Below are 131,709 nucleotides of genomic sequence, written 5' to 3'. Positions count from 1 at the left end.
GGAGAGACCTGAAAATGGCTGTCCACCAACGTTTACCATCCAACCTGACAGAACTGGAGAGGATCTGCATGGAGGAATGGCAGAGGATACCCAAATCCAGATGTGAAAAACTTGTTGCATCTTTCCCAAAACGACTCATGGCTGTATTAGATCAAAAGGGTGCTTCTACTAAATACTGAGCAAAGGGTCTGAATACTTATGACCATGTGATATTTCAGTTTTTCTTTTTTAATAAATTTGCAAAAATTTCTACATTTCTGTTTTTTTCTGTCAAGATGGGGTGCTGAGTGTACATTACTGAGAAATAAAATGAACTTTTTTGATTTTTGGAAAATGGCTGCAATGAAACAAAGAGTGAAAAATTTAAAGGGGTCTGAATACTTTCCGTACCCACTGTAGTTTTTTGTGTATCCTAAATTTGTCTGTGAAGTTTCCCATAAATTCACACAATGGCCACTTAAGGACATCCCGACCTGTGAAGACTAAAAATATAGATGTGTAATGATTTAAAAAAACGGACCCACCCAGACCAATTCCGCTAGACAAAGAGAAAACATGATCTGACAGTACTGATCTCATGTGGATTGTTAAGAAACGGAATAGATAGTACAGCCAAAATGAATGTTCTAATCCATGAACCTTTTTCAGCTTCACGCCCATTGGATCAACCCTGCATGTAGTTTCTTCATTTTCATCATCCCTTTTACCTCTTTGCTTTCCTCCCTCCACTGGGATCTGTGATTCATAGGTTCAAGCATTTCAGAAGCCCATGGAGCCGTTGTCTAAGGTAAAGTCATCGAAGTAGTTGAGCAATACGCTGCAACGCTGCTGCCTCGTGGGGGAAATATTGTTGTATAAATCGCAAAAGGACTGAAAATTCCCAGTAAGACAGAACAACGTACATTCCATCCTTGTTGCACCTGCTGCACACTTTCATGTGAGTTTAACTGGGGTTGGGATGCTTTCAGAAGGGGTTACGGATCTTAACTGACTGTTCGCTAAACCCTGCCCCCATCATTCACTGGGAGGCCCTTCCCAGGGCCCATGAAAACGCTGGCAGATCTTAACATCATTACAATCAATCAATCAATACATTGTTTTTTACAAATTCATCCACACACTCTTATTTGTTTGTATTTATTAAACAATGAGTCCTTGGTTTTAGACAGAGGTAGACATACGCAGGCTTCTCATTTCTAGCTGGACAGTCAATATCAGCTGTATCTAGCTGGCTAATTAAAGTAACATTACCTCGACATGTCGGGCTGACATGTTCCAAGCTGACTCATTTAAAACAGGAGTCCTGTCAAAAGGGGCCCCAAATATTCACTTTTTGGATTTGATATTGTGTTAAAAGACTATTTTTAGAATGATATGAACCTGCACTCTTTCTAATGGCCAGCAAGGGCGACTCAAAAAAGAGGTCAGATTGCATTGGAGTTAAGATGGCAACGGCTGAAGTGCCAAACTCGAGGCTTCAAAACGATAGTCCACAAACATCACAATGGCTACGTCTACTTTTTTTATACAGTTAAGATTCCACCCTCCAAACTCAAACACTGCAGAATACTGATCTTACTACAGCCACACTTCTTCAACATGTGGAGAAACTCAAAGCTGCAAGTCTGCCGTGCCCAGTTACAGTTTCTAAATTAGGATTAGACACATCTGGTAGAATGATTAACTTCTTCTTCTTTAAGTTCAGTCTCTAAGTTTGTCAACACAGCCACAAAGTGACAGTTGCTGTATATCAACAGGGATTTAACATCTAATTACATAAATATCTAATATAAATATCTAGTGGGTTTTCAAGGGTTTTGTAATAGTTTGGATATTTGGAAACCAACTACATTTCCTGATTGGGGGTAACTGCAAAGTTGGTTCATTCAGATCTCAAAATTTGCTTCATTTAGATTCCAGATTTGTAAATAAAACCAGACAGGCACAAGACCATACAAAAACAGCCATTGGCTGTACAGGTCATTTCCTGTTCTAACTGCTGATTTCTAGGAGGGTAATGGGTTTGCCCTCCAAGGCTTGTTTTTGTTTTTTAACACTAATTATTTCCAAAGTTGAACTTCCCAGCAACAAGATGGACATGCGGTCAAAGGAAAAAGAGAATCTGGTAGGAGAGTGCTGTAATGGTGTACAGATGCATATTACACAGCTGAGTTCAAAAGTCTGCTAAATGTCAGGGTCAACATTCACAGTCAGTTCTAGTTCTTATATTGAGTGTTTCTTTGGTATTTATTTCAACACTGCCCTGACAGCAACCACAGACATATTAAAGCCATCTTCTACTTCCCTGGCCTTCAATAATTTCTGTCTTCTCCATACGACTGGAGATGGACCCAAACTGAGAAACAGGCAATTGAAAGGAGTAACTTGCCAAAGCAGGTTCAGTATACAAGTGATCAGAGACAAGCAAACAAATCCAGCAGAGAGTAGGCAAAAGATAAGGCCAAAAGAACAACAAGAAGAAGACAGACACAAGGAGCATGCTGGACCGCTAGACACAAGATACTGAGACGAAGTGCCACAGAGTAAGGGGAAACAGACAGAATAAATACACTAGAGTGGTGAGGATAACAGGTGCAACTGATCGACAAACAGGGGCAGTAAGTGTAGTGATCTGAAACAAGAGGAGGGGTGAGTGTGAAGTAAAAACAGGAAACACAGACTGAATGAATGAGAAAGTGAAAACCTGACACACAGAGCGGTACCTGTCACATACTCTATCCAGCAGCATTTGATCAGCCACAGTGAATGACCACGCCAACACATTTAACAGGAACACTGGTTTGAACATCATAGAGAACTGCAGACTGACAGCTGGCACACAGGAACTGTTAGTGCTTTTACAAAACACATTAGCATTTAATGTGATTACACTAATGGCCGTCAATATTTCCCGGTTTTAGTTTGAAAGAGCACCTGACCATGTGCTCCAGGACGACCTTGTGGCTTAATGAAGCAATATAACCACACAGTTGGTTGGAATAACCCCTATTTATCTTACCTGTAAAGTTATTAATATACAGATTTAAGAATCATGATACATAATTGTGATGAATCCACATGGCATCTTATCCTATTTCTTGTTAACTTTCCCCCTAAGGTTAAGTGCAAAGAATGTCTCTGCATGTGAAGAAAAGCTTGAGCCCATATGATTTGGGCTGCATTCTTTTTCTATGATGTTTGTTGTTGCAAATATTTTCCTTCCGAAAACCATTTGGCCTTCAGCATGAACACATTTCAGCGAGACCAAATTCATTAAAAGTGCTAATTCAATAGTAGAGATTCTACAGGGCCATTTATTATCAGATTCTGGCAGAAAGTTGGCGCCTGTCAAGTCACTGGCCATATCTGGTTTAAACTACAACATCTGAGTCAGCAGTGCAGATGTGTGCTTTTCCTTTGTTCTTGTCCTTTTACAGCTTGTTTTAGACAAAGTTTTCATTTTTGTGAAGACAACCTTGATATTAGGTATATATTTCCTTTGTAACAAATTTTGCATCGGTTGGCTCATGAACTGCTTTTTAAAGTCTTTTTCCCCATTAGATAGCAACATTGAATTTTCGGCTAGGCATTAGGCAAATATAGTAACATAAACACAAACTTCAACAATAACTTTGCAATCTACCAATTTGATTAAATACGACCATTACTGACCATCTTAAAACCTGTTCCCAAAACAATGGAGAATTGTAATCTCAATTCAATATCCATTTGTCTTACCCAAATCTCAAAACATCAATCTCTCTTCATCTCGTCCTTTTCTCCTAAGGGGTTTTAGGAGCAACAATTCAGATTGGAGTAATCTCAAAAAGATATACTATTGAGATCTTAGTGTTTTCTCAACAGTTAAAGAAAAGACCATTCTGAGCAAAAGTTTTTTCTTCTGGGCAGTCTCCAGTCAAAACAGAGGAAGGTGAGGTCATCTCACACTAAGTTAAATAGCTACATGCTATCTTTTCACTTGAAATGCTGCCAAATGTTATACAGTATGCAGAGGACAAGGTAAAAGCCCTCTGATCACATGCATGTAAAAAAGAAGAAATGTAGGCCAACCTCTGGTGACCCTCATACAGTCATCTGATACCATTTAGCTTCATCAGGGTTTATGAATCCAGAAAGTTGCCCAAGTTCATGTTTTGATTTTTGACCTTTCTGACTTTATTTGAACTGCTATCCATGCTAATATGTATTTGTAACTGACACCTGCTCACAGTATCTGTGAAATGTGAAAAATCTCAAATCTTGCCCAGATCTTGTAGGAAAAACGCAACATTATTTGTTCCAGATGTTTTGAAGTCTGGATTACCATTCTGTGCTTTGAACAACTTGGACCCGGACCTTTGTATGTTAAAAAAAACACTGGTTATCCACTTACATGCTGTTTCTACCCTGATCTATAATGGGAAAATGTTAAAAACACTGGACAAATTCATTTGTTACACTAATACCATCTTATGACTAACACACAGTATTAAGCTTTGCTGAAACAACATCTTACTGACATAAAATGTGTCTTGTACTACCCCTATATGGATATAGCAGTGATTGGCTCAGAGTCTGGATGTGGTTTAGCTCTAGTGTGTGAGGATGCCAGGGTCCACCGAGATCCTGTAAGTTAATGTTAGTGAAATATGTATTCACTGATATTTTACTGAGGCAGAGTTAAGTTTGCTGTTTTGAGTTTGGAATATTAGAAAGACAAAATGACAGGATTCATTTGAATAATGTTTGTTTTGTGGGTAGCATAAAGGGAACTAAAAACTTAATCTTGTTATTCAACCACGTGTTGTAAAATAATAAATCTACCTTGTATAAAGTGCACAAAGTCAAATTACTCTTCTCTAAAGTTTTTATTGCCAGTGGATCCACGTCTGGCCAGTTCACATCTGTTGAGTTTCTGTTGCACAAGTTGCAATAAATTTTTTATTCTGCAACAGAAGTGATTTTAAATGTAATGAAGTACCTTATTTATACTTCCTGATGTCTTGTCGTCACCGAGAGGTTACCAGGCAACCAGCCGAGACTCCACGAGACCTGCTGGTTGGTGGATTTTGTTGGACAGAGCCAGAGTTTGTTCTGGGCTAAGCTAACCAGCTGCTGAGTGTAGCTTCATATTTAAAGTAAAGATGTGTCCAACAATTTCTATAAAAAGTGCAAGTACATAAAAGTTACTAATTTACAAGAGGGACAGTTTCACCGTCACATGTAACACACACTCATGCACAAACACACACACACGCATTTGATTGATTGATTCTTTATTAACTGTTTTTCAATCAAGCTCCAGCCCTTACACTATTAGGTTTTGTAGTAATTTGGCATATGCTGCTTCAGGCCGCTACACAGAACTGGCTGCACTTTGCCAAAGTGATCATCACACACTGCAGCAAATTTACATCATTGTTTCTGTCAGACAAAGAAATGGAACAAATGTACTTTGAGCCACGCTAAAGATCAATTAAACAATGTGTGTGGATGTTTGTGTCTGTGTGAATGAACATACTGGTGTGTGTTTGGTTCCCTGTACGAATGTGTGTGTATTTTAGAGAGCTTGCCAACAACAAAACATGTTTTGGTCATTAAAAATTAGGAGGTCTTAACGGATATTTCATAAAGGACTATAAAACAGGATTATGGGAAACAAATGATTTGTATTTTGGCATTTAGTGTCAACATTTTTAATGATGTCTAGATCTATTTACAGGTTAAATATTAGCACTAATGTTTCATCATTCCTAATTCCATCATTCCCTGCATGACATAATGTTCCCGCTGTAAAACCTTTTATAGAAATGTCTAAGCACATTGTTTATCATCAGCTAAAGTGTCTCGTTTTGGCTCATAAAAACCTCTTTCATTATTAAGAAATGACGGGTTGCATAAGGAGCGTATAAAACTATAACTTATAAGTCGGAAATCTAAAGTAGACAAACAATGGCTTTACATTACATTTTAGCAGCTCCATATTGTATCTACATTACAATTAACATAACAAAACTTAACATACAAATAAAACATGGGGCAATAAATAAATATAGAGCCAACAAAAATAAGATTAGAGTTTAATCACATCGCACCACATGTTATGAAGATGTTATTTAAAGGCATGTCATCTAAGGTAAATGAGAGCAAAGCAGAAAGAACATCAGTGAAAGCGATGACAGCAACAGCAAACAAGTTAAACAGTTAAAATAAATTTCTTAAAATGTTCTGAGGATAGAATCAAGTGGAGCTTCAGACGATGTTGTTTCCAGTCTGTTGTACATAAAATACAGGGATCATGGAGCACTAACGAGTCTAGTAATAGTGGGTGGTGTAGTATGTTACTAGAAACATGATGGGAGGTAAGACAGCAATCTGGAAAACACATGGGTTTTCTGGAAACAGATGTGTCACAGTTCAGCTGTGATCCTCAAATCACACTTCAGACCACATTCATCTTTGAGATGCCATCACGCCACTTTGAGCCCGGACTGTAGAGATGCTGTCGGAAAAAGGCTCAGTGATGGGCCTTTGATCTTTTCATATAGCCTCAACCAGTCCTTGAAATAAGGGCAGCACACTGACTGATTCTGTTCCTGTCGATCTCGTACCCCATCCCAGCTGTTTGTCTTCCATCATCAATGACAGACTGAAACAGAGAGTACAAAACAGGATCCTTACGGCAATAACAGGGGAAACGATATCAGTACTCATTATTATGAACAATGCCCTCAGAATACTACTGACAAGACCTGTGTCCTTGGGCCCCAGAACATTAGGGGGATCCAGTTCTGTGTTTCCATTTTGCAGATTCCTAAACTGACTTGTGTTTAGCCAAATAAACAGCAAACTTGGCACCAGGAATTCCATTAGATTTTATAAGCAGTGTATAAACACTTAATACAGTGCTTATTTTTAAAACAGGTACAAGGACATTTTTAGTTTTATTTATATATTTTCAACAACTATAACTCCTCCTGTGAAGCAACCATAACCCATCTATAAAACTATGTGACTACATCTATTAATGTATTAGTTAATAAATACTTGTTCTTCAATCTCCATAACAATTGAGCAAACATCTGCCAATAAAGGCCATGAGTGGCAGCTGACAGCAAATTACCTTGTTAAAAAGATTTGTCCATCAGTGTGTCAGTAGAGAGGGAATGTCAGATTGGTGGTAAACACAGTATGATTACTATCAGCCGTATTACCAAAATCAATGAGCTGGCATGTTACTTATTCTGTGTCACCACAGTACAGTGTGTACCTTGGGGAGAACTATGCTGAGCAAGTTCAGTGTTGTGAACGCAGCAGAAGTTTTAAGGTCAGGCGTGTGAGTTATTTTGTCCATCTGCCTACACTGTCTCCCGTAGCGTCATGCAGCTGTGTGCGGCCTGCACTGAATCTGTCATACAGTACTGCACACTCATCCCTGCATAGCGGTTCAAGCTGAAGACAAATGCAGGGTAAGTAATGGGAGGCAAGTGTCCAGCTTCTTCTGCAAATCTTTTCCCAATCAGGCAAACCCCACTGGGCCATTTATTATAGAATATGAGGAACATGTTTAAGATTTTGCTGTTAATGTTTGAGTTCAGTACCTTTTCACTACTAAACATTATGATGTATGATGAGAGCTACTACAAAAACACTTGAGTCCAGATGCATCTCATTGATTTCAGCCCTCAAGCCGCAGCATACTGCCACTGACATTTCATCAAGGCGGTGAGACTGATGATGAAATGGAAATGAAATGGAAGGAGGGAGGGAACTGGAGCAAAGAGATGGATGGCTACAAAATCCCAACCAACCCACAGTTATAACTGCTCCTATTATTGTTGGTACTGTAAATCTCTTAAAGGAGAAACATCTACATATAATTGTGGTCTTTGCTCCCTCAGTGTCTAAGGTTAAATGCTACCTAATCAATTCACCATCTGCCTGTCTCCAAACTGGTCACTTTTTTGTATCCGTGAACGGCAACCTGCCATTACAATCAATCTAACCTGTGCTAAAGACACACACAAAAAAAAAAAATGTGTGATGCAAATGACCACAGCGCTGCACCAAATGAAAAAATGGTGGTGGAAAATTATTTATTTATCAGTCTGGTCTGATATTTTCCATGGTTTGGTTTTGACAGATGAAAGATATGATGTGTGAGGGCATGAGTTGCCTTTTAGCCAGATAACAACTGTACACTATTTAGTGCCATTTAGCATGTCATTACAGGGTTTATGGGAGTTAAATGTTTCTCACTTGCTGTAGTGGCACAAGTCAGAAATAGACAGAAATAGAACAAAAATAGAACCTATTGGATTTGTTTCATTTCCTGGTATGGCTCACTTCCATATGGCTCTGTGGATCAATTAATAGTATCATTGTTTCAGGCTAGATTCCGTTTGCATTCATTAGATGGTGTTTTATGTTCTCTGAGCTTCTCTTGCTGATTGTTCTGTGCTGATACAGTACCACTGCACCACTGCTTTAGGTAAATGTGAAGCTTGAGCAAGCAGATGATTAGCTCAGCTTAGTTTAGCATACAACTAGCCTGTCCTCCAAAGGTAAAAAGAAGTCCACCTACCAGCACCTTTAAAGCTCACCAGTTGACATTTCTGTTTAATCATTGCTAAAACTGAAGTGTAAAAATGACAGTTTGCAGATTTATGTGATCAACTATTTTTTGGTTTTGTGCAGTTGCCAGGCAATATGGCAACAATGGTTCACAGCCCCACTTTAATTATCACTTCCCCTCTTTTATTCACACTTACAGGACCTCTCATTAATCACCACACAGAGGCGAGCCCATCAGTTTTATTACAGTTTTATTACGCAGACATCAGCAAAGCTACTACAGTAAGCACACGATCCATGGGATGACGGTGAGCACTGTCATGGATCAAATATGTTGAGTCTCCTTACAAAATGTCTGCATATTTATCTTCTCAACTCGCTAAATTGCATTGAAAATGTATTTGTCTTTATTCTTCTTTGACACAAATACAATTATGTCCCAAAACTCAGAAGTTATGTTTTTCATTGCCATTCATGCATTTAAATTCTAATATCTATGCAACTAACCATCCAATTTAAACCATACCACAAGCCAAGCACATCAGCCAACACAGCCGGAGGCAGCAAGAGGCCCCTTATATATTTATTCAGATATTGACCAAACATTGGTTTAGTTTGGCCCAGGCAGTGTGCAGTGATACAGACCATTAAAAACTGATATGGAAAACGGTTTACTGGTTTTCACCATAAAGACAAATGAGGAAAAAAAGAAACCACTTGTAAAGACAACAGGAAGAACGTTTGAAAAATGTCTCTTCTCAGAACTACATTTGGTTGAGAAACTGTCAGGAAATCCTGTACTGGATGTATTCCCTGGCACCTGCTGACTTTCAAGCTGTTGAATTACCTCATGACATTGGATTGAAGGTTAACTTTAAAAGGAAACACATCAAACGTCTTTTCTGTCTTTAAGAAAAAGGTCACAGTTTCCTTCGTGTGAGCTTAAAGAGAATACACTGTATGATGATTAACCGAAATTAGAATAATTTGTTATTAGTGTGCTGTCATAACCAGTAACTAGTTTCATAAATGTTTAATACAAATAGAGCAGTTGTGGGAATGAGCGGAGGACATTTTAGAAGATGGTTTGTGACAGGAAAAGTGAAAGGGAAAAAGATGCTTGAGAAAATGAATGTCTAAAGCAAGCCAGACACTATGTTCAAAACAGCAGACATGTGTGCCTGGATAGCCACAGAGGTTGGGGTCATAATCACTTTGATGTATTTTCCTTTTTATACATTTATTTTATACATTTCATGACACCACTTCGTTATGCTGTCCTAACTGGAGTTCCCCGTGCCATCCAACTTCCTAAACTTCAATAATTAAATCCTGACAGATCGTACATTTTGACAAAACAATGAAGGATGTTCGTTTTGCTAATATCCAGTAACTGTGACATACTGCTCAATTTCAGAAAGCCTTTCTTACGGTGTCAGCCACTCTGGAGGCAGATAATGCTGATGCCTTGTCTTGGTCTTTGCTGTGCTGTTTTACTTTAGGGTCACAATATTTATGTATGTGGTGAAAGAAACAAAGATTAAGAAGGGACTTCATTATCCTGCATTACAGCCATATTTCAGAAAGACAAACACCAACATGCACATTTACATATTTCACTGTGCAGTGCAGTCACTGTCATTGGTTTGAAAACCTTTAACCACATGCATGTTGATGGACTTATAATAGAGGGAGAAACAGAACGGACGTCAATCAGTAAGACATTTTATTTGATTTCATACACATTTGACAGCTGAGTACTGATGACAGAAGAAAAATTACATTGATTTGTTTATGAATATTGAGCCATGTGAACTTTATAACCATTCTCCATTTACATACAGTATTATATGATGTACCAGTATCAGACCACTGCTATAAACAGAGAGATGCGAATAACCTGAGAATCGTGCATCATCATTTCTATTTTGTGCTATTATGTTACAGGCAGTGATCAATAGAAACAGATGTCTGGCAGCCAAAGTGGTGTCTATCTCTTGTTTACATCTCTGATACAGAATAGATTCAACACAAGTCTACAGCCACATTAGCAGCTTGTGAGTCAGTAACGCAGTGGTACTGTGAGCCAAATGCAATGCTAGCATGCTGGTGTTCAACAGGTAATGGCCACAATGTTAACCATCTTGGTTTAGCGTGTTAGCATGCTACTTTTTGCTAATTAGCATTAAACACAAAGAAGAACTGATGGGCTGATGTCATTCGTTTTGCAGGTATTCGACCATCCAACAGTCACTTCTGGCCCGTTTACAAACTTTTGCGCAAACCTATAAATCAGATGTGAAGTATTTCACTGGATAAATGCAATTTTGACCTGATGATGCAAGATAAAAAAGGCACCAAAATCAGTGGGCTTCTTTCTCTATGGACCATGAATGACAGTGCAACATTTAATGGCAATCCATGCAATAGATGTTGAGATATTTCAGTCTGGACCAAAGTGGTGGACCGACCAAACAAACAACATTGTCATCCATACAAAGTTGCTGTCAGGTCTGCAGTATAAATTATAGGAATGCACTGTATCTTTCTTCTTTTATATTAATTACAAACTCTTAATTTTGCATAAATGATCATTATTGTATTTCTCATTTAAATCCTTTATGAAAAAGACCGCAATTGACTCAGCTCTAGATTTAAGATACATTTTTATGAATATCTTGGTAAATGTAGGCGTTTGGAGAAAGCGCAACACATCAAGGCCAAAGGTGAACAAGGCAACTGTTTTAGCACTGCAAGAGAAAATATTATGTCTGGACAAGCATCTGCAAGGTCTCAAAAAACAACTTGCAGAATAATTGTAATGTACTCCAGGACCTTGAGCTTAAAACACCCATTTGAAACTTGAAAGCCTTTTTTTTTTTTTTCATATTGTGTCACATCGGGGGGTTTCTCTGTGTTGCTGCGGAAATAGAGGCTGCAGTAGAGCAGTCCAATGAAGCTCTGCTGTCTAAACACTGTTTGTTCTGCTCAAACGCTCCAGCAATTATTCAGCTGTGTCAACACAGGACAGCTTATTAATACTGAAGGAACTATATCTGCTCATTTGGACTTCATTAAAGATAAAGTGTCTTCAATCAAGTCCAGTTGCTCTTGATTTAACCCTCCTTGGATAGCTATACCCGGATGACTGAGAATCTTCACAGTCATCTCTGCTCATTAGGTTCTTTTTCCTCTCTAAAAATAAAGTGCAGTTTTATTGTATGAATCAAACTTCTTTTAGTTTGATGTTGAAAACACTGACAAGCTCCTTCCTCCTGAACAACCAATATTGTGCTCAGTCTTGTTTGCTTTGATTGAAAAGGCGTGTCATATCATTTCTAGCAAGTAGCTGTTGTACAATATTAATCAGTACTACGGAGGCGCAGCTATGTGTGAGAATACATATTCAGATGGCTCAGTGACCACTCCCTTCCATCTTTGCAGAGTTTGAGACATACAGTAGGCTAAGTAACTGAATATTAGAAATAACCGCTGGGCTCCAGCCAGACAGTCAGACAGCAGTTTTCAAACAATTTGCACTACAAGGAGTGTGTGTTTCATCAGAGAAAAGGAGCTGAACTTGTTTCTGTCCCTGACAGCATGTTTGTCTCCTCTTCTCTCAGCTGAATATTCTCATGCAAACATTCCACTGTTTCATTTTTGGCCAGTTGCTTCTGAGGCGCCCAGACAAATAGCGTGTGGCTTTCCACTCATAATAGCCAGCATCTCCTTAAAATGTCAACGTGGAATGCACAAGCACACGACCCCTTGGTTAGTATTGCCACACTGAATCCATTTACATGATGTCACAATGTTTGATTGAAACTAGCACACTGATATAGTGAAAATTACTGCCATAGGTCTGAATTTCCTTGCTGTAAAAAAAAACAATAATCATATTACTGGCAAGCCAAACGCCTGTCCGCTTCAAAGCTCCTCAAATGGTAAGAAATACTCAATCTCTCTGACATACAGGCATGTGCTCTGCAGAAAGATTTGGCAAAATCAATGGGAGATGAGAGGAACCGTTGAAGCCAAGATGAAATACTTGTGTGCACATGCAAAAAGAAAACTCACTGTATTTTGTTCAATATTACATTTCAAACTTCGAACAGATAGAGATCTTACTGTAAACTTTTCCAATCAGAAGAGCTCCTCTATTACAGAGTGCTTCAAAGATCACCAGGCATGTAGTTTTGGGTTTTTCACTCTGTGGTCAGTGGAAGGGGGTGTAGAAGGAGCCCCAAACTCATAAACCCCAGACTTAGTATTGGAAGAGCCAGTGGGCCGCAGAGGCCAAATGGCACAATTTGTAAGAGAAAATAGAGGCAACAGGGTCTCCTCTCAGAGCTGGAGGAAAGGCACATGGCGGCCAAAAGCTTGATTGTTGCACTTACAGTCTAAATGGGCGCCAGGAAAAGAACATAATCAGACGGAAATTATTGACATTTTAGTCCAAGACCAGCACACTCCAAAACATGCAGATACTGAAGTGCTAATAAGATATACAAAGCCAATCAAATAGAGATCAATCTAATTCAGCATTGACTTCTCACTTTGACAGGAACTTTCTATCTGAATTCCTTCTGTGGTTTTTGAAATCAACAACAGTCTGGTCAGAACTGAATGTGTATAAATTAATTTGGTCTGTCAGTCCACTTTGCTCCTGACTAAAATATCTCAGCAACTATTGGATAAATTATATTACTCATCTGCTGCTACCTGACCATTTGCACTAAACGGTATACTGTATATATTCTTAATGGTGTGCTGTGTTTTGTGCATTGTATGTACCATTGGTGTATTTTGGAAGAAACTTGAGGGTGGTGATGGAGCAGTGGATAAAATACATGCCTTTTAGTGTGAGAGACCCGGGTTCAATTCCTTAAGTAACACATCAAACAATGTGTCCCTGAGCAAGACACTTAACCTCTAGTTGCTCCAGAGGTGTGCGACCTCTGACATACAGCAACTGTAAGTCGCTTTGGATAGTCAGCTAAATGTAAAATGTTGTCTATTGGCTTGAAATGCAGTACAGAGGTTCATGGTCCCCGCCTAGTGACGTTGATGATCCCCTGATTTTCTTCTAGCGCCACCAGGTTATTTTCTTCTTTCATAAGAGAGTCGTTTCATAAGAAAGTTTGTGTTTTGAGTTGACACTGTTGGACAGATAAAATGTTCGTGGTGCCTGGAGAATGAATGCAACCACTGCAATCCTCTATCCCAACCATGAGTTTGACATTTTTAAGTAAAACGTTTCTACAACTATTGGACAGGTTGCCGTCATATTTAGTACAAAAATTGTAATAACTTTGGTGATCCCTTAACTTTTCATCTTGTGCCATCCTCAGTTGTGCCACATCCCCATCAACCTCAGCTGTACTTTGTGTTTTTTCTTAATTAGCAAATGTTGGCATGCTAACAATGGTGAACATGGTAAACATCATACCTGTTAAATATCAACACATCAACATAGCCACTGTGAGCATGTTGACATTAACATTTTGCTCATTTAGCATTTAGTATAGCCTCACAGAGCTGCTAGCATTGCTGTAGACGCTTGTTTAGTCAAAGTTAAAATCAGAAAAAAGACTTTCCAAAACAAATTCGTTTTTTATTCAGTGTTAGGTGAAACCCTCCTCACTTTCTGCTACAGTCAAATGTGTTTGTGTTTCTCCCTCTTTCAACAGACAGCTCTCTCCTTACAAATTAACAATGTTTCCCTACAAGACATTTTTGATATTTTGTCTGTTTAACATTTACATCTACAATGTATCTTCAAAAGACAGCTATCAGTAAATAGACTTATTACACTGTTTCCAACCAGAGGGCCTTTCTTCCAGGTGCCTCAATTAAACCAATTTATGTGTCAGTGCCCACCTCCGCTCTCTTTCCTGTGAAACAGCAGCCAATTGAGATGTTGCTTTTACCCTGTTTCCAAACCACAACTTGTGCAAGTATGTGTCCGGCTGGGCTGCCAGGTCCCTGAAAAATGAAAACAAACATGACCACCTGTCCCCAGTATGCAGCGAGAGGACCAAAATCAGAGATACAGCATGCCTCCTCATAGTTTTTCCTCTCAGAGTGTCAATCAAACAGAAGAAAAACTGACATGTTTTCCGTAATGTGGCTGCTAAAATCCTCAGGACTATCATCAGACTCCTTGAGGAACATCTGGATCTTTCTTGAGGTTAAGCAGGACTTTCCCATACTTTTCCCGAGTTTTCATAAGATCTAGGTATGTGGATTATTATTTAACTCTAAATAATAGACCTACCTCCTTTTCACTGAGGTAATTTAGTCAGAGAAGTGAAACATAAAACTCATGTAACAGCAGACTGATAAACAGCATATCCACCATGTACTGGATCTTTCTGGATAACTGATAGGCTACCTCTCAGGCTATTTTGGGCAGCATTGAGCATTAAACAGCCCAGAAAAAAACAAGAAAACCATAATGTATGAAAGTGAATATGTTCACATCGATCCAGGCTGCAGAAAAAAAACGTTGGAACCATGTCTAATTTCCATCACAATTGAAATCCAACCATAACCTTGTGCAAATACAAACATGTTGTTAGAGTAATAACTGCAGCAATGTAAAGACAAAAAAGGACAGCTGAGATCATTTCTAAGAAATGTAGGTGACACACACAAAGTGATTAACAGCATGAAAGTGCGCTTACTGGCCGTACCTTTAACGTAAACAGAGACAAGCGACAGACAGAGGTACGAGAGGTGAACTTGAGCCCGGGGGCGCACAGCAGCAGAGACGCCCACAGAGACTGAAGGCAGAAACACGAGCTATAAAACCGTGACTCGGTATTTGGGTGTCAGTGGAGATCCTGCACAATCTTCAAGCCACCGACAAACAACTAGACCGACTCAGCCATGGGAAATACTCCGCAAAGGACATCGATGCTTCGGACTTTATCAAAAGGAAACCTGATTTCTGATCTTCAGAAAAATGAATGTTTCCATCTTCGACTTTGCTGAACTTCTTTAATAGCCCGCGTCTTTTGCGCACCTCTGGATATCTGTTTGAGAAGGAAAACTATATCTTCTAAGTTGTTCAGCTGCACTGAGGGACATCTGAACTATGTAATGGTGAGGATTTCTTCATCTCAAATTTAATAATTCAAAAGTACACTTTTCACCCTAAGGGAACAAGAGACAGCCTAAATGTAAAATATGACGGATTGCATCTTTGTTCAAATATGTGGCAATGATTACATTTATATTGTTTTACTACTGTGATCATAATTTTTCCTGTTCATACTTTCTAACACACTGTAAAGCTGCACAACATTCAGCAGTGAGGCATGGTGATACAGAAAGTCAAAAAATAAAAAAAATAAGGATAACTAAACAACCTGATTATGACATCTACATATATAACTTATCTGTTTAGGCACAGCGAATTAGTTGTTAGGTTTTCTTTAGTTGGTTTACATCTCATAATAACTTTGTCAGCAATTGATATTTTCAACAAAAAACAATAATCTTAAGGCATTCTGGGAGAAACCCCAGTAATTGCCTTGCAAGGTCAGTTTAGACACTAAAAGCATGTATAGGGATGCTTTACGTAAAAATTTAAATCTAAAAATATATATGTTTATGGTGATAACAGATGCTAAACAATGCACCATATTGCTCAGTCCTAGTATCATATTGATTTTTGTTAGTGTATGGCTGGGAGGACTGATCCATGACCTCTGTTTGACCTCCAGCTGAACTAAATCAGCTGAGTCCACTCTCCATCATGTAAACTTGTCAGCTCTGTAGTCATCTAAGAATAATTTGCAGGAGTACCTGTTTAACTCTTTTAGTTAGGCTGTTAGACATTCCAAAATCTTAAAAGGTCGGATGAAATTACACACATGGACTACAAGTTAAATGAAAAGACAACTTAAAGTTTCTTAGTATGGTGTTGGGCCGCCACGAGCTGCAAGAACAGCTTCAATGCTCCTTGTCATAGATTCTCCAGGTGTGTGGAGGGATTGAACGCCATTCTTTCAAAAGATATTCCTTCATTTGGTGTTTTGATGATATTCATTTAGATCCCTTGTGTCCTGTATGGAGACATTTGCATTCATTATGCTTCAGTTATTTAGTGAATTTTGTGTAACTAGTTTTTTAATCATTCTTTTCATCAGATCAACAGTATTTTTCTTGCATTAATCCTCAGCTCATCTGCTTTATACACATTTCTTCTACAAATCTTTCTTTTGCAGCCTTCCTTAACTATGGACCTTATGACCTTCAGGGTTCAGTGATGTTAGCTTTGAGCCACTTCAACTCCTCAGCCTCCCCGCTCTTCCCTCATTTCTCTAATGACAGCGGAGGGAAGGTGGAGGCTATGGTGGCTGTTGAAGGGCTGTTGCAGCAGGGGAATCTCACCTTGGTGGAGCCAACCACCAGCGGCGTCATTGTTGTGATCCTGTCCATGACCCTGGGCATCATCTCCAACATTGTGGCGCTCTTCATCCTAGCCAATGCCTACTCCATCCAGCGCCGGCGCACGAAAGCCACATTCCTTCTGTTTGCCTCTTCACTGGTAGTGACAGATTTTATTGGCCATGTGATCCCTGGTGCTCTGGTTCTCCGACTTTACCTCTCTGGAGGTGTGCATCCCGAAGACTTCGACTCTGGTGATAGGATGTGTCAGTTCCTGGGTGGCAGCATGGTGTTTTTTGGCCTGTGCCCACTCTTCATGGGCTGTGCTATGGCTGCTGAGCGCTGCCTGGGTGTCACTAAGCCACTGCTGCACTCTTCCCTGGTCACCAAAACCCGCACAAAGATCTGCCTGACTGTCATCTGGCTGGCAGCTCTGTGTGTGGCCATGCTGCCGTGCTTTCAGCTGGGCTCTTACACCTATCAGGACCCAGGGACCTGGTGCTTCATCAAAGTGCTCAGTGACACTGAGGAGGTGGATGTGGCGTTTGTGGTGCTGTTCTCCGGACTAGGTCTGACCTCGCTAGCTGTGGCGCTGGTGTGTAACACCATCAGTGGACTGACGCTGGTGCTTGCTCGGCTTAGGAGGCAGCCCGGCTCCCATCACTCAGCCAAGTCCCATGACATAGAGATGGTGGTGCAGCTGGTTGGCATCATGGTCACCTCATGTATCTGCTGGAGCCCTCTGCTGGTGAGTATGAGGAATTACAATGAGAGGGAAGCATGCAGTCAGTCCATTATGGGATATGTGTGTACAGGCTGTGCTTGATTGACAGCTCGCTCACTCCCTCAAACTACACCTTTCTTATTGTGGCATATAGTTTTGGTGACAGCAGGACTAATAATAATAATGTTGACGCTTGTATACTTGTATTATATATATATATATATATATATATATATATATTTGCAAAAGCAAAAGTCAAGCAATAATAGTTTTCTCTCTTGTGTTTATGACTTCAGGACAGGTGAAAAAAAGTTTTTTAAAGAAAAAAAATGTTTAATCTGTAAAACAGGTTGAGAAAAAAATGTTTTAGCAGGTGAAAAATGATTTTTGTCAGGATCATGTGAGGATGAAGTGCACCACTACCCCGCGTTCTTAATAAATCTAAAAGCATTCATGATTGATGAACGTTGGCTAGAAATGTATTTTAATCAGTGCTTCAACTGGAAGAAAAAATGAATGCTTTTAGTCCTATTTCGGGGCAGCAGTGCTTCTTATGGCCAAAATAATTATTATAACAAACAGTGGGCCGAAATGCACTGGTACGCAGTACTGGAACCTAGACATTTTACTCTTTGGTGTACCGGGACATTTTCTTGCATACCGGGACTTCTCCCAAGCTGCCGGTACTCTCCTCTGCCCTCTCCATATCAGGTTCTGTGGGCGCTACGTGGCGCTCACCTGTTCCCGTTCTCACCTGCCTGCTAATCTCTGTTGGCGGAGAGAGATGAGGGAGAAGAGAAGCTCTGGTGCTTTTGAAGCAGCCGTGTGCTGAATGTAGCTCGTCAATGTCACTTGTCGTAACCGATAAATCACAGCCTGGATGGGGCGGGACATTTAAAATATTGACAGATCGGTCATTTACACTGGGGACGCTTCGGACAGGTCAGAATCAGAATGTCTCCATCACTTTTTTGAAGTTTTTGTTAAAAATGTTCTGAAAAACAGCAACAAGACATGTTGAATAACAAATGAAACAATGCACAATAGGGAAACATGCAATGCAAATGAAATATAGAGGAAATAAATGTGCATTGTCCAAAAGCTGATTACTGAATTATATTCCATTATATTTTAATATTTTGAATTGTCACCTGTCACCTAAATTTTGTTTCCCTTCATATAAATAAAGACATTTCCTCCATAAATTGGTGCAGAAAATGTGTTGAGAATGCAGGAAATTAAGTGGTTAGTGCGCAAAGTCATTAATGTTATAATATTTACTAGTTTCCTCTTGTGGTATTGGCACCTATTCTTTTCCACTTCAAACACTGATAAGAAGCAAAAATGTTTCACCTGCCACAACTATTTTTTTTTACACCTGTTTTACAGATAAAAGAATAATGTAAGGGACATAGAAAGATTATCCTGGAAAGCCCTGTTCTTAAGACAAAACAAAGGAGAGAAAACAATTTAGATCAGACTTGGATCTCCAGTGTACAATCACCAGGAGGAGAGGGTCACAGATGGCTGATTCTGCTGCATGCTCCCTCAAATATCATTGGGCAGATCAATAACTACAGTATTAATACCACCACACAGTCCTCTTCTGAGTATCAGTTCTAGCGTCAACGACTGGATCAATTCTAAAAAACCTGATCCATCTCATATTAGATCACCTTCTAGGCACATGAATATGATACTCCATACATCAACACTTCTTGGTGCATTCACTCATTGTCTCTCTGCAGCTATCTCATTAGTTCAGAGAATTCATGTAATACACATTTGTTATTTACCGTTAAAACTGTCTTGTGTTTTAACAAGCAAGGGGACGGATTATTAACAAAACACTAAATTACTTTATCCTAGCTTATGTTTCAGACCTGCATCTGTGCTGTTACTCTTACAAAAATCAGGATCAGTCCTTGCCGATATGGATGCAACAACAATATTGAATCTGATAATATAAAAACATTAATGCTGTATCCATGTCACCAAGAATACCAAAATAAGAGTGCTTATTCAGATATCAATTTGTCGTGTTTTTTATCAAATAAACAGGATCACTTTAAGAAGTAGTTTGGTGTTTTTGCTGCAAAGCTTGCAGTGTTTTTTCTCTTCCATCATGTAATAAATGCAAAGTCATGTTTCATGCCTGCAGATCTTTGGCCTGATGTCGGTGATCCGCTCCTATACCGGCTCTGTTGGAGAGGACTTGTCCCACTATAAAACCCTGATGGTGATGGGTGTGAGGCTGGCCACATGGAACCAGATCCTTGACCCCTGGGTTTACATCCTGCTGCGCCGCACCGTCCTCCGCAAGATCTACCTCATCGCTAAGTGCCAGGCAGGCCTTAGGGGTAATATAACAGGCCGCTGGGAGCCCACGTCTTTTCCCAGCTCAGAGAAGAATGAAGTCAACCAAGTTTAAGCTGGGAGAAAGGCTTATATAGTACTTTGTGGATGTACTTTGTCACCAGGTCATTGAACACATGAAGAACTCGGGGTACAAAGACGTTTAGAAGGAGAGACCCAAAGAGAAGCATGTGGAAGGAACTTTGTGGCTGTGATGGTGGATCCGATCAGATTAGATATGCAGTTTGACATTTGTCGGCTGGTCCACTTTAGGAATGTTTAAAGGATTCAATCAAAATATCTCAGTTTCAAGTTTAGAGTTTACCAGTGACTTCATTGTCTGACCTTACAAATGGAAGCTAGCTAATGCTATTATTTTGCACAAAATATTATAAACTTTCTATTGTTTACTTATGATAAGTGAACATTCCTTGTTATCATTACATTCTCATTTGAAAAATCATGACCACAGCATATGAACGCAGTACTAACCATTCTCTGTTCTGAGATACTTTATAGTCTGCAGTTCCCATCCTCATTTGCACCAGCAATGAAAGTAAAAAAAATTATTTGCGCATTAACTTTCTCTTACATTAGGAAAATGTGAAAGAATTGAGTTGTGTCGGTATAACCGGAGGGAGCTCCAGAGTAAAACCAGAAGTATTCAGAGTGTTTTTGTAATGTTCATAATTCTGCTGAATGTATTTCATAAAGGACTGTTAATATTCAGATACTGTGGATTGTAGGTATGTTTAAGTGTAAATGTTTTCCATGTGTTTATACAGTGCTTTAAGTGAAATAATGTAAGATTTTATACGTTAATACTTGAATTGTAACCTCAATTTACTGAGGATATGTAAAGAACTTTAAATTGAATGTAAATAAAACAATGCAATGTGACCTTACTCTGAATGTTTGCATTTATTATTATTATGTATTTGATTGACTAATTGTGTTTTCCATTACTGTCCTAACACTAACTTGTGAATGGGTTTATTTGTGTGGTTAATAAATATGCTACACTGTCTGCAGTGGTGTAGCAAACTGTTAAATATATATTATATAGTGTATGTAATTATTCCGGGAGCTAAACTGCACTTTAAGTATTTTGGACTCCAATGAACACTGCCAGTATTAAATTCATCAGATAGTTTTGAATACTTCAGTATTCTCACAGAGCAGTCTGCTTTCCTGAGTATTAATGTTAAAAATCTGTGCTGTAGGGTTGTGCATGACTATGTTGTTCAGAATTTACCCTGAGGACAGTGTGATCTTCAGCAGGGATTTCCTGCAGGGTCATTCTAGACTTCAGTTTCCATAGCTGACAAAAATGACAAATCGAAAAGGATTATCTCACAAAGGTCATGCAGATAATAACATATTATATCAAGACTGTTGTCAGGTTTGACTCAGTTGCCATTTCAAGTGTCTAGGACGGTAGTCTGGATCTGATGTGAGTAAACTTTACATGAGGTGCAGCTTCAGTGAAATACCATTCTATTATTATCAGCTTCCTATTTTATCTGTTTCCTCCCCTGCATCATCTCTTTCCAGCCACATTCATGTTATCAACAGCTGTAACATTTTTTCCTTCTCACAGACATACCAATTGCAACTAGTTGGACACAGCTTGAGTCTTTTCTTTTCATGCCACTTTCTACTTCTACTCCACTCTAATTCAGAGGGAAATATTGCACTTTTCACTGCACTAGAATTATTTGACCGCTTTAGTAACTAGTTACTTTACAAATTGACTTTACAAAGATTTTTGCATACAAAACATACAAAGAGATTATAAAATATGATATTTTGTTATAAATTAAACTACCCAACAGTTTATACAAGGACAGCTGAAACGGTAAGTCAAATGACAGAAAATAATTATTCGTTCAAAAACATTTCATGGTTCCAGCTTCACAAATACAAAGATTTGCTGCTTTTCCCTTTAATAATTTTACTAATTTTAATTTCTTTATTATAATTTTTATGTTTGGACTGCTGGATAGACAAAACAGGCATTGTGAAGGTGTCATTTTGGGCTCTGGGTATTTGTGAGGGCATTTTTTCCCCATTATTATTATTATTTTAACAAACAATCAGTTGATTAAGGAAGAAACACGAGCAGATTAATCCATTATGATTATTATTAATTGCAGTCCAATAGTAAATAGTTAAAAAATGTGCTCCACATCAACCAACAATAGTAAAACCTGCTTTTGCATTAATGCATGAGTAATAATAATCTCATGTTATATAATATATAATACTATAACAGTCACAGGGTCCAGTTTTTTTTTTAAAGTGTGGTATTAGTACTTTTCCTGAAGGAAAGGATCTGAATACTTATTCCACCACTGCAGTGCACTGACGGTTAGCCTAATTCACTATGTTTTTACTATAATTTTACAAACAGCAAAAAATCCAGCTTCTGTTGGTTTTTAAAGGTCGTAGTGACGTCATCTCCAGGGGACCATTTGCTGGTTGACAGCAACAAAAAAAGGTAGCTAACGTTACCGCGCAAAGGTCCACACCTGTTTATCTGCTCGGTGATAAAAGGTAAGCCCTAAATGCCGAAACGTAGACACAAGACATTGTGCGAAATCGGCACCTCTAATGGCAAATTGGCAAATAAAAAAAATGTCCCTGGCATGCTGGAGAGCGTTAGCTAACATTAGCTCGCTAATATGAAGTGGGCGGTCAATGCTACAAACATTAGCTAACTTAGCTGTGTCATGGCTTATCGCAGTACCTTCGTTCAACATAGGATGGGACGGTGGACGACGTGATCGTTGGACAGCTGTATTAGATCATGAGTGTTTAGTTTGCACAGATCTTAATTACTAATGTACACTTTGCTTATTTGGAGCTTAGCCTGCTGAGCAAGTTTCCTGCGTAACGAGAGCTAACAACAGCGGTCAGCAGAACATGCATGGGGACAACCTAATCGTATTCATTACATTTGATTTGATTGGTCTTATACTGCCAGTTATCTGCCAACTGTGCGCTGAGTAACACTGTTTATTTTCCTTCTGAAACAGGCAGTAGCTTCGGTCTGGAAGTCGTGACAGCATGGCGGCCGCTGCAGCGCCAATGTGGGATGAGCACCAGGCCTATGAGGAGCTGCTGTACTGGGACAGCCTGATACAACAGGGCCACCGGCTCCTCCCACATGATTTTGACAGGTACACACACAGCATGTAGTGTATAGTCAACTAAACCATTGGTTCTCAAAGTGGGGTCCTTAAGGGGTCTTCAGGGGTGACCATTTAGGTCGTGGTTTTATACACTTTCTGTAATAAGATATCTAAAAGCAACAATCCTATCAGTTGGGGGGTCCGTGGTCTAATTTGGGACAGTTTAGGAGTCCCTGACATGAAAAAGTTTGAGAACCACTGAACTAAGCAGTCAGAGAAATCACACATAAAGGCAAAGCAACTGATTTTGTATAGCACATTTCGAAATGAGCATTCAAATACATGCACATGTACAGGAGCATAACTGTTAAATTATTTTTTTTAAAGTTCAATGATACAAAATAAAACGCACAGAAAAATCAAAAATCAATATGAATGACTAAGCCTGACAAAATAGACATTTTGAATGTATCTCACAGTTGTGATAGATCAGCTAATACTCAAGTTTACCAGTGAGCTGATCAGTAAATTCTGAAATCACTTTTATTGACCAGTCCCAGTCCATTGAATTAAATGTATGTGATGATACACTCACTGGGCAGATCAAGCCATATAGGGTCTTGCTAACTGTTCAAAGTGTCATTAAAAAACGTTGCTTGTCGTGTCACTCGGCGCTCTGTTTCACACTTATGTCTTTGTTGTAGCACCTGCTTTTGGCTTGAACTCTGCTTGTCTTCAGAGCAGTCCTCATTTTGTCATTTCCTCCTTCCAGATATGAGGATCTGCGTTACTGGTACGACTGCCTGTGCTATGAGGAAGAGCTGAGACAATACCACGACTACATCGCTGCGATCGAGGAGATTGAGGACGAACAGCATCATGAGGTTCTTGTTTCACCTGCTAAATCGTCCCCCAAACACTTTGTGATCCATATATATTTTGTTTAATTTTGAATCCTTTAACGCGCTTCTACAATTGTCCACATGAACGCTGAACATCTAATGTTTTCCATCACCATTTTGTTTCTCTTGTACTTCAAAAAGATTGTTCTTCCTCTTGCACGAAAGCTGTATGTGGTGCATGTGGATGTCTCTTTTTCCAAGTGCTTTTTTGGCACTTCCAAACTATTACAATTAATATTGTACTTCCCGGTTGTATTTTTACTTTACTTATTGAATGAGATCACTGGAATGCATCAATGTAGTACTGGAGAAGGAATACAAGAGCTGTTTTATATAGTCTTTAATAACTTTTTATTATATGAACATATGATTACTGTATAAACTAAAGATACATTTAGTCTCATCGACACTATGTTGTTCTGTTCTCCAACATAAACCTTAGCTTCTGTGATTTCCCAATTAAGGAAGCTGCAGCCCCCCGCGTGCATACAGGGCCGTATGATCGCCACGTGATGGCCAAACACTCTGAAGTGTATCCCACACCAGAGGAGCTGGAGGCGGTGCAGACTATCGTCTCCCACGTGGAGTGTGCCCTTAAGACTGTGTCTGACCAGATAGATGCTCCAAAAGATGACAAAGAAAATACAGAGGCTCGGAAGTAAGCAAGGCGTCCTAATGATTAAGAAGTATATCAAGTGGCTTTTGAGTCATTAACTCTGTTTTTCCTCTTTGCAATGCAAGTGTGGATTCACAAGAGCGTGTCCTGCGTGGGGTTATGAGGGTCGGCCTGGTGTCCAAGGGACTCCTGCTGAAGGGAGACAAGGACCTGGAGCTGGTGCTGCTTTGCTCCAACAAGCCTACTGTTACTCTGCTTAAACAAGTGGCTGAAAAGTTATCTGCACAGTTAGAGGTAGAACTGAGTCCCTTCAGATGCTTTGTGTAATTCCCCGTAAAAACATTTCACAGATTGAGAATGAGGTTATCTTTGTTGCTTACATATGAAAAGTCCCTTTTTACCTTCCTAATGTTTTGTTCCTCTTTTTAAATAGGCGAGTTCAGTGGGGACATACACAGTAAACCAGTGTCCAGAGAATGCAGCAGTTGTTGTGACAAGCAGCAAGGAGTCGATCCTGACTCTCACTATCCACCTGACATCACCGCTTATCAGAACAGAGCAAGAGAGTAAAACAGAAGAAGAAGAAGAAGAAGGTACGTATGCTGGCTCTGCCTCCAACTAGACATCAGCTACCACAGGCCTGATCTGTGTGTTTTCAGTATGCAGACACTGTACTGCTCCGCTGATCTGCAACTCTGACAATTTGAAACGCCACACGTTGTCCATCTTCATCTCAGTAAACGTCAGTGGAGCTTGTACAGTGACTGTCTCAGACCGATGCCAGTGAACAACCAATGACTGTTGGCTCTTCACTCGCTCAGGAGTCCTATCGTCGTCTTGTGACAAACTGGCGTTTGCTGGCACTACATTTCCTCTGTGTTCGCTGATACATTATGCACATGTGGTTGATAACAATGCCAGTCATAGAAACAACTTTTTATTCTTGTTGAATGGTTTTCATGTTTTAAGTGAAGGCTTTCTAAGAATAACAAGTTAAAGCGCGCATTGCATGTACTTGATGCTGAACATGTACATTTGGCACCAGCTGCAGCAAAACTGATCAGCAATGGGCATATTTCTGTGGCTTCTCTTGGGAGAATTTGAATTAAAACAGACAGGAAACAACAAAATTATCGTTAGTTTGTTTATTGATGAATGTGTTGTCAAGTGTTTGTCAAGCTTCTGTGTTTATCAGCATGAGCTGTATTTACACGGGAGTCTAAAGTTTCAGTGAGTTCATTTAAAGGTCACGGGGAGTTTGCTGATGCCCCACATATAGAACCATACCGGCCTCTGTGCAGTTTTAGTCCATTTACGACACTGCACACTGGAGCTGCTAAGTTAAAATGATGTAGCTGTCTTTATTAGCTAGGCTACTTGCTAATAACGTTTTTGAAGGTGGGTCTCCAACATTGACAGCATTGTGTTGAACAGATTTGTGCAGCAGTGTTCATGATACTAACCATTCAATTCATACATGGGACGTTGTCAATGTGTCTGCGAGAGAGAGGGAGAGAGCGAGAGGAGGTGCTGAGCTAATATATGCGCTGTGCGCAGCTCTGTAATCAAATACGATTTTACCTATTTTAAATAGTAAAAAAAATAAATCCATAATCATTATTTGGCGATCAGCATTGATAATGTGGTGGGCCGCCACAAATAAATCAATGTGTGGGAAACAGTGTGTGGTTTACAGACAGTTACAAGACAAGAGTGGATGGTACAAAGACGTCTTTTGAATAAACTGAACTCGTTGTCCCGTTAGCTCAGAGAGCTTTATATTCCCTCCTTTATAACTTTGTGTGCAATGGGGAGTAGCCCTGTGAGTATTCCCTGTCAACAAGCTTCTGCCCCAATGTGTGAGATACATATTGAATTAACATTTTAAATAAATATGTATCGGACTCTGTATCGGTATCAGAGATACCCAGTAATAAAGGACTCTGATCGAGATAAAGGCCAATAAAAACCTGCAATGGGACATCCATGATTTAGGAAACTGTATCTGCATCTTATTGATAGGGCTGCTACTAATGAGTAGTTTCATTATCGACTAATCTGACAACTATTTTCATGATTAATCGACTAATCTTTAAGACTATAAAATGTCAAGAAATTGTGAAAAATGCTCTGAAACCAGTAAATATTTCACATTTGTGCTTAAACGATTAATCGATTGTCAAAATAGTTGTCAATTTTCTTTCTTTCAAATAATCGACTAATCGTTGCAGCTCTTCTTAATAATAAATGTTATTATATATAGTATTACTTTTTCAAATTTAGTATTAATTAATATAATTATATTTACTGATATATGTTTAAGCTTTAAGAAATCGCAGGTTTCATGTGAAGACTTACTTTTATTTAAAGCTTTGAACATTTTTAATAAGGACGCATATTGCCGATAGTTATAATTTCAGTTAAATATTATTTTATTATTATTATTGTGGTTTTGGCTATTATTGTGCAGCCCTTTATCTGTTTTTCAGTTTTCAATCTGTCCTATTAGTCATGTAACCATTCATTGTGGCACAGAATGGAAAACAACACGCCGAAGCCTTAAACCTGCTGGGGATAGTGTGGAAAATGAGCTAAAACCTGCACAACGCTGGTATGGCCCTTTTTGTGTTTTCGATCTTTCATAAGGCCTGTTCAAGCCACGTTTGGATCAGGGAGTCCATCAGTTTTGCTGCAGTGTGGGGCAGACGTGAAAATTCTCTAAATGCTTGTGATTTACAACTGATTGCCTTTTAGTTTGTCAAGTTTTTAGGATCGCTGGACCTTTGACCAACTGGACACACTGTCTCAGGAGGGGGGGAAAGCAGCAAACCCAAGCCGAGGGGCTGAGGGAAGGGGGCATTTATGGTAGTTTTCACACTGCATACATTAACAACATTCTATGCAGTAAATTCTACTTTGTTTCTATGAAAGTCTTTACTTTCACACACTGTGGAAAGTTAGCTGGGATCTGTTACAGGTGACCATTATGCTTGTTGAGACCAAAGATTTACACATTAGGTACTTGGGACCCCCTTTCCCTGCTGCTGGTGGTTTGGGGAAAGCTGCTACTCCCTGAGCTGCAAGACAGAGCCGACCCCCTTGGTCAAACTGTACCTTCTCTTCTTACCCCACCTCGTCAATAGAAACGCGAACAGTCAACGATCCGCCGGACGTTCTGGACAGGCAGAAATGCCTATCTGCATTGGCGTCTCTCCGCCACGCCAAGTGGTTCCAGGTTTGCATCCACGTCCTTATTTGTACATAAGGTTGAACTGTTACTTTGAATGGTCTCTCTTTATTATTTTCTCTCCATTTAGACACAGTAACACTTTTTAACTGTGCTCTCAGTTGTTGATGTTGTCCATTAACCTATGAAAGGGGCAAGTGTGTCGGAAGTTTTAGAAGTTTTACTTACTAACTAATGAAAAGTGATGTGCTGGTCCATACCAATTACAGATTTGGATAAATCATCGGTATTGACACCAGCATATAATTTGATTTATCAAATGATGTCCTCTGTCTGACTGTCAGTGTGAACTCCACTACTGTTTTCTATTGACCACAACAAACAGCACGTTGACAAAAGTGTGTGATAATGTGTATTAGTCTTGAAAGTTGTTGATCTGGAGATGACTCGGTTGTTCCGTGCTTTGTTTTTGGGGTCATATTGTGGAACCTATAAGAGACCACAGGGTTGAGGTGACGTCGGAGGCGGCATCTCTTCTGACTGACGTGGCTTTTGTTTGTGTCTCCAGGCCAAAGTCAACGACCTGAGTTCAGCCGTCGTCGTGATCCGGATCATGAGAGACTTGTGTAACCGTGTTCCTACCTGGACGCCACTCTCAGGATGGGTGAGGAAACAGTTTGAACATGTTTGTTGTGTAGAAAACTAATTTTTGACAGCTTTTATTTAGCTCTGTGTTCAAAACCATGATTTTTTTTTTTTAATGGAGCAGCATCTATAGCAGCAATGTCCAAACTCTGTGCTCCCATCTCCATGTAGCCTCTTGAGCTGCTGGTAGAGAAGGCTATTGGTACATCGGAGAGACCGATGGGAGCGGGCGAGTCATTCCGCAGGGTGCTGGAGTGTGTTGCATCTGGAATTCTCTTAGAAGGTGAATTCTTTTTTTATTGAGTTGTGAAACCAGCATGGATGTTTACACACTGGCTTTAACATTAATACAATAACTCTCTAACAAAGATGGCCCTGGAATGAAGGATCCATGTGAGAAGGAAACTGTCGACGCCACTGCAAATCTGACTCCGCAGCAGCGGGAAGACATCACGCAGAGTGCTCAGGTAAGATGAGGCTGCTAATACATGCTAACACACTGGTATTTTTTTAACCCTGAAAATACCTAACATTTTTTTTTCTTAGTTTGCCTTGAGGCTTTGTGCATTTGGACAGATGCACAAAGTGTTGGGGATGGACTTCAAACCTATAAGGCCACGGAAATCACTGGGAACCAGTAGCAAAGATGGCAAAGGTACCTAATGATCTGTGTCCTTTCCCCCCGTCTCTACATTTCATAAAAAGGATTTATTCTCAGACATGTTTCTGTTGGTTTATACAGCCCAGATACCACCTGCTCAACACTTCAGCCTGCCAGCCAAGAGACCTTACACAGAGGTGGAGAAAGGAGAGGAGGCACCCCATCTCAACAGCAAACAGAGGAAGTCTCTAAAGTTCCAGAAGCGCTTTCAGAGGAAATCATGTTAGTATGACTATCAGAGGCTTTGGGATAGGCTGAGCATTTTTACCACTACATGAACCACTAATTCCAGTAATGCCTCAGAGCAATGAGGAGGTGATACTGGGACACAGAAGTAGAGTGTTTGGCTGTGTTGTGGATATCCTGAGTGTTTTAAACATACAGAACATGTGGATCAGTGGTAACATGCGGTGACACTTTTTTCCACCTTTCCTGTTTACAGGCGTTCATGATACTACTTTAAACATATCATTCAAATATTTGATAGTAGTACATTGTCTGAGGTGTGTCAACAGGATGTAGAGCGTGCTGCCCACTAATCAGAATGTCGGTGGTTCGATCCCCGACTCCTCCAGTCTGCATGGGGAAGTGTCCTTGGGCAAGATAATTTCCATGAACCTGAATCAGAAATATTATGACTTATGGTAATAGAAAGTTGGTGTGTTAATTCAAAACTATCTTCTGTAATTGCTTAAGAAATCTAGTTATTGGAGGTAACTGGTTTTGTGGAGAACAAGTAATGAAATGAGACAATGCTGCTGAATACCCAATTATTTTTGTTGGGTCAATCTCCAAATGTATTGAATTCATTAATTTGATTCCTCATATTTCTATTTCTGCCTGCTCCTTTTTCTCCGTAGTCACAGATGATTTCAGCATGAATGCTGTGATGCGTCTGAACCAGTACAGACCTGGCCTGGAATACCGACTTACATCTCAAACTGGCCCGGTCCACGAGCCAGTCTTCACAATGGCCGTGGACTTAAATGGGAAGACCTACGAGGCAACGGGGCCCTCCAAACGAGCTGCCAAGCTTAATGTAGCCACCAAGGAAAGATTTGTGTATTTCTATCTGTATAAGTTGCCTTTAATTTCCTTTATTATAAAAGCTAGTCTCCTAAGTAGCCTGCTTGGCAGCTCACTTATCTGCTACCCTGACAAAATCATTTTTGACTTCTTTGTTGGTCTGAGTTACTGTTGTAGTTTACTTATTGGCTCCCTGGCACAGTTTGTTTTTGATAAACCAACAGTAAACTCGTCAGTAACGTCTACCTACCTATGCTCTGCTGTGTGTGTATAACAAGTGCATTGTTATTTAAACCTTGTTTTATGACAAAACACCTTGCTTATTCCTGAAACGTTTGCTTGTTGTGATTGTTGACAGTATGTTCAACCATTATGACCCACTCTGGGAATGTGACTGAAGCAAGAGTTGTTCCTTTTTCGATTTCCTGTTAGTTAATGTTTTTTTTTGTCATTCACAGGTCCTGCAGGATCTCGGTCTTCCAACAGGCTCAGAATCAAAATCAGAGTCCAGTGTTGAGGTTGAAGGAACCCAGGAATCAGTAAAAGCTGCTACCACGTCCTCTACTACATCAGAAGACGTACGTGCCTCAGTACCTCCCTCTGGAGTGATGTATTTAGAAGCCCTCCCACACAGGAAAGCAGTCTCAACATTTACTCAGAGTGAGGGAAAAAAAGTGATATATGACTGTAAAGTGTTTATAGTCATGTGTAATTAACAACCTTTGTTGTCCACTTGCTATGAACAGAGTGGACAGGGTCCTATCTTGACCAAAAATGGCAAGAACCCTGTGATGGAGCTGAACGAGAAGCGCCGCAGCCTTAAGTACGAGCTGTCTGCAGAGACAGGGGGCTCCCATGAAAAGTGCTTTGTCATGGAGGTGAGTCAGCAGCTGCATCACATGCAAGAAAAGACTTATCAAATATAATCAAAAGGTGTCTGTTGTTTTGTTTTTTCACCCTTTGCTTACCAAATCTGTACACTAAAATCACTTAAACCTTTAAAGATGCAATGTTTAAGATGTGGCCAGAACGTTTTTCAAAATCACAAAATGAACAAACTATCAAAAAAATAAAGAAGTAGTAACCTTTCTGATACTATGTCAAAGATGTCTGTCTTGTTTTGCAGAGATATCTACTGTAGTTAGCATGCTAACCTGCTAGCCTCTTACCACTTGCTAGAGGTGTAAACAAACGCCAACACTGGGATGTCTATCCCATAGAAACAGACCAGTGTAGAGTCCACTAAAGATTTTCACCTCATTGTGTAAAGTGTTAAACCTTCTTACTTTGCTGACTCTTAGATAGAATAAACACTGTCAGTTATAAAAGGGCAAAAACCTTGATGCGTTGTCTTTGCCCTGTCTATCAGGTGGAGGTTGATGGGCAGAAGTTCAAAGGGAGAGGCTCCAATAAGAAGGAGGCAAAGGCCTACGCTGCCCTCGCTGCTCTGGAGAAGCTGTTCCCAGAAGACAATGGGGTGTCAAACGCCAATAGAAATTTTTCAAAGAAGAAGGTCACCTACACCGACATGGTAATACTGCTGGAATTTGACACATGTTGGTACAAAGTTTATTAATGTTTAATAAAAGATTCAGTTCATCATTGTCACACCCCTCAAAAAGACATGCTCACTTGGAGATGCAGTTATACATTAAGACAAAAAGGAACAACTCTCACATGACACATTAGCCACTGCACGCACATCTCCACAAACGAATACTCTCCGCCTAAAAGCATTTGCTCTTTACATGTTATTTCCTGTTCAACAGCACATCCCAGGGTTCGGCACTATCCGTGGCATTCCTTCAGACTCCGGGTCTCGTGGCTGGGGTCCCAACAGAGGTCGAGGCAGGGGCCGAGGCAAACCATTTCCTCCAGGACCTAGCTATAACAAGAGTAAGGAATTTTACACTCACTGTGTTGGCCTTATCTTATAAAGACAATACAGGATCCTTTAAATCCATTTCATACACCGGTGAGGAAATCATCTAAATAGTAATTTCTTTCTTTTATTTTAAAAGCCAACTACAGTTATGAGAGCAGCACTGGCACAGGCTATCGTAAGTATGCACTCTGCAGTGCAGACTGACTTTAGATTGTTGTGGTGTTTTTGTTTTGCCACCGGATAACACAAATTAGGAATTACAGTTTTGTTAAGCTTTACTTATTTTACAGGAGTTAAAAATTCCAAATACACCTACCTGTATGCCAACTAGATTCCTCTTTAGTCACCCTAATATAAGTAGAAAAGTCAACATATTTATGCTGAGCACATCATGCATGTCTGAAGTTACGCTGCTGCCACGTCTCCAATGACTCTCTTGATTGATGTGTTCATTTTAGTTTGAACCAAGCACATCTTTTTTTTCATCATTGAAGGAAATTAGACTGTGTAAGCAACAAAATATTTTATATAGCAGTGATATTGATCTTGTCTTTTAGATAAAATGTATGGTAATAGTGCAGCCAGCATCACACCCAAAGGCAATGGTCCTGCCGGATCAGGCAGCAACATAGGCTACGGCACCTTCTACCCGGAGAGCAGCACCTACTCCTCCCCACCGGTCTCCAGCTCCGACACCAGCACCACTAAAGGAGAAAGCTACCAGTCAATGCCTCCTCCCGCAGACCAGGAGAGTCCCTACAGCTATGGGTATGGAGATGAGAAGAAGAAGATGCTGACACAAGGTCAGAATGAGGGACAGGGAGGAGAGTACTCTATGTACAGCACAGCTTACCCTAGCTCGGTGACAGGTGGCCAAGTGTATAATAATTACGGTGAGTAAAGTCTTGGCATGCCCTGTTTCAACATCCTGTTTTAAGAGAAACTGCATCATATAAAGGAAATAATGTCTTCTGGTTTGATCTCATTCCTCAGGTTGGGGAAACCAGTCGTCCTGGGGGAATCAGCAGGGGTATGGCATGTACCAGGGTTTTGGTGAACAAAACCAGGGTTCATACTCTGGATACAGTGACATGAATTACTAATCATCACATCTTGTACAGCCTTTCTCACCTCACTGCTCTATCTTTTGGCTCTTTCCACCCTCAATTTTGATCCTGGGATACCACTTCTGAAAAGGAAAAAAAGTGCTTGTGTTTTCTCTGAAACTGGAATTTTGCTGTTTTTTGTTTTCTTTTCACCACACTTGTTAGTTCTTGGACACTTGTCAGTGAGAGATGCAGGCTTATCTTTTAATTAATGTCTACCTGTTTTCTTTTTAACTACAACAAGCTTCATCATGTCCATGTTGACATGTGTAAAAACCTACATGGTTCATCATTATGTCATCTGTCTGTTTCTAGGGTGGCTGTGTTTTTTTGTTTGTTTTTTTTAATCGAGAGTACTGGTTCTGTATCAGTATGTTGTTTTTATTCAGAGCTGCTTGTAGTTTTGAACTGAAGATGTATTTGTTTCTGTCACATAAAATGCTCTAACCCTTCTTGTAAAATAAATTACTTTTATTTTGGAACAATGTTTCACACCATCAGTTTTCTAACTCAGACATGTACAAAGTTGTCAAGTTTGAGATTTTATAGATTTACATTTTCAGTTACTGTGATGGATAAAGCTCTGATATTGAATGGTCTCTGACCTGAAGCCAATGTAGCATGCTCGTAGTATGCACGGTCTGTATGCACAGCTACGTCGCTACTGAAGATGATTGATCATGAAGATCATTGAACCCTGAGAGAAAATGAGGTCTGAATGCACCTAAACCTTAGCCCTAAAGTTCACAAACCTGAATGAATATTCCAAATTGTGAAACAGATTACAAAAAGAATGGTCAAAATCGAAGCAATACAGGCAGAGTGTTGCTGACTTAGTCCTTAGTAAAGATCCAAAAACACTGGATCCAACATTACCCATGATGCCACTTGATGGTGTCGTTCATTAAACAATCCTGTCTTATAAACAAGCACATCTTTCAAACTCCATGGCCCCAGTTTGTAACGCAATACAATCTAAGATGAGCCTTTATTCTTTTATTTATTTTTTTTTCTTCAGCATCCAGGCTGAGAAGCACTCCTCCTGTAAGTTAACAGAACTTGGTCCACACTGCCTCCCCTGGGCTTGTGTGTGACAGATACCTCTTTGAATTGCTGCGGCTTGCACTCATCTGGTGTAAATAGACAGCATTGCTACTGCCAGCCCCATCTTTCTACAATGAGTTTGTCTTTGATAAAGACAATACAATAAAAGCCTTGTTAACAAATGAAGGGATTCTGTCTGCAGAAACGCTAAAGGGCTTTTAATCTGAAATGGATACAGGAGGTGTTAAGTCAACAAATCATTTTCACAATTTTTGCTGAGATCTGCCTGTGGAAAGAATAGACCAGAGACCCAATCTCTAGATGACAAGCTGCTGCAGCCCACCTGAGCCGCACTGCTAGAGTTGCCCCAGCAGTCATGTCATGGCTCTGGAACACACATTTCATAGAACAAAAAAAATAAAACGAAGTACAAGACTGCATTCTGTAAGACACTATAATTTGGTCATGCCCTCAACATTTAATTATGCTTTTATTATATAGCATTAAGCCACTGATATAAACTCAGTAGGCTACAAATTCCCAAATTATCCAAAAAGATGGAAGGAAAACAGTGATTCACAGTCTGGACACCAGCTATAATAACCACTGTGGATCACATGTGGCCCAGATGACCCTCCAGTCCCAAGACTGAGTCAGGGTGTGAGCAATGATCATGGCCCTGCACTGTGTCCCTGCATGGGCTGGTCCTCCTGCAGCCTCTCCTCCGGGAATGCTGATAAAAGGTGGGCAGGAAGAACGCTGCAAGGACGGAGAGTCTCCCACCAGGTCGTCCTGAACATACTTCACCAGTTATCAGCTGTAAGTGTTTTTTTGGTCTTTGGCCTCTTTTATCCCTGCATGCTGACTCATACTCCTGACAAATAGATTTTCTTGTCAGACAGCATTGTTTTCTTTTTGACGGAAAAGGAATGAGGAATTAGATACGGCTTCTGTGGTTCCGCTGCTGAGGCCAATGTAAGCAATTTGATCTGTGTGTTTCATAAATCACAGTTTCTTATTTAACTGAAGCAGACTGATATGCTTTGTCAGACATGAAATTGTGACCTCTCACCCTCTCTGCCTCATAGAGATGGCTGCTTTTATTACCTTCTATTGGCTCCACCTGGGGTATGTCAGCTTCAGGCTGCAGCCAATCACAAATCACCTTTATGCATAAAGAGAGCAAGAGAGCATGTTGTTTAGTGAGGTAGGAGGGAGAGAGGAAGTGTAGGCTTACATGAGACACATACAGCAGTGGTTGTGGTTTGTAATGATTGTGTTATCTTCCACTTCTGGTTTCTTTGCATAGGCGTGTTTACTTTCAGTTCTGGCTATGGCTAAATGTCGTGTTCTCCATTTGCGCGTGTTTAGTTCTGCTGTTTACTGAACGTCTGATTCACTTTCTTTAAAGATGGCACTTACACTGGTATCCATCTTAATTGCTGTTGTCCCTGTGGCCTATTGCTATCCTACTTCCTTCCAAGACCTGGAGGAAACTAGCAGTGAGTATTAACTTTTGTAAAGTACTTTGTCTATGAGGTCTTGCTCCTCAGACTCTACTCCTGAAATGTTGTTTCATGTTTATATTACAGAAAACAGAACCTCCATTAAGTTCCTGGCTGTAGGAGACTGGGGTGGAGTGCCTTATCCCCCCTACATCACTGCTGTGCAGAAGGCTACTGCTCGAGAAATGAGCAAAATAGCAGAACAGATGGGAGCTGACTTTATTCTGGCCCTTGGTGACAACTTCTACTACAAAGGTGTGGACAGTGTGGATTCTCCTCGATTTAAGGTCAGTTTAGCAAACTTGATGTGTCTTTAAAATGACAACTGGGGGAAACAAAACCTGATAAAGTAACATTGTAGAGGTAAAACCCTGTTTTCTCTTAATCTTGTATAAGGACACATTTGAGTCTGTGTACACTGCGAAGTCTCTCAGAATCCCCTGGTATGTGATTGCTGGAAATCACGACCATGCAGGGAACGTCAAAGCCCAGATCGACTACAGCCACAAATCTGACATATGGTAAAGTGTTTAAAAAGATGTGTCTAAAGTTCAGACATCCTTAAATCTTAAAGGGATGAACTTGTTGGCATTGTTGCGCTCTGTTCTTAGGAAGTTTCCCTCTTACTATTATGAGCTGGACTTCCACATCCCCAATACGGGGAAGACCTTGACCATCATCATGCTAGACACCATAATACTGTGCGGCAACTCCGACGACTTCGCGGATGAGAAGCCCAGAGGCCCCCTGCATGCAGTGGATGCCAACCGTCAGCTGACATGGCTGCAGGAGAGACTGGCTCTGTCAAAGGCAGACTTCCTGTTGGTGGCCGGCCACTACCCTGTGTGGTCTGTGTCCGAACACGGGCCCACAGAGTGCCTTCTTCAGAGGCTTAATCCTCTGCTCATCAAATACAAGGCCACTGCTTACCTCTGCGGCCATGACCACAATCTGCAGGTTTGTGTAAATATGAACACTCTTTGTATAAATCTGCATGGCCACCCTGCCTTTAATCCCATCTTGTCTTTGCCCCCTACAGTACATAGAAGATTCTGGTTTGGGCTATGTTGTGAGCGGTGCTGGAAACTTCCTGGATCCTGATGTCACTCACTGGAACAGTGTTCCCAAAGGTTCTGTGAAGTTCTTCAGCGGCCAAGCTTCAACGCTGGGAGGCTTCGTCCATGCAGAAGTCACAAAGAACCAGATGATCGTGACCTTCTACCAGGCTAAAGGCACTTCTCTCTATCGCACGGTCCTCTCTGAAAGGAACTTTGAGTAGACTAGCTAACAAAGGAATTTAATTCAAATTTAATTACATACAGCATTAGTAAGCAGTGTAGTGTGAGATTGGAGTAATGGCTGTTAATCCTGTGGGTTTTTAAGTTTGGCATTAATATTTCAAAGCAATATCTGCGGCTTTTAAATTTGTTTTTACATGTAAATTTACTGTATGATAAAGGGATGTGGTTTTTATTTTTTTAAGAGTGTGGGGTTTTTTTTTTTTTTTTTTTTTTTTTCATCTGCAATGGAAAACTAATCTGTTTCTGTACAGAAATCTGAAATAAATTCAGGTGCTGTAGTAAACTGTTTTGATCAATGTGATTGTTTGTCAGGTCTGGAATGTGACTCAATTGTGGCCTTAATTTAAACCCATCCGCACCTGGTGGCTGCTGCTCTTGTATTAAACGCTTAAGTTTGACTGGAAATGCCTTCACATTTCAAAAGATTATGGGCTCTGTTCCTCATCTGCACTTCATTCCCCCTGCGCTATACTTGAAATGCTACATGTACACAACATTTCTCTGCAAAAACATTACAGGAGCCACAAAGCACATGAAATGATATAGTAGATTTGCTCACATGATTCTAGGTGGAATGCAGAGTCTGCAGTCCATTCAAGTTTACTAGGATGTCTATTGGACAAACGGTGTCTTGCTTTGTCAGATGACTGCTTATTAAGCATATACCATGAACTTGCAGTTATGCACATCAAAGCCATAAAATGGATTACTGCAATTCCTTATCAGGCTGCTCAAAAGTCCATTAAGGCTCTTCAGCTGATCAAGAATGCTGCAGCACGTGTTCTGACAAGAACCAGGAAAAGTGTTCACATTTCTCCTTTTGGCTTCCTGTAAAATCCAGAATAGAATTTAAAATCATTCTTCTTACCTACAAAGCTCTTGATGGTCAGGCACCATCTTATCTTAAAGAGCTCATAGTACCTTACTACCCCACCAGAGCACTGCACTCTCAGAATGCAGGGTTACTTGTGGTTCCTAGAGTCTTCCCCCTAGTTGCTGGAGAGGTGCCAGTTCACCTCCTGGGCACTGCCGAAGGAGGCCTTGAGCGAGCCCCTGAAACCCCAACTGCTCGGGGCGCTGCACTGAGTGGCAGCCCCCTCACTCTGACAACTCTCTGTGTGTTGCTATGGGTCCCGTTTGTGCATGTGTGTGTATTTCGGACCTGTGTGTAAAAATACTTACAGTACTTATAATAGAGTGAAAACATTGAGTTTCCCCTCGCGGGATTAAATAAAGTATATCTTCTATCTTCTTCAAAAGTAGAATGGGTGCCAGAGCGTTCAGCTATCAAGCTCCTCTCCTGTGGAACCAGGTTCCGGCTTGGGTTCAGGAGGCAGACACCATCTCCACATTTAAGAGTTGGCTGAAGTCTTTCCTCTTTGATAAAGCTTATAGTTAGGGCTTCTGCCTCTTAAAAGGAAGTTTTTCCTTGCCTCTGTCGCCTAGTGCTTGCTCTTGGTGGGAACTGTTGGGTTTCTGTAAATAACATCACAGAATATGGTCTAGACCTGCTCTTTTATGAAAAGCGCTCTGAGATAACTGTTGAATTGAACTGAATTGAGCAAAATCCATGATGCAGGGATGAGAAATACATGAGAGCTGTATTTTAAAGAGGTGGTATTATGCTCTTTTTCAGATTCAAAATCTCATTTAGGGGTTGTACCAGAACATGGTTAAATTTTCAAAAAAACACCATATTTTTTGTCACACTGCACATTGCTGCAGCTCCTCTTTTCACCCTGTGTGTTGAACGCTTCGTTTCAGCTATAGAGTGATACATCTTGTCTCTAAATTATCTTTGTAGGGAGTTGCGCAGTTCCTAATGAAGGACTACTAGCCAATCAGAAGCAGAGAAGTGCGGGTCAGTGAGAAGCCGGTAAACACGGCTTCATTTCAGCTGTATATGTTGCCGACCAGCTTGGCAACATGGACTGGAGCAAGAGTTTCAGAGTGGTGAGTTGTTAATCTGTAACAAATGTATTTTTCATCCATAAAGTTTTAACTGTGCCTCTACATTACAGTAACAACTTTATGTCCCTTGACTGCCTGGAGGGTAGCTAGTGTTTGGAAGAGAGAGGAGAGGTGTGTGTTTTTTTGAGTGCGTGTCGGAGTAGCCGCTTGGTGAGTGTTATATGAGGCGCATTTAGCTTTCATCCCTGTGACGTCACAGGGATGAAAGAGAGTTAAAAAGCCAAAAAGCATAATACCACCTTTAAAACCCATTTCAAAGTACACAATTTCATTGCTATTTGCAAATGTCTCAAACACAAGAACTATTGTAACAAATTTGGATGCTATTGCCCATAAATGTGCAGTTACATGCAGTAGTTTTATGCTTGCCATATTAGAAGCCTGTGTCCTGAGTTGACAGGGTTGGCTGCTGCTGACAGACAGGAGAGGTCAAGATTTGCACAGTCACTGCTTTTTTGTCCATCACAGAGAACCACCTGGCCTGCCAACAGAGGATTAGGCTGAATGACGGCAGATTGGCAGTGGCTGCAACCAGGATAAACTCAGTCAACCAATGACAATTAACCTGAGAAAGCAGGGAGCAGAGGTCTAGAACAGCTATTTTTCTCCTCCCTCCTGCTGACATGTTGAATTATTTAGCTTTTCTGCCTTTATTGTCTGTAGGATCTAAGCAGTTTTCACCTCCAAGCAGATCTCATCTTTTCATTCTGCATCAAGAAAATAAATGTACAGTATGTACACTTCACGCAAATAACAACTGTGTTGGTTAATAGGCTCACAAATACCCAAAAAGGCCAGGACACGCTGTAATGTCTTTTTGTATTATGTATTGAAATGCCATAGAGATTTTTTTCCCCTTGCGTTTTTCATGTCTTAACCACTGTCTGGCTACTGTAGCGTTACTGACTGGTGTGTTGTCCTGATCCTATTAGGATGAGCTCCAGTCCGCTGGTGTCATGCTTCGTAAGACAGAGAGCTGGACTGACAGAACTGAGTCAATGCCAACAAGAAATCGGCAGATAAGCTGTCACCTGAGGATAAAGGACAGGTAAGGATCACTTAACCCTGACTGACTCCAGAGTCAGGTTAGGTCAGACAGACCAATGATTAAACACTATCTGAATTTACAGAAATCACATGTGCATGACCTACCTACTCAGCACCAAATGGCAGACAAAGTCAGTGAGTGAACATAGTGGAGTGTTTAGCAGCTACAGAGACAAATATTACCCTCAGCAGTTTGGCGAGACCAAAACCAGAGCTAAAAGAGAGTGAACATTGGACTTACATTCTCCAGGTTGCCAGAAACAACTCCAGATGAATGATAATGTTGCTCCGTGACTGCTGGGTGTGTAAATAAGCAGCTGGTGTTGCTAACAATTTTATCAACTTAGAAAGTAATTTGTCAGTGTTATAGTTACAATTTGTTACCGCTGCCCTCAAAGTGGCAAAAAAATCAGTTGTTGCAGGTTTAAATGTAAGCTGTGATCAGAAAATAGCTGCTACTGGTCATCGTTTTTATAGATGAGATTTCAAAGCAAAACGGGAAACCTTCCCACCTTCAGTAATCCTGCGCTCACATGTTCCACTTCAAATCCAGACAACAGCTAATCCTAAAATGTCTCTTGACAGTGGTGAGCAGAAATGAATGGCTGATTTCACAAGCATCCATCCATCGTCAACCGCTTATTCTGCGTACAGGGTCGCGGGGGATTTCACAAGCAGTTATACTTCATTTTCTCATTTGCTTGTTGATTATGCTGTCATACAATGTGGAGTTATTATTCCAAGAATGTAGTGTAGGATATGCACGGGTACGTTCTGAGCTTTGGTTTGACCTAACTGACACTGAAACCTTAATATAACCTAAATATAACGTCTTTCTAAACTCCGCACCCAACACTAGACAAGCATTGCATCACATAATTTTTATAACCTGCAAGATTGCTTTTAATAGCACAGAAAAAATTAAACAAACTTTTAAACCTGGGGTCAACTAGTACACTGAGAAATCCTGCAACCCAAATACTAAAGGTCAGAAGCTACCTTAGAAAATAAATAAACATTGTGTGAAATGTGACATTATTACTCAGGGTTAAAGTGAGGGTCTGGAACATTCTGGTGTATCGCCTCCTCACAGTCTTCTTTGAGCTTATCTGGCTCCACCTTAAGCCATAACCCCTTTGCACCAATTAGAGAGCTCCAGTGCTACCAATGCATCTCCCACAGCATCAGTGGGCGTTTAGAGTGCTATGATCTCCTGCCTCAGGAAATAAGATTAGTTAACTTATTATCTTCCCTCAAGTCAGAACTGAAAAATACATTTTTTTTAAACTACATTTAAATAGAAACTTGATTTCTTAAAATAAAGAGTGCAGGTGTTGATTTATTTGAAACCCACACATTGTTCCAAAGAACCAACTAAGTAAGAACTAATGGGAAGTAGAAGAAGAAATCTAATAAAGAGAGAGAGGAACTTTACTTTTGGAAATCACGCAGAAAACACAAAAAAAGATATTTCTCATGTGAAATAACCAAAACTGTTATAACTTGGCAGGAAAGTCCGTGTTGGATGTCAACATAGAGCCCTCTGCCCAGATCTCCAATGCTGTCATGCAAGACCCACATCCCACACACAATACAATCATGCTGCTTTGGACTTAAATCAAACCCACTCTGCTGCACTGAGCTCTCCCTTCCCCACTTATCACTGACTCCACGCTTCCTTTCTAATCTTCACTCAACACTCTTCCCTCTTGAAACTCCTGGATACAGCCTGGATGCAATTAATCCTAAAACCAGAATAACCATGCACGTTTCTGAAGTTCGTCCACTGAGATTGGGCTGCTGCAACTCATTATCTAATTCCACAGCTCAAAAGTAATGAAAGGATGTTGTATTAAAGGCTAAGCTGCTCATGTAATCTTCTCTCCCTAATCTCTGTCCCTCACTGAATACAGGCGCTCGGGGTTTCACAGATGGAATAAACAGTGTTAACTCAATGCGACTGCCCCAAAATGATCTAATATAAAAAAGACAATGTTAATACTTTGATGTTTATCCAGAGATGGACAGTGAAGGTGGAACAATCTACTTTTTATCTATGGGCACAACAAATAAAAAATAAATGAAGATGCATGTACTGTGTGTGTGTGTGTGTGTGTGTGTGTGTGTGTGTGTGTGTGTGTGTGTGTGTGTGTGACGTCACCGCCTTCATGTGCTTTTAATATCCCAGGATTTCTGCATCTTAGCCAATATCCTGCTTAAAATGGACCGTGGAATCTGTCTTTTTGAGTTGCGTAACAGTTTTTTTTAATGCCAACAAGCAAGAATAGAGTGCTACATGCCTTCTGCAGTTACACCCTAAACACACACTGTCATATTTTAACAGTTTAACAGAGATGACTCCAGTGAATCATATACCAATAATAGGCCATAATGCAGTACCTATGTCACACACAATGCTTTTTTTTCACCGATTTAATACAATTCACTTTCAAATACTCAGATTCTTAAAAAATAGGATTTTATTGCTGGATTTTAGTGGTTTACTTAGCCAAAAAAGATAAGCAGAGATGATCACTCTATTTCTGAGGCTTCAATCACACAGTCATGTGAAAGGGGTCATCTCCAGTAATTGAATTAACTTCACCCTATTAGTTACTAAGTTAGGTCAATCCTCCAAGGGACTGGAAATACATTTAGCTTTGGAATAAGACACACAAGTGCTAGCAAGCATTATCTTAGTAGACACCAGTATTGAGCTTTATTTGACACAAGAACTCAACACAAAGACATGGTTCTCCTGTAATGTGCACACTGCTGCCTTCATTATTCCTCTTCAAGTCTGAATAATACATTGGGGAATCACTTAGTAAATCAGTGAAGCTTTAAGACATGATTTTGACTGTCTCTGTCATTGACTGGAGTTAAAGACACATGAAACCAAACATTTTAATTCTGCATTGTTTTATGTTTTACGTATCTGAAGTTCGTCGAATCATGGTAAAGAAGGTAAATAGTAATGACGCTAACTTGGCACAAATCCACAGGAAAAGTGAAGACCGTCTGTCCCAGTGTGTGTGCGCCAGGCCCTTGGTCAAGTAGACCCACCAGTTACTCCGAAAGAAGTAAATCCATTCAGGTTGGCCTTGATCGCTGCTTGTGTATGATTCCAGTCAGATTTGGATTTAATTCTCTGCAGGTCATATGATGTTGCTGGATTTGTGACACTCGCTGATTTTCATCAGATCTTCTCAGAAATTGCTAAATTTGTTCAAATTTTTTCCTTTAAAAAGTAGATTGGGCTAAAATGGGGTTCAGAGGTGAAAACAAGGAGCTAAAGATGCTCAACTAAAGATGAAAAGCAAAGCAAGAGGGGGGAAAAGAGCAGTTAAAAGGAGATGCACCATATAAAAACAGTTTGGGATCCTTTACTTTGCCTCATGCGTCACTCTCCCTGGGAATTGGATGACCGTAGGATGGGCTATTGTTGGTGAGGGAGGTGGGAAAAAATGAAGGTATGTACGGGATGACGGTCATCAGAGGGCTGGTCAGCGGGCTCTCATTTTGGTGACTCATGGGGATGATGACGTCGTCCTGGTCCCACACATGGAAGGCATTTGGGTGGGAGAGGCTGAGGGCAGGTGGCATATGCAGAGGGCTGACTCCTCCCCCCTCTCCATCTTTTTTCAGGTCCTCATCCACTGGGCCCAACAAACAGTCTGTGGACGGATAAAAGTCGAGGGATGATAATGTAACAATTTATCCCAACCGCCCCAATCCCAGTTAATCTTTTTTTAAAAAGCCCATCTGTTTTTTGTTTAATCATGTCAAACACATTTGGTTAATTATTGCTGCACATTTGCTTCACCTCCTAGGGGTATGATTCCCATTTAAATTTAACAAAATTCAACACATATCCACAATGTGATGACAAGCACGGTACATTTACCCTTTCTTAGAGGATATGCACCCACAGCACAGTTTGACAGGCTTTTGACAATCTGAAATACATTTTTGAGTACATAATCAAACAATAACATGTGTATGGAAGCTTCAGTGCATCATGTCATTGCAGATGTGACATTAATTTTGTCAAAATTCAGTCAGTGCAGATGTCTTGATGGTAGATGATGGATCAAATCCCATTACTATACCTCAACAGGTTAATTTTTTGCCTTCTCAACAAATATGTACTATATTGTCTATATTGTCGAACTTATATTATACTTTTTTACTTGATGAGTAAGACTAGACAGCACAAAATGACTAGATTGTTAAGCTTATGAAGAGGTCAAACAGAGTTCTGATATATCTGATATATAGCTATATATATATATAAGACAGCTACATCTCATAGGTTTGAGTACCTGTTATATCCAGCATGAGCTCTTTGATGAGGTGACCCACGATAGCGTAAGCAACAGCAACCACGACCAGAGCAGCCATCAAGAGGTAGAGAACAGATTTAGGTAGCTGGATGAGGTCCCTGGGAGGAGGCTTGTACTCCTTGTACAGAGGCTCCCCATTATGAACCAAGTACATGAATGAAAGTCCGCCACTGTCTGTGTTGTTAAAGCTGTCCATATTCCCAGAGTTGGAAACTCCACTTCGCCCAGTGAGTAGTAGTTATTCCATTTTATTCAAAGTGATGTTCCAAAGAAATTTGATTGATCCACTCGCCCTATAATCCAGAGAGCCAAAGTCAAAGTCTACTGCTTACAGTAACAAATTATATATTTATATCTGACCGTTTAATTAACTTTAATATTAGGCAGATGGAGTGTGATGCAATTATATTCAACTAGCCTTCTGAATTTACCCTTTTATTAACATACAATGGATACTTTTCTGACACTTTAGCAACATGAAAATAGGCCAGTACATTCACCCACCTGTACGCAAGCATTTGCAGCTTCCAGATTAAACACAGTTGGATCTTTGCAGTGCCGGTTCACCAACATGTTTCTACACAGCGGTTAATTGCTTTCATTAGTATCATACTGGATATCATCAGTTCATCCTCCACCAGACATCAGAACATTTCAGACAGCCTCTGCGCTTCTCTGCGGTGTGCTGTGTCCTCTATGCTGAAATAATCCAGACTAGTGGGTGGTGACACAGAGAGGCAGAGAGATGGGAAGGGAGAGATTACATGTCCAATCACAGCAGATCATCAACCCCTCATCCCATCCCACACAGAATACTTAATCCACCACAATCACTGAGTGAGTATGTTCTCCCCTATAATGCTCATACCTATTAAACCACTCACACACATATATAAAAAGAAAAAGAAATCTCAACTGACTGGAAAGGCTTAAACTGCCCCACTTTTGGCTTTGTCTCTTTTCTACTAGGCCTAATATAATATCTCATATCCTCTCATTGGTCTGTGTAAAAAGATGATACAGGAGGTTTTCTGTCCATATTCTAAATATAATGGGTGCTACATTAGTTGAATTTGTTGAAAACATTGTTAGAAAGCAGCCAGTGCATTGAGGTACTCAAAATTTAGTATTTCCATTTTCTGCTAAACTTACTATTCACCTAATTGATCTAATAACAATAGAAATTAAGTGAAAATTAGTTTAACGTTTTAAAAATTTTTTTTTATTAATTTCAATAACACAAAAATAAAACTGGTAAAGGGACTAGTACAGGGCTATATATTGAGTGTTTTCATAATTTAACGTTAACAGTGTAACGTTATGCTTGTAACGTTAGTATTTGTACACGGAGTTGCAACTTGAACTTCTTCCACTAATTTACTGCTAACCAGGTGAGAAAACATCTAACTTCGTTTTAACCATACTGTATATAAATATATTATATGTAGTCCATGAGTTTTATAAAATAACGTTAAAACACAAAACATATAAAACAGGTTGCTTGGGTTCGGCTACTACAGTCACTGCCTAGCTACAGTAGTTATGTTAGCTGCACTTAACTAACGTTAGCTAGTGACTGCAGACGTTTGCTAAGTTACGCTTATTAAACAGCAATCACTAACGCAGTGTTTGTGTTGGTGGCATTACAAGCATGTGTTTGCTGTGTTGCTGTTGCCTATATATATTATGTGGTCTGTCAATGTGATGCTAAATGTAATGTTACATTTTACAGCCAAGTGGGATTAGCTAAAGCGAAAGGTGTGTGTAGCTAGACGTTAAGTGAGAACTGAGCCTTTTGCTAACGATACATTTTACTCAGAATGAGTTAATTATGTTCCTAGAAAATAATATTTTTTCACTAAGGTTACATGTGTTAACAGCTGTTTCTTTTTTTTATTCAATTCACATTTAACTGCTGGCCCCTGCAGAGTCAAACTGATCAAAATGGATTTTTTCTTTGAGGACCTACCAACCACCTCACAGTCCACTCCCAACAGCGATCATGGAGAGTCACAATCGGTAACATTTATTAATAATACGGATGTCATAATGAATAAATGGGAAAATAGACCTTACAATAAATACTTGTTCACACAGCACATCTTGTGTGTTGCCACAGATTTTAATTGATTTCCCAGAAGTAACATTTTGTACTCACAAGATCAACATACATTTTTATGGGGGCTGTTTTTTGGGATCTGTGAAATCATACTTGCACAGTAACGTTAAATGTTTACTGTAGGCCATTGCACACCTGTTGATGATGGAAAACTTTAGCTGTTTTTCCCCACTGTCTTTCGCAATACAGACAGAAGACATAGACTATGACTCATCAAGAGGGAAGTCATCAAGCTTGAGCTTGAGCATGACTAAGATTCAAGAGCAGCAAACCAGGTACACAGTTACCTATACTGTCCCTGAAGTGATCATTTATGTAGTGGCTGCTTTTTCCTGAGCAGTAACCTACTATCCACTTGCCCCAGGACGAACAGCACACTGTTCCTCAATAATTAAGCCATTTAAGTTATAGCCACATTTAGCATGTCAATATCTATTGTAGCTCAAGCATCGATGAAATCAGCAGGAGAGTGCAGGATCTGGTTGAAAAGGTCAATGACAGCCGCACTAGTGACCAGAAAGTGATGGACGGCTTTCAGGATAAGCTTGTGGAGAAGGTAAAATACTTTGTGCTTCTGATCCTATTCTGCAATGTACATACTTACCAAACACTCCTTTAATGATGTGATGTTTGGCCTGAATGCACTTCATGCTTTTATAGTGAATTGATACTATTGTTCTTGTACTGTCCCTGTCCACAAATGTTGTAGTCTGGTAAATGGTTAGATTTACCCCCCCACACACACACACACATTTTTATTCCCTAGGTGTCAGAGATGTGCCAGCAGATGAAGGAGCACATGTACACAGTCTACGAAAAGAACAGTAATGACATGCAGGTGAAGCTGCAGGAGGTGTCAGAGGTGCTGGAGAGCTGCACTAAGCTCAACCAGGAGCTCCTGGAGGCCAGCCAGGCACTGACAGGTCTGAGAGAGGCCCTGGCCATAAGCCAGTCCTCAGAACCCTGATAAACCAGATATTGTCTCATGTCCGTATTATTTTGAACTAGTTAATGTGTCATTTTGTTTAATATTATATTGAGTATTCGGAATAGTTGACCTTGTCTAGATTACTCATTTTCCCTTCCTCTTTCTCCAAGAATACATGGTTGACTATATCTTTGTTTTCTGGACAGTAGTTCATGTTACAACCCATGACTGCAGTCGAAACCAAAAGCTGAATCCATGTTCCCTTTGTGTATCTGCTTATTCAATAAATAAAACTACAACATTTTATATTTGTTATGCTGACCTTACATATTGACCAAAGACATCAAATGGGGGCAGTAATAGATGACTCCCACCCATAATCTGAAAACATATGAGGTATTTGGGATTTATCCCACATGGCAAAGCTAATGCAAGGGCGATTGAGTGTACTGTGTGTTTTGACACTTATAAGTTTGCCCTGTGAGGCCATGATTCTCAGAGGCCAGTTGAACAGGTAGTACAGTACAAATCCACATAAATGTCCATTTCAAGTAGATGATCGAGAACATTTACTGTCCAACAGTGAAAGCCTGCAGTCCCGTGATAGCTCTGCCCAGGATCAAGGCATGAATGTCATGAGTTCCTAAAATGAACAATAAAAAAACATAAACAAGTTGTTTTCACATAACTTTCACAAGATACTTGTTAGTAAAAATCATGATATTCCTCAGAAGTTATTTTTTCCAAATTTTCCTTTCTGTAACCATGCGATTTTCATGAATTTAATCAAAATGTAGACAGAGTTCTTGAATGTGTAAACCATAGACGTCAACCTCTACTAATCTGTACACTGCTGACCTCTAGTGGTGGATAAATACAACTAAAGTTTGAAATCCTTTTCACTGCAATATAGCCTTCTGTTTGTACTTGGTACTTAAAATGGTGAAAAAAGACTAGGTGTATCCACTGATGCTTGCCTACCCTCGTATGTGTTCACGGCCTCCAGGTTCATGACGTGTCGGATGATGTGGTACTCATCTGCGATCCCATTTCCTCCCAGCATGTCTCTGGCTTGTCTGGCAATATCCAAAGCTTTGCCACAGCTATTCCTCTTTAGCAAGGAGATCATCTCTGGTGCTGCTCTATTAGGAGAATACATACATTAAAGGAAAAGCGATTTAACAGAAGAGAGGACCTGTGGTTAACAGAGGCCAACACAAACACGTGAAGGACATTTAAAGACAGAAAGGGAAGACTCACTTCTTTTCATCAATAAGTCTTCCCAGGGCCAGACATGACTGCAGCCCGAGGGTAATCTCTGTCAGCATGTCAGCCATTTTCTTCTGCATCAGCTGATTCCTGGCCAGTGGCACCCCAAACTGGATTCTGATTGGAGGGTAGAGAGACTTGGAAATCAATCCTTCTCTTAAAAAAAGCTGAGGCTGGCATAACATGAGGAGACTATCTGGATATATGCGGTATGATAATGCTAATGTTCACACTTTTTCCACTGGATGTCTATAAGGTCCTGGGACCTTGACTTTATACTGTAGACAGAATATCAGGTACCTGTCCAGAGTGTACTGTCGGGCAGTGTGGAAGCAGAATTCAGCAGCTCCCAGAGCTCCCCATGCAATGCCATACCGGGCATTGTTCAGACAGCCAAAAGGACCCTGGTCACAAAGGTCAACACAACAAAAGGAGTGTAAGCACATAGTAACATTAACAGACAACATTTATTTGGTTTCAGTTAAACTTCATTTAACAGAGCAGCCACTTACAGCTAGACCAGAGACGTTGGGTAGTAGGTTCTCCTGGGGAACTTCCACTTCATCCATCAGGATCATGCCAGTGGCGGACGCCCTCAGTGAGAACTTGCCTTCGATCTTGGGGGTGGCAAAACCCTTCATTCCACGTTCCAAGATGAAACCCCGCACTCTGCCATCTTCACACTTAGCCCACACCACTGCGATGTCTGCCACGGGGGAATTTGTAATCCTAGCAGAGGAAGGAGAGTGAGTAACAAGACAAAAGACCTTTGGTAATGAAGAATCTCAAACATTAACTGCATGATTACACATTTTAGTAGTTGAATTTAGTTTAGTTTTAGGTTAAGTTTTCAGTTTTAACTGACCTCATATCTATTACTAACCTACCCCAAAAGACAGGAGCAGTAGGGTAACAGCAGCACTAAAGTAACACTTAACATTTTAAACTACCTTATAGTCCACAATTAAAGGCTACCCTGGGACAGAATGGTTTTTCCTTGTTCTCCATTGCAGCACTGAGTAAAATAGGACTTTAAGTAGTAAAGTTAATTGTTCTTTATTTTGTTGACATATAATTAATTATTCCTATTATATATGTTTTCCATAGTATATCAGAGTTCAAGTACAAGTTAAGTCAAGCTCAGCACTGAAACCAAACAACCATCTTCTATGGTGGCATCTAACGCACAAATCAATGTCCAGGACCCAGTATCTTCATGTTTGTCCCATTCTAATAGAGATCTTTGAGAAAACACTATCAGGAAAGCCAGTGCTTCTTGTGTGCATCTGTGTACCTACCAGGTCTTGGCTCCACTGATGGTGAAGGTGCCACTGGATGGGTTGTATTTGGCCTTGGTCTCCATACTGCTGGGATCACTGCCGTGGTTGGGCTCTGTCAAGCCAAAGCAGCCCAGGATTTCTCCACGAGCTGCAAGACAAATGGAAACACAGGAGGGCAATCTTGACACCATGTTTTGCCATTTTTAAAATGTCATGTCCAAATGCAAAGAAAATATCCCTCTCACCAAGCCGTGGCAGGTACTTCTCCTTCTGGACCTCTGTGCCGTATGCATTGATAGGGTGCATGACCAGCGAAGACTGAACACTCATGACTGACCGATACCCACTGTCCACTCTCTCAACCTCTCTGGCAATCAAGCCGTATGCCACATAACTAGTGCCTGCACAGCCGTACCCTGCAGGGTAAATAAAACAGTGTAAAGCAAACTAATTCCAAACATGACGAAAAAGGTTGTAGTGTACTGAAGACGTTGGCAGAACTAAGACATAAAAACATACAGATGGCACATAAAGATCTTCATAATACTGCAGAACAAAGACATCCAATTATTAAGCAAATGTTTTGTATTATGTTGGACAAATGAATGATAACATACTTTTGTTTCTGTTTACCTTTAATAGTTGGGCCTAAGACGCCCAACTCTCCCATCTCTGAGACAATCTCACGGTGGAAATCTGTAGCATGGTGCATGTTGGGATAAAAGAAACTGAAAATCAAATATTTATCCAAAAATGTAATTACTCTGTGCTATGCGGATATTTTTCTCCATATTCTACATTATAAGAGATTTAATGCACAGACACAAGACTATAAACAACAAAAACTTCAGTTCAGGTTCTTTGAGCTTAACGGAAGTTAGTCTGTATAGTCCAACACAGACAGAACTCCTCTGTGTGCTCTGATCATGGATGTGTGCTTTGCTTACGTTCATGTCTGTTGGCCATGAGGATACGGGGCATGAGTTTCTCCTGGCAGTAGTCGCGGAAGGAGTCCCGGATCATGATCTCCTCCTCAGTCAGCTGACCCTCCAGATTGAGGGCGTCCCGCCAGTTGAATGGCACCTTGGCTGAGGGCCAAAACATGTATCCACACACACACACACACACACAGGTTATGTCATTGTGATGTGGTAACAGAATGTGTGAAGGGATCTGGACAGACCAGGCTCTCTCCATTAAAATTTCACTTACGTGCCTTTGCCGGCTTTTTGATTTTCTCCACATCTAAAGGAAGAAAAATACAAGTGTTGAGTTTCGTGGGTCATCTTACACATACTTAAACAACTTATTTTCACCTCCTGTATGTTTCCTACATTGAGAGATTTCCTTAAAGACTGTCAGTCCAAACTTGGTCTTACCATTCTTTCTATACATTAAAAGAATGAATAAAGAATTTAAAATGTACCTTGGGGAGCTGCAGCAGCTGTGCCCTGGGCTCTGGACACTGTGACAGCAGCACATTTTTGGCTGTTTGAAAGCAAACAGGTGACAGCACCTCTGAGAGCCATATGTTTACTAAACATGAAGGAAATGAAAAAAATATATAGTTGTAATATTTTTTGCAGGCACATTTCCCAGTTTATGACAGTGTTATGTGACAATGTTATATGTTGAGTTGCCAGACCAAGCTTGTCAAAATATAACACATTACAATTTTCTTTTAATTTTTTATTTTCTTTGTTACATAATGTAAGGTGCTTTGTAGTTGGCTACACCATTTTTTATTATTATTGCATAATTATAATTCCATGCAGGACACAAAATAAAAGTTTGGATATTGATTATGCACTGTGTTAGAATACTATTTTACATGTTTTCTCTTCTGGATACAGAGAAACAACTGTAGCCTCTTAATCATGTTTGACATGAACAAAAAACAAAGTAGCAGCTCTTGTGAGCAATGTTTAAATATCCTAAATCAACTAGTCCAAGCAACAATGTAAACTTTTGGTAGCTTTTTTTTAGGAAACCCTTAAGTCTAAACCTCCATTTGTACAGTACCTTTTTCTTCTGGGCTGGTTTGTCTGATGATCCGATGACTTTTCCGCTGTGATGTGGGCGATCAAAGTTGCTTAAATAATATTTCGCCTGGTGCAACGTCATAGGGATACGTAACCTTAAACATGGGAGCTCTTTTCCTCCATGCTGGTGAGGCAAAAGACACTGGACCCGTGCGCGACAGATAGTTGTGCAACGCATGAAAGTTATGCAACAAACCTCGAATTGCAAAATTAAATATATTAAATACACTTGGGGAGTTTAATTGTCTGTTGGGTGTGTTTTATGCTGTTCCAAGTACAGTGCACGGCATATTGTTTTAAGTTCTAGGAGGTGTGTGAACTAAACTTGCAACACATTTCCACACTCAAAATGGCGTTTATGGACGGCTGTGGGACCGGGGTGTGTCGGCCCACGCCCCTACAGCTCATTGGCTGGTATATTGAGGAACCCAACTTTTGTAAGTGACACTGCCCCTGACTGCCGCAGCAACAGCTATCAACAGTTTTTAGATCTACCAGTCTTAAAGTTGAGGTTATGGTTATTTAGTCTACCTTTGATGTGCTGACATTGTGAGGGAAATGTTTTGTAGGTAATATATTTAAGGACAGAAAGAAAGCAAAGACAAAAATTGGCATTTTGTCTATAAAATGTGAAAACATTGGCCTCATAGCCCCTTGGATTTTAAAGAGAAAAGACAGATGACCTTTAGAATATAACTTTGGTATTGTTCTGGATGAGCTATGAACCAATTAAACCACTGACATTAAATCAGTTGACATTGTCAAGAATAATGTTACCAAGAAGCTCGGCAACATGTAGGCCTATTTGTTTGTTTGTTTGACTGATTGTCTGTTGTTTTAGATACCTAAAATGATTCTATTATTTTCTTAAGAAACCTGATAACATTTCATACCTTTAAATTATTCATTGCTTTACCGACACATCTACACATGACACTTTTGTGGTCAAAGGTGTGGCAGAGCTGTTACCTGCCACAGTTTCCCTTCCAGCCAGTTGATTACATAAAAATATGTGATAGTCTCTCCTAAATGTTTGTCTTTCAGAGACATTATTCATTTTGGTAGGAATCGAGTTTGTATATTTGTTTTGTTTTTGTACAGCACAGGTTGCTGTAGTGTCTGTAAGAGCTGAGTGGAAGACAGAAAATAGCAAGACAGTCTTTTCTGTGCTTTGGCCTGTTCCATCTCATGAAACTGTGTTTCCGGATGGTAGTCGGCTTAACTGTATGATTATCTATTGATTTCTGTAAGTAAATTACAGGGTATCCTGCTCCTGTGATCCACTGCTTATGAACTGAAAATGTGTTTCTTTTATAGTAAAATAAACACTTTTCCCTCAAAGCAGTGGAGATTTTGCTCCAGTGGTACATAAATGTGACAATAGCATGCAATAAAAACCTATAGGAACATTGAAAATTGTATTTAAGTCAATATACAGAAGTATAATATATATATCGTATTTAATAATGTCTATGTTAAATGTTGAGCCAATTTTGACTACGTTATATAGGCTTATATTACCACTGAGCAGTGATCAGTGAACACACTGATCATATGCTTTGTGTGAAAAAACCTTAATCATCAAAGTAGCTGTAGGCCTACATGCGATTTATAGCCTATACAGTGGTGTAGAGGACATTTCCCTCTCAATTATAGAGAAGTATAATATGGCAGAAAATACTTACCCTGAGTAACAAGAATCTCTAATTTGTTCTCAAGTAGCCTATAATTATAGATGAGCCGATTTGATTAGCCTTTATTGTCCCCGAGGGACAATTTCTTTTGCAACAGTCGTTAAAACACATAAAACATACAATAGGTGTTGTCAGCATACAGTAAAGCCATGAAGACCATGAAATTTAGAGCACTATATATCCTTAACTCCAGTATTACAATATATGTGCAGCAACCAGGCATACAGTTTGTTTAAAAACCCAACAGCTGATGCAACCTACTTTGTTATTTTTCACCACTCCTTTGTCTCACAAAAAACAAACAAAACATGTAAACTATCTGAATGAGTGTTAATCATAAAAACCGGTCATTTTAAACGTCTTTCTAGACGCATTAAATGTTCATTAGACTATAGAAACACGCCTTCACAAACACGCTACACATTCCATTGAAGTAGCGGCGAGAGAAATGTGTTTGTCCCGCTAAGGAGCACTGTGATTGGCTGTGGCAGCTGTCTGTTTCCCTTCTCTGCGCTGTCATTGGCTGGGTTTCCTCTCCGTTAACCTGGAGTCTAAATGCGCCGTGCTTCACTTGGGTTTTCAGCACAGTAGCCACTGTTATTGATGTTTTTTCCCTCGACATGTCCATGGTAACTGCTCTGTCTAAGATCTGACCAGCAGCGAGGAGCCGAGCAGCGTGTGAGAATGGAGCTGGAGGAAAAAAATCCGGACCCTAAATACGGTAAGAATAGGTTTATGTTACTGTTTTCTCCTCGATCTTTGTTTTTTTTTTCTCCAAACGGGCGAAGAAATGGAAACAATGACTGCAAGGGATGGATGGGTGTGGACCTCATGGGTCTTATGCAGATCTGGAGTCATCTCTTCTGTCGGGTTATTTTCGAAGGAGTTCTCATCTTTTATGTCAGAAAATGTAGGCTACATTTCATTTGTCTTAATTTTTTACATTTGACAATAAACAGTGAATGAAGGCAGCATAATGTAAATGAATGGTTAGCAGCATACAAACCAAATATAGCTTCAAATGGAACCAAAACTACACAGCTCTTGTTGCTATATGGCTAAATTTTACTGATAACATAGGCTGACAAAGAAAAGTAGGTTGCCTTCTATTAAAACAAGGCCTATCTTGATGGGAATTAAATTGCCTTCATATTCTGGTTATTCTGTATCGCAGGAACCCACATTAAACATACCACATAGCAGGAGTAGATATTGTATTTGGTTGTTTTCCCCTGGGCTTTGTAGATTGGCATATGGTCATTTCATCCACAGATGCACACAGATGATTACACATGCACACTCATGCAGTTGACAGATGTAAATTGTTTTTGTTCACTCCGATTTTTTTTTGCATTCACATATTATGGAAAATCCATTCCCTAAACCAGCCTAAGACATGACTCATCACTGATTATTATGTGTGACACACGTGCATTTTCTCCACCAGCACCAACTTAGCAGCCTGGCGTGGTCTTCTTGTGTCTGGGCTGGGTTGTTGTTCATATGGACTGTTGAGTCATGAAGTTTTCATAACCGGTGTTATTCTTTCATTAAGACCCCATGTCAGTGTTGTCACATGGGAGGACAGCCATAGACAGCTCAAAAGCAAACCGCAGTCTTCACACTGGTATTTAACTGGGAAGACAACACTAACGCTGTTTGACAGATGAGTTGTTGCTTCTTTCACAATGAACGATGCTCCCAACAGCCCACACCCACAATGCACATCCTCATCAATCAATCCATGGAGCTCCCACTGTGGAGCATTTCCTTGTTGCTTTCCTGTTACCATGTAAAAAGCTATTTTTCCATAGCTCCCCTCCCCATGAAAGGTAAAAAACCACAGCCCATTTAAACTGGAGATAAAGGTTTATACGATTCAAGCACACAATACAGATTCCAGCTCACCAGTATTCTGAAACAGCAGTTTGTATTAGCAGTTTGACCTGTGAGCTGTCCCTGGTTGCCTACTAGTACTACTACAATTTACGTCTGTCTAGGCCTGTGTGTGTACAGGCAGGCAGGCTGCAGCCTGCACCGCCTGGACTGTGTTCAGCCTTGCCTGCTCTACATACTCAGTAGACACAGTCAAGAGGCTTCCAGTCAATATCAATCTGGCAAACTATCAGATTCATTACCACACACACTACGTGCACTGCACACACACATGCACGCAGAGACAATGCGAAATGTTAAACAATAAGAGCTTGTCATTTGGACTTTGGTAACTGATGGTTTGGAAAAATCAGACAAACGTTTGCTGTTTGATCCAAGCAGTTTCTGTGAGGAGTAGAGAGAGACAGAGAGAGAGAGTGATCTGAGCCAGTGGTAGTCAGAGTTTAAGAATTTAACCCTGCAAAAATAGACTTTAATGTGTTCTCTCCTGTCCTTTTTAAGAGTATGTGGGCCAATGACTTCATTAATAGCTGTAAAAGGGGAGTTTTTGTGAAGCATGAACAGCTGTTGATGCATCCGCATACAGTAGTTTCTGTGACTAAATATAAAGATAAAAATATCATGAAAAATAGCAAGGGAGACCAAAAGGAATATAAATGTCTCCGTGCATGTACAGTCCTCATCTGCGCACACACACAAATACACACACACACCAAACAACCACAGTTGCTGCTAACCCATTAAGGTAGCCAGGGAAGGGCTCATCTGATAACCCCTCTGGGCCCATTAGTCAATCACATCACTCATGACATCATCACTTCCTTTAAAAAACACACACACACACACACACACACACACACACACACACACACACACACACACACACATATATATATATATATTACAGACACACAACCATGACATATATTTTCAGCAGAAGAAGCCATATTACTCCACTTTTAGTATTCACATTTGTTTCCATTCACTTTTTAAAAATCACGCAGACTAGTCTGTTAGGCCCTGTGGGTTTTCAGCACCAGCGCCCATCAAGTATGTATTGACGTACCTGAGGATCCCAGGCTAAAAAACCTAATGTCTATTTACTAAAACATTTTCTTAAAGTTTCTACATTTACATTTGCATTTACATTTACTCATTTGGCACTTTTATCCAAAGTGAACAACATACAAGCATCAACAGAGCATCAAATACAGATCTACAACTGACAATACTTACTAGTAAGAGCAGCAATAAGTACTAGTAAGAGCTCATAGTACATATCACATCAATGGGGTAAATACCTAGGGAAGGAAGTAAGAGTTAACAAAAAAGTGCAATCAATACAAGATAATTGTAAGGGGATAGAAAGAGAAGAGCACAGGACGTGCATGTTAGAGGTTAGGAGTTAGAGGTGTTATAAGAGGAAGTGTTCTCGGAGATGAGTTTTCAAGAGCTTCTTGAAGTTAGAGAGGGACGTCCCTGCTCTGATGGCGTGTGGTAGTTCGTTCCACCATCGTGGTGTCACAGATGAGAATAGCCGGGATTGGGATTGCTTTGTGTGAAGTGATGGCAGAGCCAGGCAGCGTTTGTTGGAGGAGCGTAGCGGCCGAGAAGGAACGTAAGTTTGTGTTATGGTGTTTAGGTAGATGGGTGCAGACCCAGTAGTCACTCTGTATGCAAGCATTAGTGACTTGAATTTGATTCTGGAGGCCACAGGGAGCCAGTGGAGGTCACTGAGTAATGGAGTGACATGAGTCTTTTTGGGCTGATCAAAAACCAGACATGCTGCTGCGTTCTGAACCATTTGTAAGGGTTTCACTGCACAAACTGGAAGACTTGCTAGGAGGGCATTGCAATAGTCGAGGCGAGAGATAACCATGGCCTGTACCAGAAGCTGGGTGGCGTACTGAGTGAGGTAGGGCCTGATTTTCCTTATGTTGTATAGAGCAAAGCGGCATGACCGAGAGACAGCAGCAACATGGTCTGAAAAGGACAGCTGGTCATCGATCATGACACCCAAGTTTCTCAGCACCTTGGTTGGAGTGATGGTTGAGGAGTCAATTTGTAGTTTGATGTTATGGTGGATAGATTGCTTGGCTGGAATGACCAAGAGTTCAGTCTTGGAGAAGTTTAGTTGAAGGTGGCAAGCCTTCATCCATGCATATATGTCCGAGAGACAGTCCGTGATCCACGCCCAGACGGTGGGATCGCCTGGCAGGAAGGATAGGTAGAGTTGCGTATCGTCTGTGTAGCAGTGGTAAGAGAAGCCGTACGACTGAATGATCGGCCCTAGTGAGGTGGTGTAGATTGAGAAGAGAAGGGGCCCTAGCACTGAGCCTTGGGGTACCCCTGTGGAGAGGCATTGGGAGGAGGATAATTGTCCTTGCCACAAAACATTGTAGGAACGCCCCGAGAGGTAGGATTCGAACCACAGGAGTGCTTTACTCAAGATGCCCATTGCTGAGAGAGCGGATAGCAGGATCCTGTGGTTGACTGTGTCAAAGGCAGCTGATAGGTCAAGCAGGATAAGAACCGTGGATTGGGCTGCAGCTTTAGCTGACCTTAGGGCTTCTGTTACAGACAGAAGAGCCGTTTCAGTAGAGTGGGCACTCTTAAAACCAGACTGGTATGGATCTAGGAGGTCATTCCGTGAGAGGAATTCTGAGACCTGTTTGAATACTGCCCGTTCAGTAGTTTTGGATAAAAATGGTAGAAGAGACACTGGTTGACATTTACTGAGACCAACATTTGTAAACCAGTCACATTAATTTTGGACATTACATAAAAAAACTATTAAAGACAATTAACAAGACATTTGAAGGCCTTTACACAACAAATCTACTCAGAGATTGTTTTGTGGCACAACGCAGGCAAAAAGCCGCCTGTTTCTCCAGCTGGAATGGAGCTGTGGCTCTCACGTTCACAGATGGTCCTACATACAAATGAAAGGCTGATAAAAAAATCACCTTCAATGTTTACCCTCTTCAGTAAGGAGAAAAGGAAATGTATACATACCGTGTCACCCAGGGGGAGCTGGCAGGGAGTAAGACCAAACAGAAACAACAAATCCTTTTAACTTTGTATATAAATACTATGCAAACAATCACTAATATCCCTGAGTCTAACTGCAGCCAGGATAGTAGACAATACAGCACCCTGTTATTTTATGCAACTCTTATGTGAGAGAATTATTATGGTTAACAAAAACATGTCAGTCCTTGAAGTCTAAAACTGAATTGAAATACACAATATTTCTTGAATTAAAAAACACATATCACAAACATAGACTGTGTATAAGAAGTTTACGTAGTCATTGTGTAGTCACCCGTTGGTTCGTGGACTGCCGTTTTGAAGCCTTGAGTTTGGCTGATAGGGCGTTGCCATGTTGATATTTTTTTTTGCAACCAGCTGCAACGGACGTGACCATATTTGGACGAGATGGTGGAGTTAACGGCCGTGTGTGGCCGTGAGCTAGGTACATCTGTAATTCACGTTAACTGTCATTTTAACAGAGATTATTGTGATTGTGATTGAAATTATATGTACTCACCAGAGAAAGTGAACAGTCAACTCCTAATACACTTTTTCAGCAGCGCTGGTTAAATTTACACTGTGCCTAGGGTACGAGTCACTCTAGCCTGATTGACAAGTCACCATGGTAACGACTTGTCACTCATAGATAATCCCACCCTGAAGCATACTCTGCTTTATAGTCTATTTTCCTCTAAATGGGACCATAATTTACCAGAAGAGTCGTCCTCTTATGGCCATTAAATAAAATGCAGGTTTAAGGGACTTATGCGTTGGCGTCGCGTCTCAGACCGGAAGCTTCTCGCCTGATCACAAAACATGTCTTTTTCAAACATTTTTAATAAAACAAATTGGCAGTTGTACAGCTCTTTCAAAAACAACTATACAGGCAACAATCTTGACTTGTTTTAAAATAACAGCATACTGTTTAGAGGCTAATCAGTACATAGATACGGATGTCATCTGTTATGTCTGCATGAATATGGCCTCATATATCATTATAATTTTTTTTTTAAAGGCATAGTTTGGCATTTTGGGAAATATGCTTATTCATGTTCTTACCGAAGAAGTAAGCAAATAAGTGCCATTCCCAAAACTATTCCTTGTTGATTTCAGCGTCAAACATCCAGTATCTGTTGGGCTGCAAGTTTGAAAGTTTGTATGGTGAAGGACATGGCACTGTGTATGAAACAACAGGAACGTGTATTTCATGTCTCAGTCTATCACATGACAGCAGTGGGCAGACCAGTCTGCAGTCATGTGCCACCAGAGAGCACGTAGGATGGTCTTATCTTTGATGAACAGTTCAGCTCACTGCCTCCTATGTGTATCAGACACGCACAATTCTTCATAACCAAATCATTGTCTTAGCAATGCATAAAACCATTGTTTATGAAAAACACATGGGGGGGGGCTGGGTGCTAAATGCTGGAAGATGCAGCTTAAAGTAGAAACAGGAAGCTAAGAAAACATTGAAAGCTATAATTCTTACTAGACAAGGGTTAAAGAGAGAGATAAACCAATTATAGCAGAGAGTGTTATTTATTTTGGTCATGTGACTACTTTGAGGTAGAGTTTAGCTGTAACAAGGAAACAGTTCTGTTGATTCAGCCTAAAATAATTGTTGTGATGGCAGAGTGAAAGACAGCTTTAATTTCAAAACATATCCCTGTAGTCAGATGTCTTTAGTCAGTTTTGGAAGCAGCAGGTTGACAAGCGCCACAAGTCTTTGTTGCTTTTGCTGCTTCTCTCTCATTTCCCCCCATCAACGCGGTTTTTTTTGCTGCAACCCCCCTGAGAAGTCTTTAGCCAAGAGAGTGACCAAAGAGGGAGTAGCAGGTGAAGGCAGACAGCTGAATAGACTGAAAGAAGGAAGTGAAGAGGTTGAGGTCACACAGGAAGGAGATGTAAAGAAACAACTGCCATTCACAACGCACGGAGAAAATCTATAAACACGTCCATGAGAGAAAACTGGGAGAGAAAGAACGACAGAATGACAAAATACGAAAGACACGGTACTGTAACAGTCTGCCTGGGCTAGATTTGATGAACCTAAAAATGAAGTTGTAGCTGAATGTCGTATTAACATTATTCAAGCTTGTCAGACTGCTGCTGCATTGACTAATGTCTCATGTATATCTACTAAATGTCATGTTAGTGGACTGTTTTAAGTCCCATATTACCCACAGCAGTCCAATTATGTCTTTGTGGTGGTGCAAGTTGCGTCTCTGCAAATTGTTAACGCAGACTCTTAACAGTAATGTGACAGGATGTGTAATAACTCAGAGTATGGTTATGGTACAAAAGGATGTTGGTGAGAGAGATTGTTTACACACAGCTGAATTCTTTCCTAAGCTGATTTCCTGTGTAAAATATATTTCAATGTGCAATTCAGAAGTCTGAAAATGGCAGATGAGAATATTCATTATTCTTTGGAAATGTTGACTGGCAGTGTTAGCTCATGATGAGCTCACTGTAAGCAGAGTGGCTCTGGTTGATGTTTCTCCTCTGCTGTGTCTGAGGTGTTTCCATGGCCGTTAGAGATGTCCATGGGGAGCTCACAACCGCCAGGGAGCCATTTTGTGGGTTGCTAGGCATGACTGTCTGTTCTTTTGTTCTAGAAAATGTCCTGTCTTGTCAATACATGGGATTAAACTTATTGTACTGTATATATTGTACTCGTGTATCTCCCGTATGCAGAGTGTTCTGTGTGCGCACATACATTTAACTTATTCATACACCTTACTGTAGTTACTAATAACTTAATAATTTCAAATAAAGTGTAAATTATTGAGGAGAAAAAAACATTTCCCAGTTCCCTGGGGCTTTATTGTCATGGGAAACAAGCCTTTACATTGCCAAAAAAAATAAGTACATAAGCAGATGAATAGTGATTTTTCTATGTGAAGTCAATAAATTCTTTTAAGTGTGATATCTGTGTCACTAAGCAATGTACTGAAATGGATTTATAGCTGTGTTTCAGTTTTGATTGAACTATTAGGGATACATATATTGCCATAGCCACCCTCACACAATAAGCACTTCAGAAGTACTGTTGGAAAAGCTATTGAACAATGTATTTTGCCTTTTTATATATCATAATGACGGTAAAGATACCAACAGGAAATGGAGATGGAAAAATATGTTAATTATAAGACCATATGAACGATACAGTTGCATGTTCACATTATTTGCCATTGTACTGTGCTCCTGCAGTGACATTTACAATATACAGTTTTGCTTTCATGACATAGACCGATGGTCACAGAGTGGCAAAGGACAAAATTTAAGAACAGCAAAGAACTTTTAATATTGTGATGTTTCAATGCAGTTATCTGGCCAGCAAAAACTACTTTTTTTCCTCTTCTTATTTTGCATGGTTAATAGGGTTGCGGTTTAACAGCTCTCTTCATTACTATTATAAGTGGCTAGCAAAGAGAGTCCCTGAAGTGACACCACTAGTTTTTGATGATCTAGTCTTAATGCATGTGTTTGACTTATCAGAAGTCTGAAATTAATTTTATAGTAGAAAACACTTACAAGCCTGTTGTCTTTTTTATATCCCCAGGGGAGTCCAGGAAGTTTGACCCAAACTTCAAAGGGCCGATTCACAACAGGTGAGATCACTGATCACAATTGTTTTCTTTCTGTAGTACAGGACACCAATATCAATATTCTCCTCTTCTCAGGGGCTGCACAGATGTCATCTGCTGTATTCTCTTCATCTTAGCCCTGTTGGGGTACTTTGCTGTGGGAATCCTTGGTAAGATTGAGCTGTCATTACTACAATATGCACTGTTTCATTGCTTAGACGCATGATTTTAGAGAAATCCTGCTTTTATTATTGTGCATTATCTACTTTTATATTTGAGACTGTCTAAACATGTACAGCATGGTTTACTTGCCACACATTTTGGGCTGTCTTGACTTCATCAGGATGTATAAGGCTGTTCCCAGATTATTTAGAAGCAGCCTAACATAGATATTAAGTACAACATTAGTACAAAACATGCAGTACATTTGTAAAACCACACCACCCTGATGCAGGCAAGAAAAGAAAGACATTAGGTTAAGAAAGACAAAGAGGTACCCATGTTGGTTTTTTTTATGTAAGCCATAAAGGATTTGCAAAACTTAAGGCAACTACATTAACAGAGTTGGAGTCTGTGACTGCAATTTGAGAGTAACTGAACATGTGCTAATTAACAATAATGCTAACAGGTTAGGTGGATAACAAGGGATAAGACCCAATTGCAGAAGAGGTACAGTTAAAAGATTTAATAAAAGGCACAAAACAAACATGAACAAAAGGCTTACAATGTGGAAAGGCAGGCAAGGGTCATAGCCAGGTAAACAGCCCAACACAGGCAAACAAATCTAACAAGGGTTGGAACGTAAGGTCTATCGACAAAGATAAACCGGGACAGACTGAGGGTAACAAACCAACTAAATACACTACAGTGGTGAGCATAATGAAGGGTATAACTAATCAGACAATCACACAGGTGGAAAAACATAAAAAGATAGGAAGTGAAGTTAACAAAGACACATCAGGACGGATTCAATACACAATATAACAGGAAATACACAACTATAACCCAAACCATGACAGTTATGATGTGGGTTAGTTTGTGAAACTAAATTGTTTGGCTGTGGCCACGGCCGTCAGTCACACTGGTCTGCACCTCACTGTGTGTGTGTGTGTGTACGGCAAACCTTTTTCCATGTCTTTGCTGCAGTATGAGTTTACTTTTCGTCACATATCGTCAACAAAGAGGTAATTCATACATCCGAAATTACAAATATGTCAGAAAACATACAGTTTGTTTAATTTAGCATTTATAGGAAGATCTGGTGATAGCCAAGAGCAGCATGTGCAACACTCCAGCTTTAATATTTATTTTTGTTTGATTGAATGTCCACCTTTGTTCTGAATGATGTAAATTATTTTCCATGTAGCCTGGTCTCAGGGTGACCCAAGGAAAGTGATCTATCCAACAGACAGCAGGGGGCAGTTCTGCGGACAAGCTGGAACACCTCTGGAGTGAGTCACCTGACAATATGAACATGATCTTTCACATAAAGACTGTGTTGTGTATTTCAGATAATGATAGGTATTACTGTCTCATTAGCCCTCATTTGGAACTTTATTATTTGGTCTGTATCATAAATAAACATCAGTTTTGTTTTACTGTTCTTACACAACAGGAAGAAACCTTTTCTGTTTTACTTCAACATCCTGAAATGTGCAAGTCCCCTGGTGCTGCTGGAGTTCCAGTGTCCCACCACACAGGTTAGAAATTATATTTGCTTGTGTTTTATTGCAACATTTATCCTTTCTAACAGTCACATTAATTGTCATGATTGTATGTTGTTATTTGTGCCTAGTTATGTGTGGAAAGCTGTCCTGACAGGCCTCTGACATTGGTGAAAGCCAGGGGTCCAACAGGCAGCAAAGAAGACCGTGAATATTATCAACAATTCTGTAAGGAAGGAGTGGACTTCGCCAGATTGGTACATATTCAAATACTTTGATTATTCACATTGTATAGATGCTTACTGTGAAATGTACATTACAGTGTGACAAAAGATGTTTTTGAAAGTACATTGAATGTTTTACATGATTCAGAGTGCTCCCGAGATCCTGAAGGATAAATTGTGTCCTGCTATGCTGATGCCCAGTAAAGCCTGTAAGTGAGAAGCTTGTTCTTCTTCACCTAAAGTTACTTAATTTTCTCCCACACTACAAGCTGTTTATTTGTCTTTAGCTCTGTTATTTTTGTGTGAAATTGAAACAAACCATATTAATGGATCATCTCTTCCCTCCACAGTCACGCGTCGCTGCCTCCCCGCCTTGGGAACTTTGAAAGATGGGGTGGTGGTGGTGGGAAATGCGACCACTGTTGATAATGGAAGGGGCGTCAGTGTCAATGCCACAGATGTGCTGGAGGCATCAAAGTGAGTCCTTCACCATGTGTGTTGCCATCACTGTATGGCAACACACATATACACAAAATATGATTATATTATATTAAGAACATTTTTCAACACGTCTCTTAGTGTTTCACAACTTGATTAAAACACCGGTACAATTCTGTTATACTTCTAACTTGCTTGATAAATCAGCACGGGTCTCCCAGATGCAATGGGCCAGTAACTGTGTGATAGAATTAGTGCTGAAACAATTATTCATGTAATGGATTAGTTGATTAATACACCAATCAGCCATAACATAATGACCAAGGACAAGTTACCATGGCATCTGTCAGTGGGTGTGATATATTAGGCAGCAAGTGAACATTTTGTCCTCATAGTTGATGTTTTAGAAGCAGGAAAAATGGATTTGAGTGACTTTGACAAGGGCCAAATTGTAATGGCTAGACAACTGGGTCAGAGCATCTCCAAAACGGTCTGCAGGGGTCAGTACCTATCAAAATTGGTCCAAGGAAGGCAAACAGGATCATGGGCGGCCAAGGATCACTGATGCACATTGGGAGAGAAGACTGGCCTGTGTAGTCTGATCCAACAGTTGAGCTGCTGTAGGTCAAATTGTTGAAAAAGTTGATGCTGGTTCTGATTGAAAGGTGTCAGAATACACGATGCTTATACAGTTAGTTAGTTAGTGTAGTTTTATAATGTTAGCTACCAAAGTTTTCAGCTAAACGAGACACACAGTCTTCTTAATTGTTCCACCGTTTCTCAAACCTTTTACTAAGTTTCTGGACAGTGGTAGTTTGTTTTTAACTTATTTACTTTTGTTAAAGGAAATCAAATGTGGTTGTTGAAGCTCGTCAGGTGGCCATGAGAATCTTTGAGGACTACACTCAGTCTTGGCACTGGATATTGCTGTAAGTCTGTCCACTTTCTACTTACAGTAACAGAATAGTGTTGTTTAGAACTTCAGTACAACACAAGACAAAACGACTTTTTATAGCCACTAAACAGATGACCTACTGTAATTATCAAAACACATACAGTTATCATAGCTGTGAAATATGATTATGACTGCGACTGTTAAGATCACAGGCATAAATGCTTAAAGACTGTTCTTGTTAACTCTCAGTATGTTAAAATGTTTGATGTGTCTACCTCCTCCAGTGGTCTGGTGATTGCCATGGTCGTCAGCTTGATTTTCATCGTCTTGCTGCGATTCCTGGCTGGCGTCATGGTCTGGGTCATGATTGTTTTGGTTATTCTAGTCATTGGATATGGTAAGTCTTCAGCCTGTATAAATTATAAAGTTGCTGCTTTTATTAAAATGAAAAACTTCTAAATATTTGAACGATTCTTTTAGGGATTTTTCACTGTTACATGGAGTATGCAAGTCTGAAGGGAGAGGCAGGCGCTGACGTCACCATACGTGACCTGGGACTGCAGACAGACTTCTCTGTCTACCTGCAGATCAGACAGACCTGGCTGGCCTTCAGTACGCACAAACACACTTTCAGTCTTAATTAGATGTCAGTATGGAGTATAATCCTGTTAATTCAATGCCTTCACTGTTTTGCAGTGATCATCCTGGCTATTGTGGAGGTCATCATCATCCTGCTACTCATCTTCCTCAGGAAAAGAATCATGATTGCCATCGCCCTCATCAAAGAGGCCAGCAGGTCAGTCTGGCAACGTGCATTGTAAACATGTAAATGTAACATGTTTAGCATAACAATATTAAATGGTAATAATATGTCAATGTTGTATTTACAGCTTTCGATTAATGTTTTCTTTTTCAGAGCTGTTGGTCACGTGATGTCTTCGCTGTTCTACCCACTGCTGACCTTTGCCCTCCTGGCTGTGGTGATTGCTTACTGGGCCATCACTGCTGTGTATCCTTTTATTTTTCCAGATGATGGTCGAAACACTAATATGTGTCACTTTTCTTTTTTGATTGGACAAATTAAATTCCCAATCTTACACTGCATAGTTCTTTTATTGATACTTTATATATTAGAAAATAAATCAAGTAAATATGCTAAGATATAAAAAAAGATAAAAATAAGACAAACCAAAAGCACAATTTTTTTTTAAATTACCTAAATTAATTAAATGCTTAACCTGTTAATTTGATTAATGATCTATGTTAATTAGCCAATTCAGTAAAACTTTCAGTCCATTATATTTTCTACTTCTGAAGACTGTACCCTTTGCATCCATATATTTATAAACAGATGCAGATGTCTCTTGATAGTGACCTTTTCAGAGATATCCTCCCTTTGTTGACATAATCTCCTTGACCGTTCTGACCAGTTTCTTATCCACCTCTAATGAGCAGGTGTATAAAGTGTTCAACAACTCTGAGTGTGAGTACGCACTAGAGACCTGTGATCCCAAGGTACGCTTATAAATGTCACTGCCACATTATATGAACTGAATGAAGGTGTGTGTGCGTGAAGTTCAGCCAAAAAGCCAAACAAATATTCAGCTCATTCAGCTTGACACCTTTTAAGAAGAAACTGTTTGAGAATGTCCTGACAGCATCACAGTTTACTGTATGATCAATAACTCCTGAGGTGTTACACTTCTCTCATTCCCCAGACGTTTAACATCTCCAACGCTTCAGCACAGTGTCCGGATGCAGAGTGCCTGTTTGCCTTTTATGGTGGAGAGACGCTCTACCACAAATACCTCATCCTGTTCCAGTTCTACAATGTCTTCCTCTTCTTCTGGTGTGCCAACTTCGTGACGGCCCTGGGCCAGGTCACTCTGTCAGGGGCCTTTGCCTCGTATTACTGGGCCTTCAAGAAGCCTGAGGATATTCCTGCATTCCCCATCTTCTCCTCGCTGGGACGGGCCCTCCGGTTAGAGGCTGAATTTGTATTTGTGTGTGCAGTCTGTCCACTTACGTGTATCTGTGTAATTTTAAAACGTGTGTGTGAGGCTTACCCTGCCTGAGTAAGTAGTGGTTCATGCTCACAGATGGCTTCTGTTACCTCCTCCTGTCCAGATACCACACAGGCTCTCTGGCTTTTGGCTCTCTGATCCTGTCTATAGTCCAGGTTATCAGGGTCTTTCTGGAGTACCTGGATCAAAAATTGAAAGGTCAGAAGATATAACTTTAGAACAAGATGACTGAATTCTTAAATTACTTGGGTGCTGACTGTGCATCTTCATCATTGTCATATATTTATCAGTGACTGTGTGTGTTTGCACTTTGGATATTGTTAAGCTGGTTTGTCTTGAATCCTGGTTTTGCATAGATCCAAGTGTAATGCCGAAGGTCAGAATAATGCAGGTTATCTAATACAACAATCATAAAAGACCTGGTTAAGATGCCTGTACACACTGATATTCAAACCTTGTACAATATTACTGCTATTGGTGCAAACATTTCTTTATTTATTTTTCCCACCTACTTTATGTAGTTTGCACCTTTCATGCAAGTAACTGTTTCATACTTATATCCTCCACCTTACAGGTGCACAAAATATCATATCTGATTTTATTTATAGCAACAGGGACACTTACAGGGTATCAAACTTGGTTTAACCCAAGTAAGACCTGAACACAGGAAATAATCAGATTATTGTGCTTATGTAAACATTTCCGGTCATAGTTTGTTCCTGTAATTGAAACATTCTCGCTCTCATCCTTCAGGTGCTCAGAACAGGTTTGCTAAATTCCTGCTAAGCTGCATGAAGTGCTGCTTCTGGTGTCTGGAGAAATGTATCAAATTCCTTAACAGAAATGCCTACATCATGGTGAGTTCTTGTAACTGGACACCGCTGCATGAGAGATCTTGGGTCTGGTCAGGTTTTAAAGTGGTAAATTGTTATTGGTGTTCTTTTCTCCAGATTGCCATCTATGGAAAAAGTTTCTGTCCCTCAGCTCGAGATGCCTTCTTCCTTCTCATGAGGAACATTATCAGGTGGGATTTCATTATATTAATATCCACAATGTTTAAATCTATAAGCCTTACACTACAACATGTATATTATAATATTTAAGCTATTCTTAGCCTAGTTTAATTTGCTGATTTACTTTCATATTCTCTAATGTGCCCATTTCATCACAGGGTGGCTGTTTTAGATAAAGTGACCGACTTCCTGCTGTTTCTTGGGAAACTCCTAATCGTTGGAATTGTTGGTAGGAGAGATTTTATTTTTAGACCCAAACTGGAGAGAGATCAGTCTTGTTTAAATTCACCAATTCACGTCTTTGTTTTTTTTCTGCACAGGTATCTTCTCTTTCTTCTTTTTCTCTGGAAGAATCAAAGCGGTAGAAGACGCTGCTCCATCTCTGAACTACTACTGGGTGCCCATACTGGTGAGAGACAGTTTGTATAACTTAGTTTTGAGCTCACCTCTGGGCTTTGACACCCCAGCAGAGACCTTGATGTATGTGATTTTCTTCACCTAGACAGTGATAGTGGGATCCTACCTCATCGCCCATGGATTCTTCAGCGTGTACGCCATGTGTGTGGACACACTGTTCCTCTGCTTCTGTAAGTAACTTCATTCAGTAACGTTCTGCCAGATCTCCTGCAGATCTCTCTTCTTTCAAGCACTCATACAACTGTCTCAAGCTGAGATGCTGGTTTCTTCTTCCAGCCATGTTTCTAACTCCTCTTCTCTTTGTCTCATTCCTCCCATTAATTTCACTTTACTTTATTTTCACACATTCCCTTTATTTCATGTTTTCATTTTCCCCTAATTTTCCAATAACCCAACCAAAAACGCAAAATATGCATTCCCCACACACGCAAAAGGTGAGGACTTGGAAAGAAATGATGGCTCGTCTGAAAAGCCTTACTTCATGTCCCCCGAGCTGCACGAGATCCTCTCCAAAACAAAGAGGCTGGAGGAAGATGGCGTTGAGCAGGTTGATTCTGTGAAGCTCGCAGACGAGGTGAAACTAGAAGAGGAAACCCCTCTTCAGCAGCAACATGATGGAGAGATCCAACTGAAACAGCAGACGGTGCTCAAGCAGGACAACGAGGAGGAGCAGCCTCTGCAGTCCAAGACAGATGCTGAAGAGCCAAAGGAGGAGAAAAATGAAGAACAAAAAGTTGGTGAGGCAGAGGAGGCTGAAAAGAAAGAAGAAGCTGAGGTGGGCGAAAAGCAGGAGTTGAAGCAGGAGGGAAAGACCGAGGAGGCTCCGCTTCCAGCTGTGGAGGCTGAGAAAGAGGAGACTGGTGAAAAGAAAGAGGAATTGCAGGAAGAAAATTCTCCGTCTGCACCACATGAGTAGATAGAAAGAATGAAAGAACTACAACTTTTTGACATGTTAAATGTACAGCACACAACACGCTAAAATTTCAGATCGCCTTGCTGTGTGGGTGATGTGATGTCCAGCTGGGGAAAATTGTGGTCGCCATGTGAAGGTTGAAGCAGGTCAAAAAGCCCAGTGCATCTCTGTAGCTTGAAAACAAATCTCTTGTGTTGGTTTTAGAACAGTGTTGGTTTTTATATTGTGAAGATCTGTAGAATATTGTGAGTGCTGAACCTGTGCCTGATTACTGTCACTAATATTTGTTGTCTTAATCCTGTTAACGAATGCACTACAGAACCACTAAGTACCCTGTTTACAGCCAGAACAAACACGTCATTCGATGGTGAATCTCTTTCACTATTTACAACAATACCAGCTGACGCCAAAATGTTTCAGACATATTTGATATACTGTATGAATATTGGATCTTTTTTTCCTATGGAACTTATATATACAATAGTGTCTATTATTTTTTGGCTTTGGCCTTGTAGAGATCCTCGACAAGATGGGATCCCATGTATTGTAATGCCACCTACTTGCCTTGGTATTTCGGACTGGCGTAAGTGCAGTGATTGTGTCGCCATGACCCAGCCATCGTGACCTCTCTACGGGCCCCTCCAGTTGTTCACTGATCCCACCTGCCTTGCTCTGTCCTCTCTCTCGCTCTCTCTCGCTCTCTCTCGCTCTCTCTTTCTCTCTCTCTCTAAGTGCTGCATGGTGTAGACATGGCCTTCTGAATGCTCGCAACTAACATCTTAAATATCTGGATGCTTTTGTACCTTTTTTGTCTTGTCACCTTGTGAAAGATGTTGAGAGTTGATTTTCACTGAAAATAACTGATGACATTCCATATTTATTGGATGTAAATCTTGATTAAAGGTGATTGTATTTAATCAGCGTAGTTCTGTTATGGGTATACACACGGATTTCAAGGTGGTTTGGCATTTGGAAGCAGGTGAGTATTCATGTCCAACAAAGTCAGCCAGAACGATCCAAACATTTTACATATTAAAGTCACTTGTCATGGAGAGTACTACTCAGCCAACAGTTGTGAAATGCTTTCTGTGGAAATTACTCTGTTGACATACCTTGATTTATCACAGGCTGGGATTTGAGACTCCAAATTTTAGACATAAAGTCTGTGTTACAAAGCTGTGGGCATTTGCTAACAAACAGATTCAGATACTGTTACATTATGGGAAGTGTAGTATCCTGGGTTTTTGTAACTTGATGCATGTAAGGGACTAAAATCAGAACAACTCTCCCTCTGCTGCATTGATATAGAACAGAGGGTCCCAGAGTTTTTGGCCTGTGACCCCTTAAAATTAAACAATGTCTACTTGTGGCCCCAATCACAGTTTATGGACTGTGTGATTTGTAAACTGTGCAGCCAAAGAGCGATTTTTGCTTCTCAGAAGGAAGGCCCCCAGGTGGGGAACCACTGATTTGGAGCATTATTTTATTTTCTTTAGTTTAGACCTCCTGAAAATATTGTTTTTCCTGACCTCTAGTGGTTTATCTTCTCACCTTGCTGGAGTGATGTACCGGTGTACTCAAGGACCCGGTAACATCACTGTTGGGTGTGGTTACAGGTACAACAGAGCACACTTCTAACCAAACCCAGCGGACTTGAAACTTTCGAACAAAGGGGGCAGCAACACACTGCTTGTCAGCCTGGTGTTAAGTTACTCTGTAACTGTCTCTTGCAAGACTCCTTATTATATAAAAGTGCTGTAATAGCCCTTTAATTCTTAATGAGCTGAAAGGCAAAACAGACAATAGATAGACAATGCATCTATTCAGTGTAAGTGTGCTGACACTGAAAATGTTGTTCCTCAACTGTTTCTGTCCATGTCACAGTGGAGGATCTGGAGCGCAATGATGGATCAGCAGAGAGGCCATATTTCATGTCGCAGAACCTGCTCTCCCTCCTGAACAAGTCCAATGAAGGGCCCAAATCTGTAGATTAAGTCACTGATGTGTGTGTGTGTGTTTGTGTATATATGGTGTTAGTGACCATGAGAACAAAGGGAGGATTACAGTGCCATTTTCTGTGCTACATTATGTATGAACAGTATGTTTGTTTGTGCCTTGCTGTGAGATTCATTTATCTTGTCTGTATGATATTATTGGTCATTTTGTGTGTTGTTACAAAGCCTTAAAACCATTCTCTCCCTGTGCTTGCCCACCAAGTGTGATTTTATTACAGAAAGAACATGCGAGCTTGAGTTACAGATGATAACTGTAGTTCATTTAAGTAAACAGTTTAACTTAAAAACTAATGTTTTTCTTTTTGACTGTACATTTTGTTCTTTTTTGTTGTGTTCTGTCACACAGTTTCAAGCTTTGAAGGGTCCAATATATTTCAATGATACCGCCACTTTATGGCTGTTGATACATGAGTAAAGCTGTGCTTTATCAGTTTAACTATAGGCTATTGCACTGTTTTAAATCAGCTCACCAAAGTAAAGTTGCTAAACTGTAGGCAAAAGGGTTAGTATGATACTGAAAGCCTTAAGAGATTACAAATGACCCAAGTGGTTTAACTTTGCACTTGCAGTTTTTATTTTTTTAATGACTTGTGTTTTTTGTTGTTCATATTCTTCACTGAATTTAAAAATATCCATGATTAATGTCCCCATTTTGAGTTTGTAGACGTTTTACATTACCTTCTGAGTTTGTTGTAAACCAATTAAAGTTTGTGTTGCCATATCTGTGTTCAAAAAACCAAAAGCCCACTGCTTCTTAGGTTTATTTGGATTGTTATTTTATTTTATCAGTTTATCAGGGTAAATTGTTTGGTAATGCTGACAAAAAAAAAATTAGAAGAATGGACAAAGTCATTTAAAATCTAAGAGCATCAGATATGTTAGATCTACTCATTGAACAATCTTTAAGAATCCATCTACAATTTATAAACATTCAAACATGAACATTTGTTGTGTTGCTACAATCATACAAATAGTTTCAGCTATGAAATCTGTTAACTCATCATAATCAGGCAATATAGGCCTAATAGCTATACAAAGTTTACTACATTCAGGCTGTATGCTTCCTGTGTCTGTAAGAAAGCTTTATATTAGTTTTTTACTTGGTAGTTTGTAACATTTGGTGACATTTCTGCGTTCAGTGGTGCAATAAAATATTTAGTGAATATTGCAAATAGTCCTATTTATCACATAAATACAGTTTTTGAATGAAAACTAATTGAGCACACGCTTCTAACAGTCACTCTAAGTGAGACCAGAGTGTATTTTTCACCAGTAGCTCGACAGGGTTCAATTGAAACTGAGCCCCACGCTGGTCTAAGTGTACAGGTTGCTTGGCAACGCTGGAGGCTACAGGCGAAGCTAACACTGACTGTGGGGATTTTTCTCAATGCTAATTGTGTACAGCAGTAACGTTAACACAGCACAAAAAAAATGCCGTTCAGTGCCGATACAATGAAACCTCCGCTTCATGACCAAATTATGCAGATGCAGCGTAAAATCCAACTACTCGGTAAGTTTGTTTCAAAGTAGTCTGAGCGTTGATTTCAGTTACTGCTGAAGGACGTGAACTTTGCTACAGTTAGCTAGCCGTCATGTTTAGGTTACCATGTGCCTAGCCACTGTAAACCCATATGGAAATCCATCAGAAACAGCAGTTAGCTAATGTAACTTGGATTTTTAGTCAATAATTATCTGACGGTAACGGTGTACATGTGTTATGCCGAGTTTTGCCTGCTTGCAGAGAATTGCATGCACCTCCAAATAACGCTTTTAAACGCTGTAAATATTCTTCGTGGGCTTCATCAATGGTGATAAATGATTCGAAGTATATATTTTATGAACGTTTAGAGTCTTTAATATTTTAATACACTTAGTAGAAGTACCATTCCTTGACATTCAGTAAATAAATGTGGTGATTATGCTGTTTGATCAGTGAGCACAGCAAAGTGTCTGAGAAGGACCCAAAGAGGTGGATGCATAATTCGGCAGATCAAATTTTGCGGGCTAGCTGCTGAGATTTCCACCTCTTTTCTCAGCATAAATGGCCGTTATCACCCATTAGGTGGATGCAATTCTCGGCAGGCAGGCAGACAGACACGGCCCATCTCGGTGTAACTATTAAATGTGTCCACCAGAGGGCGAGAGGGCTGCATACTATGAGAGCTCTCAGTCCGCCATCAAGAGGAACAGAGAGTCCATCCGCCAGCTGAGGCAGGAGAACAAGAAGCTGTACAGAAAACTGGCAGAAGCTAATGCTGTAAGCCCCCATAAAATAGAGGCGACTTTACCAGCTATGTGTTGCTTCTTTTTTTGTCCTCACTTATTCCTTATGTCCTCATTCGCACTTAATTTGGTGTCTGGCCTCCCAGGGTGATGAGAATATCATCAAAGTGGCCTTTCATAACAGAGGCCTGGAGAAGGATGCCTACCGCAACATGACGGGGAAGGTGAGAGGAAGGAGCATAAATACTTATTTAGGTTCATAGCATCATTGTGTCGTTGTTGTTCATTCTTACTATTAATTTAAGATAATTCATAGAAGATTCATATAGTGGACTACAAAATAATATTGTTGGACTATTTTCACCTTAGGTTTTACTTTTCCCACTGTTGACACCTCACCTGTTGTTGATTGCTGTAACAGCAACGTTTAAATTGGAAAAAGTCTTGTGTCTAACTATTTAAGTGACATAAATTATAGTTTGAGACTGCTTGCAAGTATATAACTCTGTCTGTCCCCACTCAATGTCTGCATTTGTGTCTTTGTTTTGCTCAAACACACTCTCCCTGTCATTACCCTTTTCTCAGGCAGCCCTGACAGTGCTAGACCAGAAGGTGCTGGCCAAGATGAAGCGTCTCAATGCCCTAAAACACACCAGCCAGACTCACCAGCGCCGCCTGGAAGACCTGAAGATGGAATACCAGAGAATGAAACCAGAGGGCAGCAGTGGATCACAGTCTGCTGATGCTCGCACTCGGCAAAAAGAGGAAGATGCCATGGTAGTTACCTCTGAGGCTCATGTAGAGATGTGGAAAACATGGAAAACACTGTTTTTCTTTTCACTCTCAATGAAATACACAAGAATAGTACATAAGTACATGCTCTATAAACAGTGTTGTGTGTTGTGTCTTCAGAACCTGCGGGCGTTGGAGAACAGCCTGGAGAAGACCCAGTTTAAGTGCAAGGAGGCTGAGAACATCATGGCTAATTACCTGAAACTCAAAAGTCATCTGCAGGTTACTCAAGCATAAACATTTTTAGCCTCAAAGTAATGTTTTGTACTCATCTTCACTTGGTGGACATGTTGCCAGAGTATGGTTGACACGCGCATTCAGCTATTATAATTTATGTAGTTGTTTTTTCACTCTAGGCTTAATGGATTAATAGAAGTACAAATATGGAAACTGTTTGCCATGAGCTGATGGGTTAAACATCATCAGCGTTTTGTACACAGTCTGCCATTCATTTTCATTTAGGTATCATGCACAGGAAAAATTTATGATAATGGTTCTTTGCAGTGCTGTGGCACTTTGTTTGTCATATGTAAACGTTGATTGAAACTTACACTATGGTACAGCACTTCCTGTTCCAGGCTCACTTTACCTTTCTTTGCACTTAACTTGACCTCCCTTCTTTATTTTCAGGTAACGTGATAGTCTCTTTAAATTACAGTTCTAGACAATGCACATACATTCATTGATATTTTAGACATTTTGTTAAAGTTATTATCTGGATGCAACCTAAGTGCATTAATAGATCAAGCTTCAATTTCTGGACCACAACCTAATGCTTAGCAAGTAATATTTTATACAAAGGTCTAGGTCATAGTGTCACAATAGTATTCTTATGATCTTCTCATTTCAATATCCTAAAACTCAACGTAACTCTCACTCTTTACATCCATATTTTTTGTCCTCTGTTCTCTTTCTTTCTGTCACTTTTCCACTGTCACCACGTCAGGAGGAGAGTCTGACTTTCCAGGGTCAATTGGACAGTCTGGAAGCCGAAATCCTGAAGCACAGAGATGAGCTACACAACATGCAGATCATGAACAACAACGCCCAGCTCTCTAAAGAAGCTGCTAAGGTGACCTGCAGCCTCCTTTGCTATGAGTTTACAACATGCATGTTGCTAGTGAAAGCGCCAGAGGGATGATTCATTCACTCTGTCATTACTAATGATATAAGATAAATGAGTCACAAGTAAAGCAGCTACAAAGTCTTTTTCAGTGTTTATTCATCTGTGTCCTTTTCATTTTGATGCACGTGAATAACTCGCAAGTACACATACAATAGCTCAGGTTCTCAAAGTGGGGGCCAGGGTTCTTGAGGGTACCTTGAGGGGGTCCCCAGCGAAAAGAAAAATAATTTATTTTCAGTCCATCCATAAGTAACACAATGACAAAATAATTATATTGGCCATGAATTTTATACACTTCCTGTAATAAAACATCTAAAAGCAAAAATCTTATCAAATGGAGGTCCGTGGTCTAATCTGTGTCAATTTAGGTGTCCTTGGCATGAAAAAGTTTGAGAACCACTGCGTTAGCCTACCTCATCACTATACATTGTGCATACAGATTAATTTCCACCAAATCAGTGTTGCTCTCTCTTCTCTGTCTTTTTTTGAATTAATTATTAAGTTCTTTCTTGTATCTGATTTATAGTCCTCAAATTTCCCTGCTTTCTTTATAACATTTTGTTTGTCTCCCTCTGTTGTCTCACCTGCTTCCCTCCCTCCCATTCCATCTTCCTTTCCCTTCCCTTCCCTTTCCTTTCCTTCCCTTTCTTCTTCCTGCCAGGCTGAGTTACAGCAGCAAGAGGAATTGCTCTACAAGGAGCGCAAGGAGAGAGAGCGTATAATAGCAAGCTACAGGAAAAAGGTTGAGGAGCGCAGGGCCCACGCTGAAAAAGTCGATAGAAGGGTGAGACACATATGGTGGTGTATATAAATGTACACTTCAAGATTGTAGTGGATGGTTGTATTTTGATGTTGTTCCCTCCTTTGATCACCTGCTTTCTCACTGCCTACGCGCACTAATCATGTTTCGCAAGATTAAACATGCAATTGCTATTTATTCATTATTGTCAAATTTTCTAGGCTCAGAGAACAGCTATGCAGCCAGATGAGCTGAGCAGTGAGGCCCAGCGCAGCACCCCCAGGATTGCAGGTGAAGAGGAGAAGGCCATCTCCACTTTTGAGGAGGCCTTCCGACGCATCAAAGAGGCCACTGGAGTCACAAATATACAGGTATAGACGTGGAAAGAGAAGGATTTGCTACACCTGCTGTGTGTGTGTGAGTGTGTGTGTGTGAGTGTGTGTGTGGCTCGTCTATGCATGTACATTAATGTGGTTTCTATTAGTGCTTACACATTTTTATTTCATGTGTGTAGGAGATAGTGGATCGCTTCATCTCACAAAAAGAGACACATGAACATCTGGAAAGTCTGAAGGCAGAGAATGAGAAGGTTCTGCAGCAGCTGAAGGAGCAGAGGGAGCTCCTGAACCAGGAGTTCCAGGATATGAAATATTCTGGAGAGGCTAAATTCTCCAGGTGAGACAGTAGCAGAGGAACAAAGGCCTTAGCGTAAGCAGCTGTGTAATGCTCATTTTCAAGGCTCTGCTATTTCTCTGTGGTTTTTATTAGTGACCAACAGATGCTGGAGGAATGTGAGAAGCAACTGCAGGCTCAGCAACAGAGGTGTGACGCAGGTAAAGAGCACTTGGATTGGCTTGTTAAAGCCCTCAATACTGTCCGAGCCGGAGTGGAGCATCTCGCAGACAAACTTCAGCACATCACACTGGTAAATTCGACCTCAAGTTGTCCAACTATAGGTTTAACTGATAACTCCCATGGTCTGGCTTAGTCGTAATGCGTGTAAATTTTCTTTTTCCCCCACCAACACATCCATCATTGATTTTAATTCCTTTTCTTTAAAAATGTCTGATGCCAGTCAGGCTTATGTCTGTTGACCTTCTGTTTCTCTCCAGAGTGAGGACACTGTGGCTGAGGTGTCTCCAGACTCAGATGAGTTTGTGATGGAGCTGATGACCCAGTGTGAGCTGAAGTTGCAGTTGCTGCACGAGGAGTTTCAGGGGAAAGATGTAGCTGCTGTTATGAAAGAGATGGAAGAGGAGGAGGTGAGTCAACAGCTCCACAATATATTCAAACTGTGTCATTTGCAGTGCTCATAAACTTGAACAGAAGGTTTGTGCACAGATAGATGAATGACGTACATACTGTCCTCATTAACGGAGAATGTTGGCATTACACGCGTAAATAGGTGTCGCCGATGAGATGCCTGATGAAGGTCATTTGTTCAGCATAATCTACCAATAATATATCTCTCTAACTGGTTTGGGAACATCATTAAAGAGTAGTATGTGTTCCTCCTGTAAGGGTTGTGCGTCAGCTTGAACTTTTAGTGATAAATGCAGTTTTGGTAAAGGGCATGTTGTGCCTCTCGTTTAAGCCTACATAGCACAGTGCGACAAATGAACACAGCATGGCTGAGCATGTGAGCATGCATGCTGCAGCGCTTGCATAGCTTATCTGAATGGAAAGTAGAGCCACCTGAAGTGTTTGTTTGTGATTAATAACGCTCAGCAGCACCTTCTCTGTTTGAGAACATAGGATATCAGAGTGTACCATAGGAAACGCGTAACAGTCTGTAGGCCTTTTACTAATGACATTGACTATTTTACTCTCAGATCCCTTTTAGACGGCATAATCTTTGCAATTGACGTAACTCTGAGCTGATAATTTCAAAATGAGTCCAGCCTTGTTTGCATGGCTGCTACTGCAAACTGCTTGGCTGTCCTGGTCAAACTATTTGTACCTCTAGCATAAAGAAGTACATCAAGTCTGACATGCATTTATACTAATATAATACAATAAGAATTGATAAAACACTGGTTAGTGGTTTGTATGATATATTCTATTGATACATACATTTTCAACACTAATATAGTTCCCTCACGAATAGTTAATTTAAGATAAATGTAAAATTTACATTGTGTAAGGCCTAAAAATAAAATCAGTTGCGTACAGATGAAAAGTAAGCTTAATACTGGCATTAAACTAAAAATTACAATAATAATATTAATAATTGTATTTATATAGCACTTTTCAAATAATAAAAGTAAATAAAATCTAAAACATAAAATACCTAACAAATACCATCAGTTATTACTCAAGTTATTACTAGTACTCAAGGATAAGCTGTAAGATAAAAGTTAACATTAAGAAGAGATTTAAAAGAGGATACCGAGTTTGTCTGCCTGAGATCTCCAGGCAGGGAGTTCCACAGACAGCAAAGGCCCGGTCACCTTTAGTGACAAATCGGGATTCTGGAGCCATTAGTAGGGCCCTACCAGAGGATCTCAAGCAGCGATCAGCTCATCGGGAGATAGCAGATCACAGATATAGGCCGGAGCCAGACCATTAAAGGCTTTAAAATCAAGAAGTAAAATGTTAAATTCTAAAACTCACGGGTGAGAGGCAACAAGGACGGGTGTGATGTGGTCGCTTCTCTTAGTACACGCTAAAAGTCTGCCAGCTGAGCTTTGCAGAAGTTGTAGTCTTTGGATGTTTCACCTGCTGATACCAGAATAAAGTGTGTTGCAAATGTAAAGTCAGGAGGAGATGAAAGCATGGATGGCCTTTTCAAGATCAGGAATGACTTGATCTTTGTTAATGTTAATATTTTCCATCAATATTGTCATTGACAAGGAATATTATTGATCAGTGTTGTAAGATTTCAGAATCACATTTCATTCTGTTTTGGGCATTAAAAAAGACCAGATTACATGGAAATATGGTCTGTTAAGGATTAACGTTAAATATAGAAAATCACCATTGGCAAAAATAAATGTTTTACTGCTGAGTCAGAATATTCAATGTCTCTTTATTTTGCCCTGAGCAGTTCTATGTTAGGATTGAGAAGAAACTGCCAGCTTACAACACCCGTGTCAAGCTGCCTGAAGACCCAAGACAAGACCTCTTCAATGACGGTGAGTTTGGAGACACACACACACACACACACCAGTACAAGCACACAATCTAAATTGCTCTTCGTTTCAAAATGTCGCCGTTTGTGTCTCAGAGGAGGAGAGTGAAGAGGACGAGGCTGACATCATCTCACGGGAGGCGCTGAAGCGTCAGTCTCAGCTGATCATTGACTCCAAGTCCAAGAAGAAGTCTTGGAAAAAGAAGAAGGGCAAGTTCTGATCCAGCACCACAGTCTCAAGACTCAAGGAAATTAAATGCTCTGACCCCAAAACTGATTTGAGAGGAAAATTAGCTTACTGTGAGTTGAAGACGAAGAAGCTATATGGACCATCCAAGGTTTCTCTTTGCTATTTTAACCATTTATTGTTTGGCCTCTACAAATATTATTATGTGTCCTCGCAGTCGCTAAAAAGATTCTTATATTTTAGGTAAATTGTTGACTGAAAATACAAATGAAAATGTATTTTTTAGATGACAAAAGATGAGCACAATTTAACACTTTCAAGATGATAATTTATTTTATATGAATGGATATCTTTGTGCCTTGGAAGCGGGTTACTTGTTGCGTAGCTGTGTTTGTTTTGACGTGTTCTCTGTCTGGTGTCACTGTTGCACCAACACTCGTTTCTCTGTTTCTTTTTCACAGTTCAGAATTCCACCCTCTGCTTCATGGAAAGCCAATAAAAAAATGAAAACATTTATTATGCTTTTTATCATATTTTATCTTTTACCATAAATGGGTGTATACAGATGAAACTGGTAACTTGTGCACAAAGGTTCTCTCTGTCTTCACCGTGAATATAATAGATTTTATCTCACGTATATGATGCACTGCAACCTAAAGCCCACTGAAAGCCAACACTGGTGACGATTCCAGCCTTTATTTAATGGATGAATCAAATCAACAATATCGATGCACCTGTTTTGTCCCAGTAGAAGGTGTGATACAGAGCCGCGTGTGAAACCTTCCCTGCTTGCAGACGTGTAGCACCAACACCTGAACTATCTCTGCTATGTGTAGCATCTCAAAAATGGTTCTTGCCTCTATGCTCAAATTCTTTGATGATGACGGAGCCAGCTCTTGGACGTTAAAGAGGTGGATTGTCTTGTTGTATGAGCGTTATTAGCAGAACAATAATTCTTCATACCAAAATGTCTAGGGTGTCACCTTAATGATGTTTAGTTGTCTATCTGACAAACTCACAGGTGGTTACCATGGCAGGTGATTTTGAATGACTAACTTGTTTTAAACAGACCTACAACTTATGGCTGCAGACAAAAGCTCTTTGATGGATCCAGTGAATCAAAAGAGTTAGGTGTTCATTTGTGCGTGTGTGTGGTAAGTTCCAGGGAAGGATATAATAAGAGTCGGTGTAACCTCATCTGCAGCAGGATTCATGTCGCATTCATTTTCTAAATGTCATTTACAACATTGACTGGTGGTTCTCTCCTGTCAGATACTGGTGTGTCCATTGCTGTCTAAACTCTACAGAAACGTTTTTTTTTTTATTGTAGCAGTTTTGTAGGCCTCTGTAAATTACATAAGTTAATAGTAGCCATGGGGACTTTAACAGTATGATGTTTTAAAGGTCATTACAGAGGCAGATGTGTGATCTTGGACAATATAAATAAAGTTGATTTAACTTAGACTACACTTGTCAATTAGCCCGCATTCAAGATATTTAAATTTGACAGCTTTTTTGATCCCAAACAAATTACAACTGTTGTTCAGACTTTAGGTTTTGCAATTGCGCATAAATAAATAAAAGCCACTGAGTACTTGTGACTGCTTCTAGTGAAGTCACAAGTCTATGTGTGACCTCATGTCACAGGTATTTGCCTTACCACGGATGTGAGTTATGAGCATTTCAGTGATGTTTTTGTTCTCAGATTGATTCATTTGAAGAGTTTTTACAGTCCTGAAGACTTTAATGTTTTAAGTATTTCACATAAAGAAAAGCAAAGATCAGAGAAATAATTCTGTTCTTTTTGGACCCCATGTGTGGACCCAGCCCCTAGGTTTGGAATTACTGATTCAAACCATTATCAGGCACTAAAACTCCACCAAGGTGTTTTTGCAGATACTGTAACAGCTATTGAAAAACTGATGAAATTTTAGGCTCTGACATCAATAAAAAGGTAATCATTCTGTGGTGTACACAAAGGGGCCAATCAAAATTACATTAATTTTATTAAGGATGGGGGCTAGTTCTTAGACATGCTGCTCACTTTAGGTCTCAGAATGAAGAATTAATTTACAGCAAGCCTCCATAAAATGATCCCCTAAATCAGCACATAAGATAAAAACAACTTAAAGATGAAACAATGACATTTGATAGGATTTGATTTCATAATCATACACACGTGACCTTCTTTTATACAGTCTCTACACGTGACACATCAAATATTCACAAGGGGGGATAAAACAGATTCAATCCAATGCAGGACAAAAATATAAAATTTAAAAAAACAAACTATAAACAACATGTATCACAAAAGTGTGATTGAATGTTCCACAGTCTGGAAGGAACATCCATCATGTTGCACATTGATTGGCTAATATACAGGCCAACATAAATCAATATATCCGTGTTTATATCTAGTAAGTGACAAGCTTTCGTTTTATTGGTGTTTTTTTCCACAGCTGATCGACCAATCAGTGAGAGGAGGCGGACCTGCGGCTTGGTGCTAGATTTTGAATCGCTGCCAGCAGCGTGAGCGTGTTTCCTCAACATCTCCTGCCACCAGACTTCCATACCAACATGTATCAGCGGTCTGAATAGGGTTCAAATCGTGTCACGTTGTCACGTTTTTGTAGGTAAGAAACATTTCAGCCCTTGGCCGCTTGTCAGCAAGCTCATCAACAAGTTCAGTTCAAATGAGCTAAATGGATACACTGAAAAGGAATGTGGATGAGTCTGCATTTCTGTGATCTTCCTTTAAGCATAATCAATCATCCATACATATGTTTGAGTGTGTATCACTCTGAGGTCAAGGTGAAATGAGGGCAGGGAGGTTGTGCTTTATTCTAATGAGGCGGCTAGTGAACTGGAATGATGATATGAAATGCAATCAAAATGGGACATGATTATATATTTCAGTGTAGAGGCAAAAAGGGGGGAGGCCATTCCAGCACACACACACACACACACACACACACACACACACACACACAGAAACATGCACGCAGAGCATCATCCACCCACAAACACAAAGAACAATCAGTCCTCAGTTATAAATGCCAGAGTCTCTTCCATCCAAGTTTCACACTGTCTCCACATGAATATTCTGGCTGGACAAAATGCAGCTCTGAACATGGTTTTCGTCAGGATTCAGGAGACGCAGATTCAAGAAGATCACGATTACGGTAATAATCTTTTTTAGATTAATGGGTTTTAGATTGTAGTATTCAAAGTGTCTTTTGAATGCTAAAATATCCAGGTTTTCTTGGGGGTGTTGTAGAAGAAATATTACTCTCAATAGCTTAGGCTTAGGTTGTTTGCGAATTGTGTATGTATGTAATTGAATATGTGAACATTTTATAGAGAAATATGTTATGGTTATATTATTGAGCATTGACCAGAACTGTGTGTGTGTGTGTGTGTGTGTGTGTGTGTGTGTGTGTGTACAGTCTTCAGATTTTCATTCGCTGTTTTTATGATGTGGCCATTATGACTGTATTAACGATCAAACCAATGAACTTTACACAACGGACTCTATATATTAATACACTTTGCCAGTATTGTCATTTCAGTAGTAACAATACTGGCAAAGTAACAGTCATCTATATGCTTGAGTTTTTGGTAACATAGATTGTTGCCAGCTACAAAGTTGCATCAATTCTATAGCAGATTCCTCAATTAGTTTAGACAAAATGACTTGTTATATGTCAGTTTAGGGGTTTATGTGCCCTTTTTATTATGAAGGGAATTCATTGACATTATTGTGCTGTGCTGCTCCATTAAGTAAGGCTGAAACGTTAACCCTATTTCTGTCCAAGCATGGTAAATCTACTTGTGCTTTTTATTCAAATTCAATTTGTTTAATGAAATTCAAAAGAGGTGGAGGTTTAAAAGTGTAACCTGCTATGACTTACAGCAGACCTGGAGTAACCACCTTCTGATGAAACATAAAATTACAAGAAAACAATACAGCAAGGGACTATGCCTAATGTTTTCATGCTCTCCTCCCTGGCACAGATGAGGCAGCAGGTGTTTGAGAGATCTGACGAGGTGTGTGGGCCCATAGCGTGACTCCGAGCGAGTCATGAGGGCCATTCTTCCTGTGTGTGGAGGTGGCGATGGAGGGGAGTACCGCGGCCTCCGCAGCAGAGTGGGCAGGATGAAGAAGCTGCTGTGGCTCAGGCCCAGACACTGCGTGGATGTCCACATGGACACGGATCCCAGCGTGTGGCTCACGAGCTTCCAGTTGTTGGACACTGATGGGCAGTATGAGGTAAGTTGGAACAAAACTACACAAGGTTTCTATGATCAACAGAAAGGGCTTCGCCTGTTATGTTCATTTGCTGCATTTTACTGTAATAGCTGTTCTTTTTTGTCCTAAAACCTCACTTCAATTTCATGTCAAAATTGTCACTTAGTTCAGAGGTTGTGGGATATTTCCTCAAATCAGGGTCAGTTGTCAAAATGTCATGCACGGAAATAATGCTAAGTCAAAAAGTCAAAGCATCAATACAATTCTCTCTACTGTAAACACTCAGTTTATTGTCCAACAGAGTGTGATAACAAACACACACAGAATAAATCTACAAGGGTTCATCAATGAAATATGGAAATAATCAGAATCAGCTTTATTGCCAGGTATGTGTACACACACAAGGAATTTGACTCAGGATTGTACATTGCTCACAATGTGCTTACTCATACAAAAATACAAAATCACAATAATAAAAATTAAATGGACACAGACTTCAGTGTAGACAACACAAATATACACACTATGAACAAAAAAAATATAGACATATTGACAAATAGTGCAGTGAGCAGAGTACAAAGAATGCAGGAGTATGTACATGTCGGAGGTGGATGTGATATACGGGTACATATACACGCATACATGTACACAGTGCAATGAAGCATAGTGCAAAGGATGCTGGAATAAATAAGTATTTTGTGCAGGAGTTATGACTTGAGGTAGGTGGATTGGTATACAGTATCTACAATATGACAATATTGCCCCGGCCTTTTTGTGTGGAGTTTGCATGTTCTCCCCGTGTCTGTGTGGGTTCTCTCCGGGTGCTCCGGCTTCCTCCCACCATCCAAAGCATGCGGGCCAGGTTAATTGGTGACCCTAAATTGTCCTTAGGTGTGTCCTTGTCTATGTGTGGCCCTGTGATGGACTGGCGACCTGTCCAGGGTGTACCCCGCCTTTCGCCCGATGTCAGCTGGGATTGGGTCCAGCCCCCAGCGACCCTGTACACAGGATAAGCAGATGATGATGGATGGATGAACTGCACTGAAATAGAGAATGGTGAATAAATAATAAGTGTTAGCCAGTAAAAAGGTGGCTGATTAGAGATTCTGAGGTATCCCACCTAGAGCTAGGAGATGTTAGTATAATTTTCACATTGTGATATCACATTAGATGTTGCCTGGGAATTGGGTTATAATAATTTATGGCTTAAATGTTGTCCTTGTTTGCTGCTTGAGAGATCTGGCTGTTATAGAGTAGAGAAAAGACCAATTTTGGCTGTCATATCAGCATTCATAACGATGAAGGCCAGGAGTATGTACATGTCGGAGGTGGTCACCCACATCGAGGGGTGCAAGTGATGATTGTTTCCATTTTGATTAATCTGTCACTTATTTTACAGGTTAATTGTTTGCTCCATAAAACTGTTTAGTAACAAAATGACAATAAAAAATAAACGCCACAACTCAAAGGACATTCATACCATTAGGCACTCTAAAACACTACAACACAAACATTACTTTTCATACCCTTTATTACTGTGTATCCATCTCCTCAAGAGGATTTCCTTCTCATGCCAGGCCATGGTTGTAAATGAGCATTTTGTTCTGAACTAACTTGCCAGGTTAAATAAAGGTTAAATAAAATAAAAAAGACTCCAATCTGATTGGATTTTGGCTTTTAGTTGTTTTATTACAGAAAGTGTTTGAAACACATGACCATAATGGTCATACGTTCTCTCTTGTGTTACTTACGGATGGAATTAAAGTAAAAATAAGTAATTCTCCATTTTGCTTGAGCATCCTCAAGGACCCCTAGGGGTCCCCGGACCCCACTTTGAGAACCACTGCTCTAAAAGACATAGAAACCAGATTATGTTCATATTTGTGAAGCATGAATCACTAATTTCTGGTTAAAAATTATTCTTTTTAAATGAATGAAATAAGAATTAGGATGAATCAATAATCAAAATAGTGATTAATCTTTTTCCTGGTCAGCTGAGTATTTGTTGACAAATCGCTCTAGCCCTAACATGAGCAATGTGTGTGTAATGAAGCCAGGTGTGTGTGTTGGCATCCTTGAAGCAGGCTACCGTTCAGTCAGCCGGGAGCCTTTTAATGGTGTTATTTTAAACTGACATCTCAGATTTAAGTGTTGTAGAGTAACCCTTTCCTACATTGTATTTATTATCCTCTGATATATAAATCATTACGTTGTGAAATATTGTTATAATATTGCTGTAATTGTGCTACTGGTGTAATCATAACCCATCTGTGACAGAACAGCTGTCATATAATCAGTCATTGAATTTTTTTGACACTGAGGAGGAACTACAGCAGGCTCTCCAGGAAGTATATCCTATTCCTGTGGGTGTTTCTTGCATATTTACAGCTAGAACAAGCCTTTTAATCATGTGAGGTTTTAACTTCAACCGGCATGTTTCGGCTTCATCCCACATGCATGCTTCCGCTTGTTGCTCGCCTGCCATCCCATCACCCATTCATGTGTCTAATGAGTACTAATTGGGGTTTCTCCTGGCACCGTTTCTCTGCTCTTTGTTGAATAAGGGTGGGTGGCATGGCCAAACATGGAAGAGTGATGGTAGATTTTCATTTCAGAGGGAGATAGAAGCTCATTAGAGAAACAAAAGGCTCATTATTTTCTGAGCTGAAAGCGCAGCAGGCAGCCTGATTTAAAGATTTCACTACTGCTCAGCTTCTCAGTGTCAACATAATATGTTGCTGCCAGTCAATTTGACTGTAATAAAGTGTAGTATTTTCACTAATACTGATAGCTCTTAATTCGTACCTTTTTTCTTATTATTTACTTCCTTGAATAAGATATGTTTTAGGAACAGAACAGACCTGTTTTTATGTGGTATGTCCCCACCACGCCCCTGACACCATGGGCGGTAACATAAGCTAGAGGCTGTCGAGCAAAACTGTCACGTCAGGTTTCTTTACAGGCAAAGGCACTGAAATGCCAACATGTTGATATTGGCCATTTCCTTTTGCATCTTGCATTTAAGCTCGTCCTGTTAAATGTCACTGGTGTTTTTAAAAAACTGAAAATAAACATTTTCTGATGAGAATGTGGAGCAGATTTAAAGCTGGCAAACCTGTTCTTTATCCAGGGAGAGACCCTGAGGACATTTGAAATAACTGAAAATTCATCTTTTTAATGTTTACAGTTTACACACCACAGACGTCACAGTATTGTCTCTGCCATTAATTTCTGTAAGCACATATGCTCACAATGCAATATGTCTACAATGATCAAATCTATGACCGTCATTAGGTGGACTGAAAGCTGGAATACAACCACACTTGATGTTTTAGATTCACTATCACACATTGATATGAATGCACCATAAAAATGCTGTAAAGCCTCATCCTGTAATGCATTATGTGTTGTATGCGCTTTTTAGTGTCTGCGTCAACAAAAGTGAGGCTGTATTTATATCCAGCAAACATACTGTTGGGCTCCGAGAGAGGCAGGATATGGACCGTCACACCATTTGCTGATCCTGACACCAGAGCCCACAGCATTTATCTCTTGACTAAGTGGGAATACTGGCTCTGCACCACAGAGGTGGATGCTTTTTATTAAACAAAATATCACAAGCCCTAGTATCAATAAATTACTGGCTTTTATAACCTTTCATGCAACATTTTGTTAATAAAAAAGGGGCCCCTTGACCTTCTGCAGTGTTATATTTCTAATACCTTTTTTTTACTGCCAAGAAGATTTTAAATTTTGTGCATTTTGATTTACAACAACATTTGAAACTTTTACTGTAGCAGTGACGTAGTTAGACCTAGCGCCATGTGGACTGGCTACAAAATCAGTTAGATTCATAAATCAGTTGCTAAACACGACCCTGAATAGGTTTTATTCTTTAGGATTTCACTAAAATGTTTTTACTTTTATTTAAATACAGCATTTAAAATGAATGACCTCTATTGATGGAGAATGTTTACAGTGTGAAATAGTTACTGCACATTTTTAAGAGTTTGAATATTGTTAAACCACTGGGCACATAGGTTGACCCCCACATGTATACTACTAACACTACTTATAATGTAAGTAGTAGTGTGGTTATGCCAGGCAGCTGGTTCTACTCCTCCCACTGTTTTAATAGTACTTATGAAAAAAAGAAAATTGTCTGAAAATATATTATATAATTCTCCAGGCAATGTCAACTATAACTATAAAATATATATCATAGGTAAAAAATTCACATATTGAATATATTTCAAAAAACAACCTTTACAGCATCTCCAAGAAAAATCTATGTTACTCAGCATTCAAAAGACACTGAATTCAATCCAATACCCATGAAGCAAAGAATATATAGTTACTTACTGTAATTGAAGTAAAAGGGACAAGCGTTCAGGTAACCTTCTCTTATTTTTATTTTATTTTAATTTTTAGGTAGCCAACTACATTACTACTTACAGCAGCAAAATCAGTGTCAATAGCAATTTTTCATGTTTGTCATTGGTCAATAGCATTAGCCCCGCCCACACCTGTCTCAGTAGCCCCGCCCAGTGAGAGACTGCACGCCCCCTGTCCTCGCCTAGACTCAAACAAGTCCATCCACTGACACACGGTCGCGTCCAACTCCGACGTCAGGACCTTTTTATATACAGTCTGTGGTCAGGACGCAATTCAAACTTTTGGCCTATGTTTGTCGCATGAATGAGATATAATGTCCGATATAATTCAAACCGAAGTGAACTGTGGGAAGACTGAGCTGAATCCTTAGTTTCTGCCTGCGCTGCGGACCAATCAGCTGTAGCAAGAGGAGTTTACACACAGACGATTTGGGGATTTATTCACTCCAAGAGCAAAACAAGCATGGGAAAATGGCAGTTATCGATGGTAGGTTAAATTAAGTTATCTGCTTTTTTTGTGAAGGCCACAAACTCGTTTGAATATACGGTAACACACGATGTTGTCTGCACAGTATAATTTTGTGAAAACAGTTGATTTGCTTGGCAAGTCTAAGTTGCATGTGAACCTTATTCTCTCGTTGTCTCTGGTCACCAGAACAAACCTATTGATATAATGGTTTAATTCAGTGCAGTGTCTCATTGTGTCTGGCAGCTAGCACACTGGTTTTTGTCTGAGTTTCTGTCATGTGGTGTTTTTAAACATACTCTGCTTCTATTCTATTGTTTATATGGCAGATAACATTGTGATTATAAATAGGCTGTATGTTTTCTACCAGTTCTGCCATGGAGCCTGATTCCAGAGCAATGACTAATTGTTGAGGAGGTGGTTATATGTTCATCATGCTTGAACAACCCATATATTTCTCTGTCTGGGTTGCTGTACACTCATACATTATTATAGAGTCCAGCCAGTTATTTTTGTATACCCGGTCATTGAAGAGACTGAGCATGAGACACCTTAAATCTGGCTTATCAACAGTGAATGCTCAATGTAATACAGTTTTTTTTACTTTTATGACTTTATTATTTATTTTAGGATTTTTTAAAATATAATTTTTAATCTGTGCCCATAGCATTTCAAGATGTGTGTGTAATGTATCTAACTGGGGTGCGACAAATAATCAGTGATCTGCGATTGAAAGTCGATACCGTTCTAGTATCACAAGAATAACTCTGCAATTTAATGCAGTCATAATGCAATGTATTCTTAGTGATGCAATCCAACTTTATTTATATATTGCCTGTTCATAATAAAAGTTATCTCATTACAGTTTTCATTTAGAGCAGGTCTAGACTGCGATGACTTGATGTATCCTACAGGATTTTCTGGCTGTGACATGTCACCTTCTTTTTCCACTATGTTGCCATGTGGTGAGACAGTAAAAATCTTATAATAATAATAATATTAATTATTAATATTATTGTTTATCTTCACTCCAAATATGATGAAATTCTTAAATGGATTTGTTTTCTCAGTTCTCATATATATAATAATAAGTTTAAATGTATGTGTCACATCTATTCAGTACGTGAGAATCTTCAGGTTATTTCTTGAAAATGGAACGATTTTGTAAAATACAGCATAAAACAATATCACTTAAGGAGATGTACTTAATATAGCACGTGTTCACTTCAGAACCTGCTCTCATCTCCTGATTGTTTTCCTAATGTCTGCAATTTTGTAACATGTACTGTAGTGTGAGGGAAAACTTATTGCTGCTGCTGTGTACAAAGAGTTCTGTACATTGTCCCTGTGTTTGTGGACAAACACAACTATGCCAGTGAAGGCCTCTTTGCCTGCTCATCGGTCCAGTCACCAGGTGGCTGTCTGCGTCAGAGTTCAAGGCTGGGTCACAAGCAGAATCCCGAGAATGAGATTAAATGGCACTGAGATTGAACCTTTTTAATTAAATGAGTCTAAAGGCTTATTGTGATTCAGATTTGTAAGATTGTCCCAGTAATTCAGTTAAGCAGCCAGGGTCGAAAGAGCTCCATTACTGTTGGGGATTAAGAAGAAGTTTCAGGTTTCTTGTTGTGCAGTGTTTTTATACATTTCTCTCAAAGAAAATCAGTAAATTATTCTATTTGTTTCCCTTTTCAAATACATTAATGTATGTATTATCCATTATATGATGAAGAAAGGAGCAGACTAGAAGGCTGCATCGTGTGCTTGGGTTATTTGCCAGATCTCGATGACCTTGCATTCTCCCACGCAGGACCCGGTGCAGGAGTGGGGGGAGGAGGTGGAGGACGGGGCCGTGTTTGGCATCACACTACGTAGGGAGCCCATCCTGCCGAGCTCAGACACGGGAGAGTTCCCTACAGCCCTCAGCTTCGTCCAGTACCACACAGTGAAGGTGCGCAGGCTGAAGGCCGCCACCCTGGATCGTGTGGTCACCCACCTGCTGGACCTTGAGCACCAGGAGCCCAACTTCATCCATGTCTTCCTCTCCACCTACAGGGCCTTCACCTCCGCCAGCACCCTCATCAAGCTGCTGTTTCAGAGGTGAGAAACCACACCAAGGCACTGCAGACCCTCTGTTGTACTGAGACACGTTAACAAAAACCATGAGGGATAAAATCAACAAGGCTGTCTGTGTCGCATGCCAACTGTAAAATTATTTTTATTTAAACTTACTTAACCTACATATTCTCTTTTTAAAATGTTAAGTAAGTCAGAAGTTCTTGGTCTCAGTGACACCTCTCTTTATTGGATACAGATTTGAAGGCTTTAATATTTTCTTCCTACCTTATTGACACTGATTTGTTATTCCAGTGTGTCCTATTTTTAGGACCATATGCGTCACCACTTTTTTCAACATGCCAAACAACAAATCAATTTCCAAAGAAGACAGCTATATGACACCCTTTTTACGCAGCCTCAGCTATTCAAAGAAAATCTCTATTGACACTCGGCAAGCTTTTACAACAGGTATCATCGTCACAAACTAGACAATGCAGCCAGGAGCTTTCGTTCCATTCCACAGTGCTCATGGCTACTCCCTCCACACCCAGCAGAGGTGCTTCTTCACCTAACTGAGGCTCAGTGAGCTCACAGAGATTTAATTTGGCTGATTGAGGAATGCTCTTCTGCAACTAATCCATTTCGGGAGTTAGACACAGGAAGTCTCTTTGGCTTTTAATCCTCCCTGGAGCATGGAGGCCATTTGTACGAATAAGTAGACGTTTCAGATCCAGTCCATAGAACTCTGCTGGCTGGCCTTTTATCTCTCTCAGGTTCTTCAGGCTCACCTTGCTGAATGTACAGCAAATGGCTGCCTGTGTGAAACTCAGGCCATTAGTGCTGTTCACTTGATATATTATATGTCAAACAGTCGCCCTCATGTCTGTGGTGCTGGTGGCAACCTTTAATGAGGTCAGTCTCAGGACAACCTGGGAAGTGTTTTCCCTTTATTGCCTTTCAGGATTTTGTACAGGATGTATTGTTTTCTTGCTCTCATTAACGTGTAAACCACCTGTGCTGTAAACTTGATAGCTGCTGATAACTACTAAATACTTATCTATTTGGTTTTTTTTTTATCAAAGACAACTTTCAGCTTTGCTTTGCTCCCAAAATGGGACATATTACTATGATCATAATTCATAAGTTCATAAGTCATAAAACTTGTTCCTCCCTACAAATTTGACAACATGGCAATATGCTTTATTTATACTGTATATATATTTTTATGATGCCGTTATTAATCCTCGAGGGACACATTTGTCTCTTTACACATGTCACTCTGTAACAAGCAAGGCCAAACTGTCTCGGCAGGCATTCAGTTGTGTTGTAAGACATTTCCACAGGATGAACATAGCCGTAGGGGATCAATGCTGGGGCCTTTTGTTGTTTACAGGATGTGTTCTGTCACCACTAGGCCACCATTTTGCCCCTCCATGTGGCGATTAACATTGAACATTTAGTTCTCAGCTGATAGGTAATTGTGTTTACCTTTTTTCACAGAGATGACTCAGTCGCCAACCTGGATAACAGTGTTTGCCCACGCAGGTGAGTTTGATCACTCCTCCATTTACAAAGATTAGTATGGATCAGCCAAAATGGGGTTTTATAATTGGGTTTGATGGACTGGAATTAGAGCTTAACTTCATGAGACTTTGTTCCACAAATTAATATTTTTTTTGATTAATAATTATTATTTGTCTGTCACAATTTATGACAATTTGTCCAGGCCTTCCTTAATCTCAATAAAGGATTAACCTGAACAACTAAAGAACTAACACTATAATTAACTTTAGTTATTTGTGTGTGAAGATTCTCAGTTATCAAGTTTGTAGTTATCCAAGCAGGTTTATATCAAATGCAGTTGGACTTGGTTGAAGGTACTTATTAATTTCCCTGATCCTCCCCTCAGTACATTACCCCCCGTGATCCGACTGTGGCTGGAGGAGTACAGTGAAGACTTCCATGAGCCCCCTCAGTACAAGGCCCTCCGGCTGTTGTGTGTCCACTTGCGGCGTCGCCTCTGCTTCAGACGCTTGGCTAACACTGCAGAGACTCTCCTCAAGAGGCTCCAGGAACAAGGTACAACTGCATCTATGATCAGTTATCCATCTTTTTATTCATAGCGGCTCCAGATTATCAGGTCTACAGTTTTCAATTTTCAGTCAGTACAAAACAATTAACCATATTTCAGTAAAAATGCTGAGTAAAAACCCCGATGTTTATTGCTATTATTATGAACCGCGAGAAGATAGTGGCATAGTGTGCATAGGAACATTATTTAGCATTAAAAGATTGACAAATATTTTTTAAAAACTATTCACTACGATAGACTGCTGTAGTGTCATGTTGACCTCGACTGAACTGTGAGACGATTTTTGGCCGAGAACAAGGACTGTAGAATTGTCCCCATTGAACTGTAGGTAATCTAAAATCCTTTTAGCAACCCCATTCATTGTCATTTCTTATTTGCTATTGTTTGACAGATTGTAGCCAGGCTGCGTCAGAGCACAACAATGAGCCGTTGCAGCAGGAGGACACAGATCAGGAGGACGGAGGAAAGATGTCCACTAAGGAGGAAGACAAATGCAACTTTATGGACTTCCCTGTGTCAGAAGTGGCAGAGCAGCTGACCCGATTGGACGCTGTAGGTTTCACTGACAAAAATCTCAAAGTGTTTTTACTGTCACTGTGGGTCACTCACTTATGAATTGTCTCCCTATCATCCTGTCTCCCTCAGGAACTGTTTGTCAGGGTGGTGCCCTTCCACTGTCTGGGCTGTGTCTGGTCCCAGCGTGACAAGAAGGAAAACCAAAACCTGGCGCCAACCGTCCGCGCCACCATCTCCCAGTTCAACGCTGTCACTAACCGTGTCATCACCTCCCTCCTCTGCCCGCTCTCTACCAGCCCTTCCACTTCCTCTCCCATATCATCACCTGGCTCCTCCTCTAACTTCCTGTACCCCTCCACTGCCCCGAGCTCACCTCGCTGCACGCACACCAGCCCTGCCCACAGAGCCCGCATCATTGAGAGGTGGATCGCTATTGCTCAGGTCAGCGTTAAAAATTATCTTAAATGGCATTCAAGTTTAGAATCAAGTGACATACAGTATATAAACAGGCCTTTTGTCAAACCAGCATATTGAAACAAGTAGTTTTGTTTCTCTCTGCAGGAATGCAGACAGCTGAGGAATTTCTCCTCTTTGAGGGCCATCCTTTCAGCCCTGCAGTCCAACGCTGTGTATCGCCTCAAGAAGACGTGGGCTGCTGTCAGCAGGTCAGCAAACAATATTAAGACACTAGACTTACTTTACTCATAATTTATAAAACAGAGTTGTGTATACCATTGAGTTACTGTTTAGAGCACAAAATGAAAAATGGCAGGTGTAAAAAGTGAATTAAGATTGATAAGAATTCCACAGTGGGTTTCCCTGAATTAATCTTTTTGTAGCTTTGTTCAAGATGAATATTGACTCAACAAAAATAACTGTCTTAACATATTGAATTTGTTTGGTTTCAGGGAAAGCATGGCAACCTTTGACCACTTGTGTGAGACTTTCCCTGATGAGAACTGTGGGCTAATCAGCAGAGAGATCCTGGCGGAGGTAACTTCTTCCAGAGGTGGAGTTTTCATGGTTGAATTGGGTTAAAATGCACTGGCCCGTTCACTCCAATACAAAATAAATCACTGAAGAAACTGCTGGGTGCACTGCAGTAAAAAGAATAGGTTACTTCTTGGTATGCAGCGCAGCAGCGTTGTTTGACTTCTTGATGCTTGTTTAGCTTCCATATGGTTTCGTTCTTGGTGTTCTGCATGGTTAAAACAGTACACACTGTAATTCCCCTTACCAGAAACAATAAGTTAATTTGGCAACTATTTTGATAATAAATAATAATTTTGGTTGTATAACCAATAAAAAAACTCTAAACTGTCCATGGTTATAGCTTATCCAGTGTGAGAGTTAATGAAAGAAAATATAATTATCAATAACACATAATTAGCAATAATGAAAAGAATCACTCGTGTACTTAGTGTATTATGAAAAGTGCTATACTCACAAATGTTAACATGTCAGTATCAGCATCTCAGAAAACATCTATACTTAAACATTCAATAAAATAAATATACTTACTGAATGTATTGTGCACAAATTACCTCTAATACTTGGTTAATTAGTTGTCCTATAAAACTGAATACATGCTCAGTCTCGAGCTCACCTGCCTGTGTCCTTTGTTCCCTTGAGAAAACAGTTGATATGAATGTGTATTTAGCGATATTGCTGTTATGAGCAGCCCAGTTTTTTATACAATAATGAAAAGGCCATTGTTAGCCAACACAAATAAAAGTATGTACTCAAAGTTATTGAGTACATACTGTCTAATATGCTTCTTATAAACACACACACTGCAAACCTGAGGGCATCAACAGCACAGTAGGCTGTAACTGTGTCGCTAAAGCACACAGTTGTCATGTAGCCTGCACTGTAGGTGCTCAACCCTGAAAAGAACATTTATATAACGTTTCTGCTTTGTTGTTATCTCACACCCGGCACTCTCACATTATCACCCTGAATTTGAGCTTTTTTGTTTTTTTCAAAGTTGACAGGACTGTTGTCTATTTTCTGCAGCATGGGAGTCACCCAGATGGCAGTGACAGCCCGGGCTCCAAATCACCCCAGCTCTGCTCAGCGTCCGGACGGATGGTAAGAAAGTAGTCATCATTTTGTTTGGAAATAACCTGACCACTTCCTCATTTGCAGGTTTGACCACCAAAATGAAGTGAATATGTCAGCTATGCTAGCCATTAAAAAAGGAAAGCCAGGGTCTTTTTTTTTCAGCCTGGATCATCAATTCTACTTCCCTAAAAGTCACATGTTGTCAAGCTGGTTATAACTTTCAAAAATAGACACCAGAGTTCCAGTTCCCACTTCTTTTTCGATCTGTTCATTTGATAGAAAAAGTTTACACGCACACGACTGTTTGTTTTGCCCCTTATGTTGGGAGGGATATAAAAGCGAACGTGTGCAGTGTTTCCCACATTTTGGCAGTTTACCTGTCTCTCGGTGGGGTGTGTGTAAACTGTTTTATATCCCCATATTCACTAGTGATGATCTTGTGTTTTCAGTTGTCTGTGTATATTTCTACTTCACTTACAATATATTTTATTTTCATTGGCATTACATTTAAATTCACTCATTTGATTCTTACTCCTTTCTTACTGCAAGCTAATGAGGCTAAATTGACATTAGAATATTCTCTATTAGAGCAACATGAAGGAGTTCACCACTGCAACAGCTTCTTCCAAATATATTAAATTAGATATTTGTAAGAAATGAATCCGATGTTTATTCTCTATTTCTGTCAATTGGGCAGCTAAAATGTAAAAATGTTGCTTGATTTGTTTCCTCAGAACTTCAGCAGTGGTGCGGTGCCGTACCTGGGCACTTACCTGACCGTCCTCACCATGCTGGATACAGCACTGACCGACACTGTAGAGGTGAGTACACATCCCACCCACAGACCCACCTGTTGTTTTAGTTTGGTGCTTTTTCTATGGTGCTTTAGCAGATTTATGATGCCACATATGTAACAACAGTTGTTTTCCTTTTTTCGCAGGGTGGACTCATCAATTTTGAGAAGCGCAGACGGGTAGGTGTCGCTTCCTAGTGGTGTCTTACATGAATGACTATAATAGTTTTAGTAGCCAGTGCTGGCTTCTATAATATTCTTATGTTCTTCTGTATTCTTTTCCATTGTGTTTCTCTTGTAGGAGTTTGAGATTATCTCTCAGATTCGGCAGCTTCAGGCTTCCTGTTCCCACTACAGCCTTCTGGTCAACTCTCATATCACCACCTGGCTGCAGGCACATATAGTGCTGACGGACCAGGAGAGGTGAGAAGCACACTGACACCACTGCATCACAATACAAAGACAGACAGCTGGATTGGAGGACTTTTGCAAAGCCATTTGCGTCATTTCTTAATTTAGCTTTTTATTTGTCTCTTGAAGCTATGAGCTGTCACGTGACCTGGAGCCTCCAGTTGACCCCTGTCCCAGCTCTCCCAACTCATGGAGCAGTCGTCTGCTCATCTCGTAAGTACCACCTCTAGCCTGTAACAAATAACCACAGCTGTCCTGATATGACAGTGACTCAGCACTACTTGTATGTAAGCTGTGTCAGACCCAGAAGTCAGAACCCAGATTTTATTTTTAATTTACGCAAATAATGTTCATGAGGAAATAACAAACCTTTAAAGACTCCTGGATCTGTACCAAAAAGATACTTGTCCGAATATTAAAATTAGATTTCAGTTGCTTTTTTGTGAAAAGGTCTGCATTTGTGTGCGTGCAGGTTGCGACCAGCCAGTGACATCTCCCTCAGGAAGACCCAAGCTGACCAGATCAGTGTGTCGTCCTCTGGATCCAGCAGTTCGGACATGGAGGAACTCGCTGCCCCTCAGCCCTCCCCCCTCAGACTCAAACTGAAGGTATGATCAGCACTGACAGTTTCCTGCGTTTATAGTCTGAGTGTATGAAGGTCAGCAGTGACATAGTTTAAATAACATAAAACAACCAAAGACAATTTCACAGGGATTTGCTACTTAATTGGTTTAAAAATCTGGGGAAATTGATTGCTAATTGAAACCGAATTTTCATATTTTCTCCTCCGCCTTTCCCTCTCTCAGTCTCTCTCAGGGTCTCTCCACAATGTTGCAGAGGACTTCTCCTCCAGCTCCATGTCCTCCTCCTCTCCTACTCTTTCCAATTCTTCCTGCAGCTCCTCACATCCAGACCTCAGCTCGTCTTCTCTGGTTCTGAACCCAGAGTCGTCATCGTCCTGCTGCTCTCCTCTGGCCAAGCTGCCCCTCTACAACAAACAGGTCGCTGACTCATGTATCATCAGGGTCAGTGTGGAGTGCATCAGCAATGGGAACATCTACAAGAGCATACTGGTAAGGACAGTGGATTTGTAGTCTTGTATTTCTGAGGACAGCGAGCCTGTTTTTGTGTTGATTTCACAGTCGAGGATTCATGAAGCTGAAACCAGCAAATATCTGCAACTTCTACTTGAAATAATTACCAGATTGTTGTGTTTTCACTCATAATGTCATAATGTAATAGTTTACGGCGGATCTCCTTATTGTCACTGGTATCTCTGAAAATAAAAACTGTATTCTAAGTATAATTACAGGCTTTCAAATGAAGGTAATTGCCACGTTTATAGGTATTCTGAAGAGTTACAGTGTCGACTTTGGTTGTATTTTGACATCTGGCTGTCTGCTTCATCTCCAGCTGACAAGTCAGGACCACACACCTCAGGTGATTCAGAGGGCTCTTGAAAAACACCACATGGAGGATGTCAGCTGTCATGATTTCAGCCTCTGCCAGATGCTCAACAATGGAAAAGGTGAATTTCCTCCCCTCAGGCCTCCTCTAGCAGTCTGGTCCGGTTTAACTTGCTCAGAACAGGATTGAATTAAACACCAAATTTCTATAACTTTGAGCCCAATAGGCTGAAGTCATTCCTCTGTGTTCTTTCTTTCTGTTCAACATTTTTGTGTAAACTGTGTAAACTGGTTCCTTCACTGCCGCTGCCTTTCATAAACTATGCAATGCAAATGAACCGTTAGACGTTGTGATTTGAAGGGATACAACTCAAGTTTTTTCAGCTGGAAAACAGCTCTTGCTCTTAATACGTTTTCCTCTCTTTCAATTATGCTAACATTCTTTCAAAGTAGATTTGAAATGCCGAAAATTACTTTCCAGATCATTCTGAGAATTATCTGTAATCATTGACTGTAATATAAGCACATAAAGTAGGCTAACATAAAATAAATTGCAGCACTTCATCACTCTATACCTCTTTCTGCCTCAGAGCTCCAGATCCCAGACAAAGCCAATGTGTTTTATGCCATGAGCACTTCTGCCAACTATGACTTTGTGCTGCATCAGCGCTGGAGGAGCCACGGGAGAAATCTGGGCTCCTTCTCCAGTCCTGGAGCTCAACCCAAGAGCCGCCAAGCCAAGTGAAAAGCATCAGTCCTGGCTGAATGTTGGGAGTATATGTAGAAGTCAGAGGAGCTGCTCATCTGCAACGACAGCCCAACCACAAATCTGTGGCCATTTGTAACTGCTCATCACCACGAGGTTGTTGCTGTGCAGCAGGTCCGAGCCGCTCTGCCATAGAGGCCCCCGAGAAACCACAGGGCTATGACTGAAAAATAAGGTTGAGGAGCTCTGATCAAGGCATAGTCTTCCACGAGAATTCATCAAGAATTACTCTGGACTGTTTAAAGAGTAACGCAAGAAGAGAGAAATGTCCAGGTACACAGAATAGAAACACCAAGAAGAAATCAGGATTTTGTGTTCTCATATTTTTCTCTATCATCTGAAACATCAACATATTTGGATAAATGAACCACATTTTACCAAATTTTCCTAAGATATACACTTGTGTTATTGTGGACAAATGCATGTTATATTGTGGTTTATTGCGCATCCATATACTTCATAGCACTTCAGGTTTCACTACTGCTAAATAGAAACTTCAGGAGCAGCTATTCTGGGGAAACAGTCATGTGTCATGACGGAGGAAATGTGGCTGCAGAATAAGCAGGCAGACCTGGCTGCAGTTTCTTGTCTGTGGTACAGCAGACGTGGGATTTTTCTTCAGCCTGTGTGGCTGAGTGACTTACTGACTTTTTTAACCACACAAAGCTAAGTGACTAAGTAGGAATGCTCATTGTTAGATGATGAGTAAGCATTCCCAAACATATCTGGGTCAAATGTGAAATCGGTCAGATTTCAGTCGAGCGCATTGAAGAAAAAAAGACTCTGTTTGGACCCAGGCCTGACACTCCTGACACAGATTTTATTTGTCGGGAGAGTCATTAATAAGTATTCAGTTGTCTTCTAGATGAGAATTTAAATGTTTTAATGTAACTTCATGTAATTTTATCAACTTAAATTATTTAATGCATTTCAGTATTCATCTTTCTGGGCAAAAGTGGCATGATGAAAATGTTAGTTTCTGTTTGTTTTTTGGTTCATTTTGGATCCTATCTTCAGTCTTTGCTACACTGTTTTCAGACATAAATGTACTGAACAAAGCTGACTTTTTACTGTCCGCTGATATTAAATGAAGGATGTATGTGAGCATAATGTACACATGTTACAAATGCTTATACTCTGGTCTCTCCTGTACTGTAATTCATTCATTCAAAGGGTTTAAAGAGGAGTAGAATAGCTGACATAGAAGTAGAATGTTTGTTGAATGATTCAGGAGAGGTTGCAGTTAAAGAACAGGTCTTCTACATTGAGTGGTATATAGCTCACTACGCGTTTGTCACACTGTGAATGAATGGTTCATGTATGTGAAAATGAAGTGTCCCAGTATGTGAATTTAATTGGGCAAATAAGATCATCTCAATGATGTGAAATCCCTAACAAAACTCTAAGGCAGATTTCTGCAAGTATTAAAAGTGAAAGCTGGTTTGAAGTTAAAGTTTGAAATAATTAGATGATGAGCACACAGGTAATGAACAAAATGAACAAAAAAACAAAACACTGGTGAAGTTTCTCCTCAGTTTTGTGCAGGATTTTGCATCTCTGGGTGCATCTTTAATACAGCTGTGGTTTGTTAAAATTCAGGTGTGAGGTTGGTAACAAAGGTCTGGCAGCTGCAGTATACAATTTGAAGGAGCGTGACTACTGCTGTCTGTCTGTCTGTCTGTCGACTGTATTATTAGTAGGCTTTCATGTTCATTCTCTCCAAATGTGTCAACATAACTGCATGCAAGCCTACAGGTCTGTGTTCTAATATTTTCTTTCAACATATTCTTTATTTTTAAAGTTTAAACTAAGCACTTGCTGTTTATATTTAGTATTAAATGTCCACTAATAAAGCTAATTTACTATTAATATTGTTTTTATTTATTGTATTGCTTATGACTGAGGAATTTTTTGGGTCCAGAAAAACGGAGAAAGGCTGATATTTGGTTTGTTGACATCAGCTGAAGGTCCACTGTTGTACTGAATTTAGGTTTGAGTTTGTAATTATCTGAATTCTGTCTTAGTAGGTTGTCTAGGGACCTACGCTAAAAATAATACATATTGGTGGTAGCTGACCACTAGGTGGCGCCAAACACAAATACTTTGAATGTTTTGTCCTACTTTGCTCATCTTGGTGTTTCCATTCAAAGACAAACAAGTGGTTTATCCTTCAGTCAAACATCAAGTCTTTTCACGAGTGACCTACGTTTTGTTCAATTTCAGAGACAAAAAAATATACCGTCTCTTTTATTTCCTCTCCTCTGCTTATCTTTTTTAACCTTGTTTTGGATTTCTGACCTCTACTCTCTCCCTATGATCTGTTGTAACAGTACTACTGCTCATCTAGCCTGTTATTACCTATATGTGGTGTTGAGCAATGATGTGTGTTGATAGTTTATCTACATCAAATGTTAAACAGACCCATCTTTCATTTGTGTGTTATTTCCTGAATTAGTTTCAACCGACACAACATCACTACTTGCGCAGGATGTCACAGTGACACTTTAGTCGCATGCTCCCCTCAACTGACTGCTAAGGTTTCATTGAGGCCTTCGTGTGTGTGTGTGAGCTGCTGTCCTCCTCTGCCCTGGGGCCTGTGGCCAATTGAGTCTTAATGACTTTCAGTGTGTACGGGACCAAATCAGGCCACTTTTCTGACATGAACTTACAAACTATTCAATCAACCGACAGGCTTGACTAATTTTCAGTCAACGGGTATCATGTGAGAGCCGATTAAAAATTATTCTTGTATCACAGAAGAGTCACTATGAGCTGCTGGATTTAGTTTTACACGTTTAGTGTTTCATGGCGCATTTGTTGTTTTTGGTGGCAGAAATTACGCCCGCAGCAAAAATAAATTCGCTTAGTTCGCAGTAGTTCGCTTTAGCAGCAGCTCAGATGTTTGGGTTAGAACTTTTTGAATTGTTTCATCTAAACATAGAAATGTTTAATGAGTCAGACGCCCTAGGCACCGACCATGAACTGCAACATTACTGGGTTTGCTTTCACATGAAGACATTAAATGCCAAAAAATTGTAATTAAGTTTAATGAATACCTAAGAGCAACAGTTATCCATCTGGTTAAGCAGCAACACAGTAAGAAACAGAAAGTACTCAACAAGCATGTATTTCTATCAGGGCTGTTTGATCTCCTAAATTTCTTAGTTTAACAACAGAGGTTTTTCATGTACTTCTGGGTGCAGCTGAAGTTAGGCTAGAGATTATAGAATTTAGCAGATTGCTGTAAATGGTAGCAGGATCAACATTTATATGTATTTATAAGTGTACTTGTAATAAATCATCACATTACACAATTTGCTGAGTTATGATGGTGGTTAATATCAAATAGGCCTCACATATAAAATTCGTAAATCAATTATAATTAAATATCCTACCCTAAAAATAAAACTTTATTTTTTTAATTAAACAATTTGTTTAATTTTTACTTTTTGTAGTGTTTTGCATATATTACTAGCAGATATCAGACACCAAATTTGGTGAAGGTTGGATGAAATTTGTAACATGAGTCATTTTTTAAAAAAGGTGCTGAACTAAAAAATATGCAAAATCTGTGTATGCTCAAAAGAGTGTGTCCTATTTGCAGCCACAGGCAAAATCCAGGAAAAGATTATTTTGCATCTACTCATCACGTTAGGCATGAACTTTATGACTTGCAGCATGGTGGTGCTATCCACACCAAAAACTAATTAGTTGTATCTTGGCTGTAATCATGGCCCAACTAAGCTTTCATGTAATCCAATGCTTATTTCATGAATTTCATTTAATCTCTAACTATTTTGCTGCCAATCAGGAGATCACATTACAAGCAACATTTAAATAAGGTAGGTATAAAGCAGGAAAAAAATCAAAAAGTTATTACAATATGTAAGACAGCCAATCATATAAATCTACACACACATATCAGCCAATGGAGCCATACAAAGGGGGGTTAGGTATACAGTCATGTGGCTTCTTTTCCTGTTCCATGCACCATGGAAGTAGGTGAAGTTGTGCCAGAAACCCTACCCTGCACTTTGAGTTGTAACTTTAACAGTAAGGCCAAGAGATATGGCCAGGGGTGGAATCTGGACAGTTTGCCCCCCTACCAGAGTCAGATGTTGATGACGGTAGTTGTTGTTTTTTAGTGTCATGGATGGACTACTAAACGGACTTACCAGGTACAGGCCCAGTGCCCCTGGATCAGAGCCTTCGTATGAAGTGACTGTTAACATTTCTAGTTGTAAAGTCAATCAAACGATTCCATAAGGATGCAAAATGAACACAAAGAAATACAAAACAACTAATAAGAACACAAACTGATTACACAGGGTGCCTACAGTGTATCATGGATGTGTCCTTACCTCAGTGACCTGGGTTCAAGTCCAGTACACTTGCACAAAATTATTTAAGGACCTCGGCAGGTAGGTTTTCCCAAACATCTTAGAGAACTACCCACCGTCCTTCTGTGGATTTAGGCACCCTCAGTTGCATCTATTGTTTACAATTTATTTCATTTTAACTACTTCTATTGCTCCCTTAATTTTTATTCATGTTAATTCTTTCCATCATATTATTTTAACATGTAACCTTTATTTTTTATATAAAGCAGATTGAATTGCACGTGTATGAAATGCACTCTATGAATAAATTTGCCTTGCCTTGCCTTATCTCTCTTCATGTAATCCCAGACAGACTGGGTGATGTTGAGATCAGGGCTCTTTGGGGTCTGTACCATCACTTCTTGTTCTTCTTTACACTGAAGATGGTTCTTAATGACTTTCACTGTATGTTTGGGGTTGTTGTCATGCTGCAGAAAAAATTGTGTGGCCAATCAGATGCCTCCTTGATAGTATTGAATGATGAATAAGTATCTGCCTGTACTTCTCAGCCTTAAGGAGACCATTAATTCTGACCAAATCCCCAACTCTGTGTGCAGAAATGCAGCTCCAAACCTGTAACGTGCCTCCTCCATGCTTCACTGTCGCTTGCAGACACTTATTCTACCACTTCCAGCCCTTCAGCGAACAAACTGCCTTCTGCTACGGCCAAATATTAAAATATTTGACTCATCAGTCCAAAGCACCTTCTGGCATTTTTCTGCACCCCGGTTCCTGTGTTTCTCTGCATAGTTGAGTCGCCTGGACTTGTTCTTATGTCAGAGGTATGGCTTTTTGATCGCAAGTCTCCATTAAGGCCACTTCTGATCAGACTTCTCCGCATAGTAGATGGTGTACCTGGGTCCCAGTGTTTTCTGCAGCTCTGAGCTGATGACCAGTGTGGTCAGCCACAACCGACTACAAGGAGACATGCAAAACAACTTCAAAGAGATGCAAAGCCGCCACCAAGAGACACAAAACAACTACAAAGACATGCAAATACATCTATTAAAGTTGCAAGCAGCGTTAAATGGGCCCTCACACCGTGACGCGTATCGGTGCAGTTTCCAGAGGTCATCGATGCTGCTCTAAATTATCATGTGCTTTGGACGCCTCATAAAGGAGTTAAGCGTCACTTCCTGTGTCCCACATGTGGCACTAGAGAACACTTGCTAATTACATGTTATGTCCCAGTCATTGTAAAAATTAGCCTACATATAAATTAAATGATTACAACACAAGGCTTACTTCCTGTTGCCAGTAGGTTGCGGTATGACATTGAGTGATTTTTAGCATACAGATGTATTCAGGGCAAGAATGTCAATAAACCTTTAAAATATGGTGGTGATTTGAGCATGTACACAGAAGTTATAACAACTTTTTGTTTCATGGTGGAATCATCGATTCCACGCCATTTGACGAAAACTCACAGACAGCACTAGTTTTAATCGTAGATTGCAGTGAAAACATTTTTAAGTCGATCAGAGTAATTCTCTAGGAGGAGTTTGTTAAAAAAAAAAAAAAAAAAATTATTGAGGTGAAAATTTACAACAGTATCTGGCATAGTCAGAGATCATCAAATATCAGTGCTAACAGGAAACGGAGCACATACGCTTTAGGAAGAAGAAAATAAATTAAAAGAGAAGAAAATATGTACATAATAGTACAAATAAAATACAAAAACATAATAAAAACACAAATAAAAACAGGATAAAGAAACAGTAGCAAAACAGTTATGGGGCTTCAGATAATTTTAAGGCATCAATAAAATCAAGAAGTTTCTTTGCTGTTTTCTTCTTCATGAACAACAGGGACTTGTAGTATAATGCAAATTCTTTCTTGAAGACAGTAAAAAGAGGCTATGTTTTCAAACATTTACATTTGTGGATGAAAAATTTACCCGAGATAAAAGTGTTTAAAAGCAGTTCATAGTTTTTGTCCTTCATTATAATTCCAAATGTGATGTTATCTCTAGTGAAATTGGAGAGAGACTGGAGATAAGGTTCCAGCCAATCATACATGTCATACCAAAATGTGTTACTGTAAGGACAGAAGAAAAACAAATGATCCGTGGTCTCTATGTCCTCATCACAGAATATACAGTTAGTTGGATCAATGTTAAATCTATGTGAGGGGAGATCTCTTGAAGGATATATGTCATTAAATACTTTGAAGTGAAGCTCTTTAGCTTTTGGTGATAAAGGTAACTTTAAGAAATCTGTGCGTAGTTTCTTCAGAGAAGAATGATTGAAAATAAGAGAAGCAGCATTTGACGTGGAAGGAAGAAGAGGGAGTTGAACATATGAGGTAGTTCATTTTTTTACCATCAAAAGGAAGGCAGATGGGATGCTTTGGATAACCATATCATAATGTTTACGATTGCACTGAAAATTAAGTTTTGTACTGAAATCTTCAGAGGATAAAACATTTCCATAGTTGTCCAGTAAATGTGTGATAGACCAAATATTGTTTTCCATCCATTCGTTGAGATACAGGGACTTATTTCTAAAGAGAATGAATCTGCAGTTCCAGATGGGTATGTTATGGGGAGTAAAATTGTGTTTGTACAGGAGTTTCCAATATAACAGAACTTGTGAATGAAACGCAGACAGTTTTATAGAAAGTTTTGGAACATCAAAATCACAGCGTAAAAGTAAATCAATACCTCCAATTTTTTAAACAATTCCCTGGACACACAATACCAGAAGCTTCCAATGTTTGCTAGAAGGCATATTAACCATTTAATCTTTAAGGTTCCATTTATACAATCAAAGTCTAGGAGTTTGTTAAAGTACAGAACCTGTAAATCGCCAAAATCACCATTAAATTCAAAATGGCCGACTTCCGTTTGGGTTTAGGGAACCGCTCCCAGAGGCTTTTTTGTAGGTCTGGACGCATTGAGATGAGAATGTGTTGGAGCGCCACAAAAATTAGTTGGCTGTTTAGGGGGCGCTAGCGAGCCATTTTGTCCCACCCACGCACAAATGCATATATATACATATATATATATATCTCAATCTATGACATTTATTGATAAAGTTTCATATTAGAATATCTAAAGTTGTTGATTTGGTATTAATTTATTAGACTGAATTAACTATGCAACTGTTAATGATGTAGTATATTATAGCCAAGAACCAGGGCTTTATTAATTAATTTGAGTCTTAAGACATTCATACACATTTAAAATTGTTTCCTTCTTTAAAAATGTGCCCAAGTCTCCCACCTTCAAACGTTTCTAAACCTGCCCCCGACAACAGTGTCACACACACACACACACACACACACACACACACACACACAGTGACACACTTTACATACTTTACATTTAACATTTAGTCTAAATCCCTCCACACAGACAGCTGCGTCCCAAGTCATGCGTCACTAAGTCCACCTCGTTGTGTCAGTACTGTACATGAGTTGCATGTCTCCTGTTCACTCAACTGAGAATGATTACTAATAAAATGACTAAAACGACTAATGACAAATTAGTTGCATGTGAGGCAGAGGTCACTCTAAGTGTCTCTAACAGTAAGCATGTGAGCAAGAGGATGTGCTCAGTGTGTGTGTGTCTGCGTTGTGTGCCTCTCCAGTTACATGCAGATATACAGTACAGTAGGCCAGTGGTAGAAGATTTGCTCACATACAATGTGTAAGCATATTTCTAATGCCTCTTGTGTATTTTCATGTGTGTGTATTCTGTGGTTGTTGAACAGTTGCAGGTCTGTGGTGTAACCAGAGACAGATGGGAGAAATGGCTGAGACTAATCTAAAGAGGTTAATCCACTTAATAACCACCACTAAGGGCTGCAGGTTACCTCACTCACCCCAACTCCAACATGTTGTTTGTCTGTCAGGTTGCTGGAGCTCCAGTAATGTTGGCTTACATGGAAAATGTTGACTGTGCATTATTCCTGATGAAAGAGAATCAACTGTGTGTATTGTATGTATAACTTAAGATTGATTTGTATGTTGAAGGATAGGATTTAAACAATCTACTTACACAGTCATATGTACATCTTTGTAATAATTTGCCCATACTGGCCCTGAAGAGTTCCCATACTGAAGAGAAATGTAGTGATGAGGGACAAAATTCAGTCCTGGTTATGTGTAAAAATGCTTTCTAAAAAGTAGGTGAAGCTAATACAAGGCTTCATCACTCTGTGTCAGCCAAATTAAGTAAGTATCTTCCAAATTTACAGGCCTTTTAGTACAAAACCCCTTCTTTGGGAGTTTCCTTACTGAGCAGAGCAGCAGAGTGGAGGACTACTAACATAAAAAGGGGATTTATTTCTTTAAAAAAAAGAGCATAAGTTGGAAGATTTGGAGGACCTGCTTGATTTGGAAAACCCAGACTGCTGAAGCGTCATATTAACTTAGCTAGCTCGGATTTACACTGGAGTTGGCTAGCAAGGGATCTCTACATGTACGCATTGCGAATAGGAGGAATGATTAGCGAGCAATAACTCTTTCAATGTACATATGGCATGCGAGGATAGACTTGAAAAAATTGGAACCTGTCCTTGAAGACACATGCTAAACGTATGTTTTGTTCAGCTGCTCAGCCGAAAATAAATATTCAGTTGTATTTTTTTGTAATTATATGACACTAGTCAAGTCAGAGGTCATTGTCACATTAGGGTTTTGGGAGAATATCCCCATGAAGAACATGCATCCTTTTAACTGTCGATGTGTTTCACTCTACCTCAAAACGATAAGTTATATCAACATCGTGTTAGGAGACGGGACAGAAAGGACCCAAACGCAACGCTCAGAGGGAAGGAGGTTTTATTGAGGGTTCACGGAGGGGGCTAGGGAAGAGGTGAGGGAGGAGAGGTGGACGCCGGGGGACGCGGGCACGGAGAACCGAGAAGCAGGTGAGGCGCAGGTGGTGAGGCGAGGAGCGGGAAGGAGCCGGGAGGGCGACGTGGAGGAAGCCCGAGAGGAGAGGACCGGAGGATGAGCCCAGCCGACTGAACGGATGACGAGGATGAGTGAACCTGGGAGGGAAAACAGACAGAAAGACAGGGTTAGTGACTGGAGCGACAAAATACAGGGAAAAAGAGAAAAAAAACAAGAAACATGAGAGCCTGAACGTAGAGGCGGCACCGGGTATGGAGCAACGACGATCAAGCGAGGATGGTGTGGAGAACCGGGGTTAAAATACAGACAGGGATGAGGTTGATTACTGGCAGGTGTGGCAGGCTGACGAGGTGGCTGATGAGGTGCAGGTGCAGGTAGTTGGCTGGGCTCAGGAGCCGAGGGAGAGAGGAGGAGAACACAGGGAGGCAGGCAGAGCAAAACAGTGGGTGAAATAAAGTGAGAAAAAAAAAAGGGAAATCAGGACACTCACCGTCAGCTGGGCTGTCCCCACAACACATCGAGCGTCCATGAGTGTTTCTCCTGATGAGCCAAGAGCTAATAGGACAAATCAGGCCAAGTTAACATAGGAAACTACAACAAAAAGCCATCCTTCACTTATACCCTGCAGCTGCAAGGTTTAACTAAATGGTTTCCTGAATGTGTACACTGAGTTTTTTATAAAGGCGGGTTGCCTAGCCTACTTCCTTTCTGTGTTTATTTAACTTTATTGATCTCCAGTAATTTTCCAGTTAAAATAGGGTAAGTAAAAGATCTGTAGTGTACACATGCATCGCAAATATGAATCTTATATTATAAGTAAGTATAACACTTACTCATAACACATGAGTTCTCTCAGCTATGTGGGAAACTTGTGAATATGGACTGAATCAGTATTCATGATAATATCAAATAGCATGCAGTTGTTCTTTGGTTGTGTTTAGATTTCTATTAGACCAGTTGGATAGCTTTTAAGGAGGCACTGAAGTAGTTACTCACAATATCACCTTCCGTGAGGATATGATTGTTCCCACAAAAATTGTAAAAGACATTCTCTAACAATAAACCCTGGATTAGAAAAACCCAGAAAACTCTGAATGAAAAGAAAATATCAATTCAACTCAGGAAACAGAATTAAGTCCAAATCCATTCAAAACAGGCTGAATAAGGAAACAGAAGCAGCAAAGAGAGGGTACAGGGAGAGAGTCGAGACACTCTTTCGGGAAGGCAAAGCTAGGGATGCCTGGCGAGGTGTTAAAACACTGGCTGTCCTACCCATTAACAACTCAGCATCATCAAATGCTGGGACAAAAGACAACATGGGAGAGGACTTCAGTCAATTCTACTCCAGATTTGACCAGTCTGATTATTCACAGGAGAGGAAGGAACTAATAGCTGAGCTCACTCCTATGGTACCTGCCCAAGCAAATCTGGAGCTGCGGCAGGAGGAGGTGGAACTCATGCTGAAGAGGATGAAATCAAACAAACCAGGACCTGACCAGATCTGTGACCACTTGCTGAAATCCTGTTGCGGCCAGCTGTCTGACTGTCATCTGTTCAGCTGCTCCTTGTCAGAACATTCAAACATCAATCTGGAAATCCTCAGTCATCTGTCCAGTAGCCAAAAAGAGCAATCCTACCTGCGACAATGACTACCGGCCTGTGGCATTAACATCTCTGGTCATGAAAGGCTTTGAACATTAAACATAATCATAATAATGAGCAGTAAAATAATTTCACAGGTGTAGGAACAGCTTATCAGTATTTTCATCCGAAGGACTAAACTAAAAGGAACACAAAAAGCCTCAGACACCACTCACACACTGAACAGTCATTACAGTCTTCTGCCCTTAGGCCAGAAATACAGATTCAGGACTAAGAGAGCCATGACATGTTTTGTGCCCACGTCCATCAGAAACATGAATGGTTGATTTACTCATTTATTTACAGTATCTCACAATAGTGAGTACCGCTCTCACATTTTTGTAAATATTTCTTCAGTGTTACATGAAAAGATATAAATCTCTTCATGTAACACTGAAGAAATGACACTATGCTACAATGTAAAGTAGTGAGTGTACAGCTTGTGTAACAGTGTAAATTTGCTGTCCCCTCAAAATAACACATCACACAGCCTTTAATGTCTAAACCGCTAGCCACAAAAGTGAGTACACCCCTAAGTGAAAATGTCCAAACCATTATTTTCCAGCACTGCCTTAACCCTCTTGGGCATGGAGTTAACCAGAGCTTCACAGGTTGCCACAAGAGTCCTCTTCCACTCCTCCATGATGACATCACGGAGCTGGTGAATGTTAGAGACCTTGTGCTCCTCCAGCTTCCGTTTAGGGATGCCCCAAAGATGCTCAATAGGGTTTAGGTCTGGAGACATGCTTGGTCAGTCCATCACCTTTAACCTCTTCAGCAATGCTGGCAGCACTCATACGTCTATTTCCCAAAGACCACCTCTGGATATGACGCTGAGCACGTGCACTCAACTTCTTTGGTCGACCATGGCGAGGCCTGTTCTGAGTGGAACCTGTACTGTTGAACCGCTGTATGGTCTTGGCCACCGTACTGCAGCTCAGTTTCAGCGTCATGACAATCTTCTTACAGCCTAGGCCATCTTTATGTGGAGCAACCATTCGTAAAGGTAAAATGGCTAATTTTCATTTAGGGGTGTACTCACTTTTGTTGCCAGCGTGTTAGACATTAATGGCTGTGTGATGTGTTATTTGGAGGGGACAGCAAATTTACACTGTTATACAAGCTGTACACTCAATACTTTACATTTTAGCTAAGTGTAATTTCTTCAGTGTTGTCACATGAAAAGATATATTCAAATATTTACTAAAATGTGAGGGGTTAACTCAACAGTTCCAAGAAGATTTTTCATAAATCTCCAATGCAGAAACAGAAAACAAGTGATGGTACACCAGGCGGACAATTTCAATAGGCAGAATGTGGATTGTTAAAGTCAGATGAAAGGGCATTGCTCTCTCCACACACACACATGCACCAAAAGGATACTTCCTGTAGCACAAGGGCACATGATATGGTAATGGAACCCAAGGGTGGTTTAGCATTGCATAACATGGAGCTGATTCATCTCTCTCACGCGCACTTGTGTGCGCACACACACATACTTCTTCCAAGTGGCCTAGTTTCATTTGAAAAGTGCACTTGGTTGTGGCCTATTCTTACATTGTGATGTAAATGCTCTGTGTGTGTCACAATGTGTCACTGAAGTTGGCAGTTCTTAAATCATTGTTGTTCACACATCTGTAGCAGTTCACACAAGCTCACACACAGGCATGCACTGACCTATTTTACATTACTGTGTAGGACAGAGGCAGCCGGGATTGAATGGGTCATGGTAGGCAACATAGCTCTCTCCTGAACCACAGCCAACCAAGCATGTTAAATAGTGGAGTTGTTTTTCTCCCTTCTCTCTCAGGCTTCCTGCAGGCTTGCACCGAATCTGAGCCTCATTTGTGGTGGTGGAAATAAAACATATTGCTTTTATTATTTGTACTGATACAATATCAGCCTGGGCAGTGGTACTGTATATAATGTTTGGCTTGATTTTGTTTATTTGAGATTATGAAATTGTCCGAAAGTTACCAAACATCTAGAAATATAGAAATATACACTTAAAATAAACATGCTTTGCAAAAATATTAAGGTGTGAAAAACATCAAATACGTAAGAACTTGCAGCCTTGAAATAAACAATTAAGTCAGGAAGGACACAGACGGTAAGCCACAACACCAACATTATTACAATAATGATCACAGGAAATGAAGGATGAAATTCAAAGGATGCACCCAAGGTTTAATAATAGCTCTAATAAACATCACTGAGGGAACTTGAGAGTCTGGAGTAGCACCATGTCCAGTCATGTTGCAAAGTGTTTAATAATTGATTACCTGCAATCCAGTTATTTATTCTTTAACTGGAGAAGTTCTCCATGTCCATTATTCATGTGCCTCAAACCTGTCTATAACATTTGCAATATCAGATTATTTTCATCATGATTAGCATCATCCTGACTGATCCTGATCAAATCCAGACTTTTATTTGCCTTTTAGTGCATGCTGGCTCTAACAAGCTTGGTTTTTATTTGGATCAGTTGAGGAAAATACTCCCAAATCTTTTCTTTACACATCAGAAGGGGCAAAACCTTGCGATTTAAACTTTATGCGGGTTGGATTGTGAAAAGCAAACATCTACTACATATACACCAAGTTAATGTTTAAAGCTGGGTCAGTTTAACTTTATTGCACAATGAGTATCTACAGCATCGAGCTACTGATTTTTTCCCCCTCAGCCTTTGAATTTAAGTCTGCTTCAGCATAGACATCTGCAGTGAGTGATGGTATTTGCCATCTGCTTGGCATGATATAAGCTGTACATTGTCGGTGTGAGGACATCTAGCTAAAATGACTCAAACCTGAACACACACTTATACAACACACAGTCGAACACACTCCTCAGCTTCATCCTCCTTACCCCAGCCCTGCCTCTCCCTGTGCTGCTGACCTACTTATTGCAGCATCCCAGTTACATAACCAGCCAGGGCTGTTGATCACCGCAGGCAGAGCAGGGCCAACAACCCCCACTCTATCACACACACACACACACACTCCTCGCTATGACTTACAAGCTTTCGTTAACGTCCTTAAACTGTCGGAAGTTAAAATCCACGATCATACCCCCTCTGCTATATGCACACCTGAGAGACAGGTCGATTGAAATGGTGTGTGTGTGTGTTTTTTGGGCAAACATTGAGAAAATTAGGTCAAACTAAAATGTCCAGAGTTTTGTATCAAAAGGAAAACTGGCAGCTGGTAATGTCATGAGTCACCGCCCCACTGTGCATGCACACACACACACACAAATTCCATTAAATTAATGAACATATATCATCAGTTTCCATCTTTGATAAGAAGTCACTAAAAGTTGAACCCATATCATAATAATTATGATAAAAATAATTATCTTCAATCAAATGAAAATGTCATGGAGCTTTTCTAATAGACAATCAGTCCGTTTGTGTAATTTCTTTTTATAAATGTCAACTTGATGCAAACTGATACTTCTGTGTAACCCAAGTGTGTGTGTGCTACTGGCTTGCTCCCTCAGGCAGCAACAAGAGAGAGCTTCTTTCTGAGTAGTTTGCTCAAGTTTACACTGTAGAGGCATGTGACGTAACCCTGCATCCCTCCCTCCCTCCTCTCACTTGTTCTCTCAGCCCTTCACTCTGAATAACTCCCCCCCCCTCTCTCTCTCTCTCCTCACCCCTCCTCCCTCCTTTCCTATTCCCTCCTCACTGACCTACTTTTACTCTCCTGGCCCGTTTTCACAAGCCTCCGCACAATACAAAGCTGCTTTTACAGCTCAAAGATGGGTCTGGAAAAAATGGGGATGAGTGAGAGAGAGAACAAGATATACTGTAAGGAGGGAGCAGGAAGGGAAGGGGAAAAAGGTGTATGGGAGAGGGAATGAGGAATGGATAGTGCGGTACAAAACACTGCAGTCTCCTCAGGAATGCCACCTTGTGACAGCTGGCTGGTTGACGGCAGAAGTGAAAACATATTAGAGTTTCATATGTCTGACAAAAATCAGTGGGTCTCTCTGCGGTCAGCTGTTTCCACACATATTCATCCTTCCTCTGAAAGGAAGATGCAGAAACAAGCTACCGTTAGTGTATACGAGAAGTGCTGTGGATGCATTTCATTTGAATAAAAAAAAATCTAAATGGAAAGCACTCTGGGAATAAACTGAGAATGAAAACACATCCATGAGCGTTTCTTTGGTCCTCCTGTCCCCTGACCAGATCCACAATCATGAGAATCTCAAGAAACATGGGTGTTTCCTTGAAATTGCGACACCTCTCTATCAGATGGGCTTTCATTCCTGTAATGGCTGTTACGTAACCCTCGTCAGTGGCACACTCTGCCCATGCAGACTTGCTGTTCCTATCAGCTATTGCTCCATTAACAGCAGGGTCAGGTGGAGGCTGCTACACTCTGTGTTCACAGTCTGACGCAGTTTTCTCACAAGACTCTTGTGTAACTTGTTTTTGCTTGTTGCACTCGGATACATTCAGCCATTTTTCTCTCTTTGTTTGTCCAACTGCAGCACTGTAGTGGTTCATGGCATTGAGCAATTCTGGACTACATCAGAAACAGAATGCAAAACGTGCTTATGTGTAACTACTACTTGATGTAACATTACTTAAAGGTGTGAGCATTTATTTCAGGTATAAAAGCTTAGCTTAGGATTTTATTTCAACTAACTTTTATTATGAACTTCCAGATGATCTTATACCCCATGTTGGCACCTAACCCTCCTGTTCTTGAATCTTTTATTAATTAAAGCAGTATTAATTGTTTTTTGTTTTGGCCACTTCAGGGCAGCGCAACAAGCTGGAAATGCAAAATTGTAGCAAAGGTGTTGCTTTTTTACACATTCAGCAGATTCTGGCTACTTAAGTCCATTCAGTTCATTCACTTTCATTTTAGCTCCGTTTTGGTCCCATCCAACTCCTGAGGGAAATCTATATAACAATAAATAAAGTTGATGAAAGCAGTGAGAATGAACCAAAACAGTTGTGGGCCATAAAACAAAAACAATGAGCTTAAAGATGCTAAAAATGCTCAGAAGAGCTGCGGGGAACTGCAGAGTTGATGATAACTCTTAGTGGGTTCATCTCTACAACTGACTTCTTTGATATTGCACATCACAGTAAAGCATAGTTTGTATAAAAGTATTGATTTATGAATCTTTAATGTTCTCTACAAGACTATTTCCTACAGTATGTTAAAAATGTATTTTTACTGTCTTTGCATTATGTAAAGCTCTTTGAATTGACCTGTGACGTGCGTTGCCCTGCTCGCAATTTTATGTAATATTTTATTTAGTCCCTTTCTATTTGAGCTAACTACTCAACCTTTGAGTTTTAACAACGCTTATTTTATGTTTATGTCTTTTTATATATATTACATGAATTTTCAGACTGAGGTTGAGTTTAGCCAACAGATTCCCTCCTGTACTGCTGCACCACACAGTCTGTGTGTTGTTCTGATTTGTTTCTTTTCAGTGAATCTCTGCCAGTAGGCGGTATTAAGTGATGACGTGGTGAACCAGTTAAGTTATTCTGGCTGTATTGGCTCTCACTGAGCTGTATTGGCAGACAGGGATGTTGCTGTCTGTGAGCTGTGAATCAGCAAGTTGGTCTTCTGCTAGAAAAAGACTGGTGTGTGTGTGTGTGTGTGTGTGTGCGCTTGTGTCACTTTCACCATGCATTTTTATAAGAAAGACTAAAAAAGTTCAGACATAAATTCAACAACCTTTTATTTTTTCCCCATTTAAAATCTTTCACAATCAAAAATGAGTGTTTTTGAAACCATTTTGCATATCCACATGAAGTTTAGCAATACATAATCACTTCTGGACAAGCCTTATTCAATTTTTTTTTCCATTTTTCGGAAAGCCTTTCGGCAAACAACAAAGGTTATACGGTAACACAGAGTACGAATGGTAACTGGGGCAAGGGGTAGCATGGGTAAATACACAGCACAACCAGGAAGAGCATAGAGCAAAATGACACAACAGGATAACAGAAAAATACACATAATAGCCAAAATAATAACCAAATATAATAGAAAATAACAATATTAATAAAATAATAATAAAATAATGACAGCAGTATACAAGAGATAGAGAGACAACTTTACATTTATACATAGTGGCCAGAGGCAGGCACCAGGAAGTGAAACAGTTAAACTTGTACAGACTGTATGATCTACTTTAGCTAAAACAACTCAGTGCAGAGGTGAGTGGGATCATTAAGACATTGGCCAAAGTGGGGACAAGGGACAACACAATAAAGAGGCACCTTATGAAGAGAGAGCAGCTTTGCTGGTTTTGCGACTGAAGAGCCATTTCATTTATTAGACAGAATTTGTCTGGAAATGAAGATGTATTGATTTTTTTTTTGTATGGCTGGCAAACGAGGCTTGCCTTGTGCTTGTCAGGTTTTGCCAACAGCAATGTGTGACTTAGCCTTGACTGATATGTGGATAACTGGCCTTGACTGTTTTGACAGGTTTGACTGTTGAAGAGCTCAGAACACCTGAATGAGCCCCCTGATCTGATCCATAAATCTGAAAAAATTACTGTACTTTTCCTTTGTCAAGTTGTGGCTCATACTTTTAGTTGAAAGAAAATCTTTGAGGCATTTTCTAGACAAAGAGGGACTGTACAAGGTGTCTTAACAAGAACAAACTGATCACTTTTAAGTCTACGAACATCCGCATCCCAGTGCTTTATTTTTTGTTGTTTTTGCCACATTTTTCTTCTTAAAATATATATTCAATTTATGCAAATTTATATATCACAGTAATATACAATCTAAGTGCTTCAGAAGTGGAGGGGACTTGTGTGCTGAGGGTGGAGGATCAAATGTTACAGACGTGTTCAGAGGGAGGAGAATGTAACTCTTTGCCCAAAAGGGAGATGCTAAAGGAAGAAAGTGTATTCTTTGGTCAAAGGAATGTTCCCATAATGCCACAATAAATGCTGGCCAGCCACCAAGGCAGTTTACAATGATGAATAATTGAATAATGTTTGAATTTTACACAATGTAAATTTCCCAGACTCCAGCTCTGGAGAGTTTCATTCCGTCCCCTCCCTCGTTAAGTGACCTGTTATTTTAATTGGAGGGATAGGTGGGAGGTAGGAGAGAGTAAAGGGAAGGGGGAACAGGTGACACAGTGAAACTTGATGGTGAAATCACATCCTAACTACACCTCACACAGATCACTGGCTTCTTCACGGTCTTGTAAGGTGCTGATGTGAGTCATAGTTGTAGTTGTCGTAGACAACAAAGAGGTGACAGAAAAGGCTTAACAGTCTCTTTTGAATACTCAAGCTGCTCTTATTTGTCCTTAATCTCGCCTCTTATTGCGTCCACCCCTGCTGCTGCTGCTGCTGGATCCCCTCTTCCCTCCCTCCTTTTTAGCCTCCACCCTCTCATTCACCTGAGGCTTCTCCTCTTCTGCATACTCAGTCTCGTTCTCCACCTCTCTGCTCTCCCCGTTGGCCTGGCCATTGTGAGGGTTGCTGGGTAGAGCTAAGTAAGGGTGCTGAGGCAAATTGGGAGAGGGGGACATGGAGGTGTTGACCGGTCCCTCCAGTAGCGTTCCTGCTGCCCCACTGGACAACGCTCTGTACTTGAGGCGGAGCTTGTGCGGCAGGGCAGTGGCTTTGACCTCGGTTTGGCACTCGCCATGCGAACCAGCAGCTCCCGCTGCCTTCTGGTGATAGCTGCTGATGTCTGAGGAGGATGAGGAGGGGGACTCGTCATCAGTGGAGCCCTCTTTGTCAGAGCTACGAAGGTCCCCATCACTGGATGAGGTGTCTTTAGTGGAGGAGTTCTCCTGGTAGAAACCGTCGGCCCGGGGGCCTCCCTCGTATGTGAGCACCGGGGGCTCTTCGTCCAGTGTGTTGAGGTAGCCGTTGTGCTGTGGGCAGGGGGACTTCCCCTCCTCGGTGTTATGGATCAGATCAGGAGCAAAGGGGTTCTGGTGGTTTTCTTCATGCTGAAGACTGCTCTCCTGACCGTGGTAGCTGTAGTGCCCATGCTGCTGTTGGGCATTGGCTTTGTACCTTTGTTGCAGCTCCTCTGCTGACTCAGCATGACCATTAGTGTATTCATACTGAGGCGAGTCCAAGGTCTTTGTCCTCTCCAGCTTCTCAGCGACCTCTGTGATGGTCACTGAGCAGTCAGAGAACTTGGAGGTGGAGGTGTGCTGGCCATGCTGCAGCAGTCTGCTCTGCTGGGACTGATGGTCCTCCGGCCTCTGGTTCTCCATGGGGTAGCAGCCACTGCTCGAGCGGTACAAGATGACACTCCTCTGTGCAGAGGTGGCCTGAGGAGCTGGGCTGGAGGCCTCCATGTGGCATTGCTGGTAGTCCATGGCACTTTCGGCCAATGGGGTGTTCTGCTGGTGAGGAGAAACCAGAGCAGTGTGGTTACCATGGTATGCCCCACTTGGGATACCATTGGGCATCCTGTTGCTTTCAAGTCTGGCCATCTCCATACTTGAGGGCTCCTCCTTTATGTTGTAGCCCATGGGCTCTGGGCTGTCTCTGGAGGAGCCGTCAGACATGTCAGAGATGGAGCCTCGGGGAGAGTAACTGTGGAGCGTGGTGTGGCGCTCGCCACGGCTTGACTGTTCTGTTTCAGATGAGTCAGAATTCAGCATCACCTGGGATGCACTGGAGTAGCCGCTGCTGGAGAGGTAGGCGTTACTATTTGGGGTGCCATTGGTGCTGCTCCCATTGCTACTATTGTTGCCACCGGCATCACTATTAGAGATCTGCTGACTTTTCTCCATGTAGGAGGCTGTGCTGATGAGGCCAAAGCGCAACTTGAGCTGAAGGAGTTCTGTTTTCAGACGAACATTCTCCTCATTCAGCGCCATGACCCGGTTCTCAAGCACCATGTCATTGAGGCGACGCTTTTCCCTTGAGCGCTTGGCTGCTTCATTGTTCTTCCTCCGTTTTTCCCAATAGGAAGCATCTTTCTTCTCGTCAGAAATAAACTCTCGCTTGCGACGGCCGGACATATTAGGCTTGTTTCCCTTAGCCTGGCGGCTGATCCGCGCTCCGCCTTCAGGATTAGGTGATGGGATGCTCCCACTGTAGGAAGAAAAAGTGTCTACCTCCATGGCATTTTTGTTGCTGGTGGATGGGAGGTGTAGACTCAGACTTTCCATTTTTCCTTAGCTGGGAGCTAGAGTGTAACTCTAGCAAAGGGCAAAGGGGGAAAGGGAAAAGATGTAAAACTATATGAGCCTTCTGCTTTGTCACTAGGGAGTTTGAATTATGTCGCAGGATCTGCAAAAACTTCTTGATGAGGTATTTGTGCTCCTTGAAGGGATGGCCTCATTGATTTCTGTTACTTATTTTTCAAGATTAAAATGTTCAAGTGTCCATATTAGCCAAGAAGATTAAAAAGAGGTGGAACTCCACAAAAACCTCAGACATTGAACTAGTGTTCTGAACGAGTAAACCAAAAAAATAAGCTATTTTGAGCAAAGAGTCTTCCAGCTGTCTTGGCAAATACTTCGAAGCAGTCTCTGGAGTCTCACTGGAGGTGATTTTGAGTTTATTGGCGTCTTCCACAATCTTCAGCAGAGCTGTGATGCCTGTCAGGCCGCTGCACTGCTTCTCTCAGTGTCTTACAGAGGATGTAGGTCAGTCCGTCTACTTCGGGGCTCCCTGAGGATCCAGCTTCAGTGCTGCTGTTTGCTGACCACTAACTGGGTTACGGAGAGGGAGAAAGAGGGAGGGGGGGAGACAGAGAGAGAGAGAGAGCATTAGAATCGCTGTAAAACCACTGTAGTTCATTGTGCCATATATTTACATTTCATTCAGGTCAAATCACATTTATGAACTATTGTACAAAGCTTTAACGTGGGTCCCTTGAGTGTATCCTCTGAGGCTTGAGATCAATACAGTCTGTTTACCACAATTTAACGTGCGCCAAAAATCTATCACATAACTCCCAAATGTTACACAATGTTTGTCTTTCTTTTCTTTTCATACAGTAGGTGCTGCTGCTGCTGCTGCTGCTGCTGGTGCAGAGCTCTTTTGTAAGACAGGGCGCTGTCATAGTCACATAACAAGGACTGAGGCAGGCTGACCTGGTGCCAGCTCTGCAGAAACTGACAGATAAAGGGCTGAGGGAGGGAGGGACTGGACGGAGATGCATTTGATATATCATCACATTCTACGACATATTACTGTAATTATAGTATAGGGTATGATGAAATAAGTTATGTGTAACTATAATTTCTGCTTTTGTATTTGATTTTCTAAAATGCATCAAACTGAAAGTAGTGCATCAAACATCATTTCAAGGGTCTGGAATGAGCTCATGAGAGTGAACACACAATCTGTGTGTGTATATGTATATCTGTCACAGCGGGCAATGTGTTCATTTCTCTGGTAGCCGTCACACTGTCTGAAGTTACACAACACTGCTGAACTTCCTTATGTGGTGTCAACATCGTAGCTCAACAGGAAGCCTTGCCCACTCGACTTGTCTTGCGGCAAAAAGTTAACAACAATGCTGAATGCGGGACGGATGGACTTGTTGACGGCAGTCCGGCATAACATAATACTATAACACATAATGAACTAGATCTGTTCTTGTTTTAGGCCTGATTCCTCTGGTTCTCTCGCTGCACAGCATTACAAAGCCAATATGCAGTAATTAATAACACATCGTTACACTGAGCCCGAGAGTCCATTACAAACACGAAAACATCTTTTCACACACACACAGGGAATGTAATAATCTAGGTCAATGTGCCTTTGGGTAACAATGACTCCTTCGGTGTCAATTTTCATCCGCTGGAACACTGGAATTCAGTGTAGCACAAATTTGAACTTTTATCATGACCCGTTTGCTTTCATTAACCTTGTCTTTCTCCCCATTTTCCATAATTTTTCAGGGTACTCAATTTCAAATATTGAAAACTGTAATCAGTGAAGCACAATTACAGTTTGGTGGACACTAAGTTTATCTAAAGGAATTTAACTTGAATCATACCAGTCTCACCACAGTCCAGTTACTTTTAATTGTCAAGCAACTTTTATACAGACTTTCAAGTCTTTAATATTTAAGTCAAACAGGAAGCACAAGTATGCAAATAACAGATTGGTATCTTAAGAAAATGAGTTTTGTTACTGAATCAGCAAGGACTGGATACCTGCAGGATATTTCCAGTACCGTTTTCACTCTGTACCTCAAAACCCATCAGTTAAAGTGTCTTAAAGCATATTGTGTTGCAGCTACTATTGCTGTCAGTCATATTTGTTAACATCATGTAAGACAACAAAAGTAACCTATTATCAGTAAAAAAAAATATCATTTTGAGAGCTGTAAGTTAAAACTTTAAACTTGCATTCAAAAGTCACACAAGAAAAGATGCAAAGGAATTTCACTGAAGAAACAGCACCCAGCTCCTAATTTAGCTCCTATTTATGCACACGTGTCTTCTGATCTCTCTGTATAGTGGTGCCTGAGTATGAGAACAGCCCAAGCAGAGAAAGCAGACCTGAACAAAGAAGCTCCACCAATCCACTGTTCCAATTATTGAATCTGAGATGGCGAAAGGGTAAAAAACACGCTCACATCGCAAAGAGAGTAGAACAAAAGTGCTCCAATTGAACAAAATTCACTCACATCGACATTCTTTCACTATGCGGCAGTATATTGTTCTCATATCAAAAACTACTTACTTTGCACCACCAAGTCAATCTCACATTAACTATTTAATCTAATGTGCGCCTTCTCCAGACTGGTTACCGCACTTTTCTGCTTCCTCCACAGTCAATCACCCTGTTACATAATCCTGCATTAAAAAACCCAAATTGTGACCTTGAAAAAGCTTGACTACTACACTGAATTATTAACCATTTATTTACCCATGTCTGTTATGTTGTATCTCAGGGGCTAAGTCGTATCCCTCCAGTGCCAGAACAAGGACTTTATTGTCTCTTGTTTGTCTCCTTTTCTCATAAAACTGGAGTAAAGCTATGCTGAACAGGAAGGGATTTGGACACAACCACCAACAGATGTGGAAAATGTAGGGTCACCCCCCCTCCCCAACCCCAAATCATTTTCATAAAGACTTGGGGGGAGGGGGGGGGGGGGGGGGGGGGGGGGGGCACGAAACAAAGGCGGGCAGGAAGGAAGCATGCATACGTCTGCGCTGTCCCACTGACCTAGAAACGACGCTAAGCAGTAAACACTCCTCCTGTCTTTGACGGTGCGCCATAAAATAGGTCAGTGGGACTGCAAAGGAGGGAGGGCAGGAGAGGGAAAGACAGTATTAGAGTGCACTCTAAAAATAGAGCGACAGAAAGAGGTGAGGGAGGGAGGAAGCCGAAAAGGAATAGGGTGACAAGAGGGACTGAGTTGGTGGAAATAAGAGGAATTTTACAGAATCTGCAGCAAGAGGAATAAAAGCGTCAAAAAACATCATCCACCTGAAAATCTGATCGTGAAAGCCCCAGTGATTTTTGTGCAACATGAATTCCTGTCCCCACTAGAAAATTCCGCCTTATGCAGCGCATAACAATATGCATCAGTAGCAGATGAAAAAAATGATAGCGAGAGATAGATGGCACTGACGTCAGAGCACACGCCCATCTCTGCAGCCACATTCAAGAGGCTCTCTCTCAGGACCGCATGGGGAGGGGCTGCTGTTGTTGCTCGTAACGTACGTGCTCTGAATTTCTCTTGTTGCGGAGCAAAGCTTGTGTAACACTGGCATATTACATAGCAGCAGAAGCTACAGGTTACTGGGTGTGAATGCCCTGCAATGTCCCCTTTCACTATCCTCTCTGCGCATATTGTGCTCTGGATAAAAAGCCTAAGACTAAGACAAGAAAATAAAGAGATACTGGACACGATAAATTGCGCAATTGGCTCTTTGTGCAAGGGCTAATTTCCCAAAAGAATGATTCACTGCAGCTGATGTAAGCAGTTTGTTTTTGGCTGTGGAAAACACAACTCTGTCTGAAGTTGTTCCCAGGCACTTGCCGCTCAGGGAGGAATGCTTCACCCCTGACCTCCTCTGAGGCAAGTGTGAGTACAACGCATGGCATCCTCTTCCCCTCCTCCATCTTTTAAGTGATCCAACACCACACACGTGGAAGGGGCCCCAGCAAGCAGCCACCATTTTAACCCACGGCTTTGTGTCAAGAAACAAATCTAGGAGACAGGAATTCAGACATTCCAGGTCAGTTAGTTTGGCCTGTAGCTGAGTGCAAGTGCAAGTGTATATAAATATGTATATGATTTTTACATTTTCATAATATTCTGTTTAGTGTTTTGAACCTTACTTAGCTAATTGGCGGCATCTGTTTAAGTTCAATCTGATTTCCAGCAAATGCAATGTTCCCATCTTTACTTACAAGTCAAAGGTTTTAGCTACTTTCAGCAGGTTCACTAGGCAAAATCGTCAAAAGAAAAAACTAAATTACCAAACATATTAATAAATAGACACTAAACGTAGGTTAACTGGGACAAGTTGTTGTAGTTATTAAAGTCTGCTTGAATTTGTGGTCTCAAATTCCTTAGAGCAACAGACAGAGTTGGTCAACAGCTTGCCCTGTATACCTCATGTGTCTCCTCACCCAGATACAGGTCTGACCTATATTCAGTGAGCTGGCTGGGACGGAGCAATGCAGACGGCTCTGAAACTAGACCAGCTGGCAGCAGGTGGACTAAGAGCTCACTAGAACTCTGCCTTATTTTGCAAGACAGGGGTTTCCACGCATTGCATCACATCCTATTCTAATTTCACAACAAAGTCCCACCAAGACCTCACCGGGATCCTGGGAGTCAAGTTTTGTACCAAACAAATTGTTGTATCTGGTCCTACCTTGCTTCTGCTTTTATTTGTCTGTTCCATGTCCTCTTTTGGAGGAGAAAGACTGAGCAAGATAAAAATAGCTCACAGACATCCAGCAGCTGTGTTACGTCATTGATGAAAGCATTTCTAAAATACAATTTCAACCCATGCAGACTTGCTAAACATCTATGCAGCTTCAAAAATAAGGGTTTGGTGTTAATCTGGGTATGGATGTTGGGAAGAACGGGAATCAATTACAGGCCTCTCTGTCCCAGGAGAGCTGCTGTTTATTGCTTCTCCCTGCTGTGTGCTGGTTATGTCATACCCTCCGACTCCCTCAAAGCAATGTTCTGTGCTTTACTTAACACACCTTACCAGTGAAAGAGAATCACCCAGTCATTCACTTTGAATGAAAATCAGACATTTTGTGACTGCTTTCTCCTTTGAATCTATAAATGTAACCTTCAAACAGAAGCAAATGTTCTGCACATCTGGAGAAAATGAAGTTGCATTAATATGGATTAATTTATTCGTAGATTACTGATGCATTACATGTTTTCCCCCTGTAGTATCTCTGTAATACGCCCATGTTTTTATAGAATATTAACACAAGCCGTCTATCCTGAAACCATTGTAATGTTAGCCATTTTTTATCCTATAATCTCTATTTAAGTATCCTATAACCTCCACTCTGACACGAGTTCCAACTACCTTTTTATTGAAAATGTGGAATTAGCAATACCGTTTATCCTAATAAAAAAAAGCCACGCGCTAATCCAGGCTAATGTTTGCATCAGCGGGATAGCCAAAAAGACGAATTAATATCTACAGAACTAAAGTGATCTAGTGACCTAGATAAAGACGACAAACACAGACAAGCAGCAGGACGCCACGTGCAGGAGCGACTATAGTGCACTGTGTGTCTGCATTAACCAGACAACACAGACCGAGCGCCGCAGCTGCCCCCATTCCCTGGAAAACACCACCGTGAGGAAAATAACCTCGCCTTGACATTGAGCTCATAACGTGGGGTATGGCCAACCACGTTTTCCACTCCTGCTACATGTTTCGTGTCAATAACAAAGCGAGGGGGGAGAAAAACGCAACATACGGCAACAAAGTATTAGTCCAGTGAGTAGCCTACCGTGTGTAATGTGACAAAAGCAGCCGCAAATGTCTCAAAGTCACGGACGCGCGGATCTACCGGCAGAGCCGAGAGTCGCCATGTGAACAATAACCGGCCACAAGCATCACGTCCTCATCTCAACACACACAGCTATTAAAGCACGGCAAATACAGAACATACACAGAGACAACCAAGACAAAGACAAATGCCGAAAAGCAGCCTTCCGCTCAGTCATAACATACCTTTCCATGTCCTGGAGGAGGGGGAAAAAAAAGATTCCCGACACAAAAGCTGTCTCGCTCCCGTTTCCTCCTGTCCTTGTCCTTTTTGAAGAAACCTCGCCCCCAAAAAAACTCGAAAAGTTTCCCTCTGCTGTTCCTGTCGCTACTCGGGTGGGTTGTGGTGGAGTCAGTGGGTCGGGTGGATGCTGTTTCTGTCTTTTGGCTCGTGCTGCCTGTGTGTTGCGCGATGCCGGACACTTTGCTCCAGTTTCTCCGGCTCCCTTTCTAGAAATATGTGTTAGTAGGTCAGCGGTTGCATAACAGCTCTTAGGCTGCCTCGTCACGTTTTTGTCCTCTATCCCTCCGCGCGAGTCTCTCTCTCTCTCTGTTATAGGCTAAGCTCCTATACTTTTTTTCTCCATCTCTCGTCCACGATGCAACGCCATCTCCTTCGCGGGAGTGGTTAAGTTTATATAACAAGGGCACAGAGACACTATGTTACCGAGCGGTCCAGTAATAGCATGTAACAGCATGTCCTTCAGCCGTGCATACAGCCACTGTTAGCTCTCATTAGTCAACTTTGTAGCTGATGAAGCAAAGGTTGAATTAGGCTAATTCTGTAAAATATCTTGTGTTATCTATGTTTTTTCCATCACTGCTTGCCAGACTTGAACACTGATGGCGTTTCAAAATACTGTAATTCAGCATAGGCCTACTACGTTGCAACTACAGCATAAAATGATTTTTATCTGAACGTTCATACTCCTGTCCTGTATTACATTTTGTGATGCTTCTATTTTGATTCTGCCAGTGTGGAACTACAGGACCACCCATGTTTGAATAAACCATACCAGTTTATTTTTTCTTATTATATTTTTCATTTGCCTTGCTATCTATATTATGATTTTAGCATAATTAACAGTACAAATGATGGATACTGGATTCTCTCTCATCTTACTAGTGTTAACAAGATGTTTAGAAGAGATTGTTTTTAAAGAAAAAAGCAATTTGAAAAAAATGTATCGTTGTATTTTGCATTTATCTTCACAGCAAATGGATGTGTTTTATCTGCTTAGGAGATTTTCCATTATCCCACAAAGCCCGCTGTCCTCATCACCACCATATTTACTGAGCAGTTACGTCAGCCCTGTTTTGTATCAGACACGCATCCATTTCCAACCCACTTTCTCACTCACATCCCTTCCCCCTGCTTTGTCTCAACCCACACACGTGCACCCATTCACTACATACACACACACGCACACACACATCATTATCACCACCATTAGACCATGTTGGGGAAACGGTGGCCTTGAACTTGTCTAGCTCCTCCCCCCACCAATTTGTTATAACCAACAACCCCCAACACACTCCTCCATCTTACCCACTACCTCTGCATGCAGGCATTCCCTTGGTAACTGTGGTGTGGTGGTGCCTGCCTAGCAACCAGAAGGCTCTCACTCCTTCCTATATGGCTTATGGCATTGAGGGTGGGGGGTGCAGACTGTGCTAGATGAAGACTGGTTGCAGACAAAAGATCTCACGTGTGTCTTGTGATGTTGCAGTCAGGGCCAAAGCCTTACGCAGGGCTCGCTGCAGCTACACAGGTCTGATATGCCTGTTTTAGCCTCACAGGTTAGTATGGAAATTCATTTGTATATGTCATGTGAATGTCATTTTCAAGCTCCAGCCTCATTCTTGCATTGTGACTTTTAATAAAGATGGGTCATTTCAAGTCGGGATTGCTGGACTTCCAACACAAAATTACAGCATTGCTTTTTCTGCATGTGTAGCATATGGTACTAGAGTAAGCACAATGGAGGAGATGACCTCTGTAGTAACATGGCTGGGAATGGATGAATGAATGAATGAGAGTTAGTGGTTCATGCTGAGAAAGACTCTTGGCGCCACCTAGTGTTAATAAAAAAAATGACTGCTGAAAATGGAAATATTCAAGAATTTTTTATTACAGAATGATGACAGTCATGTGAGTTATATTTCAGCATTATATGGCAGCTTTCTGGTTCCCCACCGCCATCAGAATGTATTTCACAACACCTCTACTGTTGTCCATCTGCAGACTTGTTCTCTTTCCAGGTGTTAATAATTCTGAACCTGTATCCTTCACTTCCAGATGGGCCAATCAGTCTCCACCGCAGCTGCTTCAATGCTAAAAATAGCTTTCACGCTGCTGACGTGATAGATGACTCATGCAGAGTCTCACTCCTCTCCCTGCATCCCTACACCGAACCTCTCTCCCTGGCACTGTCCGACACCCCTCTGTCCCACCTCATTTCAGCAACCTTAGTTCAGTGAAGTCTCTTGCATATTGCATGTTGATGGCTGAATCTCTTAAAATACGTGTGTAATGTCTCCAAGTTATGAACAGGGATTTTATTACCACAATTGTCACACTCATTTAATCTGATTATCATTATTAGATGAAATGCAGATAATTTGTCATGTAAAATACAGGGAGAAAACCTTAATCTGTCATAAAAGATTCACCAGTCAGAGTTATTTTATTTCCAAGTACAATTCACTTCAATTATAATTCTGAACAAAGATGAAATACACACTTGTATGGACCTTGCTTTCATGAGATAAACCAGATATAAATACAGTAAACACCGCATTAAGATTACAAAGACAAGTGGACTGCCAAAAAGGCTTAAAACACATTTGTGCTGTGTTTTAACACAGTATATTTAACACAAGGTAATATTGATAAAGTGTTTATGTTGAAAGGCCTATAAACTGTATGCTGTCCCAAAGAAGACAAAAATGGCATTTACAAATATGAATCAAGTGAACAATGTGAGATTAAAGTGTTACAAATTATAAGTGCTTTGTGTTTTATGTTCATCCAGTGTTTCTGACAGACCTGTTCAGTAAAGTATTCAGAAATGTCCTTCAAATCTCAGGTAATCAACAAAATGAAAGGACACGTGATGACTCACAGAAATCACTTTTAGTGTGAAACAGATGTCATAAATAAATTGGTTTGTCACTTCCGTGGTAGCTGTTTACACTGGGGCCACGCTGTGTGATTGATGGTTTGGAAAAATGTAGTGTGAATTCTGTCTATTAATTTTAGTGGAGAACTGATCTTCTTGGGCTCAGGTTTTAAGCGATCTTAGGGAGCAGCTGCTGAGAGAAGAGCCTCTTCAGCTGAGCCACTTCCTGAGACAAACAGCTGATCTGAGACCTGAGACTGCTGTCCTCTGTCAAGTACTTGGTGTCCCTGGAGTTCTGCAGAGAGGAGGAGTTATAATATCCAGAGGACGGACCCTGATACTGCTGCACATGTCCACCACAGACCTCCTCCCTGGACCAAGGAGCCTGACTCTCTGTCCGACTGTCCCACCCCGCCTGCTGGTGGTTCCTCCCCTGGATGTTTGGCCCCACTGTGGCTACAGGCTGTCCTCCGTGTCTGGTATCAGAGGGTGGAGACATCTCCGCTCCGTCACTGCAACCACCGGGACCTTTGAAACGGAGCTTGTGCGGGAGGCTCCTCAAACCCTCAAGTGAGTCTTGCCTGTTTACATAAGGACTCTCATTGACCTCCAGAGGAGTGAGATGGGAGTCGTAGCCCTGCTGCTCCTCCACCATCCCCCTCGGAGAAGGCCCACCATGCTCACTTAGTGTGCCATCAAAAAACACAGGGCTGCCCACATTTGAGCTACATGAGGTGGAGACACCGGACTCCTCGGATACACTCTGACTTGACAGAATCCCTGTTACCCTCGGCCCATAGATGGCCGCCTGCTGCGGAGGGGTAGGGTCAATGTGTGGTGTGCTGGCGCTGGGCTGTGTGAGGAGGTATGACGATCCACCAGTGTGAGGCTGGTAGAAATGTGCTGCACTGGGTTTTGGGTGAGCACAGAGGGACGCAGACAGTGGCAGGATGGACACGTCAGATGGATCCTTGACTAGGCCAAAACGAAACTTCAGGGCCAATAGCTCGGCCCTCAGGCGGGCGTTCTCCTCCAGCAGGCCCAGGACTCGCCTCTCCAGGACCATATCATTGACACGTCGCTTCTCTCTGGACCGCTTGGCTGCCTCGTTGTTTTTTCTCCTCTTGTCCCAATAGCCTTCATCCTTCTTCTCGTCTTGGATGAACTCACGTTTGCGACGTGCATTGTTGCTATTGTCTTCATCGCAGCTGCTACCAGCCCTAGCTTCACAGTTGTCAAGGTTCTCTTTGCGTTTGAGGCCAAAGGTGTGGCCCAGGAGGGTACGAGCCAGCTGGCTTGTGGAGGTCAGAATGGAAACAGTCTCATCAGTGAAGGACCCGGCCCCTCCCAGAGGCCTGGACTCCAGTCCCTCCACAGCCACCAGTGAGGGCACTGACCGATCCTGGATGACACCTCCCACGGTCTGACCAGTCATGTTCACTCCTGATTTGAGACTTCAGGGAGCTGTGTGAGGAACTTACTGAGAGACTGTGGTTTGGGCTGAAGCGAGCTGTAATGGCACCCCCTAGTGGTGAAAAAACACAAACACATGTGATGATGTGACGATTTGTTTACAAGGTTGCAAAACATTAAATTGACATTAACTTCTGCCAGTAGAATGGTGTGATGTATTTTACCGCAAGAAAATACTAACTGACAGAAGAAAACGATAAATTCTATTAAAAACTTTTAAATAAATACTTACAAGAATTACAGTGGGTTAAAACTATTTATAAAGACTCATAATAACACGGGTCTGATACAACAACTAGTGACCACAACCAGACATTTACAATTAGTGCTATCACTGCCAAAGCTGTTTCATTAAACCCTAAATCCAAGGAAATGATGAGTCCTAAATAGTTCAATGTTTACACAAATGTAGTCTCATATGAAATTCACATGCTATTTCATTCGATAAGGGATCATAAATTACAATAATTCTTCTTAGAAACAAATTAAATAGATACATCAGCTCGCATGATTAAAAAAAAAACAATTAAATCATTGATACATTTTGAAAAAAATAAAAGACATCTTACTTCCAAATCAAACATGTGCTGAACCTCTTGATGAAAATCTCAGAGAGAGGACGCATGCAGAGCTTCACGGCCCGTCTGGAGGTTTCTGCTCCTCAAATGCTCCGCATCTCTCGTTTCTTCCCGATCATCGGTTCAGCCGGGGTCGGATCCTCACCCTGTGTGACCGGCCCCCCTCCTCCTCCCCCTCCTCCCCCTCCTCCTCCTCTCAACGGAGAGCCAGCTGAATCAAACCAGCGGAGACACACAGTTCAGGCTAAATAGCAAAAAAATCCCACAACAAAACAAAAAACAAGCTGCTTTCCAAATCGGTCCTAACGGATTCAAATGATATTTTGTGACTTTAATACAGGCATGTAATTGGCAGTCGAAGGATGTCGAAACGAAAACGAGGTTGAGACTGAAAGATTAACTGTGAAAAATAATAAGTGATTATTTAAGATTAAAAACACTTCACTGCAAAATGTGTGCCTGACTGACAGAAGGAAAACGTACTGTTCTGCCACAGCAGCACTTTTATCTGTTAAAAAGGACACGTGATGTGTCAGTCTGAGATAATCAGCCAATGATCACTACTGACCTAAGTAGCCCCTGGAACTTCAACTTAGACAACCTCTACTGAGATTTACATTAGTGATGGGAATTATGGCTCTCTAAAGGGAGCCTGATCTTATAACTCAGTTCCTTTCAGAGAGCCTCTTCATTTAGAACCACTTCTGATGGTCACTGTCTAAGTTACAGGTTAATACTACCAAAAAGGATCAAAAAATAAATGTATAATTATTTATATCTTTAAATGATTAAATGAGCCCCCTTTTACCAGGTGCAACATTAAAGAGATGTACAGATTAACACATCAATAATTATAATCCAATAATGTAATATAAATTATTCGGAAACGAGCCATTTTGATCCTAATACTCTTGTACTTTTACTAAATTGAAATGTTCTACGTCGTCCACCACTGAGTAGGCCTAGGTGTAATGTTTACCATGTAGTGTATAAGCATCCCAACATTTGCTAATAAGCACTAAACACAAAGTACAGGTGTACAATACACAAAGAGGAGGGTGGGAACTTGTAATGATTATTGATTTCATTATTATTTCAGCCTGTACCAAACTGGTGGACTGACAGGCAGACCAACACTGCCGTCCCGAGAGCTATGGCGCTAGCTTAGAGGACATCTTATATGCCTGTGTGTGCTTCAGCAAGGACTTTACTTTTACAGTTGTACCCATACCTGGCTGGAAACGTTGTTAAACACACACACACACACACACACACACACACACACACACACACACACACACACACACACACACACACACACACACACACACGAGGATGAACCAAACTCTGGTTTTTACACAAAATAACTTGTTTTTTTACCCTGCATTT

At 40.6% G+C, this 131,709-nt stretch overlaps 10 protein-coding genes across 25 annotated transcripts; 7 read left to right on the top strand and 3 right to left on the bottom strand.

Annotated features, from left to right (window-relative positions):
- Positions 1 to 15,425: 15,425 nt before the first annotated feature.
- On the top strand, positions 15,426 to 20,892 carry LOC123969891 (prostaglandin E2 receptor EP1 subtype-like). 2 transcript variants are annotated; one of them, XM_046047660.1, is made up of 4 exons: positions 15,426 to 15,681; positions 16,809 to 17,719; positions 19,857 to 20,055; positions 20,176 to 20,892. In XM_046047660.1, the coding sequence occupies exons 2-4, from the start codon at positions 16,850 to 16,852 to the stop codon at positions 20,181 to 20,183; spliced, it is 1,077 nt and encodes a 358-aa protein (XP_045903616.1). In that variant the 5' UTR covers positions 15,426 to 15,681; positions 16,809 to 16,849; the 3' UTR covers positions 20,184 to 20,892. The 2 variants fall into 2 exon arrangements, with proteins under 2 accessions (XP_045903616.1, XP_045903615.1); XM_046047659.1 differs by having other exon boundaries at positions 19,857 to 20,892.
- Positions 20,893 to 22,505: 1,613 nt separating this feature from the next.
- Positions 22,506 to 33,694, top strand: LOC123969815 (interleukin enhancer-binding factor 3-like). Of its 4 annotated transcripts, none has more exons than XM_046047514.1 (20): positions 22,506 to 22,606; positions 23,089 to 23,232; positions 23,957 to 24,068; positions 24,551 to 24,744; positions 24,828 to 24,996; positions 25,136 to 25,295; positions 27,843 to 27,937; positions 28,458 to 28,553; positions 28,706 to 28,817; positions 28,904 to 29,001; positions 29,081 to 29,189; positions 29,277 to 29,417; positions 30,056 to 30,246; positions 30,680 to 30,799; positions 30,968 to 31,099; positions 31,591 to 31,752; positions 31,991 to 32,117; positions 32,243 to 32,281; positions 32,664 to 32,999; positions 33,100 to 33,694. In XM_046047514.1, the coding sequence occupies exons 2-20, from the start codon at positions 23,120 to 23,122 to the stop codon at positions 33,207 to 33,209; spliced, it is 2,616 nt and encodes an 871-aa protein (XP_045903470.1). In that variant the 5' UTR covers positions 22,506 to 22,606; positions 23,089 to 23,119; the 3' UTR covers positions 33,210 to 33,694. The 4 variants fall into 4 exon arrangements, with proteins under 4 accessions (XP_045903470.1, XP_045903471.1, XP_045903469.1 ...); XM_046047515.1 differs by lacking the exon at positions 22,506 to 22,606 and adding an exon at positions 22,842 to 22,964 and having other exon boundaries at positions 27,846 to 27,937; XM_046047513.1 differs by lacking the exon at positions 22,506 to 22,606 and adding an exon at positions 22,843 to 22,964.
- Positions 33,695 to 35,453: 1,759 nt separating this feature from the next.
- acp5a (acid phosphatase 5a, tartrate resistant) lies at positions 35,454 to 37,468 on the top strand. 2 transcript variants are annotated; one of them, XM_046047483.1, is made up of 6 exons: positions 35,454 to 35,519; positions 35,668 to 35,758; positions 35,849 to 36,048; positions 36,158 to 36,282; positions 36,373 to 36,718; positions 36,801 to 37,468. In XM_046047483.1, exons 2-6 carry the CDS (start codon positions 35,668 to 35,670, stop codon positions 37,038 to 37,040), a joined length of 1,002 nt encoding a protein of 333 aa, XP_045903439.1. In that variant the 5' UTR covers positions 35,454 to 35,519; the 3' UTR covers positions 37,041 to 37,468. The 2 variants fall into 2 exon arrangements, with proteins under 2 accessions (XP_045903439.1, XP_045903440.1); XM_046047484.1 differs by lacking the exon at positions 35,454 to 35,519 and having other exon boundaries at positions 35,526 to 35,758.
- A 7,771-nt stretch (positions 37,469 to 45,239) lies between these two features.
- syce2 (synaptonemal complex central element protein 2) lies at positions 45,240 to 47,777 on the top strand. 3 transcript variants are annotated; one of them, XM_046046566.1, is made up of 5 exons: positions 45,240 to 45,263; positions 46,355 to 46,445; positions 46,735 to 46,820; positions 46,987 to 47,101; positions 47,312 to 47,777. In XM_046046566.1, the coding sequence occupies exons 2-5, from the start codon at positions 46,371 to 46,373 to the stop codon at positions 47,510 to 47,512; spliced, it is 477 nt and encodes a 158-aa protein (XP_045902522.1). In that variant the 5' UTR covers positions 45,240 to 45,263; positions 46,355 to 46,370; the 3' UTR covers positions 47,513 to 47,777. The 3 variants fall into 3 exon arrangements, with proteins under 3 accessions (XP_045902522.1, XP_045902520.1, XP_045902521.1); XM_046046564.1 differs by lacking the exon at positions 45,240 to 45,263 and adding an exon at positions 45,661 to 45,817; XM_046046565.1 differs by lacking the exon at positions 45,240 to 45,263 and adding an exon at positions 46,074 to 46,184.
- On the bottom strand, positions 46,511 to 52,447 carry gcdha (glutaryl-CoA dehydrogenase a). The gene is made up of 12 exons (XM_046046563.1): positions 52,045 to 52,447; positions 51,449 to 51,558; positions 51,235 to 51,267; positions 50,970 to 51,110; positions 50,656 to 50,718; positions 50,268 to 50,438; positions 50,041 to 50,170; positions 49,255 to 49,471; positions 49,043 to 49,146; positions 48,734 to 48,859; positions 48,455 to 48,615; positions 46,511 to 48,116 (listed from the first exon to the last, which is right to left on the bottom strand). Exons 2-12 carry the CDS (start codon positions 51,549 to 51,551, stop codon positions 48,043 to 48,045), a joined length of 1,323 nt encoding a protein of 440 aa, XP_045902519.1. The 5' UTR covers positions 51,552 to 51,558; positions 52,045 to 52,447; the 3' UTR covers positions 46,511 to 48,042.
- Positions 52,448 to 54,303: 1,856 nt separating this feature from the next.
- On the top strand, positions 54,304 to 72,622 carry slc44a2 (solute carrier family 44 member 2). 4 transcript variants are annotated; one of them, XM_046046557.1, is made up of 22 exons: positions 54,304 to 54,479; positions 62,253 to 62,301; positions 62,374 to 62,447; positions 63,644 to 63,728; positions 63,893 to 63,977; positions 64,073 to 64,198; positions 64,314 to 64,374; positions 64,516 to 64,642; positions 65,449 to 65,532; positions 65,783 to 65,895; positions 65,979 to 66,110; positions 66,195 to 66,294; positions 66,415 to 66,507; positions 66,929 to 67,013; positions 67,217 to 67,479; positions 67,626 to 67,720; positions 68,276 to 68,379; positions 68,473 to 68,546; positions 68,694 to 68,764; positions 68,856 to 68,944; positions 69,038 to 69,122; positions 69,387 to 70,782. In XM_046046557.1, the coding sequence occupies exons 1-22, from the start codon at positions 54,443 to 54,445 to the stop codon at positions 69,866 to 69,868; spliced, it is 2,514 nt and encodes an 837-aa protein (XP_045902513.1). In that variant the 5' UTR covers positions 54,304 to 54,442; the 3' UTR covers positions 69,869 to 70,782. The 4 variants fall into 4 exon arrangements, with proteins under 4 accessions (XP_045902513.1, XP_045902515.1, XP_045902512.1 ...); XM_046046559.1 differs by lacking the exon at positions 69,387 to 70,782 and adding an exon at positions 71,750 to 72,622 and having other exon boundaries at positions 54,307 to 54,479; XM_046046556.1 differs by lacking the exon at positions 54,304 to 54,479 and adding an exon at positions 60,592 to 60,699.
- A 569-nt stretch (positions 72,623 to 73,191) lies between these two features.
- odad3 (outer dynein arm docking complex subunit 3) lies at positions 73,192 to 80,593 on the top strand. Of its 3 annotated transcripts, XR_006824710.1 has the most exons (14): positions 73,192 to 73,390; positions 74,016 to 74,137; positions 74,250 to 74,327; positions 74,689 to 74,880; positions 75,016 to 75,117; positions 75,842 to 75,967; positions 76,683 to 76,805; positions 76,982 to 77,131; positions 77,275 to 77,435; positions 77,529 to 77,685; positions 77,873 to 78,022; positions 79,807 to 79,894; positions 79,987 to 80,228; positions 80,539 to 80,593. XR_006824710.1 is itself a non-coding variant. In XM_046046560.1 (13 exons), the coding sequence occupies exons 1-13, from the start codon at positions 73,312 to 73,314 to the stop codon at positions 80,109 to 80,111; spliced, it is 1,653 nt and encodes a 550-aa protein (XP_045902516.1). In that variant the 5' UTR covers positions 73,193 to 73,311; the 3' UTR covers positions 80,112 to 80,593. The 3 variants fall into 3 exon arrangements, 2 of the variants coding, with proteins under 2 accessions (XP_045902516.1, XP_045902517.1); XM_046046560.1 differs by having other exon boundaries at positions 73,193 to 73,390; positions 79,987 to 80,593; XM_046046561.1 differs by having other exon boundaries at positions 73,250 to 73,390; positions 73,943 to 74,137; positions 79,987 to 80,593.
- A 1,977-nt stretch (positions 80,594 to 82,570) lies between these two features.
- Positions 82,571 to 101,161, top strand: rgl3a (ral guanine nucleotide dissociation stimulator-like 3a). Of its 4 annotated transcripts, none has more exons than XM_046048063.1 (19): positions 82,576 to 82,710; positions 83,200 to 83,259; positions 84,092 to 84,347; positions 90,997 to 91,286; positions 92,745 to 92,789; positions 93,154 to 93,323; positions 93,728 to 93,888; positions 93,982 to 94,293; positions 94,414 to 94,517; positions 94,761 to 94,845; positions 95,869 to 95,943; positions 96,651 to 96,737; positions 96,857 to 96,889; positions 97,011 to 97,132; positions 97,250 to 97,333; positions 97,593 to 97,728; positions 97,927 to 98,193; positions 98,534 to 98,648; positions 99,117 to 101,161. In XM_046048063.1, exons 3-19 carry the CDS (start codon positions 84,159 to 84,161, stop codon positions 99,269 to 99,271), a joined length of 2,430 nt encoding a protein of 809 aa, XP_045904019.1. In that variant the 5' UTR covers positions 82,576 to 82,710; positions 83,200 to 83,259; positions 84,092 to 84,158; the 3' UTR covers positions 99,272 to 101,161. The 4 variants fall into 4 exon arrangements, with proteins under 4 accessions (XP_045904020.1, XP_045904019.1, XP_045904021.1 ...); XM_046048065.1 differs by having other exon boundaries at positions 82,583 to 82,710; positions 83,222 to 83,259; XM_046048064.1 differs by lacking the exon at positions 83,200 to 83,259 and having other exon boundaries at positions 82,571 to 82,710.
- Positions 101,162 to 115,867: 14,706 nt separating this feature from the next.
- On the bottom strand, positions 115,868 to 125,745 carry nfil3-5 (nuclear factor, interleukin 3 regulated, member 5). Its single transcript, XM_046047939.1, has 2 exons — positions 125,334 to 125,745; positions 115,868 to 119,858 (listed from the first exon to the last, which is right to left on the bottom strand). Exon 2 carries the CDS (start codon positions 119,310 to 119,312, stop codon positions 117,480 to 117,482), a length of 1,833 nt encoding a protein of 610 aa, XP_045903895.1. The 5' UTR covers positions 119,313 to 119,858; positions 125,334 to 125,745; the 3' UTR covers positions 115,868 to 117,479.
- A 1,774-nt stretch (positions 125,746 to 127,519) lies between these two features.
- LOC123969902 (NFIL3 like protein-like) lies at positions 127,520 to 130,436 on the bottom strand. The gene is made up of 2 exons (XM_046047673.1): positions 130,312 to 130,436; positions 127,520 to 129,794 (listed from the first exon to the last, which is right to left on the bottom strand). The coding sequence occupies exon 2, from the start codon at positions 129,702 to 129,704 to the stop codon at positions 128,439 to 128,441; it is 1,266 nt and encodes a 421-aa protein (XP_045903629.1). The 5' UTR covers positions 129,705 to 129,794; positions 130,312 to 130,436; the 3' UTR covers positions 127,520 to 128,438.
- Between the last annotated feature and the right edge of the window lie 1,273 nt (positions 130,437 to 131,709).

The sequence above is a fragment of the Micropterus dolomieu genome, linkage group LG04, assembly GCF_021292245.1.
Source record: "Micropterus dolomieu isolate WLL.071019.BEF.003 ecotype Adirondacks linkage group LG04, ASM2129224v1, whole genome shotgun sequence".
Lineage (NCBI taxonomy): Eukaryota > Metazoa > Chordata > Actinopteri > Centrarchiformes > Centrarchidae > Micropterus > Micropterus dolomieu.
Note: the sequence above shows the minus strand (reverse complement) of the source record. Positions and strands in the feature narration are given on the sequence as shown.

Bases quoted from the DNA above. Each gene is read 5' to 3' on its own strand.
- LOC123969815 (XM_046047514.1), top strand. From the start codon at position 23,120: ATGGCGGCCGCTGCAGCGCCAATGTGGGATGAGCACCAGGCCTATGAG. The intron at 24,069-24,550 runs GTTCTTGTTTCA...TTCCCAATTAAG, and splicing joins AGGACGAACAGCATCATGAG to GAAGCTGCAGCCCCCCGCGT. The intron at 28,818-28,903 runs GTGAATTCTTTT...TCTCTAACAAAG, and splicing joins ATCTGGAATTCTCTTAGAAG to ATGGCCCTGGAATGAAGGAT.
- LOC123969891 (XM_046047659.1), top strand. From the start codon at position 16,850: ATGTTAGCTTTGAGCCACTTCAACTCCTCAGCCTCCCCGCTCTTCCCT. The intron at 17,720-19,856 runs GTGAGTATGAGG...TCATGCCTGCAG, and splicing joins TCTGCTGGAGCCCTCTGCTG to ATCTTTGGCCTGATGTCGGT.
- gcdha (XM_046046563.1), bottom strand. From the start codon at position 51,551: ATGGCTCTCAGAGGTGCTGTCACCTGTTTGCTTTCAAACAGCCAAAAA. The intron at 51,268-51,448 runs GTACATTTTAAA...TTCTTCCTTTAG, and splicing joins AGCTGCTGCAGCTCCCCAAG to ATGTGGAGAAAATCAAAAAG. The intron at 48,860-49,042 runs GTACCTGATATT...CCCTCCAATCAG, and splicing joins CGACAGTACACTCTGGACAG to AATCCAGTTTGGGGTGCCAC.
- acp5a (XM_046047483.1), top strand. From the start codon at position 35,668: ATGGCACTTACACTGGTATCCATCTTAATTGCTGTTGTCCCTGTGGCC. The intron at 36,049-36,157 runs GTCAGTTTAGCA...ATCTTGTATAAG, and splicing joins TGGATTCTCCTCGATTTAAG to GACACATTTGAGTCTGTGTA. The intron at 36,283-36,372 runs GTAAAGTGTTTA...CTCTGTTCTTAG, and splicing joins AGCCACAAATCTGACATATG to GAAGTTTCCCTCTTACTATT.
- nfil3-5 (XM_046047939.1), bottom strand. From the start codon at position 119,312: ATGGAAAGTCTGAGTCTACACCTCCCATCCACCAGCAACAAAAATGCC.
- LOC123969902 (XM_046047673.1), bottom strand. From the start codon at position 129,704: ATGACTGGTCAGACCGTGGGAGGTGTCATCCAGGATCGGTCAGTGCCC.
- odad3 (XM_046046560.1), top strand. From the start codon at position 73,312: ATGCCGTTCAGTGCCGATACAATGAAACCTCCGCTTCATGACCAAATT. The intron at 77,436-77,528 runs GTGAGACAGTAG...GGTTTTTATTAG, and splicing joins GGAGAGGCTAAATTCTCCAG to TGACCAACAGATGCTGGAGG. The intron at 78,023-79,806 runs GTGAGTCAACAG...TGCCCTGAGCAG, and splicing joins AAGAGATGGAAGAGGAGGAG to TTCTATGTTAGGATTGAGAA.
- slc44a2 (XM_046046556.1), top strand. From the start codon at position 60,645: ATGAGAGAAAACTGGGAGAGAAAGAACGACAGAATGACAAAATACGAA. The intron at 62,448-63,643 runs GTAAGATTGAGC...TTTTCCATGTAG, and splicing joins CTTTGCTGTGGGAATCCTTG to CCTGGTCTCAGGGTGACCCA. The intron at 66,111-66,194 runs GTACGCACAAAC...ACTGTTTTGCAG, and splicing joins ACAGACCTGGCTGGCCTTCA to TGATCATCCTGGCTATTGTG.
- rgl3a (XM_046048064.1), top strand. From the start codon at position 84,159: ATGAGGGCCATTCTTCCTGTGTGTGGAGGTGGCGATGGAGGGGAGTAC. The intron at 95,944-96,650 runs GTAAGAAAGTAG...TTGTTTCCTCAG, and splicing joins GCTCAGCGTCCGGACGGATG to AACTTCAGCAGTGGTGCGGT. The intron at 96,738-96,856 runs GTGAGTACACAT...CTTTTTTCGCAG, and splicing joins CACTGACCGACACTGTAGAG to GGTGGACTCATCAATTTTGA.
- syce2 (XM_046046566.1), top strand. From the start codon at position 46,371: ATGGATTTTTTCTTTGAGGACCTACCAACCACCTCACAGTCCACTCCC. The intron at 46,821-46,986 runs GTACACAGTTAC...TATCTATTGTAG, and splicing joins ATTCAAGAGCAGCAAACCAG to CTCAAGCATCGATGAAATCA. The intron at 47,102-47,311 runs GTAAAATACTTT...TTTATTCCCTAG, and splicing joins AGGATAAGCTTGTGGAGAAG to GTGTCAGAGATGTGCCAGCA.